We start from the raw sequence: 109,117 nt of genomic DNA on the forward strand, positions 1-109,117 counted from the left end.
CAAGTAGCAATCCATTATTTGCTCAGTCTACAGCAGGAAATGGCACTTCAAAATAAAAGCTAATGCTGGAAATTCACTGTACTTCAAAATAAAGCGTATTTTTCACAAACTTGACACATTCACGAGTCACTTGTGGTCCATTCAAAATGGACCCGTGACCCACCTTTGGACCACGACCCACCAGTTGGGAACCACTGCACTGGACCTTTAAATCTGTAACAATTTTACTGTTGTAACTAATTTCCTTCTTTCTTGACAGTTAAACCAGTATGTTTGTACACTGTCATAACTAAATATAGAAAGAAATAAAGAAAGAGAAAGACGTGTTTTCATTTGATTGGATGATATTTTTGTCTTGTATGGACAAGTGGGCACAGGTGTCTGCATGACTACGCATTCACCTGTGCTCCTGCAGTCAAACTCAGTCAAGACATTTTTGGTTTGATTGAACCACAAAGGGACTGTGTGATGGATGGAAGATAAGACGTGCACTGACCTGTCACTTCAAACCCCCCCCCCCCCCCACCACCACCACCACTGCTTCCACTCTCGGCCCCCTTCCATCCTTCCTGACCCCTGCCTGTGCAGTCTGCTCTCCCTGGGCGGTATCTGACATCCACGGCCCTGTCTTCAGCTCAGCCCTCCTGTTCCTCGTCCACACGTACAGCCTGTCACTTCCCTCCCATCTCCACTCAGCCACACTTCATTTCTCCAGCACAGCAACAGCAGGGCCCTCCTGTACCCCACCTGCATGCATAAACCTGATAATGGCTCCTGGTCATCATCCTCAAACATTTTAAACAAGCCAGTGCTCCTACAAACTGGTATCTGTGTTTTCTTTAGGGTGCCATTTGATTCAGAGTGAAGATATTACTTGAAGCCTGCCAGAGATAATATTATGAATAAGAGAGAAGGAGCCCTGGAGCCCAGTAATCCAAACTGATACATCCTCACAGACAGCTTTCATACATCCATCTACACAGACGAGGGGGATATAATCTTCTGCCTAACCTCGCCGGTCTTTTTTCCATCCTCACTAAACGGCAATTCCTCTGCATCAGTGTCACCCTTTCCTCTCTGTGTTTTAAAGTTGAGTTGTTGCAACATGTTCGCTCAAAGGGGGGGCTTACTTTAAACAAATGTTAATGAATCAATAGGTAATTACTTAGGGAAGCTGCAGTGTTCACAGGAGGTCAGTAAGGGAGCAGAGATGAGAAAAGTCATTCTGGTAATGATCCCATGGGTCCACAGCAACAGCACTATTTGAGTCATTACGGGAATGAACAGTGAAATTGAAGATTACAGTGTTTCAAAGCCATTAACCCTGAATGAATATATAGAAGTGAAGTGGGATTAAATCCTGAAGACAAACTTTACGTACATTCAAATCAAAACTGAAATATGAGCTGCAGAAGGATCTCGCTGCAATCGATGTCTGGCAGCTCAGGCTACTGGCTAAGTGGGGTCAGAGGTCGACAGACTGCGCTGTGAACCATGACTGAGAGAGTAGGATGCCATTGCTGGTAACACAAACAAACTGAGGAAGGGAAGATTTGTGGGATTGTGAGTGTCGTAAATGTGACAAAGAGTCTGGAGACATTCAAGACACTTTGTGAGTCTGTGGGCACACTGGTGCTTTGAGCCAAATTCTTACAACAGTGTTAACATACTGATTTTTAGCATGTTTGTTTTACCATGGGAACCATCTCAGTTTAAAGTGCTGGTGTGACAGGACTGGTACAGTGTGTGTGCACCATATATTCACTGGTGTGGGTTCACAAGTTCATAGATGCCCTCCATCAGTAAGTAAATACCACTGGTAGCTGTGTAACAGTTCACGACAGATATGCCTGAGGTAGGTTGTGTATTTCGGGGCTCAGCACAAATTTTGCAAATTCATCATCACTATGTCCTCTGTATGAGCATGTTACTGTTGCAACTCATGGAAATAATGCTAAGAAATACTGTCTAACATGGGGATGTGATGCATTTTATAGAGCTAAACTGATCATAATAGCCGTAACAGGCTCACACTTCTTACTCCATCTGGCTTTTTTTTCTTCACATTGATTTATGTTGCTGTGTTTTATCTTGCATGTTTTTATTGTGCATAGTTTTACCATTTTTTGCATGCTTTAGTTCATAATCGTAGGGTTGTTGTGATTTAGTAAGTTCATTAGTACCAAATACCTGCACCTGGCAGAGAGGTCTTGTACAAATGGACAATGCAGCCACCCAACCAGACAAGACTGTGTTGGATAACAACCAATGACGAGGCGGACAAGAGGGCTTTGTCGACAAAAGTGCGGATACAAAGAGGCCGGGTGTGTTGGATCAGAGAGAATAGCCTGAGAGGACGGCTCGAGGGTAGCACTGAAATGGAAGCAGAGGAAGTGCGAAGGAAGCAGCACCAGGGGACAGCTCCAGCAATACCTGTAGTATACTGAACAACTTTATTGTAAGATCAAGGGTCAGAAGGCCCAGACGTACCAAACTGATATAGAAGAACTAGTAGCGATGAAGACTAACCGACCGTTGCATTGCCTCACATAGAGCACCTGAACACAGCGCAAAGACTACAGCCAGTGGCTAACTACCAAGTGTGTTCTGCGCCTGTTTGAGAGGAAATAACTATCCACGCCAGCAGGTAGCTGTTGTCTGTATTCGTCCTTAAAAAAGTGAAACAGGAAGACTGAAAGGACAAATTCAAGATGCTAGTTAGCCAGTTAGCACATTACCAACACAACCCGATGCTGAGAGAACAAAGGAAATGTACCGTGCACCTGTACAATTACAAAGAGCTCAGTGGCTAAGAACATAATCTTACCTCATATAACATGATTGTTTTGATCCCATACCCTCTTGATGTTAATAGCTTTTGCTTTTCTCTCTTCCGTATCTCTTCTTGTGCTCTATACTGAACTGCCGGTCAGAGGGATTTCAATCACTGACAGGCTCCACTGGGTACGACACCAATTCAACATGCTGAATTGGCCAGGAAAAGCCGACTAATGCTAACAGTCTGGGACACAGTGCAAAAAGTAGGGCGACAGACACTCATCAATGGCCTGACATTGATCTGTGTCAGGGTCTTCCATCCTGAAAAACATCCAGAATTTCCCTCTAACAAACAGCATGACATTGTCTGCTAAGGAAAAATCCAACAAGGAGTTACATTTTAAAAGTTAATCACTGACTGCAGCACAGAATCACTCCTCCACCAACACAACTCAGCGCAGAGTCAAAGGGTTAACTGGTCAGTTTTGTGGTGTCTGGCTGATCTCAGTTATGTCACGTTAACACTTGCTATTCAGCATTAAACACAAAGTATAGCTTAAGTTAAGCGGGAATATTTGGACATAAACCAAGTGGACAAAGTGACCTGATGATGGTGTTAGATGAAAAGCCAGAAGATCACTGATGTCATTAGGATTCATCCTCTGGGCACCATTGATGACCAAGTTGATTCATTCGTTCATGTTGTTTCCTGCCCCTGTGTGTGTTCCCTCCCTTGTGATGACTTCACCTGTGTCTGATTGTCAGCCCCGCCCTGATTAGCCTCACGTGTCTTGTTATCCTTCCCCTCACCTGAGTGTTTAGTGTGTGTCTTGTTACCTCTCAGTGCCAGTTCATCTTAGCTCCTCCTGTACCCAGCATTCCAGCCTTTTGTTTCCCACTGTCCTTTTCTTCTTTTTTGGATTTAGCCTGTTGATTGACTCTGTGTCTGCCTCATCCCTGTTGGATTTGTTTGCCATCACTGTAAGTCCTTCTGTGTTATTGTACCTGAACTGTCTCCAGAGTCGTGCATTTGAGTCCACTTTCGCTTGGGTCACCAGTTGTTACATTGTCGAGATGTCACACAAAAAAAAAGAGGAAAAATCAGGGTATCAACAAAGTCAGTAGGATTTATCTTCTGGGAACTGTCAATGTCTATACAAAATGTTGTAGCAAAGCATCCAACAGTTGTTCAGATATTTGTTCAGAGCTCTACATTGGCACATCACAAGAAAAAAGGGCCAGCTTCCTAGTAAACCATAGCACTTTCATATAGCCTTAGTTTAGGCAGAGCACTCGGCCTTGCATTACCTGACTGACATCAGTGGCTTCACTTCACAATCACAGGCTTATTCATCGCCTGATTGGCTACGAGCTGACGAGTTCAATCCAATCACACAGGTGGACAGCGTGGCTACTTTAACCTGACACTTCTCACAGTCTCTCTGCTGATATATTCATGTGCTGTTCACTGCTCCAGCTCCTTACACCACCTCAACCATTACCTTATGTGCTGGATTTGACACCCATATTTAAACTGAACCCTTACTTTGATCTGAACTACACAACTGTAAAGTTTTGAAGCTATCATATTGACAAGACCTCTCCACAAACAGACAAAGGTAAACATGGTAAAATACTGACAACAAATTCTGCAGTACAATTTATGTCACCAGGACCACATTTTGCCACGACGAAACACACACATACACAAGGTGGAAACAACACCAGCCATGGCGACATTGCTGCGGCTTGTAAATATGTCATCGGAGGAATCAAGCTGCAGAGACAACCCATCAACTCCCATCCGACTCCCGCTGCCACCCTGCTATACCACAGTCTCAGGAACAGGTCTAGGTGTCGCACCAGTTCCAATAAGCAGGAAGTGACTTTCAGGATCCTATCTTACTGCCATCTCCCCCTCTCTTCCAATAACCAACAATTTCCACCACTCTCTGCTTCCTACTCAGCTGCAAAATTACAGATTACAGATTTGCTTACAGTCAAGAGAGGGAAGTGGATCACTGCTGGTGGTGGTGTGGGTGGGGGTGAGGGTGGAGGATTGAAGGAGAGAAGGGGGAGAAGCTAGGGAGAATGAGAGAAACTAAAAATCTCAGGCCATCACTAGTTGGAGCATAAATTGAAATAGAGCATGGGCTGCTGAATGACAGCAGGGAGAGATGAGAAATGGCATATGCTAATTTAGGCTTATGCGCCTGAAATATCCCATGAGAGGTTTTTAATAATGCTGAGGCATTGTGACACTCAGGTGGCCCGTGCTCATCACTGCCATAATGAAGAGAATATGCTAATAGCTGACTCATCTGCTGGAGGAAGTATTAAACAAAGTAAACAACACCTTCACTGTTAGTTTAAGGAGGAGATGGACATTCGAGGACACGAAGTGATGAAGAGACATAGAGGGAGACAGATGGATGGGATGGAGGGAGGAGGTGGTGCCTGACAGTAGCTTTAAGTTGCTCCATGCAAAAGCTCAAAAACTGGACACAGTTAATGTACAGCTAATGCCTCCATGACCTTCATTTTGCATTTTTAAAGGCCTCTTTAGATCTGAAAATTTTCTTTGAAACACATCATTAAGCACAAATCTGCTGTGCATAAAAATCTGGACTGAAAGCTGGTGAAATATGAGGTGAGCAGAGGAAGGCTGGTGTGTAACACCCATCTCTAATTGATACCACTTTGTGTGAAAGTGCTCAGTACAGCCAGGGGCCCGGAGAGGTTAACCCAAATGCTCAGATCAATAGGCTGAATAAATGCTTAGGCTGGCACAACTCTGAGTGCTCCGGTGAAAGACTTACAGGACAGAAGGAGGGCCTGATGCCCTGTCCACAACTCACAAACTCCAGGAGATAAAATAGAGAAAACATGGGGGTCAAAGCATCAGGGGAATCTGCTGTGAACAGCAGGCACCAGCTTTACCTTAATCTCATAGATTCTTTTCTCCTTTATTTTCTCCTGACCCTCGTGCGTATAGATGTTCGAGTGTGTATGCACCTTGGAAGGACACAAATGGTTCTTGTGTTTTATCTAATGAGCAATACATGCGAGCAAGTCGAAGTGAAATAAAGACAGAAGTGATACGGATCATATGCTAATATGGCTGAGAGGGTAAAAGTGAGATTGAGCACATTTCTAGCATGTTTCATTGCTATAGCAACAGCCTTTGTACTTGCGGAGGGAAGTGGGTGGCAGAAAAAAAGAGCAAGAGTGAGAGTGAGAGGAGTGACGGAGAGGGAGAGAGGGAGACTTTGGCTCGCTGCTCTCTCTCTTGGCGAGGTTCTACCGATCCAGCTCTCTGCCAACCCAAGACCCTGGGGCTTTAAACAGTCAAGGTCACTGAAGAGGAAAAATGAACAACTCCTAAACGTGTTTCTGCATACTCCACATCCGAGGGAGGCAATGAGGAGCAGTTCGGGCTCACACAGACAGGGGGAGCCACTTTTGTGCTCAAGGCGTATGAATGATTGTCCACCACGAGACCCACTACACACCAGCAGGAGGATCATGGTGGATGTGGAGTACCCTTGAAGGGTCACACATGTTAATCCTTATTGCACCTCATTTGAACAGCTCTATCTGGCAACATAGAGAAATATGATATAATATTAATTCTTGAGTATTTAAAAGATTCACACAGAAGCAGCCATGAATGAGCTTCCTGTTTTGTATTCTCATCATCTCAGTGTTTCATCCTGAGTTCAACTTTTATGGCAGTCGTGCCGCTGTTACGGTGGGAATTACAATAACAACAATACAGCTCAGCACATCAACGCGGTGAGGCGGGCACTTAGTTCACATTAAATTACAATTCAGTTGTAGCCAACATTCACACATGCATTAGCATAAGTCTGTGAAGGACAACCTTGAGTCATGAAATCAGAGTGTGTGTGTGCGTATGTGTGTTTAGAGAGAGCCCTTAGGAGCCCCAGAAGTAGCAGAATGAATATCAAATTAGTTAGGGTTATTAAAGCTCCTCTTGTTTCATAGAGACCTAAGTTTGCAGTCAGTCTTCTACATGCAACAATACACACACACACACACACACACACACACACACACACACACACACCTACTATCCTCATATGTCCTTTGAAAGACTTGCGGGACCACTCCAAAGGCTTTTGGTGTCTTGTGTAAAGCTGACTAGTTACGGCTGCCGAAATCAGTGACGGCTGCTATTTTTAGGAGATGTGAAATGTATCTCCAACACACGAATCATGATGAAATACGCGTGTGTGTGCCAGCGAGCGTTCATACACACACACACACACACACACACACACACACACGCACACACACACACAGAAATATGCACATTGGTAACAGATGAGAGGACCGGAGCAGACTGAGGGAAAAGCAGGGAGCAGAGGAGTGTGAGAAACATACATAAATTCATACATGTGATGTTGAGAACAGGCAGGGTTGTATTTGCACTTTATGTTGGAGATGAGTGTTTGAGCCCCAAAATGTCCTCCATCTTTATCCACCACAATGTGGGTCATATTAGGTTTATGAGCTGACAGAGTCATAAAAACAGCTCATTACATAAGTCAGCCTCACTGATGAGGCTTCAGTGCTTCAGGCTGAGCTCAGGTAACTGTTACTGAGAGAGAGCAGCCCTCATGCTGTGGTATCATAGGGTGCTGCTGCTGTGGAATTAAACAGTGTTTAAGCACATTTGAGAGCACAAAACAATGCACATTTAGTGACACAGCTTTGTTTTTGTCTGCTGTAGAGTCTATTTAAAAAGAGGTCTGAGTCTCTTACAGAAAATAGTAATAGTATTGTTGACTTCTACCTGGAAATAAACTATATGGACAAAAATGCATGCACTATTTACATTTTTTGGACCCTTAATCCCCCTCTATACAGTTTGCATGTTCTGTCAGCGTGGGTTTTCTCTGGGTACTCCAGCTTCCTCCCACAGTCCAAAGACATGCAGGTTAATTAGTGACTCTAAATTGTCCGTAGGTGTGAATGTGAGTGTGAATGGTTGTCTGTCTCTATGTGTCAGCCCTGTGATAGTCTGGCAGCCTGTCCAGGGTGTACCCCCTCTCGTCCGATGTCAGTTGGCATACGCTCCATGTGTCCTGGCAATGCAGTTCACTTTACTGTGTTCATCAGTGAGTGATCACCAGAGTCAGAGCAGAGCATTAGAATAAGAGAAAATGAAAACTCAAAAGGCATCCAAAGAAGAAAGATGACAAAATTTGCACATACATTATGTTATTATTGTTTGTTAGCTAAGATGTTTATTTGTGTTGGTTTGTCATCAGCTCTTGTTCTTGTTTGTAATATCTATCCATTCATCTCCATCTTCAGCTGCTTATTCGGGGCTGGGTTGTGGGGGCAACAGGCCAAGCAAAGCACCCCAGACGTCCCTCTCCCCAGCAACGCTTTCTAGCCCCTTCTGGAGGGCCTCTTGGTGTTCCCAGGCCAGATGAGATATGTAATCCCTCCAGCATGTTCTGGATCTGCCCTGGGGCCTCCTACCAGTGGGACGTGCCTGAACCACCTTCAGCGGGGAAGCCCAGGAGGCATCCTGATCAGATGTCCGAACCACTTCAACTGACCCCTTTCAACACGAAGGAGCAGCGGCTCTACTCTGAGCTCCCTCCAGATGTACGAGCTCCCCACCTGTTCTAAGGCTGAGCCCAGACACCCCAGAGGAAACTCCTTTCAGCCGCTTGTATCCGTGACCTCATTCTTTCGGTCACTACCCAGAGCTCATGACCGTAGGTGTGGGTTGGGACATAGACTTAAGTAAAATATCTCAATATTTCTTCCACCACTGGCGACAGCATTCAGTGACATTTTAGACAATATTGCGCTTTCAGTTTTTTGTAGGTCCTTTTGGGGAAGACCCTTTCCTGTTACAGCATTACAAAAATCTGTGCATGGGGAAAAGTCCAGCGTCACACCTCACTAATGTTCTTGTGGCTGAACAGGATCAAATCCCTGCAGACAGGCTCCAAAGCCCTCTGAGTGGAAGCTGCTTTAGTGGCATAATAATGACAAACAATATTAACGGCCTGTCTTTGTCTATCACCTGAGCAATTTGAAGCCTTTTCCACCTCTTTATTTTTACATCCACAATCACTGTCAGCATGTCACGATCTTGTCCTTGCCATGGAGTGCACAATTTGTTAAAGCTGTCACAACAGCCCCTGCCGACACACGCAAGCTCACAGCATGATAAGGAGCTGACAGAGATAACTTCTGAAATTAAGTCAGGTGAAGGAAGAGGACGAGGTGACGACGAAGCTGCGTGAGGCCTGTTGGAGTGTGATGAGGTGTATATGGAGTCGGTGTGTCTTCCACCAGGGGAAATCAACGGAGGGCAGAGAGCATGGAAAAACCGAGGGCGGGGAGGAGTCGTGGCCAACAAGCATAAAATCCTCTCATTAATAAAATCTGCTGATGAAATTAGAACATCTTGATCAGTCACACATGCAGACACGCACGCACACAAACACGCACACACAAAACGATTTCTTTCCCCCTAATCTTCTCCTCCATTGACAAATTATGTGGTGAATTTCCACATTTGGAAATATTGAGTTTTGTGTGCAGGTCATTGGGGGCTTATCATTTTATTCTAGTTGGCAAACACACTGTCTGCTCAAAAGAAGGTCACAGGTTCAAAAGCCGTGTGTTTCTATGCGCAAACATGCTAGCACACTGTTTACATTCAAAGCTAAAAGCTGTAAATGATTACCAGCTAAAATCAGAGAATACACCACTCTTGTTTTTACTCAAACATTTGGTTTATTAGAAATGCCTTTTAAAATGTACCATAATACTACAAAAACATAATGGTTAGCACCAAAGACACATAGGTTTCCATCTTCAATACACAGTATAAAAATACCTTTACAAATAGCACTTTTTCTCTGGCAGGTAAACATGCAGTCGTGATCAGAAACACAACGTCCCCCAAACAATAAAAACATTATGTACAAATAATTGGCAGAATATTGTGCTTGATTCTTCATATTTAATACAAATGACAAAACTATATCCATGGTAATAACCCAATATAGACGTGCTTGCATAGTTATCGTGTGGACAGATGAGAGGAGTTCTAAAAGTAAAAGTCCTAGTCATTTTCTGCATATACAGTATAGTAGATGCAGTTAGAGCACTTTCAAGGCTTCGATGGGGATAAAAATCTCCTGGTAAAATTCATTCATTTTAACCAAGTCAAAAAAAATCTGCTTCTTACATACAAGACCGTGTACATAAAAACTTTAGGAGAGACGTCAGCTTTAACTCCTCATGAGCACCACAGTAAAGACAATGTATCACAGAGCATTGTTAAAGGCTGAAACCAGTCGTATACATTATTTTAAGTTGCTTTTTCTGCTTTTGGTCTAGATTTCCATGCTTCCTGAATTAGCTGCCATGCAATGTTGCTGTTATTTTGATTAAAAAAGGGTTAAAAGTAAAGTTTATGCCATGTTGAAATCGAGAACTCAACAACTTTGCATGAATTCAGCACTCATGGTGAAGTGTTTGTTCCTTTTTAAAGCTCCGATTTGTGTCTCTGAAAGGGCTGCACGATATGCAAAATTAGAATTACTGCCTAGTGACTATAAGCCTCCATGAACCAATTGCAAAAACATGGATGCTTCACACACGTCTTCCCTCCGGCAGCACTGAACATCTACATAATCAGCACGGTTTCAAGGTGATACCTGAGATTAGTGTCACCATTTTAGCTTCTGACCAAATGTGCCCCTTCTGTTTCCAAGTTGAGACGTTGAGTCATGGCCAGACAAGTGTTTTCATAGAACATTATGATGTCACAGTGACGCTGACCTTTGACTTTTTGGATATCAAATGTCATCACTTTATCATTTTATCCTATTAGACATTTATGCAAAACTTTGTCAGTATTAGTGAAGTAATTCCTGAGTTATGGCCAAAAATGTGTGAGGTCACAGTGACCTTGACCTTTTCAGCTTATTCTTGAGTCCAAGCAGATGTTTGTGCCAAATTTGAAGAAATTCCCTGTAGGTGTTGTTGAGATGGTTAGGGTTAGGGTTAGGGGTTCTCAAGAATAAGATGGATGCAAGGTCACGGCAACCTTGACATTCAACCACTGTAATTTAATCAGTTCAAGCAGCGTTTGTGCCAAATTTGCCAAAAAAAAGTATCCCTCAAGGTGTTCTTGAGATACAGCATTCAAGAGAATGGGATGGACATATGGATGGTAGGACATACGGATGGATGGACATATGTATTGACTGACGACACAGCCAGCGCCGGTATGGAGGCATGAAATAAATAGCATCGTGATTATTTTGACAGATTGTTATACAAGTCTTGATTTTAGTGGGAATGGTAATTTCTGCATTTTATTTCCACTGAAAAAATATAAAAATGATGATGATGTGATTTTTGCTGAGGTCTGTGCCAAACAATCATGTTCCCCTTTATCAAAAAATTGTAGTTCCTGCAATTTGTATATTGCACTTGGCCATTATTATTATTGATTATTGCGATTTTGATATTATTCTGATTACATACGGAGCCCTAGTCTCTGGTTTTCGTCTGCTTCTTAATACTACAGTATTTAGAGCCATCTGTGAACCAAACTGACCGAAAAGACACCATTTCTCAGAAACAAAGCTGAAATAATAAATTAGAAGTTACTTCAACCAGGCGACTACTTTGCAGGGTTTGGTCGTATTACTTTGACATGTAGCCAGTTACTGAAGACAAATTACATGGCTTTTTTTTTTTTTAATTTAGTAATGTAATCCATTGGATTACAAATGAAACGGAATCTAATCTGAATACTTCTGGATTACTTTACAATCAAGTATTGAAAATACTGCACCTTATACTAAAAACCAGAGCCACAAAAACTTGAGTTTCACAAATATCAAATAGTCTTTTCTCTCAAAACATTTTCAATGGAAATAAAAAGCATTTCGCATATTTAGCATTTACATTTGATCAAATCAAATTACCCTTACAAAAACACAACTGGCACAGACTATAGGTGTACTTAACTCTTTATGTGGGACATGCTGTTAATTAATCAATTAACAGAGCACTGGTTATCATAAAGAAAGTCTTATAATTCTAAAACTGCCATATTTTTAAGGCATAATCAAAAATGTTAAAGTGTTTCTTGACAATGTAACTATAATCTAATTACGCATCTTTTTAAGTTTGACCTGGGCTGATTACAGTTACTTATTTTTTCTGTTTACTCCCCAACCCTGCTCCTGTGCTTACTTGTTGACGAACATTACAGTAAGATTATCATTAGAAGAAAATTTTCAAATGCTCATTTTCATGTACAAAGGAGAAAATACTTCCAGAACTCACAACTCTGCCCACTTCACTACTTTACTAAGTAGACAGTAAAACAGTCCTTACATCTGAGGAGTGAGCAAAAATAATAAAAACACCTTATATCTCAACATCCTTGCAGTAACTACCAGTACAGTGAAGGTCATAAAGGCTGTAGTTTGGACTGTGCGTTAACAAAATGCACTGTTGTGTGTATTTCATTCAGTGTTGCTGAGGTTCTGCTTGTGTTCCTCTTTGCTGATGAAGCTTTCATATTTTTGGTTGTCATGATTTTTATATTTCTCTCTTTGACACCTACTGCAAATCATGATAACAAAGGCAGCCGCACAAGTGAGTCATAGTAAGTAGAATGCCAATCAGCAGTAAATGTCAGCTTAAATGGAGCTGAGAACTGATCAGATTTTATTGATAGCAGTTCAAATATCGATTCTGCTTATCTTATCAGATTCTTTATTGATTCCTCATTGATTCCTGATCAATTTTCTGTATGGAAACAACTGTTTAATTATCTTCTCTTGAGTCTGAACAGTGTAGATCAACAGAATATTTGTATGGCTTTCATTTTAGTCTTGGTTTTCTGGCCTGTTTTGGGTCAGTCTGTTTTCGGGCTCCAACCTGTCTGGACAGAACATTTAGTTTGTTCCAAGAGCTCAGATGATCATTCCAGCAAACCTTCTCAGAGCTCCAGGGCCCCCAGCCAAGCACATGCCTGCTCACCCCTTTCCCCAAAACTGATCTGTTAATATCTTAACATGTCCAGATAAGGCCAGGAGCAACCTCCCACAACTTCTTCCTGATATACAGAGAGCGACTCTGGCGGATGGAGCGCAAAGAAGTGTCTAGACATACACACGTCAACAACATTCCGGGAGTCTAGTACGCTTAGGAAGAGGTGTGAGGCAAAGCTGCTCGTGTTATCATAACACAGGATACTGATAGGACATGCGGCTCAGTTGGCAAGCAGTAGCACTCGTGTGTCAAGTCCATGTTGCATCAAAAGATGCATATTGATGGGGTTTTCATCACAGAGTGTAAAAATAAAGGACGTAGCCACTGTGATGTTACCCATCGGTTTGTGGATCCTGTTTTGAAGCCTTGAGTTTGCCATTTTGGTCGTTGCTATCTTGTTTTTTTGGAACCAGAAGTGACCATATTTGGATGAGAGGGTTAAGCTCTGGAGGATATAAAAATTCACTCCCCGTACAATTGTCATAAAGGAGGAAATTAGAAACATGGAGGTCTATGGAGACTGACTTGCTCTTGGAGCCAGCCTCAAGTGGCCACTCAAGGAACTACAGTTTTGGCACTTCCGTGTTAGCCTTATTTGTCGGCCCCCGGGGTTGCCCTTGGTTTCCACCCTAACTTGACATGATCGTTTTACAGACATTACAAGCTGCACAGGGCAGTACCTTAACTTGTTTTGCACACAGCACTGGTGCTATAGAGGCTGAAAGTTCTGCAGCACAGGCCACAGAATTGAAACAAGAGTATAGAAGTGTCAAGTCAATTCTAGTTTCAGTCAACTGGAACTGGTTCTCAATTTCTTTCCCTACTGACAATCACCATTGTTATTTGTGATTTTTTTTAAAGGCAATTTGAAGCACAGGGTTAGAAAACAGGATTAGATGGTTGCAGCCTGCATCGACGGTGAGTCAGACTCAGGTAATTAGGACATAAACCAATCATGAGAAACCTCATTAGCGAAGGGGAATGCAGGTCACGTGTAGACCTTTTTCCTTCTTAATGTAATCAGTCAGATCAAGGACAAGGTTTAACGACTGCAAAATAAAGTGAATCTGCATCAAGTGCTTTGTTACTGTTGTGGATTTGTAAAACAGCTGTATTGTTTCATCAGAAAATTCTCAACCATCACTGCCTAACAGAAAGAAATTCATGTCCGTTTTTTCCCCCCCCAATATTAGGTGGAGTAACAGGCTCCATGTTGACGCATATAATGACTGAACACTACAAACTACAGCCTCGAAAATGAACACTGAGTTGAAGACACATTATGAGCTTCACCGTATTGGTATTTACCTAAGAAATATTGGATTACACTGTGAGGAGAGTCAAGTTATTTTTTCACTTCCTTTCTGTATGTAGATCTAGGTTTTATTATCTGTGTGCAGCATGACATGGATAAAGGTACTGAATGTACTTTACTACAATGCTGTGGTACAGTTAAACTGAGAGAATCAGGGTGAAAGCAAAGAAACTCTTCTCAGTGTGCAATTCAAAAAAAAAGAAATGTGTTTTTTTAACCTAATAACTCTATTTTGTCTTTTATTTGGAGAACATTAAGCAAGGAGGCACTCTGGGAACCCCTCTCAACCTGGGGTAAAGTTTGGTTGGGTTTACAGAAACAATAAATAAACAAAAACAAATCTTGACCATCAACATTTGACAAAATAATGACCTATAAAGTTATATAAAGGCTAACATTCCAGTGGCTGAGGAGGATTTGTCCTCAATCATCGTGCTGTCTTCAAGGGACGAGAACCTGCCCAACAGATCGCTCATTAGTCTGCATTCATTCAATACCTGACATCAAGAGTGTGTGGGTGTTTGTGTGTTTGTGTGTGTGTGTGTGTACCTTCGACATCCCCAAGGCAGAGCTCCTCACACTCCTCCAGGTGGAGGAAGCGGTTGTCGTTTCCTTCGCAGCCGCTGTAGATGAAGGGCCTGCAGGCCTGAACCTGACTGTTAAAGTACCAGCGCAGAGTGTATCGTCCACAGCTCCCCTCCTCCATGGGCAGCAAGCACAGGTCTGCCGGAGCTGCACAACACACACACACACACACACGAAATATATGCATGTACACAAAAACAAAAGAGCAAGACGGGCAAAAAAGGAGCAGAGGCTGTGCAGCGATAAAGAGCAAAAGACGACCAAAACAAGGATTCATGATACTGAGATCAATACTCAACCAATCCATTCATTTCAATAACATATATATATACATATATATATATATAGTATTATAATATATATATTTTTGATGCAAAGTAAATTATTAGCACTGATATTTTTTTGTCATTTGTATTTTATTTTACTGATCACATTTAAGCCTTTAAGTCAGCAGCGCAACAGCCAATGTAGCCTGAGACATGCAGAGAGGGCCAGACACCAGGCAGGCAGCATTAACCCTTAATAAATCCCGTAACACCACATGAGCTGGTTTACCTTCCCCCTTGACTCTCCTCTTGGACCTGACTGTTTTGGGCTTGACTGCTCTCAGAGGTGCTTTAACTTTGGCTGCTCTCTGACCATCAGCTGTTGCTGCTTTCTTAACGACAGCTGTGGCTGATTTGCTTGGTTCAGCTTTGACTGTTTTGACAGTGTCATCCTTGACAACCTCACCTGTCAACACACACACACATACACACACAGTCACACACAGTCACACACATACAGCATAGAGATATTCAGTATGAATAGAAAAAAAACATCATGTGTAAATGTGTTTAAAGATCATGATCTATGTGAAAGTTCACAGACTCAGAATGGTGTGTGCTCGCAGCAGACGTGTGTGTTATAAAACATGCAAGGCCAACATGATCTCGTGATGTCATGAAATGAGCACAAAGGGAAACACACACACTTAATATGGGACACGCTTCGCCAGCACAAATTGGATTACCTGCTGACTGAATAAACCGAATTCAGGGACATGAGTGCAATTTTGACACACCTTCTTGTGTTTATCACACGAAACAAACAAGTTGTACTGTAACAAATTTGGTTATGTTAATTGTTAGGTGGATGAAACAATTTAGGTAAAGGGGATTCCTGGTATTTGAAAACCTGGTTCTCATCCTCCTGAATGTTTGTACCTTGTGATTGTTAACATATTAACCACCACCTCCACTGCAGAGATTTGTAAAACCCAGTATATTTGTCATAGTAAACAGGTATATTAGGTTTTAATGTTGACACATTTCTTTGACGTTATGACAATGGTTTGGTCATTGTTAAGACATGTGCTTGAAAATCTCACATACAGGTTTTTAAGACAACATGCTCATTTCACAAATTTCATGCGAGACCAGGCTGGTTGAAGTAATGTTAGTGCTCGGTGTGTCAGAAAGTGCTATTTCACTATGTGACAGCATTAGACAAGGTATGAAACACAGTACCATCGCTCTGGTTGGCAGTGGGAGTGAAGTAAAGCAGCTCGTCCAAGGGGTCGTCGTAAGCCTCGATGGAGTAGATGTGCTCGTAGTCCGGGTCGTTGGTGTTCACCACCACACGCAGCTCTCGGCCTGAGAGAAATGTAATGTCACATAGGTCAGAGATCCTTCACCTCTGTCTGAATTCCTCCACGCTTTAGACAGAGAGAGGGCTCTCAACCATTATAGCTCAGTACAAGAAGTCTCTACATACAGTCCAGAATAATCAGTGAAACAGAGCAGTAATATCTGTATTTGTCTGGGTTTGATTAGAGATATAGAATACATGATGTGGGATGTAAACATAAATGGAGTCCTCTGTTTTCTTGATGAGAAAACCACCCATTGTTCAGAGATCTCCAGACGCAGTGCCACCACGTTAAACCTGTTTGTTAGGGAGATACACACGCAGACAGACACACCGATCGAGGCCGACAGGCAGAGCGATGGACGTACACACTCACCCTCCTCACCCTTCACGACCAGTTGATGCTCTGGTGCAGGCCGAGCCCTGATCGTAGGCTGGGACCGACTTATTGGGCCTGAACCTGAGAGAGCCAGATAGGACAAGAAGGAGCAAACAGGGACACCGAGGGAGCAGAGACAGGATTCAGGGAGCGAGAGGGACCAGGTATGTGTTACACAGGAGGGAGGAAAGGGGGCCAGGAAGGTAACATGAAGAAAAAAAAGACAGGACAGAACACTCTGGTAGTAAAACCTTCAGACATATGAGCCAACAACAACCCCAAAGCACCACAAAAATCCTTCCACCGTTCCAACACACACACACCAGCTAAAAGGATTTACAGAGTTTTTGTAGGGCTGCTCAACACAGGGCAATCTTCCAAAGACTGGCTGTAATCCTTTAAGGACTCAAGTCGCTGCTGTACGGACTTGTGTCGCACTCGAGTCAAACATTTTTTTGACTTGAGTCCAAGTCAAATCAGCACTGATTCAACTTCAGACTGCAGACTCAACCCACTGCTGATTATGAAACGAGTAGCTATGTCTTAGGTGATAATAAATAAATTAAACATGAGTGAAAAGTTGGTTTTGGCCTCGATCTCAGTTTATCACTGCATATTTAGTAACTGCTGCTTCACAACACTGATGAAGTCCTGCATTGATTAACAGCTCACAACAAACACAGAGTTCAAACTTTGGGAAAGTTGATCATTTTGGGGTTTCCAATAATTTTCTTTTAGAGGTCCAGTGTGTAGGATTCAGTGCCATCTAGTGGTGAGGTTGCAGAACAATTTCTCCTGTGTGGCAAGTGTGTAGGAGAACTATGTTCGTCGACATGGAAACATGAATGGCCTTATCTAGGGCCAGTGTTTGGTTTGTCTGTTCTGGGCTACTTCCATGGGGAAGGACTTGCTCCGTATGTAGGCAAAACTGCTCATTCTAAGGTAACGAAATAACAGCCTTATAATAGTTCTTATTTTAAGGTCGAAACAAACTAATGAAAACATAGTTCGGAATGTTATAAACCATTTCTGCTGATATAACACTTAAATCCTTTTTAATTTACTCTACATATGTAATGATATCCATTCTCATTGACTGGGTAAAGTGTAATGTTCAGTCCAACATGTTTATATAGTAAAAAAAAAAAAGTAAATCCCTGTGCACAGCGGCGCAGTGCTTCTTCTAGGTGCCAGCTGGTGCAGGATAAATCACAGTCAAGAGTTCAAAAACTTCCAGCGCACACTAGAATATCAGGATTGACACAAAGTTTATTCAAAAATGTTTAACAACAAAAGGAGCGAACAACGCGTTTCGCTTGTTGCGTCATCAGATTCGCTGATCGCTCCTTTTGTTGTTAAACATTTCTGAATAAACTTTGTGTCAATCCTGATATTCTAGTGTGCGCTGGAAGTTTTTGAACTCTTGACTGTGTTTATATAGTACATTATAAAGTGGAAAACTCTTCCAGTTATCACGTCTGTCCAGATCAAATTGATCACTATAAGTACATTATTATCATAAACAAATGTTTTTCGATTTCTTTTTTTTCTCGTGCAGATTACAATCTAACCAACATTTGTACATTTATAACATGAATATAAAGTAAGGAGGGTCATTATGTGGACGAGGGCGGCTTAAAAAACAGGTACTTTCATTTTCTGTCTCCATCATTGGCAGCCACGAGTGTATCTTGGTGTTTTAGTGGACTACACAAGGTAGCCTGAGGAACATTAAGTTTCGCTGCTGCATCTTGTTGACTCATTTTTGGCACTTTGATGGGAACTTCTAGGGAACTACGTTTTTCATTTGGAGAAATTAGTCTTTTTCCCGTCATGATTTCAATGTGCACACAGCACTAGCCCATTTGGAAGCGGACGGGTTTCTGTGAGGCAAACTATCATGTGTTTAAAGTAAAAAAGATAACTGTAGTTTTAAAATGTTTTTCCATGTGTTGCCATGTACATAAAGATCCAAAATGAACACTGTAAGTGGATTACTTAATTAATAAAAGCAAAATATTTAAGCAACAAGCATTTAATCACTGTAACCCTGATCACTGTAAGTGGTTTCCACTGTATAATTAAAGGCCATTGCCTTGGTTATAGCACTGTGTCTGGTCAAATGGATTTGTCAAAAAGATCAAGTGTATATTAAAGCTTTTCAGGAAGACACTTGATAGCAAAAAGTTAAAGTAAATGAGTAACGTCACAAAACATCCATGCACGGTAGAAGATATTTCAGGCCAATTCTAAGATTTTTTAAGATTTATCTTAAAAAATCTTGGACAATAAGCACATTTTACTTCACCTTGTTAACTTTGTTCAAACCAATGCCGCCGAGCAGGCAATGTACTTGTGTTATTTTTGTGTGCATGAGTTTAAATGATCATTTAAACCGCACACAAAAGCTTCAAGCTGTAATTCATAACTTTTGTACAACTAACTTTTGTCATATTTATTGATCCTATCACTACATCCACGTAGCAATACATGAGACAGATGATCTGTGAAAAAAATCATGTTCCTCTGCCTCCTCGCAGAGCTTCTAATGGCATTACTGCACATGAATGAAAACAACCCATTAGAGGAGTCTCGAACGCAACCGTCAATCACGGCTCGTGAGCTGCAGTTAAACAGTCAAACCAGGCAGTGCTAATCAAATATGATCAAATTTTTTTTTTTAAACATGTAATTCTCAGGTTAGTTTCTATACAATGAAACAAACCAATAACCTTTATTTACCCATGTATCAAACCTCAAGAGGAATTGAGATACCATGGAGTCCAACTATGGAACATGAACTTTTTAAGGGACTCTGTGTCTTTGTCCCAACACATAAAGAAACTTTAAGGTGATTTAATGACAAAAAGATTTGGTCCAATATAAATTATCACTGAGTTGTGTGGCTGCTGTGTTTCTGCAGAGCACTGATTTACTGATGTTCTGTGTATTTCCCCTCAGTAGTGTTAATTGTGTGGAAGATATGTATCTTTAAAACCTTTCTGCACATGTAAAGTGTTTTTATTTTACTGTCTGTTCTTTTCTATCTAAATGTGCAATACATTTTGTCTCCTCAAATGTTTTCACACACATATTTTAGTGTACTGTTTAGCTGTAAAATGAGAAACTTTGCCCTGGCCCGATGAAGGTGCTTAGTGCATCGCTAAACTATTTCCAACATGGCAGCTAGGTAACAAACTTTCTCATTTAACAGCTAAACAGTACACTAAAATATGCTCTGAAAATATTTGAGGAGAGAAATAGGTGACCGAGTAACAGAATTTTAATTCATATTTGATGGGCGCTGCCTAGTTTGACAGTTTGACCACAATTCATGAGCAGTGACTGACAGCTGTGTTGGAGACTTCTCAGCTCTGGCTGGTTGTTTTTGGTGCACCGTGGTAGATTCTAGCGATGATCATCACAGGCAATGGGAGGATGTGGAGGAACCTGATTTTTTCACAGATTACCTGTCTCGTATAACACTGTGTGGATGAAGTGACAGGTTCAACATAATGACAAAAAGTTATTTTCATAAAAGTTACCAACTGTAGCCTTAATGAGGGCAAATGCCCTAAAGCATTCTAAAAATATATAATATATGAGACTGACTGCTCTCCCTACAGACTCTGCAGCAGCATATGTGGTATAGTTGTGACTCATGCTACATCACAGCCCTTCTGTCCACCTTCTCTCTTCTGCTGCAGTCGAATGGCTCACTCACCTCCACACGCTGAGGATCACACAGATGGACAGGAAGGAAGCAGAAAGAGAGGGAATAAAAAAGGTCAGCTTCAAGAGTCATGGCATGTTGTAGTTCTCTGCAGCTTCTTTTGTATCATACTTTCATAGAGTTTAGCTGAGGCTGTGACTCATATGCTGTGATCACCATCTGAAGTTCAACTTGAGGACAACTGTTATAAATTAGCAATGCAAGCCGCACGAAAGACTCACCACAGTGCTGACTCATCTCTGTGCGAACGTACTCTCTGACCTCAAACTCCTGAAATCAAAATAAAGAGGGGGGACAGAGCAAAAGACACACACTTACAAACACAACCCTAAAATCAACTCTGTGCAAGTGTGTGTGTGTGCTGTTTTGTGTCAGCGTCTTCAGATTGAGCCCCGCGGTAAGGCTCAAGCACTGACCGTCATGCCTGGCTCTCCTCTTTCTCCCTTGGCTCCATCTGGCCCCAACTCTCCCTACAACATGGACAGGTATTAGGACACACACACGACCCACAGAGAGGCTTGCAGCGCAGTACTTTATTAGGCTAAGACCAGGTGCAGCACATATGCAAAGTCAAAGCGAAAGGTTAAATCAGCAGTTGTGACTTACATAGATACAAAAAACAAAAATCAAAATAAAGCTGGGAAAGCTTTAATATTATGTGGTTGTCATTTCACATATGGGTCCCCTTAACTTGGCAAGTAATTTCCCACCAAAGATGGTTGCCAAGAAAACAACCATGAGAAAAGTGTGACACTAACCGGTTCTCCTCGCTCCCCGGGGATTCCTGGGATACCGCGTGGACCCACCATGGCGGGACCTATTGGACCTCTCTCTCCCTGACACACAAGCATAACAACATTAAACATACAACATGTCTGCAGAACACAGATGTTGGATAAAACTCACATTGTAAGTAAAAAAAAAGAAGGTAACGTTTTGTAAAATGCACCACTGCCTCTGTAGACATAATCTCTGGTGGGAATTGCTTGCATAGGTACAGTGAAAACTACAGATCCCAGGAGTGCTCATGAAGAGCAAAAATGTTGTTACCTGAATTTGATTAAATTGTTCCCACGTTTGGGTAAATTTGTGTGCATGAGGTAAGTGTGTATACAGAGAGCCAGCACACCGCCTCACTCCCTGCAGGTAGGAGACCTTAGGCACAGATTTAGGTTGAACACTGGAGGTCGGGACAACCTCTAGCTCACCTGGTAGCTAGATCTTTGCAGTGGCCCAGATTCAATTACGACCTGTCAATCTTCAAAACATTGTAGGTAACGTTTGATGACGTCATGTTGTGAGGAGATTCTGCATGCTCCAACTGACTGAGTTTGGGCTTTTTTTGGTAGTTATCTCTCCAGCCATCTAAAGGCAGGAGGTATCTGTTTCATCTGCAGTCTCTTACTGGAGTGATGTTGTGCACCGTTGAGCCCAAATTATGCAAAGCGGATTCCATGGTTATATTTTGTGCAAGCAGCATCAGACTGGAGTAAAATAATCCAAAAGCCCCACGTGCTTACGTGCACGTCAAATGTGTTGTTTTGATGAATTATTCTCCACAGTTTCTCATTATTTTGCACCAAGCAGCACAGGCAGATTGCAGTCAGGTGCACCCTGCCAAGTGGGTCGGGGTATGCCAAACGCATTTTTGGTAATTTCGTGGCCAGACTCCCCAGACACACTGGTGGCACACTTGGGCACATTATCATCATTAGAGGGTATGACAATCATGGCTGATCACATTCGCTACTTTCATCCAATTTTTTTTACCGAGCTCTTCCCATCGTGACACACTTAAAATTTGGGAATTCTGTAGAGTGTTTTCCTCAGAGGGCACATTTTGTTGTCTGGGACCTGTGACAAAAATTATTTTTTAAATTTAGCTTGGAACCCGAACACTATCTATCACATCACATTGCTCATCACATCCATCCATCCATCCATCCATCCATTTTCATTCACTTAGCAGGCTGGGCAAAGCACCCCAGCAACGCTTTCTAGTTCCTCCTGGGGGACCCCGAGGTGTTCTCAGGCAATGAGATATGTAATCCCTCCAGCATGTTCTGGGTCTGCCCCAGGGCCTCCTACCACTGGGACATGCCCGGAACACCTCTAACAGGAAGCACCCAGGAGGCATTCTGATCAGATGCTCGAACCACCTCAACTGTTTACTTTCGACGCGAAGGAGCAGCAGCTCTACTCTGAGCTCCCTCCCAATGTCTGAGCTCCTTACCCTATCTCTAAGGCTGAGCCCAGCCACCCCACGGAGGAAACTCATTTCGGCCGCTTGTATTTACGATCTCATTCTTTCGGTCACTACCCAGAGCTCATGACCATAGGTGAGGGTTGGGATGTTGATGGACCAGTAAATCGAAAGATTCGCCTCCCAGTTCAGCTCCCTCTTCACCACAATGGTCCAGCGCAGCACCTGCATCACATCTATCTGTATTATATTTTAAAATGAGAAGCTCCAGGTAACATTTTGGCCAGCCCTGTTTAAAAAAAGATGACGCATGCAACCATGACATCTGAACACTGTTACTGTGTGTCCATCCTAAACACCAGGTTAAAGGCTGGCAGGAACAGATGGTCCTGAGGAAGTTATATGCAGAGCGAGAAGTTTTGAGTAATTCACTATTTTTTTGTGGGGCTGTGTGAAACGTTTTCAATACGTTCATCTCCCACATGCCTGTTGATGTGCAGAGGAAGCTGTGTAGAATAATTAATCAAAAGACAAGTTCAATCGTATCTGTGGTTATTTTACAACATTCTAACACTGGTTTCTCAAAGGGGAGTGAGGAGGAGGGACTGTAGAGTGCACTGTGCTGTCTCTCTGTATATACACATGTCTAGTGCGCCCGAAATCAACCAAAAGGTGGCCTTGATTTATTTATTTTCTACTCTCTATGGCCAATGGCTCTGTAGAAAACAAATACAGGTAAGTACTGTATGTACTGAACTTACGCTGCTTCAATCCACACATACAGTATCTGAAAGTGATTTCATGTGATGTAGACATGAAGGCTACAGAGAATACAACATTCATACTGTCATGATGTAGTTCTGGTACATAGAGGCGTTGTACCTACATTAAACCTAAATAAATAAATACATGTAATAACTATTTCAGTTTGTCCTGTAAACATCGTCCTTCGTAAAGTGGGTAGTGGGAATATTTGCATGTACATACAGTCTGCTGTAAATGTTTAATTTCAGACTCTTCCTCCTGTATATTGTGTCATCATAGGTCTACAGTTTTTTGTCTTAGTTTTTACTGTTTTCCATTCTCTTCCATTACATGCTCAGCCTTCCTTTCAGGCTGCACCAAAGCAAAAATATTGTTATATGTCTGGGAAAATAATGCAGCTAGGTTGATTCAAGGGAGTGTTTCAGTTTGGAGAAAAAAAAAAAACTGCGCCCATCAAAGAGACTTGATATGGCCCTGCTCCCCTGTCACCAGCTTTCTTTATTTACTTGATGATGCAGCAGACAAGCCAGTCAAACGCCTGGGCCCATCAAACTGTCAATCATCATGAAGCAATACACAGCAATCAAACAAAACTAGCAGTCAGGTGAAGAAGAAAGAGAACAAACTAAGGAGGAACACAAAAAGACTGTATTCTTTTTATAGCCGTCTTACATCACATTCTTAATGTCACAACTGTCAGAAACAAAAGTTTTATCTTTGTTGCCACTCACACACCTGGCTGGTGTTATTTTGTGCACTCGCGTAGTAGAGCAATCCACACTGTTCTTTATTCTTGTTCCCATAATACATTATTTTTCTTTGCTAGATCATCATCAGATGTGTGCACAGTCAAAACTGATGGTGCATCCATTAGCTGGTCATTATGGCATATCTCATCTCTCTTTAATAGACCTCTGCTTCCATAGATGTAACCAAAGTGAGAGTTAGCTGCCACCATGCCAAAGAAATATTCAATGCTCACCTTCTGTCCCTGGAGCCCCTCTGGGCCTTTAGCACCAGGTGGTCCCAGAGGTCCAGTCAGGCCAGGGGCTCCATCGGTTCCTCTGGGACCAGGAGGACCAGGTACGCCAGGTGGACCCTACATGAAGCACAGACACAGTTGGGGGTTTCAAGATTTCTTGTAGCTGTGAGGATGAGCAATGTTAGTACATGTGTATAATATGGAGATTAGATATAGTATGTATCCACACTCTGTACTGCAGAAGTTAAAGAAACTCACCCTTTCACCTTTCTCTCCCTGAGCTCCTTTGGGTCCTGCAACCCCATCAAAACCACGGTCACCCTACAAAGGAAAGAGGTTACACTTTATAGTTGGACACTTTTATAGTTAGTTAAAGGTACACTATGTTGGATTTTCCTAAAAATGATGTAGATTCATCAGGGCTGGGTATTATTTAAAAAATGATGATACCATTACCCACACCAGCACCCTTAAATTGAAACCAATAGCAACAGAGTGCTTCATATGACACCCTAAATGTAAATGGAGGGTTGTGTAGTATAGCCATACTTTCAAACACACACTGAACTGCCAACTCCGTCAAATACACCTCTCTGAACGTAGCAGCTATTGCTAGAGCGTGAGCTCTGCTCCAAGGACAATGAGTGAGAGTCCACCCGGCTGCACACACAGTGACAGGGCTAAGTCTTAGCATCACATGGCTAACATTACCTGACGGTAATTAATTGGCGGTTCATTTTGTTGAAAACAATTAACGGTTCAGTGTTGGATGTTAGCTGTTGCTACTGTGTTAGCTTGTGCTAACCAGGCAGACATTGACTGACTGTTCACCAGGAGAGGAGCGGCTCTGAAGACAGCAGCAACACAGAGTCTGCTGATCTGGTGGGGAGAGGGGACAGTTCGTGCTCAGGCCCCTGCTGCAAAAAGGACCGACTACAGATATTGTTTAACTGGAGACGTTTCGATATTACTCAGTACTGGGTTATTTCTGTCATACTGAGGTACTGATACTCAGCCCTGAGACTCATATATTAGTTATCTCTCTGTCATCACTTTGCTAGAATCCTGCTAGAAGTTTGTAGCAATGTTTCTATTTGCAGAGACTCTGCCCTTTGCCTGTATTTCCTTCTTATTTTATTGTGTTTGGGATGTTCCTGGGCACAGCCCCACAGGTGAGGATGGCACATTTTAAAAATGTAGCGACTGAGCGATGAAGTGCCAGACTAGCAGCATCCAAGAGGACAGACACCAAGAAAATCATGGACACAACGCTAAAAAAAAAAGTGAAAAAAGTGAGGCGGCACATCAAGTAAACAAAGCTGGGGCTGACCATTTTGGCCATTTTCCAGTGGCCAAGTATTTCTGCACAGTATACCTTTAAAGAAAAGCTTTACAGAACATACCTTAGGACCGACTAGTCCCTCTTTTCCGGGGGTCCCTGGGGCACCAGAGGGTCCAATTTCCCCCTGAAAACAGAGAGTGCACATCTGTAGACACCCAAACTTAAGGTGCACACAGAGGCATATGATACACAACAAAGTGCTTTTTGCTTTTCCATCACAGATATTACTCATACCTGTTCACCTTTTCTTCCTGGTAGGCCTGGTCGTCCATGAATTCCACCATCCCCCTGAGCACAAACACTCAAATTCATTCAGTTTCAAGCACTTACCAGGCAGTTTTGGCTCATAAATGTCTGACTCATTCGACTTATTTAAGTTTGACATACAATCACAACAGAAGCAGCAGCTATTATTGAAACATTAACAAGCTTCCGTTTCTTTGTTCAGTATTTGGACAGAATAAAAACCCAGAGTCAAAATCACAGTGGATGTGAAATTATCACTTTACAGTTTCTTCATTCATGCTTATTTCTTCTCCTCTTCCTGCTACCAAGTCACATTTTCTCTGTCTGTTTCAATCCCACCTTCTCTCCTTTGGGTCCATCACCTCCACAAGCTCCCTTGGGTCCTCGGTCACCCTGGAAACACATAAGTTCATCATTGACAGAGGCACGTCAAGAGACTTTGTGATTCACAAAGGGTCAAGATGCTCCAAACGCGCCAGACAGGGACGACATCTATACAGAGACAGTCCTTCCACCTGCCACTCAGGCTGAATCATTGTGCACGAGCACTTACACACACACACACACACACACACAGAGTGAACATGACGCAGTTTGTCCAGCAAGTTCCAAACAGTGACGGATATGGTGCAGAACTGGGAGCTATCATTCTCCTGATAATGGGTGTTGAGACAAGTGGCAATACAGCTTCAGAGGACTCAGAGTGGCTGATGTTGTCTGGTCCAGCCGTGCTAAATCCACAGGCACAGTTGATGGCGTACTTCAAATGCACCCTGTGAACTTGGATGGATGTACAAGAAGTTTTCAACACAGTTTTTCTTCATAGACTTTAAAAAGATGGATAGCAATTCATAAAACTTTGTCCGTAGTAAATGCAATCTGATATTCTACACTAAACTGACTAATTTGAAGAAATAGAGCCTTCTCTTTCTATATGAATTAACAAATGGATACTGTTCATCTGTTCATCACACATTCACTAAGCTTGGCAGTTTGCTGCTCCATTTCCTCAGACAGAGTGGCCTGAGTACGCACTTCCTCTCCATGAGGTGTGGTTCTCTGGTGCTCTGGAGAACCGAATGGTGTATTCCAACAGTGCTTTGAATTTACAAACTATCCTGTTGGTGTGCTCTGGAGCTTGTGTGCGTGTGACTGAGATAGAGAATAGCTCCAAAAATAAAATATCAGTGGGGAGTGTTGATATTGTGGTGAGCTGTCACAAATAAATGAAAGTGGGGGTAATGCAAATTTGGGTACCATGTTTGACAACAAGTTGAGCTTCCAGACAAAACTAGATGCGATTTCATAAAAGGTCCAACAACATCTGTGCTTCTTGAGAAAAATGAACTCTTTTAGTGTTCTATAGATGTTTCACAGAGTCTGCTCTCTCTTTCTGTATTGTGGCATGATTTGGGAACCTGAATCTGACCAATAAGCACAGGCTTGGCTGGCTTGTCAGTGAACAGCAAAAGTTATTGGGGTGAGTCAGCAGCAACTCTCTGACCTCCCGAGGCCCAGGCCATATTGGACTGTCCTGATCACCCCCTGCAGAGGGAGTCTGAGCTCCTGCCTTCAGCGCACAGAGTTGCAGCTTAAAAGGACAAAAGATACAAAATAAATTTCATTTGCAGAGCAATTAGTAGCCTTAATTTGCATGTGATCTCAACACCTAAGCACTTGATGTATTCTGCATTCAGCTGTTGCTTGTACTGTCTCCATTCAAAGTGATCTCTACTGTTCTTTCTCTGTGATTCGCCCAGACTGTTGCATTATGTGATTATGTTTTTATGATGAATGTGTTTGTGTACGTGGCTGCAAATGAAATTCCCCTGGTGGAATAATAAAGTTTTGCTTGACTTCAACGTGACATCCCACTTAGCAAGTTTAAACCTTGTACCTTTTTAGAGATGTCTGTGTTTGCTGCTGACGCTGTTTGACTGGCAACACACTTTTTTATGTGACTTGTCTGCTGTACTCAGGTATCTCTTGCAATAGATATCTTTATCTCACATATATATATGTATAAAACTAGCCAGCCTCCACCCCTCTGAATTGTCCCCCCATCTTAGATTGGTTCAGTTGTTTAAATAGATGAATAAATTGAAATTAATAAATTAAAGTGCAAGAAAATGGGAATTTATTCCATCAGGTTGAGCAAAACACCCATTTCCCTGTGTTAATCATCATAATGTTCGGGTAAAGGCAAATATTCTGTGTGGATATTTTTGACACAATTTGTATTAATCCTCTGCAATCATATCAATTTTATGCTGTTATTGAGTTATGACTGTTATCGCTGACTCCCGAAAGATGCCTCAAGGTTGAAACCACACAGCACATGCACGCAAACACACACACACACACACACACACACACACACACACAGATGATACCTTGATTCCTCTCAATCCTATGATACCAGACTCCCCTTTGTCCCCCTGGCGTCCTGTCAGCCCGTCTTTCCCTGGTAAACCCTAGAAGAGAAAACAGAAATCCGGTTCTGTTTCTGTCCACCAACAAGAGAAAACCACACACAGAAAACAGATAATCTGTATTTGGAATTAATTAAAATCACGGACCGATTCACCAGGTACTCCAGGTTGACCGGCTTCTCCCTGCAGAGAGACGGCAGAATTACAGTAATTATAGCAGTCAAATTATTATGTGTACTGACTACCGACTGGCTTTGCTATTATATATGACGCTGATTAAATCACTATGATCATCCATGCTCAGCGTTACTTGCCTTCTGTCCACCAGGGCCACGAGCACCTGGGAATCCAGTGGATCCTCTTTCTCCTGGCTCTCCCCTCAGTCCCTGAGGTCAAATACACACAGAGGTATCTGCATATTGTATATTTGTAATATCAATACAACATCTTATTTGGGGTTTTGGTTACTCCAGTATTAGTATATTGTATTTTCGTGTTGCGTTACAGTTAAAGGTACAATGTTATGTATACCACCAGAAGTTAAGTTTAAAACATTAAAAAAACTATAAGTACCGCCTTGCAGCTGTATGCCTCTGTGCACCAGACAAGTTGTAGATACAGTTTACATCCATGTCTGTGAACATATGGATGCTTCACACATATCTTCCCCCCTGACAGCACAGAAGATCTATACAATCAGTTTCAAGGTGGGCACCAAAGATTAATTTCACCGATTCAGTATCTGACCAAATGACTCCACCTCTGTTCCTGAGTTATGACGCTGATTCATGGCAAGTAGTGTTTTTACAGAACAATATGATGTCACAGAGGAGTTGACCTTTTGGATATAAAATGTCATCACTTCATTGTTTCATCCTTTACGACATTTATGTGACAATTTGTCATAATTGCATGTGTATTCTTGAGTTTTGAGTGGTCACAGAAACCTTGACCTTTGACCACCAAATTCTAATTAGTTCATACTTGGGTTCAAGTGGATGTTTGTGCCAAATTTGAGTTAAGTCTCTCAAGGCCTTCTTGAGATATTGTGTTCACAAGATTGAGACGGACTCAAAGTCACAGTGACCTTTCCTTTTGATGACCAAAATCTAACCAGTTCATCAGTGAGTCCAAGTGAACTTTGTGCCAAATTCGAAGGAAAGTCACAAAAATGAGATAGCCGAGGTCACTGTGACCTTGACCTTTGACCACCAAAATCTAATCAGTACATTTTTGAGTCCAACGTGAGTCCAAGTGAACGTTTGTGCCGAATTTATAGTAATTCCCTCAAGGTGTTCTTGAGATATTACGTTCACAAGAATGGGACGGATGGACGAACCACCCCAAAACAAACATTGTGTCAAAAATGTCTATGTATTGTGTTGTAGAAATATTTACTGAAATGAGCGTGCTAACCAGCTAGCCCCTGATCATCCTGTCTTGTAACACCACTTGTACCTGTAGTGGCAATAGTGAGTCAGTGTAGTGTACAGTCTGCCCTCAGTCCAACATGAGAGGACAAAGAAGTATAGAGCTACAGCTAACCCTTGCTCCTGATGCAAACAGGCATTTAATGGGCTGATAACAGCAGTGTCAACCTACTTGATGTTGTAGCAGAACACTGCTAACCCATATCTATGAGACTGACAACCATTAATAACTCCCATTTAATTGAGAAATTTGAAATAGGTGCCAACTATGACATATATCCCGGTAAGAGTACACAGCAGTACCTGCTCCCCTGGAGGGCCCTCTTGACCCTTTGTCCCTTTTTCTCCCTGAACACCTTTGGGTCCCCTGTCACCCTAAAATGAAAAAGTAGTGACATCCACAACAAGCAAAACCAAACACACACTGTAGAAACAAAAGTGAATATTTGAATATATTCAACATTTGGACCCTTCCAGATGTTCACTGACTGTTTCTCCTTTGTTGCCCTTTTCTCCAGCAGGTCCTCCCACCAGCACCGTGTCCCCCTGTGAGTGATAGTACAGCTGTAAACATCTGGCTTCACCCCAAAGCCAAGACATCAACACACAATCCTGTTACCTTTTCTGAAGCCGTGTCACATATAGTATCACAGCTCATTAACATTGTGTGTATTCATGTATTCCTCCTGCTCTTTCAAAAAGAAACAGCCACTGCTGACACAATGTGTCGCATTTTCCTCCTCCTCCTCCATTTCTGTAGCAATGTTGTCTTTACAAATATAAACAAGTACATGAGAGAGAGAGAGAGAGAGAGAGAGAGAGAGAGAGAGAGGGAGCAGTGGCAGAGCTTATTAGATATTAAAATGCACACACCTTCTCTCCTTTGTCACCTTGCAGCCCGATGTCTCCCTGGAAAAAAAGAAGATTGAGAGCAAAACATGTCATTCAGGCGTGTTGATTTAATTCACTACTTTACATGAGCTGAACGCTCGCAGGATGCAGCTAATATGATGACACATAAAATTAGAAAAAAAGTACTGGTAGTATTCACCTTCTCTCCTCGAATACCTCGGATCCCTGGTGGACCCTGATGAACACACAAACACACATACACACATTACATACGGCTCCACAGTGCATGTTTCTAACTCTAGGCGATGTTTACTTTGGTCCAACATCAAAACTGAAATCAAAATGATGTCACGACTCCTCAAGGTGTAGGTGAGGGTGAGGGAGGACAAGGCCTTTGAAATCATTAGTTTACGATGAAAAACACGGTGTCCTTTCATAACAGTAAAGATTTATGCATGTGTTTTTCTCTTTATGGCTGCATACAGACTACCTCCTGGCAGGGATGCTGAAAGCTGAAGTGGAGAGGCTTTGTTAGTGTACGTCGTGTGTGATAGATAAAAAAAGAAATGTTTATATTTACCGTTATCCCCCTCTCTCCATCCAAGCCAGCACGACCCTCCTCTCCCTAAGACATGAAAGACAGAAAAAGGCACATGAATACACCGGTGTAATTTTCAGTCACTCAGAGGCAGTTTCATATTAGATCTTCAGTGATACACTGATGTAACGGATGTCTTACCCTCGGCCCTGGTTCTCCTCTTTCTCCTCTGGGACCAGTGAGTCCAACGCCAACTTCCCCCTGGCAACAGAAATAATATACACCCTTCAAGAAATCCATTAACATTTAAACAGGCAGGCAGAAATATGTGTCGGCGTGCATAGTCACCTTGTCTCCTTTGACCCCGTTGGTACCAGGAGAGCCCTAGAAAACAAAGAATTGATCGTATAACTCGATGACCACACATCTGTTTTTGTACATCTTCCTTGCTCTTCCTTCCTTCCTTTCTTTCTTTCTTTCTTTCTTTCTTTTTCTTTCTTTCTTAGACTTTTACTTTTAAAAACTTGTTTTTTACATTTAACAACCTAGTAGACAACCTATAAGCAGTCATCAAACAACAATCCAAAGCAGTAGGATCAAAATTAAGCCTAAATATGGATACTTTCACAGCTGAAGATAACTACTAATCACAGTGTAATAAAAACAGGATCTAAACTCACTGCCTGTCCAGGAGGTCCAGCAGGACCAGGGGGCCCGGCATTTCCTGCGCGGCCTGCAAAGCCTTGGAGACCCTGAAAATGAGAACTCAATACTTTAAAATCAACCACAGATATGAAGACAGAAAACATCCAGTGTTGTGTAATCAGTGGCTCCACCAACCCTCTCCCCAGGTGGTCCAGGAGGTCCTGGTTGTCCAATTTCTCCTCTCAGGCCAGGCAGCCCACTGTTACCTGGCTTCCCCTGTAGCCCCGGAGGACCAGCTGGACCAGGAAGGCCTGGATCTCCCTGGAATCAAGTCAGAGTTACATTTTGACTGTAGATCATCCTAAGCTGCACCACATGCCGTTACTCACCTTTAAACCTAGAGGCCCATCCCGGCCAGGAGGACCCTCCTGTCCTATGCCCTTCTCTCCCTGTAGCAAACATAATGTCAGAACTGTCACATGGATTGGGTTTGATTTCAGGCAAAAAAAAACAAAAAAAAAAACACGACAGAAAGTTACCTTATCTCCTTTTGGCCCTGAAGATCCTTTTGCCCCCTGCATGAAAAACAAATATGATGGTGCGAAAATAAGACCAACTGATGGCTCATACCAATAACACAAGATTGGACAACAAACAGAAACATATATACTATTTTTTTAACAATCAATATCAATGATACAAAGTGACCTCTCACCAAAAGGTATATGAATAAGACTGCGTTCTGTGGGTACCCATGAATATGCCAACTTTATGCTGATGAAAAATTTATTTTCACCAATTCTGAAAAAATGATGCATTTGAATATTTCTGCATGCTAGGGTACATAAACAGTCCTGGAACTGCATAAATTGAGTTTAACTGAAAAGCTGAGACTCTTGTTGATTCAAAGAGCCCAACTGTATTCATGTGTGATGACGTAAGTTCCCATTTTTTGAAACTTGACTACACTGTATAAAATGACCTATTTTAACCTCTGGGATAATCACAGCCTCATGAAACTTAACAATCACAAACCAGAGCCCTCGGATGCATGGTTTTTATAGGTGTATATTAACAATAAGGGGGTTTCTCAGCCGCGAAATGCAATTGTTATAGAAACCTCAAAATGTCAAAGGTTTTTGGTGCCAAATCACAGCATGGATTTTTCTGTGGTGTTCCTCATGGTCTTGATTAATAATTAGAATTATTTAATTAATTCTTGAGTGGTCAAAATGATTAAATCTAGCACCAGATCTCTGTAACAAATCTTATCATCCAAAAAATATCTAACTTACAAGACATAATTGGGCATAGGAATGCCCTTATACACTCTAAACTTTTAAAGTAACAAAAAAAACCTAAACAAAATACATTCATTGTAGATTTATGACAAAAACAAATGGAATTAGCTGAATCTCAAATTAATCTTAAGGCTTCCAGCTTTTAGATTATGTATACCACTTATATGTGGCATATACAGTTGACCTGCTATCACTCAACAGATACCCTGTCCCGCTTTCAAAAAGACAAACATGGGTCTATGGTGAGTCTCTAAGGGTTAAATAATGATACAAATTTCAGCATGCTCCCCAAATATCCGTCTGGCATTCATTATCATGCTGGTGAAGACACGTTCCATCAGTATGGGAGTGTACTGTCAGCGGCTTGGTTGTCATTACACTTAACATGCCTCGTTAACCTCAAGGACGACAAATAATGAAAACCTGGACTATCAGAGGAGATTGGTCTCAGTTACAACTTACACCTTTAGATAGGATGTCTGGAGAATTTAATATCACTGCTGTATGAAAATGGTTGATTATGGTAAGATTAAATAATTAGACTGAAGAGAAAGAGAGAGAGACAATGTTTGATATAAAGAATCCTAGTTTTAAGTGCATGGTAGAAAAATGCATACATTTACCTGTATCATTACACCTTTACTGCACTTTGTGTGATTTCTGGATAACAGAAATGCCATGCCACTAAAACACAGGTTTAAGTAGGATGTGGTTACATAACAAGGATGAGTAAAACTTTAAATTTAGAGCTGATTTGTACGCAGGTCCTTCAAGCAGAAACATGCTAAACATCAGTGTGAGGCACTTGGTGATTTCAAGCTGGCTGTTGAATTTCACATCATTACAGTGAAAACCAGAAACATATTTTTAGCATATTGAGCTCACAAAACAACTCTCATTGAGGATATTAAAAGGAGCAAGAGTGCTGTATTTTTGTTAGTTTTAAGTTCAAAAATTAAATGAACATAGGTACTAAAAACACATTGGCTCAATAACTGATTAATAATAGTTTGCATGAATAGTTCTTCTACAAAGACTAAATTCAAAATAGACTTAAGCAATGGGGCTGTAACTAATGATTATATTAATTTTCAGTTAATCAATATGTTTTTTTGTCTATAAAATGTCAGAAAATGGTGAGAAACAAGATGACATCTTGAAATGTCTTGTTTTGTCCACAACCCAAAGATAATGAGTTCACTGTCATACAGGAGTAGAGAAACCAGAAAGTATTCAGATTTAAAAAGCTGGAATCAGAGAAATTTTATTAAAAAACAAAAACTCAAACCATTTAATCAGTTGTGAAATGAATTGGCCATTAATTTAATTGCTGATAACTATCAATTAATTGATGCAGCTATTATAATTGACAAGCTAACTCTTTATACTCAGTTAAACTGACAGTACATATTACATTTCTGGGAGTGATACTGGATCACAAAATCAGCTGGAAACCTCAAATAAGTCACATTCAGCCGTGGCTGGCAAATGGTAAATGGACCTGCATTTCTATAATGCCTTTCTAGTCATCCAACCACTCAAAGCGCTTTTTACACTATGAGTCACATTCACACATTCGCACACACCTTTATACACTGGTGGCTGAGGCTACCATACAAGGTTCCACCTGCTAATCAGTTTTTAACACTCACGCACTGATGGAAGCATCATTGGGAGCAATTTGGGGCTCAGTATCTTGCCCAAGGATACTTTGACATGCAGACAGGAGGAGCCAGGGATCAAACCCCCGATCTTTCCAATTGTTGGATGACCCGCTCTACCTCTGAGCCACAGCCCCCAAGAGCATTGCAGTTATGGTAAAATCAAGACACAAACTGGACCATAAATCTGTACATATCATCTACTTCTAACTCATTTTACCACATCTTAATTATTGTGTGTCTGGGTAACACCTATAAAAGCAATTTATAAACATAACACATATTACCAAAAGAAGCCATTAGGATTGTACACAATAGTGGATATAGGGAGCACACGGACACGCTGTTTTTTAAGGCACTTGTATTAAAATTTAGGACTTTAAAACAGTACAAATCATGTACAAAGTAAGAAATTACCTACTTCCAGGCAAAGAATGTATATTGGCAGGGAGGAGGGGGGGATACGATTTAAGACGAAAATTAAATCTAAAAAAACCCACTGTGTTCGTACAACCTTGAAAAGTATGTGTGTTTCAGTGTGTGGGGAGGATTTATGGAATGGGTTAGATGAGGAGGTAAAGGGAAGCACATCTACCACTTTAAAAAGATGTACAGATGCAATATTTTTTAGAGGTATGCAGATGACGAGGGGGGATGCTGATGGGTTGGTTCATTTATTTATCTGGGATTGGTTGAGATGGGATTGGTATGTTTAACATCTTATACTGTTGTTTATTTATCTATATTAATGGTTGTAAATCAGTTTGAAATAGTTGTTGACAGTTTCCTTTTTAAATGAGACATGAATACTGAGAAGGGGGTAGGTTTATGTAAGTGTACACTTCTTACCTTTTTTTGAGCATGTCTGTTGATGTTTTGTTTGTTTTATTTGTTTGTTTTTGCTCAAAATAGTCATTCATTCATTCATTCATAAGCATCTGTGTGTTAGCAAACATCTTTGTTCCTATCCTGATAAGATTTTACCTTAACTTACACAATGCTAATAGTATGATAATGGTGGTATTAAACCTTCATTGACAGATGATAGCATTTAGACTTTTGAGAACAATGGCCCAAGGAACGTGACAAAGGGCTCAAGGCGTCGACCTGGCCTCCAAATGTCACTGACCCCAATCCGATTGAGAATCAGTGGGACATGCTGGTACCGCACTTCATAACCCACAAGACTCAAAGGATCCGCTGCCAGTGCCCCAATGCAGAGACCGCAGGACACCCACAAAGGTCCTGTGTCAATGCCTTAACCGGTTAGAGCAAAGTCCGATCCAAAGATGCCACCTGTTGAGACATGGACTCAGAACCTCTGAGGGTCACTGGCTTGTCCCACAGATACTCAGTCAGATTGGGATCTGGGGAATCTGAGGCCAGGTTGATGCCTTGAGCTCTTCGTCACGTTCCGCAGGCCATTCCTGAGCAGTTTTTGCATCATGGGCCATGAGGGGGAGTATGTAGTCTGTAACAGTGTTTGGGTGAGTGGTGTGTGTCATCTGGTATTCACATGAATGCCAGGACCCAAGGTTTCCCAGCAGAACATTTCATTATAACAATGTTATTCACTTCACCTGGCAGTGGTTTTCATGTTATGGCTCATCAGTGTATAAACACAACAAAAACCACATTCAGTAACACAACACGTCAGAGTCTGTTTAAAAACTAACATCACAGCCGAAATCCAGAAAACAAACAGTGACAGTGGAAGCTGATTACTCACATCTTCTCCGGGCTCTCCTGGCTCACCATCCACTCCCTGGTATGACGACAGATAACACGATGTGAGCACGCTGTTGTGTTAACTTTAAGATTATGTGTTGCTCTGCGGTATGCTGCTACTCACTCTCTCTCCTTTGTTGCCAGGAACACCTTTGTCTCCCCTGTTACCCTGAAAGGCAGCAGTTATCAAACAGTGTTAATGAAAAAGCACTTGGCATTTTCACACTGTATCTTGGCACTAACTGAGAGCGGGTCGTCAGCGCTAATGCTTCAGTCAGACTCACCTTTTCTCCAGGTAGACCTCTCTCCCCAGCTGTGCCTGGCAGCGTTACACCATTTGGACCCTGTGATCAATCACAACCAGGAGAGTGACATCAGCTACATTAAGCTACTCTGCTTCCTCGCATATTATTATTCAGTTTCCGGTGTTAAGCAACTTAATTGAGTATGCCATGCATTCATATTCACTTTTTATTCAACAGCAGTCAATACTACAGCTGAAATGGAAAAAAAACAAGGATCATGTAGCTACTCTGACGTTAATGCCATTAACAGTGACTCACCCTCTCCCCTTTGGGTCCAGGGGGTCCAGCCACAGCCTGTAAGAGTGCAGAAAAATGGAGAAAATAATAGTAATTACCTGTGCTGTTCATGAAAAGACGGAAATGTGTACTTAAAAGCCTTGGTATACAAGCAGCACATTAGCCATTAGCTTTTCCAGCTCTTAAAGATTAAGAGCCTTAATGTCTTCTTTGGCAAGGGCAGCCAACAAGTGCACAGCTCCTGCTGCCTAACCATTACACTGCACCACAGCGGAAGTGTTTGACCATCCATACTTTTCTGCTCTGTAGGAGGCAAAGGTCTCACAACTTACTTAAGAGATGAAGTCTTGTGCTAATAATATGTCTATTTTAATTAAACTTGACTATTCAAGGGACAACCCGCTGATATTGTCGCTCAGGAGATACTCTGTCCCCGCAGTTTTCAGCACTGTCTTGACAAAATGACAACCTCAAGAAATGTTGCCTCAGTCAGAAATATTAAATGAAGCAAAGTGGAAACTCTTGTTGCACTCAGAAGGACTGAACCCTAAAAAAAATACATGCAGCTGTATTTTAGAAAGCGATACGTCTGTTATCAAAGTCAATTGCAGCTGTGGAGGTGGAAAATGCTCTGTCACTTCATCTTTGTGTGTGTGTGTGTGTGTGCGTGAACAAATGGTGGAGCTGCTGAGCAGATGGGCAAGTGTTGCCTGGGTTATTCATCAAACTGGTGAACTCACTGACAGTGTCACTGTGGCTCTGTCCAAGGTGCTGAACCTGAGGCAGTCAGCAGTGAGAGGGAGCTGCTCGAGACACTCGTCACGATTCATGTCAACATTACAAACAGCAGGAGTGGCAGCGAATACCGACTACCTGCAAGCAAGCTTCAATGTTTGGGTCTTTTTCTCCTTACATACCGGTGCCCAAAAGCTCCTGGCAGTGAGGTGTTACAATTGTTGTCTGATGGTGTAGTGGTTAAGACACATACCATATGCCGTGATTGCAACATCCCTGGTTCATAGCTGGGAACCTTTGTTACATGTTGTATCCCTCCCTCTGATAAAAGTTACTATATATGAGCTTAGGACAAATGTTCTCTTCAACATATTAAATGTTTTTAATGCCACAAAAAGGTACTCTAGTGTAGCATGTGATCTTGCAAACAGCTACCTGCTCTACCCAGTTTAACAAGCAACACTGGTCAGGAAGAAAAGAGGTTTGAGCAACAAGCACTACTGGAGTGTGACAATATCTTTTTGGACAACAACAAAATAACACTGATAACATAAAAACAGGGGAAGTTTTTTGTTGTTATTGAGGGTAATCAACCCCTTTCCTGTGGTGGAATAAACATGCACTTTGGATGCTTAACGGAACAGCTCAAGCCTCTCTACACACTGCCAAACTGACATTTCATCTGTGAAACAGCTGCTCCACATCTGTACAAGTGAGTCACTGAATTCCTACCAAAATGCTTGGAAAACACTGCAGTTTTGAGTCAACGGCTCGTAAACGTGTGTGCTACTCCATGTCATTATGAAATCTGGCAGCAAACCTGTTCGATTTGAGTTGTGAATTACAAAAATCTGCGCTTCAGGCGAAAAAGTTTGAATGCTCCTGGCTCAGACGAGGGGGAGTCTGCACCACAGCAGCAGCAAATTAGAGTACAGTGCATGTTTTATAAGCTAAGCTCAGGTGCACCCATAGGTTACTAATAGTCTGGTAGCAGTTCAGCAAAGGTTCATATGATAATTCTTATCCTATTGGTGTTGGTATCTGCAGTGTAACTATACTGATATTGTAAATGACAGAGCTGTCTTGAGCTGCAGGTCTAGCAAAGCATGAAAAACAGATGATTTTGGCTCTTCGTGATGTGATAAGCTCTGCACAGAGAAAGTTATGAATGCATGTGACCTTCTCTGTCATTTTCTGTCACACTGAGCTGAAATCTGGCTTAATTGAGATCCTCATCAGTAGAATTGGCAGAGGCTTCCTCTCATCGAGCCAATCTCTATTAACAGATGTCTGCGGTCATTGAAATACAGACTAACTGGCAGGTAATAATATTTCAGTGTCAGTGGTAAGGTAGCTTTCATTTGAAGGCCAGGAGCCAAGTGCTTGAGTTGTACAGTGTTATGAGAAATATTAAATTCAAGCAATAAAGGGAACAGCTACACTGGAACATAAATATATATTCCTACCAGAGGTTTATTGTGTGTGATCATGCATGGTAAGATGAGGAGCTCTTAGGATGGTTCGACCATAAAACACAGGAGCATTCCTCTATGTTGATTGTGAGATTACACCAAAGAACATCTTGAACCAGCACTTAACAATATATCTGTCAAGACTGTTCTCCAACCTCTCTCTTTTTATATCTAGAGATATATTCTGACCAGTCAGGGATGTTGTTCCATCTCACCTACTACAAGATATACACTCAACAGCCACTTTATTAGGTACACCTTGCTAGTGCCGGATTTGACCCCCTTTGCCGTCAGAATGACTTGCAGCATAGATTCAACAAGGTGCTGGGAACAGAGATTTTGGTCCATATTGACATGACAGCATCACACTATACTTACTTATACTTAGTTACTTCGGATTTGTCGGCTTCACACCCATGATGTGAACCTCTTGTTCCACCTCATCCCAAAAGTGCTCTGTTGGATTGAAATCTAGTGGCTGTGGAGGCCATTTAGGTAAGGTGAACACTTTTGGTAAAAACCTAGGAGTCACTTTTGACTACTTGCTGAAATTTGATATACATGTCAAGACTAGTCCTGCTACTTTCACCTGAGGAATATTGCAAAAATACACCCACTGTTGCTTTTATGGCCTCCCGCTTGGCCTTGCATAATGCTTTTTATTCATACCTAAGCCAAAATGCTGTTACAGTTAGTCCAAAACTCTGCAGCGAGACCACTCACTAAGACCTCATGTCACTCTCACATCACCCTGGCACTGATGTCACTTCATTAACTTCATTAACAATCGATGGTCCTCCTCCTCATCTATACGACTTTGAACAATCTTGCTCCAGAGAGATAAGTGAACTACTAATGCTGTATACCCCTGCTAGGCCCATCAGGTCCTCTGAACAGGGCCTTGTTGTGCCTTGCTCAGGACTGAAAACACGAGGGGACTGTGTGTTTGCTATTCTGGGTCCCAGGGAACGTCTCCCCAGGGAGTCAGGTCAGTAAACTCTCAAGGGCTTTGAGTCACAGCTGAAAACCTATTTTTTCAGTGTTTTTATGCTTGAATTGTGAACTCTATTTTAAGCTGTGATGCTGAGAATTGTTTTTTTATGTGCTGTTTTCTCTGATTGTAATGTTTGTGTTGTACTCATTGTTCTTTTAACGTCTTTGCTTTTGTAAAGCACTTTGCAACCTAGGTTTTGAAAGGGGCTTTATAAATATTTTCTTCTTACTTTCATACTTACTTACTCATTGTCATGTTCAAGAAACCAGTTTGTGATGATTTTTGACTTGGCATGTTATCCTGCTGGATGAAGCCATTAGAGGATGGGCACACTATGGTGTTAAAGGGATGGACATAGTCACCAACACTACTCAGGTAGACTGTGGTGTTTAAACAATGCTCAAATGGTGCTAAAAGTGTGCAGAGAAGATAGGCTCCACACCATTACATCACCACCACCAGCAGCCTGAATCATTGATACAAGGCAAGATTGATCCGTACTTTTATGCTTACGCCAAATTCTGATCCTGATGAAATCGAGACTCATTACATGAGGCAATGTTTTTCCAGTCCTCTGTTGTCTAATTTTGGTGACCCTGTGTGAATTGCAGCCTCAGTTTCCTGTTGTTAGCTGACAGGAGTGGCACCTGGTGTGGTCTTCTGCTGTTGTAGCCCACCTGCCTCAAGGCTCAACGTGTCGTGCATTCAAAGATGCTCTACTGCATTCATTGGTTGTAACGAGTGGTTATTGGAGTTACTGCTGTCCTTCTATCAGCTCAGAGTCTGGCCATTCTCCTCTGACCTCTGGCATCAACAAGGCATTTTCACCCAGAGAACTGCTGCTCACTAGATATTTTCTTTTTTTTGGGCCATCCACTGTAAACCCTAGAGATGGTTGTGTGTAAAAATCCCAGTAGATCAGCAGTTTCTGAAATATTCAGACCAGGATGTCCGACACCAACAACCATGCCATGTCAAAAATCACTTAAATCACCTTTCTTCCCCATTGTGATGCTCAGTTTGAACTTCAACAGAGCGGCTTGACCATGTCTAGATGCCGCCACGTGATTGGCTAATTAGATGCTTGCATTAGTGAACTACATGAACACAGTTATCAGGTGTATCTAATGAAGTGGCCGGTGAGTATGTGCAAATTGATACAAGACCATCTAGACCTCCAGCATGTACAGTAGTGGAGCGGGTTGCAATTGAGTGTGAATCGGTCGGGACGAGAATCAGTACCTCCAAGTCTGAGGCCATGGTCCTGGAAAACGGTGGACTGCCCCCTCTGGGCTGGGAATGAGTTGCTGCCCCAACTGAATAAGTTCAAGTACCTTGGGGTCTTGTACACCAGTGAGGGTAAAATGGAGCATGAGAAAAATATGTGGTTTGGCATGGCGTCAGCAAGGATGCAGACTGTCATGGTGAAGAGGGAGCTGAGCCAGAAGACAAAGTTCTCAATACATCGGTCCATCTACGTCCCTAGGCTCACCTATGGTCATGGGCTTTGCGTAATGACCGGAAGAATGAGGCTGTGGATACAAGTGACCAAAACAAGCTTTAGAGGTAGGATACAGAGCTCAGACATCTGGAGAGGGCTCAGAGAAGAGCTGCTATTCCATCGCATTGAAAGGGGCCAGGTTCGGGCATCTCATCAGGATGCCTGAACCTGCTGGATGGATTATATATCTCATCTGGCCTGGGAAAGCCTCGGGATCCCCCAGGAGGTGTTGGAAATTGTTATTGATGAGAGGGACGCTTGGAATACGTTGTTTAACCTTCTTCCCCTGCATCCCAGCCTCATATACGTGGATTAAAATGAATGGATGGATGGATGGTATCTAGACCAGCTTGTGCCACTTGCAGACTGACAGGCTGGTGCAGGCTTTAATAGAACACTCAAACCAATTATCCATAAATTTATGCAAGGATTTAGCTGAAATTCAGAGTCATGGTTGGCTCCTCTGTTATTTTTAGAGTGGAAGGCATTACAGGCCTCCACAGAGTTTTCCCCCATTTAGCTACAATTCTGTAAAAAACTCCAGGGCTGTACTGTGCCAGATAATACAGACCTGTGAGAGTGGAGTGCACACAAGAAAGACTAAATATGTTCAAGACATGTGAACACTCATTTTACTGGGTGAGCAAGTGCCACAAAATTTGCACATTGAATGTCAGTCAATAACAGTTTGTTTTTGATCCATTCCTAATCCCAGCTCAAAACCCACCAAATGGTAAGGAATGTTTTTGCTGGATATTTAACACTGCAGTAGGGAACTCACTGACAGACATGAGGTCATCTAATTTAACACTAGACTTTTGTAAAACTTGTGTGTGTCTCCTGATACTGGCTCAGGTGAAAAATATTTAAATATGTTTCCATACAGAACTCACTTTCAACAGAGGTAGCTTTTGGGCACGTTTTCACCAAGACACACAAAATTCATAAACCACACCTAAATGGTTAGAGGTATGTAGCGAACCCCAAAGAGGTAAAATGAGACACAGAAATGAGAGCAGGTCCACAATTATCTGGTGTAACTCCATCACAGCTTGATGTTATTGTGCTTGACGTTGCTGTGTAGAACACAATTTATAGATTCAATTTCCCTTAAAAACCCCAAATGTCTGCCTTGCCCATTGTATTGACTTTACGTGATTAAATTACAGACTACTGACAGAGAATGTCTATATTCTGATGTTTTCTGTTTGTGAGCTGTTGGAAGTACTCGTCATGTTCCTTTCCCGCCAGGATCATGGCTCACAGTGCTGCAGCCCACTCAGAAATATCAGTTATCAATTAACAGAGATGGCTGGCAGCAGCATATAACCAGCTACCAGTGGAACTCCTAGACAACATTAAAGGCATACTTCACCCCCAAATGACCATTTCTATGTCAATTACCCCCTGCCACTTTTTCTTTTTTTTTGTGTGTGCCTCTAGCGAACAAAGAATCCAGAGAATATTCTTGATAAATTAAAGTCATATGGGTCTGTGTTTAACAGCAAAACTATATTAAAACATCCTTTCACAAACTCTCACACAACTCATGCAACATAATCCAAGTCTCATTTATCCAGTCGTATGCTCAGTACTTTTCCAAACAGACAGCTCTTTCTAACAGGGAGCTGAACTACAAGTGCAAAATGCTCTCTTTAAACTTTATCGACAAAAACAGTCATTTTACCTTGCTGAACACGGGAGCTGCTGGTCGACCCCAGCTTTGAACGGTAGTTTGTGTTATTGTGTAAATTTAGTGTTTTAAAGTGTTCGTACAGATTCACCAAAATCACACAATAACATAAAAAAACTAACTGACTGAGGCAGTGGTAAACCAGCAGCTCCCGGGATCAGCTAGGTAAAATTACCACTTTTGTCAGTCGAGTCTGGCCTTGAAGAGAGCATAGATAATTTTCACTTACAGTTCAGATCCCCATTGGAATGAGCTGTCTGTTTGGGAAGTACTGAGCATACAACTGGATAATGGAAACTTGGATTATACTACATGAGTTGTGCAGCAAGAGTTTGGACATGGATGTTTTGATATAGTTTTGCTGTTGTTGTTAAAAGTATCCTAAGTAGGACTGTCAGATGCTGTTTCTAAACATGCTCGCCACTGAGAGTAAAAGGAAAAGTCAACCCCAGATTCACTCTTGTTTGGCGTTTCACCTTGCTATATTTGTGATTTTTTTCCGCTGCTGTTACTCTTGGATGCGTACAACTTATGGTCTGCCACCTGGTTACTACCTTTTTATAAAGCCATTAACATCCCATTAACTATAATTACTGCCCCATGATTGTATGCCTCCGTGCACCAGTCAAGTTTATCTTAGAATTTGCATGTCTGTGAAAACATGGATGCTTCACACATATTTTTCCCTGGCAGCACAGAAGATCTGTACAATCTGTTTCAAGGTGGGTACCCGAGATTAGTGTCACCAATTAAGTATCTAAATATTTCCCCTTCTGCTCCTGAAATATGGCACTGAATAATGGCCTGTATTATGCAGCACACCATGATGTCACGGTAAAGTTGACATTTGACCTTTTGGATATAAAATGTCATCTCTTTATCATCTTATTCTAGTAGACATTTGTGTGAAGTTTTGTCATAATTAGCATATGACTTCTTGAGTTAAGGCCGAAACATATTTTGTGAGGTCACACAGTTAATTTTTCAGTCCAAGTGGATGTCTGTGCCAAATTTGAAGAAATTCCCTCAGGCTGTTCTTAAGATATTGCGTTCTCAAGAATGAGATGGATGGGAGGTCACAGCGACCTTAACCTTTGACCCTTGACCAACAACATCTATTCAGTTCATCCTTGAGTCAAAGTGTTTGTGCCAAATTTAAAGAAATTCCCTTCAGGTGCTCTTGAGTCATTGCATTCACAAGAATGAGACAGATAGGGTCACAGTGACCTTGACCTTCGACCTATGACCACCAAAACCTAATCACTTCATTGTTGGGTCTAAGTGGACATTTGTGCCAAATTTGAAGAAATTTCCTTGATACAGGCAGAGGGCAGAGTCTCAAAAAAAAAAAAAAAAAAATAAATAAATAAAATCACTGCCACACCCATAAATGATGATTGACAAGAATTACCTCTGTATGTATCTATACATTGTTTTTTAGGAAGATTCGGCATGGTACGTATTTAAACGCAGAGTTTTATTCATGAATTTAATCTAACACAGGGAGTAATAAAAATACAAACGGTCAGTTGGGGATGAAGTGTTCCTTTAAAAAGTGTACATATTGCAGGGGAATATCTCTGGAGCATTACTTAGGTTATTACATGCAGCCCTAGCCCCAGGTGGACAAACAACAGCAGCCTGACCACAGGCCCTCAGGGAAGACTCAGAATAGGCATCAGATGAAAACTTTCGCAGTAGGAAGCTAATAATAGCACTACAGAAATGTTTTTTATCACTTCAGGCAGCAAATCATTCTGTAGCTGGGATCACATCCAATAAAAGCAACCACAAAACCAATTTCATTGACTGTCCTCGTAGCCAGAGGCTGCTCGGTAGATACAGCGTGTTCTCACCTTTCCTGGAGGACCGCTGTCTCCCTGCTCCCCCTTTAAGCCGTTCTGGCCTGGAGGTCCAGAAATGCCCTGAGGAACAAATTACACAATGATGACACCGAGGGGGACCTGATAAAAATGTCACAGTGCTCACTACATACACAGTCGACTACATGAACACAAACTCCAGCACACAGACAGACAGACAGACACACATACACACCTGCTTTCCTGGTAACCCAGGTATCCCATCTTTGCCCGGCACCCCATCTCTTCCAGGGACTCCTGGTTTACCTGCTTCACCCTGAGGAGCAGCACATACTTCAGTATTTGTAATATCTGTGCAATCTGAAGCATGTGCAGTCACGTTCACATTTAAGTGCTCTACAAAGGTTGCAAATCATCTAAAAAGAATCTATGCAGCTGTCCAATTCACCTTGAGCACCACAGTTAATCAGTTAATATGGATCAGTTATGGGGTCTTAAACTAAAAGTTTACAACACAAATGAAACAAAGAAAGTGGTTAGAGTTTGTCACACAGTGAACAGGATATGCTGAGGGGACAGCTTGTTTATCAGCTGAAGGTACAACAAATCACATGTTCTCTAACCTGCTTTTTCAAATCATGAACACAAAATGCGGCTGAAGCCTCCATTTGTCAACGAAAGCTTGGCACACATGTTCTGGCATTTTTATTTAATGACCTGCCCATTTTCAGCTGTAATCGAAATGCCTCAGGCAAAGAACATTTCCTCAATTTTACACTTCCTCACTGTGCTCCACAGCGCTGCAAACAGTGGCAGCCAGATCAGGATCGCATACTCACCACCTGCCCTGGTAGTCCTGAAGGTCCCTGTGGACCCTGCAGCGAGAAATAAATGCAGTGGTGAGAAGGAGCGCAATATGATACACAGCATGAGGTTTTTGATGAATTTCATGAGGAAACATGAAAGCAGCGTCTCCCTGTGGGGACACTTACTACTGCTCCGGGGGGGCCTGGTGGTCCTGGCAGACCTGTGCTCCCTTGGGCTCCAGGAGGACCCTGCAGACAGAGGAAATTAAGTCACACATTGTTGATGTGTTGTAGAACTTCACTGTCCAGATTATAATGTGATTAGGACAACTGAACTTTTTGTCTAAAAGAACTTTAGCACATCCTGCACAAAAATGTGCAGTGTCCTAATTGTACACACCGTAAAGTTAAAACCTGCTTGGTAAATTTTTTTTTTCTAATTCTGAAAAGATGTAGAGTTGTCTTACCTGGACACCAACACCTGGCTCTCCTTGATTACCCTGTCACAGACACAAAAGATTTATGTCTTTCGTCAGCAAGCAACAAACAAAAGAATCTCAGTATACATGCTGTAACAGGCAGCACGTCGAGATGTAAACTCACCTTCACACCTGCAGGACCTGGAGACCCGTTGGGACCCATGGGGCCCTAATTGAAACACATACCACCAACATATTATGTGCTGCTGTCGATACAAGTCGGTGAATGTGTATGCGTGCTTCGCTGTGTGTGTGTGATACTCACAGTTGGCCCCCTTATGCCAGGCTCTCCTGGGTTTCCCTAAAAGCAAAATACAAGTCATACACAGAATATTCACATCATAAATTATTCCCTAACACTGCACACTGCACACACGCCACATTTTAACAGAATATTTTGACATCTTGAAAAAACGCATTAGCTTTGTTGCAGAGTTAGATGAGAAGATTGATACAACTGTGTTTGTCATTAAATAGCTAATAACTTCCTGGAGTCTCGGCTGATTGCTTGGCAACCTCATAGTGATGACAATTCTCCAGGAAGCCACTGTGCCTGTTAAACAAACAAGATATAACCATAGACCAGAGGTGGGACCAAATCATTGTTTTCCAAGTCAAAAGTAAGTCTCAAATCTTTACAATCAAGCCCTGAAGCAAGTTCCAAGTCAAGACTGACACGTCCCGAGTCAAGTCCCATATCCTAAGCATTGAGTTTTGAGTCCTATCATAAGTCATAATGTGCTCCTCACCAAATGTACTGCCATTTTAACAAGAGTAATCATATATTAAATTTACAAAAAATCATGAATTCTTTATAAAATGTACATTTGTTTAAACAAGTTTGTTAAAAAGTAAGCTATTAAGCTAACGTTAGCAAAACATTAGCTCTCCATCTATGTTAACATTAGTCTCCATTTAACAACTTCAAATGTTGAAATAAGTTGGAGAATGTTTTATCTTCGTCCATAATTTTGACCAAGATGTTTTGCATATTGCAATTTATTTTTTGATTACCACCGCATGGCTTTTGTAAACAAACAAAATCAACCTTGGTATCATTTTTTTCTGACTGTGGCTCTGTAATGTTATCTCTTCACTCTTCATCTCTGGCTCTGTCCTGCAACTTCATTGGATGCTGTTGGTTCAAACTAAGTAGATGTGGAGAATTAAGTGTGACCTTGCTGGGAAGAAATTACATTAACGTTAGTTGATTCAGGAAATGAAGGGAAATTAATTGATTCGTGACACATTTTTTAAATAACATACTTTTTCATCTTTGGACTCGGGGGAAATATTTTCAAGTCAAAACGCTCAAGGCAAACTGAAGTCATACTTCATCTCTGTTTAAGTCGAAATCGAGTCTTTTTATTTTGTCAAGTTGAGTCTGAAGTCATCACATTTGTGACTCAAGTCTGACTTGAGTCCAAGTCACGTGACTCCATTCCACACCTATGTCACAGACTATAAAAAAATAATGGATGTAGCTACTGTGACCCATTGATTTGTGGACTCCTGTTTTGAAGCCTCGAGTTTGGCATTTTGGACGTCACAATCTTGGATTTTCGGAGTCAGGAGCAATCATGTTTAATCAGAAGGGTGGAGCTAGGGAAGAGTGAGAGATGGATCTGACTGAGAGCCCCATGATGTGACCTGCAGACAGCCTGTCACTCAAAGCAGTCACTACCTTAGTCATGTGCAACTATAAGCTTTAATAACCACCCCCTTACAGTTGTCTTCAAGGAGGAAATTAGCTATAGAGACCAAAACTGTTTATTTCTGTTGTAAAGTTGGGCATTTTAACATGGGAGTCTGTGGGAACTGACTCAATTCTGGAGCCGGTCACAACTGGCCATTTGAGGATTTGCACATTTTGACACGTCCGTGTTGGCTTCATTTTTCAGCCCTGGACGTTGCTGCTTCAATATAACGTGCCGATTAGTGAGCTTTCAGAGGTGCTGATAGGCAAGTTTTGTTACCTTTGGACAGAGTCAGGCTGTTTCCAGTCTTTATGCTAAGCTAAGCTAACTGGCTGCTGGCAGAAGCTGCATATTCAATGAACAAATGAGTGGTATCGACCTTCTCATGTAATTCTCAGCAAGAAAGCAAATATCTGTATTTTTCAAAAATGTCAAAACTATTCCTTTAAGCAACATATTTATACATAAATATGTTTGTAAAAATTGAGCTCTTAAAAACGTATATAATTCTTTATATACTCAGCGTTGGACAACATGGAGTTTACATAATTAACATACAGACTTGTCACTAATTGATTTAAACGTCTCTCTAGGAGGCACAGAAATACAAACACAGAAACATCTGATTGACTCGTGACAACAGGTAGGACAATACAAAAACACAGGATCAACAATGTCAACAAAGAGACACTCCCATGGTAAGCTTAGCGATGTAAGAGGGATAAGCACACAACAGACAGCAGGCACAGCTGCATGCACAATAAGCAGACTCAAGCGAATCGACAACACAGTACTTTTTGGAGTAACAATAACCCCATTTCGTATTCCCCTCTACTATGGTACACTGGATCCTGGTGAGAGTTTCAGCTCAGGATGTCAGCTGACTTCCTTTCATCTCCTTCAACAAATCTGTGGTGTTTTTCACGTTTAAAATTAAACTTTTGAGTTTGACGCGAATGCTTTGGGGACAGGTGGTCTTCATTAATATTTTATGGAGGAACCGATCAAGGTCTGATTCTTACCCAGACCCCAGCTCCCAGAAGGATGTTTCCAATACAAATGCATTAAGATTAAATGGGTGGAATTTGCCTGGAAGGTACATGACAATGTGTGCATCCTGATGATAGGCTGTTTCCTGTTGTTAAATGCAGATAAATCTTTCAGCTACTTGCTGTCTAAGCTAAAGCCCCCCTGGTATCTCTAAAGCTTTGGTCCATTTCCCACTTGTATCTGATACCACAGGGGACAGGCTGTCCTAGCCCCCGCTCCTCCAGAGCTCAAGCATGCCAGCCAGCAGCAGAGAACCTACCGGTCTGCCTAGAACTCCTGGGAACCCAGGCAAGCCCTGGAGAGGATAGAAGACAGAGGAAGGTGGATGACAGGAGGGTGGGGGGACAGGTGGGTGGAGAACAGTGTTGAAATAGGGGAAACAAACAACACAGAAAAGGAAATGGACAGATAAGACACATATGAGGAGAGAGAGGAAGTGAGAGAGTGAGGTGTTAGCCGCACAGCTGCAAAAGGTTACTCTCTAAGGATCTATGAAGCCTCGGCTCAAGAGGGGGGAAAGAGAGCTCCATCAGCTTAGTGCTTGCAGCCAATCCAGTGGTTTAATCTGAAGATCAAGCCTAAAAGGAGGCCCCCTTGCTGGGTTACAGGTTACTCACTGGTTGACCTCGAAGACCAGCAGGCCCTGATGGGCCCTGCTCCGACATGGAGGGAAGGAAAACAAAAAGTGTGAGGAAGGGCTTAAAGGAATACTTCACCCACCAAATAATAATTTGTATATCAATTACTCCCCCATGTTATGTTGACATTGTGAGGAAAACTTGTTTTTCTAGCATGCCTCCGGTGAACGAAGAGGAATTCATGATGAATTGGAGTCAAAGGGGGACGTGACTAACAACAACAAAATGATATCAAAACATCCGTTAACAAACTCTAACATGCATTTTTGCTATAACATTACTATTCAAAACATTTGTGCATGCCAGTAGTGTGTGTGTGGGGAAGCTCGAGCATTTGAACTCTGCTCATGTATTCCATTAAGCAGAGTTTAAACACTCGTACTACTCATCTGAGCGTGAGACTGTTTACAAGGAAGCATTGATACAGATGTTTTAATATACTTTTGTAGTTGTTAACAAACCATCCCCACGCTACGTTTTTGGATTCCTAATTCACTGTGGAGACTCGCGAGAAAAGTTTTCCTTACTAATTCAAGGTAACACAAGGTGACTGAGTAATACACAAATTATTATTTTGTGGGTGAAGTATTGCTTTAACACCTCGACTCTCCTTTCGTCACATTTACTCCTGCACCCGACCATGCAATCATGACATACATTACATCATTTGTGTTTGGGCTTTTAGTGATCACTGTAAATAGTACGATAACGAAAAAGATGAAACCTTGAAGTGTCACTTTATGTTAACTGGAATCTTGCTTATTTAATATTTTCAAGAAGTTGAGTGGGTGCGTAATGTCATGCATATGAATTGATATTAAATATCACAATACTGTCAATTAATAAAGGCATATACTCAATAAACAAGAAGAGAATGTATTAATAACTATACATATTTGACTGTATATTGTTATTCTGATGAGAAAAAAAAACAAAAAAAAACTTACCAAGTCTGTTAAAAGACATATTCATTAAATAGGTACACACGTGTCTCTAAACCAAGAAAGTCATTACTATAACCTGCTCTGTTAAAAAAACAAAAGCACAATTTTGGCAATTTTCAGTTGAAATGTATAACTCACTATAGCTCACATTAAGGTCTCACACTTACCGGTTTCCCATCCTGACCAGGTTTTCCTGGTTCTCCTGCTGTTCCCTGAAATGACAACCACAGATTGTTTTTTATTAAACATGTTATAGATTTTCACCATGTCTTTAGTATAGTGGCAGTAAGATCAAAATCAGATTATCTCACTTTAGCAGTCTGTGATTATTACAATATTTACCAGCCGTAACCACGTCCCGATGGCTGGTATTGTTTTCACCTTGTCAGTCTGTGTGTGTGTGTGTGTGTGTGTGTGTGTGTGTGTGTCATCATGGCAAAGCATGGTCATGGTGACAGCAACTGTAGCAGGACCTACTGCCAAAGTGGTTCTGTGTACTTTGTCAGGCATTTATGTGCCTTTCTGTCTGCCTGTGGACAGATTTTGTGTCGGCTGTGAGTCGGCCCCTATTGTTTACTTAAAGGAGCCGGCACACAGCCAAATAATTCATGACTGACATCATTACAAAGATGGGTGTGGTTCATGCAAGGGGTCGGAGTTAGGGGGTTAGGATGTAGGGAAGAGGCCATTGGCCACCGCACTTTGTGTCCCTGGCCTACATTCATTTTAAGTCTAGTTCCAGTAGATTACCTGCAAGCCATCACGTCCTTTTTCTCCAGCCTGTCCTCGGTCTCCTTTATCACCTCGACTTCCCACAAAACCCTGTAAGACACATTAAAAAATCTCATTTACATATAGAAACATATGATAGTGCATGATATCACATACAACATGTGAGTTTCAATTATTACTATCATGTGTAAATCTTACCCGTTCTCCTTGAGGTCCCGGTGGTCCTGCAGCACCAGGCTCTCCCTTTGGTCCTGCAAGTCCTGGAGGGCCTCTGACCCCAGGCGAACCAACCAGCACTGAGTCAGCAGATGCTCCCTACAGTAAATACGCATAGAAATACATCCTATGTACTGTGTATCTTATATTTACAAAATATGGAATCTCTGTAGTTTCACTGCATCAACACCATGGATGAGAAGGAGTTTACCTTTTGACCTGGTGGGCCAGGTGCTCCTGATAGACCAATTTTTCCCTGAAAAACAGAGGAAATTCTCAGTTCAGCGTGAAAGTGTTTCCATAAACATGAATTTCTTCCAACTAACTTGATATGGAGTACCAAAATCAGTGTGACACTTACAGCATCTCCTTTGTCACCTTTCTCTCCTCTCTCCCCCTGAAATACAGATATACGCGATATTAGCATAATCATGTTCAATGATCTCATGAAAGGTTTGTCCACCCAACTCTCATCTCACCTTATCTCCAGGTCTTCCAGCCTCCCCTAGTTCCCCAGCTCGCCCAGGAACTCCCGGTATTCCTGGTTTGCCCGGCTCTCCAGCGGGCCCTGGTGGTCCTTCTGGCCCTCGCTCTCCAATGGCTCTACCTGGAGGTCCAGGTGCTCCTGAGAGTCCTCTCTCCCCTTGATCCCCTTTAGCTCCTCTGTCTCCTGGAAGGCCACGGGAACCCTGGTGCACAACAGGAATTGGAGAGAGAGAAACAAATCTAAATTTTGAATTATGTTGATTAGACATTTTAATAAACATCGAAATGTAGTGCACCATCTGGACTTGCTATGATCTTACTAGGGGTCTTCATCAAGATTTTCTATTTTCACTGTAAGCCTCCAAGATGCCCTTAGTCATACTTACATCTGCACCAGATGGTCCTCTCGGTCCAGTTTCACCTCTGTCCCCTTTGTCACCTTTTATGTCCCTCTGCACTGGAGGACTCAGTGGTATGTCCTTCCTGTCCACAACCACCTTCAGATCAGACATCTGTGTGGAGGGAGGGAAAAGGAAATGGTTAGCAAGAGCTTCAGAACTTTCAGCCACAGTCGCCTTTCTGTGAAGAGCTTGAGACATCAGTTAAAGACCAGTCATTTAGATTTCATTTCAGCAGCTGGAGGATTGCTTGTAATCAGCGTCTTCTTTCACATGCTCCACATGAGCCCAGAAAAAAGCAAACTACAATTGTCATTTACAAATGTATTCACACTAAAGCTCTGACACATATGATTTTACTATGAGAGACTGATCTGCAGGAATACTAAATGAGGTTCGCAAACTCCTCCGCCACGTCAGAGCAACATATTTCCTAAGAGGTGACAAATCAGTCATAAACCTATGTCAGTCATCGGTTGACGTCTATGACATCAATCCCCACATGCTGCTGTGTGTTTTAACTACTTGCTGTCCTACTTTATCATACCCATAAAAAACCAAGAGCCAATCCCATATTTGACCATGGCGACTCTGTAAACCCGCTTTTACTACACTGAAGACATTTTTATTTTCAAACCAATTGACAACAGCCGAACATGAGTTATAAATAAATCTGCAAGCTGTAAATGACATGATGACATTTGCAAGAACAAATGGACAAATGAAAACACTGTGCACTGGTCCCAGGACATTTTTCATTGGCAAGAACATTATGCTGAAATATTCAGCCATATATCCGTAATAGATACATGAGAAGTAACTGAGATTAAGGTGGTTCAAAATTCATAGAAAAAAATCCAGTTAAGATGGTCTTACTGTTCTTATGGGAGTCTATAGTTTGCAAAATGTATTTTTAGATTAACTCATATTAATTTTCACTTCTAAAAAATGACTAATTAAGTATCTGACAACTAACAAGGACCATATAGGTATTTTTTAAAAATGTACTACACCGACATATGTTTGTGGGTCTGTAGATTATTACGTTAAGGTGCATTGATGAAAAGAGTGACAATCAAAGTTGTCAATCCAAAACAAATTTGTTCTTTGAAGTAGAGCTGGCATGATAACAGATTTTCTCTACACAATTAGCATGGCCAAGAGTTCATGATAATGATATTATGCTGATAGCTATATAGACATCCTATCAGTTAAATTCATCTTTAACTTGGTTTATATGCGTTTTGTCTTTTTTTTTTGTCAAATGAATAAGATTAAAAATACAAATGTAGGCAGCTTGAGAAGGAGTCAGTAACCATAACTATATAGAAGCGTAAAAAAAGAGCAGTTACACTTGTATGGATAGTGTAACGGCAACCAGATGGCGTTGGGGAAAAGAAACAAATCGAGAAGTGAAGGAAACTTAAATGATTTGAGAGGTGCTGGATTATTTATATGATATTATCAGATGTGTATTATCAACATAATGTCAATCTCATTTTCGGGGCATCGGTGGCTTAGTGGTAGAGCAGGCGCCGCATGTACAAGGCTGTTGCCGCAGTGGCCTGGGTTCGACTCCAGCCTGTGGCCCTTTGCTGCATGTCTCTCCCTCTCTCTCTCTCTCTCCCCCTTTCACACGTCACTGTCCTATCAATTAAAGGCAAAAAATGCCTATAAAAATATCTTTAAAAACAAAACAAAAACATAATATCAATCTCATTTTCAAAGGTCCAGTATGTAGGTGCATCTATTGCCTAAAATGGCATATAATATTCATAATGGGGTTTTTATCAGTTAATAATCACCTGAAAATAAGAAAAGTCACGTTTTTGTTACCCTGGAATTAGACGTTTATATCTACATAGTGAGCAGGTCCTCCATGGAGTCCGCCATGTTGTTTTTACAGCAGCCCAAATGGACTTGCCATTTGTGTTTTCACGTCGGCACCATAGTTCTCCTACACACTTGGCACTCAGTAGAGGCTTCAGTTCTGCAAACTTACGGCTAGATGCCACTAAATCCTACACACTGGACCTTTAAATGTCACTTATCATCAGTACTATTGCAGTACCCCACCTTCTCATCAGTGCTCTTTATCAATGCCTACAAACATTTCCATCTCAAAAGGAACCATCAGGCTCAAACCTCATCATGTTCAAATCCAATGTAAAACTGTATATATGCATTTAAACATACAGTATTGCATTAAATGACATAAAATAGTGAAGACTAGAAACAGTTCTACACTTTTAAAGACTCAAGAAACAGAAATATGATAGAATATTTTATTATAAATTATGGTAGTGTGCAGTCTACATACCTGAATGCCAAAGCTGGCCAGAGCCTTCTGTACATCCTGGTATGAGAAACACACAAACATCATTAAATAGAAATAAACAGCAAGTCAGAGCTGAGTCATGGCAGATGATGTGCTGATGTCTTACCACCGCTGTCCCAGGTTTGCCTGGCATCCCATCCTCTCCTGGGTCTCCCTGCCAATAAAAAAAGTTATTACAGTGTCAACAGAAAACACATGAAACCTCACCCACGTCACATTTTCAATACAACAGAAATTAAAGTTTAACTTACAGCATCACCTTTGAGGCCAGGCGGACCTCTATCCCCCTGGAAGAAAGAAAGTTAGAAGGTCAAAAAACACGACTAAGTTCATTACTAATCTAAAGCAAACTGAGATCAACGCAGACAACCACGACTTACTCTGGCTCCCACAGCTCCAGGGATCCCAGGTACACCCTGAAGGACAGAGCAAGGACAATGATAAAAACATCAACAGATAAGACTGTGGGAGGGCTGAAGTGGCACACAGGGACAGATAGATAAAGCACATGCTGCTACATGTAGGAGAGATGCTGCTGGGGACAACATGACCACACAAGAACTATAAGCTCGATGTTTCTAGCTGATGTTTCTGTAAAATGACCTTGTCTGTGATAGTATGCAAAAAGAAACAATATTATAAAAACATAATTAAATGCAGAGGACTTTTTTTGAGTTATAATTATTTTATCTTCCATTAATGCACATTAGCCCTTAGAGGTCCATATCATTCCTAGCACACTGCGCTTCAGGAGAAGCAGTGATGTGTGTGTTCACTTCAATATGAATTTAAAGAATGTAATTAAAAGTAATGTCAAAGTCATGCATTCTCACAGGGGTTCCTGGAGGCCCCTGCGGGCCTGGGATTGGTGCTGCTTCAGCTCCTTTCACATACACCACCTGGGAGGCAGGGACAGTGTATAGATTAGTAAAGATAACAACCTATCATTCCCACTTACAATATTTTTCAAAGGTGTCTACATGTATCCCACCTGTCCAGGAGGACCAATGCTGCCAGGTACTCCAGGAGCCCCAGCAGGTCCAGTGGGTCCCGCAGACCCAGGAAGGCCCCGGTCCCCTTTCTGCCCGTCACGGCCCTGGCAAACACATGCGATTACACAACTGAGGCTGCACTTGCACAGTCTTTTTTCCTTAAGAAGGTTCCTAACCAAGTGAAATCACCCACAAGTATCTAAGTGGCAACCATGATAAAAGCTGGTAGAATTCTCTAGAAGCTATGGAAAGGTGCTTCAATGCTTCCTTTCTTATCTCCTCTAGCAAAGGATACACAGCAGCAGCATTTAAAGCAATGCATCATTTGGCCCTTTACAAAAACACATAAATCTGATAATAATCTTCATACAATCACACTTTTTGGGGATTCATGTCAATAAATACGAGTGGACAGGAGGGTGAGCGTGAGCAACAGCTCTCAGTGTGACAGTCATTTGGTTTACTTTTGTGACTGGTAGTCTATATACTTCCTTTACTTCAGTTGCTATCATGGGGTAATTTTTTTTACCAGGTCGTCTACGTTTATATAGCTGCGTGAAAACACATGGGCAGAGTATCTAAGAGGTGCTTTTAGTAGTCCATCTCGGGAACACTGTAATTTCACTACGGCAGACCCATGTCAGTAACATCAGCTGTCACATTATTACGCAGCCTAGTGCAGCAATTTTCAAAGTAGGAGCCCACGGGAGCCGCCAGGGGCACCAGTAAATTGGAGGGAAGATGAGGAGGAATGCTAAAAAAATAAAGGTTTGAAAAATAAACCTAAAAATTTTCTTTGCACATTGAAATGTCATTATTATTGCATAATAAAAGTAACTAAACATATCAAAAAGTTGTTGTTTTTACATTTCCCATTGTACTGTCAATGGGTTTTTAAAGACATCATGCAAAAGGGGGCCCTGGCCATGAGCTAATGTTATCTGGGGACCTCGGCATGAAAAAGTCTGTTGGAGTGCAGTTGTATTCTCTTAGCAACATGGTTGTCTTTTCCTTGGTCCTTATGAATTCTCCTTCACACACACAAAGACAAGTATTTACGAAAAGACAGAGAACGTATTTATGTGACTTTTCGGCTGCAGCCTGAGACTCTCTCCACACAGGGTTACTTCCTCCTGCGCTATAGTGGAGGCTGAACTATAAAATCAAAGCAGGTGGCCGCTGCCACCCCTCCACTGATGTTCTAGAGATAATTAATATGAATTTGCACATGAAAACAGCAGTCTGACATTTGGTGCCCCTCTGGATTCCTCTCAGAAGTGGCTCCCTCTTAAAGGCTAGGCTTGATCATTAGAGGCTAGTGAATTTATATAGCGGCTTCTCAGAAGCTCATTGATTCAGCAGTGAGTGAGAGTGTGATGGTAATGTCAATGTCAGGGCAAACTACAGTTGATAAATACACACTTGAGTGGGAAAGTGATGAGAAGAAAAGAAAGGAGTAAAGCTGATGTGTAATACAATAAAGTCAAGGATCGATACAGGAAGGAGGGGGTGAGACGGGGCAGGCTGACAGGACAGGATGCAGCGGACAAACAAAATGACGACAAAGCACAGAGAGATAATGATAGAAAGGAGATTAGGCAAAACTGACATCTCTTCCCGCTGCTCCTGATTCTCCTTTGTCGCCCTGCAGATTAAAGACAGCAGAGGAGGATTCAAAAAGAAACACAGACATAATAGGCACAATCTTTATGAACAAATTTCTAAAAAAAAGACACTAGCCCTACCCAGCTAAAGTATTCTTTGATTTCATTTTTAGTCATTTTCGTTTGGCATTACATGAGGTGTGTCCTGTAGTATTAAAAGCACTGCAAACAGTTCAAAACAATGGGCACAAATATGCAGTACTTAATCAAAGATACCAAACTTTAACAGACCATTTTACATGACAACATTCATGAGAGGATTTGTGGGGAAAAAAAAAAAAGATTTGTCACATGAAATGTTGTTAGTCACCTTAAAGGTATACTGTGCAGGATTGTTTATATATGAGCTCAACAGTGAAAGTAAAAGCCAGCCTCAGATTCATTCTTATTTGGCGTTTTGCCATGCTATATTTGCATTTTTTGGCGCTGTCTCTCTTGGATGCCTGCTGCTTACAGCCTGAAACCTGGTCGCTACCTTTTTATAAAGCCCCGATCTCACCTGAGGTCTGTGGGGATACACGCCCATAAACTTCCTGGACACAGAAAATAAGAACACACAGGCAGAGGGCAGAATCTCTGCAAATAAATTCACTGCCAAACACTTGTAGTGGGTCATAAGTGATAATTGAAAGGGTCTGAGTCTATACATTGTATATGAAAATCCTGCACAGTATATCTTAAGCTTGTGTTTATTGACTATAATCCCGAAACCCTACTTGACTAAACCTCGCCCTGCCTGTGCTAGATGATCATATAAACTGATAAACAGCCACAGACCTTTCTCCCATCTTCACCTGGCACACCATCCTCCCCCTGTAGGTCAAAAGAAAATGCATCACAGTCTCTAACAAACAAGCAAACTGAATAATGGCCACCCTACTGCAGGAGCACTCTGATAATTCAGTGCCGCTGCCTCGGAGACTCACTTAGAGACAGCCATTATGCGGCAGACCCCGGAATAAATGTCCCTACTGCTTTATTGTCAAGGCCGTTACCAATTAGACAATGATAGAGAGACATGCTGAGAGAAAAAAAACAAGCACTGCTGAAGAAGATTAATATTTTGACTGTTCACAATAAATTTTAAAAGTATGTCAAGTCACTAAATGAATGTGCAACGTGTCATACTACAGTTTGTCAGGGAGAGTGGATGTTACATTCAAGATGCTGAAGTATATCGGCTAAGATAAGTTTTAGTGAGCAGTTACCATTTTGCCAGGAACACCGGGTTTTCCATCTTCACCTGCTTTACCCTGAAATATAACAACAACAATGATGACATAATTAAGTAAACGTGGTCCAAAGCAGACTTTGATGTATCTAAACAAAAGAACAGATGAGAGTGACAGAGAGATATGTAAGCAGCAAAGTAAAAGTTTGTGTGTGGGTGTATGTGTGTGTACTCACAGGTATCCCTGTATTGCCTGGAGGCCCAACAGGTCCTGGTGGGCCCTGCTCCCCTCTAAGTCCTGGTAAACCCTGATGAATCAAACCAACGCACATCACAGTGAGTCCTTTAATCTCACTTTTATTCAGACTAAATGCCTGCTAAGCTGAAAGTGATTTAGATTTGGTCACATTTTAGACTGAATTGAGGGGACGTAAGGAGAGTTAAAGAAAAGGTTTAACATGTATAATTTAGTAGTTTAAAAGCTGAGGGAGCACGAGCACCTGCCCCTTTGCCCCTCACTGTTGAAAGTGTCCTTTTCTCAAGTGTTTTTGTGAAGGCTTGCCTGTAGTCCGTAGCCATTAGACCATTTAACAATTAACAATAATTAAGCTATGAATAAAATGACCTTGCTGCTGTCAGACAGTTTACATCACATAATGTCATCCGTGACATTCTCTCCATTGCGACATGTGACGCCACACCTGCCACTCAGCGGCGATGTTTAGATGGTGAGTTTCGTTTGTGTGATTGATTTTCACATTACATTTATAGTATTAACATTACAAAGCATCACCTTCGAACTGTGCATCAGTTACGCAACAAAGGTTAAGTAGTGATCCTGACTGCTGGTTCTTACTGCGGTCAAGTGAGCCTTCGTTTGAGAACAACCTCTGTAGCTAGCCACTGCTTGGATTTGATGTTTGTTTCAGTACGGGTGCTTGGAGCAGTGAGCATGAGGAAAGATCCATATTTCAGCCTTAGCTTCTAACATTTGATATACCAAGTAAAACAACATGATATTGCACATTATATGAAATCCAATACAATAAAGTATCCTAAAAAATAAATACTGTACTTTCTTCAGAATCACGTTTACCTTCAGAATCATTATCATGGTCAATATTACATAATGGTCTCCTGTGAAACTGGACTGGCCTGGAGACATCTTTCCCTACAGTTGGCTTATGCAACTGAATACAAGAGTGAAGACTGAATTTCAAACTCTCCACAGTGCCCTCTGCAGCATGTGCACATAAAGTACACGTGTGATTGCAATTCAGGGGCAGAGGTGAGAGTACTGAAAATGTGTCTGATAAATAATTTAGATGATATGATCAAAATAAAACTGTTAACACACTTAGTACATGAATACAAAACTCACCACTACAGAGGGCATAACACAAACATATCAGCACTTGTTTTCATGATTACTGATAACTAATGCAATCATGTATTTTTCAACTACAACTACACAGCAAAACAATGAACTCACATCTCTTCCAGGATCCCCCTGTTTCCCAGGATCACCCTGCAACACAAAGAAAAAATAAATACAGTGAATCAGCTGCACACATTTATCACGCAGACATACAAAGTGTTTTATAATCAGGGGAAAAGATAAACTGAAGTACCCTCTGTCCAGGTGGTCCGGCAGCACCTGGTTTACCATCCAGACCAGGACGTCCATCTAACCCAGATGTTCCTCTTTCTCCCTGATGACACAGATGTTTATGGTTAGAAAACCACCTTTACATCACAGCCTAACACAGTTTAAGTGACTCAAAGGCTGTTTTGTAACATTACGCTGCTATTACTGCTTTTATTTATTTGCTTTATTCTAACTACACTGAGAGAAGCCTTGCAAAATTTCATTGTACCTGAGCTTAATGACAATAAAGATCATTCATTCATTCAATTCAATTTTGGCCATGAAGCTTTCTGCCACACACTCTGCACTTCATCCCACTGGGAATCTACCATGTGGGAAACAGAATCCGCTGGAACCAAGGACAGCGAGACCTGTCAGTTCATTCATTGTTTTAATATTGATGAAACGACATGGGTCGGCTGAGTAGGTGAGATCGTGAGGACCAGCCACACTGACTGATTTCAAACCTTCTCTCCAGGCGCTCCTCTTTCCCCTGCGTCACCCTGGAAATATCAGAGGTTAAAGTGATGTCAGTGTTTGTGAAGCAAATGAGCAAGTCAGTCAGGTATTTACAGATATGTTGACGTAAAAATGGAAGTGGAGAGGCAGTGAAAGCAAACTCACTCTTGTGCCTGCAGGTCCCCGTTGTCCCTCAGGACCCTTTATAGACAGCAGGGAAAGAACATGAAGTCACAAAGGATCATCAGTCGTGTATACCAGACCAACAGAGCGAGGGGTCGGCACACATACAGATGGATATACTGTGCAGGAGCTTATCAGATGCTCACAGAAGCATTTAGAAATTGCATGGATGAGGCAAACTCACTCGCAGGCCTGCAGTTCCGGGAGTCCCTGCTTCGCCTTTCTGACCTTTGCCTCCGTGCTCTCCTGGGTCGCCAGCATCACCCTGGAGAGCGCAATGATGGAACATTTTCAGCGAATCATGACATGTTATTTAGTTTTTCCACAGTGTGACTGCAATAGTAGCTGCAGTAAGACTGGACTGAGGTAGATACTCATTGCAACTCATAAGCTCTTTAGAGATACAGTACAAACCTTCTCTCCTCTGTCTCCTCTCAGCTGGCCTGTGATGTCAGACTGTTGAAGAGAGCAATCATTTAGCATCAAAACTGGGCTGCACTGAGTTGTGAGAAGTAATTCAATGATAAGAAGATGCTGGAGACGACAGTGTTACTAAGATTAAAGTGGTTTATCAATTATTACTTTGTTTTTTAAAGAAATTGTTAGAGTGCAACATGCTCACCACTTTTCCTGGTGGTCCTGGAGGCCCTTGAGGTCCCTTTAAGAAGAGGGTGAAATATGTGACTCCACATAGTAGATATAAAGATATATAAGCACTTTGTAAAAAGTAAGCAGGTGACAAACCACTTCTCCTTGCTCTCCTCTCGGTCCTGTGGGTCCAGGGCTGCCCTGTGATTGAACACAGATCAATAAAGATGCTGAGCAGCTGACCTTTTTCACTGTTTCTTCTCTCAAGGCTTCAGTGGAAAAGCACAAGAGCATATTGAAAAGCTGTCTGTGCAATGATACATAAATGTGTGCCTCACATTTCGCCCGTGCTCTCCTGGGTCTCCCATGTCTCCTTTCTCTCCTGCTCGTCCTGGCTGACCGGGTAGTCCCTGAGGTGGGGGGCAATTAAAAATGTCTGTTAACTGAACCGTCCATTGATGGCTGCTGTAAAGTTTTAGAATCCTGAATCTAAAATTTGTCAAAGACACTTTGTCCTACCCTTAGTCCTCTTTCTCCCGCCTTCCCTGGAAGCCCAGACTCCCCCTGACGAAAAGAAGAAAAGAGGAAATTTGCAGTGACATCATGTAGGTACATACTCATCTTTCAAAAATAAACACACAGTTTTTATACAAAGAGTGGACATTAAGATGTTGGCATCAATAAGAAGAAGAGGTCATACTCACAGGTGTGCCTTCGTCACCCTTCTCTCCTCTCTCTCCCTACGAAAAAAACATACAAATACAATTAATTTCAACACCAACAGAGTAGAGGGCCAGAACAGAGAACAAAAGAAACTGTGAGAAAATTGTCATGCACACAAAGAGTGTTTGTTTTTACCTCTAAAATGGCATCATCAGAAAGAGATGCATGTTGGAAGGAACAGAAGGAAGCTTAACAGGTGGTCTGATCTTTGATTACAGCACTGAGAGCAACGTGCGCTAACAATAACTGCTTGATTATGTTTTTGCGATAGTGCAATGTCTTTCTTCACTGTCTAAAAAAAAAAACACCAAAAGAAAGGCTGGATAACAACTTCCTACTGTGTTTAGAGAATGCTAACAACAAGACACAGAAAGAGAGGAAGCGAGTAGTTACAGTCGAAGAGTCAGTTGTGTTATTTTTCACAGTTAAGTTTGGGATGTAGCCAGACCCTATACACCACTCTCACCGCTTTCCCAGGAAGGCCAGGCTTTCCTGGGAGTCCTGGCCGCCCATTCTCTCCCCTCTCTCCTGGGTCACCTGCATCTCCCTAAGGAACAGTTAAGAGTTCAATAATCAAATAATCCAAAATAAACAGATACACTGATGAAAAAAAACTCAGCAGGCCTCTCACCTTGGCACCCGGCCTTCCACTGATACCAGGCTGTCCCTGAGGGAAGAGCACATGTTTTATGTATTTTTGGTTTGAGTGGTTTTGGGGCATGACTTACACTGACAGGTGGCACAAGGGAATGCTTCATGAATAATGGATGCTATTGTCAGGAATAAATCATAGCAAACATTAGGATTGGGCCATTTGTTGTTCTGATAAAGACGATGACTCCGGTGTGAACTCACTCTCTCTCCCGGCTCTCCTTTAGATCCGGCAGCCGACCCTCCTAACCCTGGAAGACCCTTTAAAAAAGACAAAGCACGAGATGTCATTGAGACAGATGCCAAACTGTAAGTGTACCGCACAGACAAACAATGCCATATTTTCCAGAGCACTGTCGTCCCCTGGTTGCTTACTCTCTCTCCTCTCTGTCCTGGCTCTCCTTTTTCTCCCCTTGGACCCTCGGGACCAGTCTGGCCTCGGTCCCCCTTTGGGAAACCCATCAGAGTAAAGGAACAGTGAGCTCTGTCAAAATTATTTTTTTTTTTTTACAAGAACAGAATTTGATGGCTTACCTGCTCCCCTTTCTTCCCGGGAAAACCTGGAGTCTGCATGATTTGAATAATACATTAAGGCCTTGTCATCACAGACAGACTGTCACTGACATTAAATGCATATCCAAAATGAAAGGATGGATAAATTATTATATGTCAGGCTTTCTTTCTTATCTGATAACTTACACTTCTGCCGGGCTCCCCGCGTGCACCTTCATTTCCCTGGGAACAGACAGGTGCGCTTGTTCTTTCATCTTTGCTTGGAAATTCATTACATCAGATTATGAAACGTTCAGTGATGGAATCACGTTCCTATTGACCCGCTGCTTCTTGTATGATTACACTTAATTTAATCAGTCTCACCTTTTCTCCTGGCGTTCCAGCGGGCCCTGGTAAACCCTGATGACAAATGAAAAGACTCATTCATGAGACTCTATACATTCTTAACAATCAGAGCATGCAGCAAATATGGAAGAAAAAGGCAAGCTGATGTCATTAGCCAATACTACATGGCAGTCAGTCACTCACTCTCAACCCTGGTGTTCCTGCGAGGCCCGGCTTCCCAGGGTCGCCCTGTGAGACAACATTATTCAGATGACAGCACTCAATTCCACTGAAAGAAAAAGATGTCAATCGTGAAACTAATGTAAATTAAGAACTAAACCAACAATGTTGTACTCACTCTTTCCCCGGTTTCACCAGCCGGTCCTCTCTCCCCCTGCAAAGACACACGTCCAGATTCACTATTTTTTGCAAATGTGCCTGTTCTGTGACTTTTCTCACTAGAGTCCTGTTAAAAGACTTTCCTTTGATTGTCTGACTTAAGCCAGGCCCAGACTACATGAGTTTTAAAATCCTATCAGCATTTGAAATTGGGTTGCATCATGCACATAAGGACAAACTTCACAAAATATTCAATCTCAAACATGCACACACCAAAAGATTTGAGAATAATGGCGCATCACACACTACAGGATATCATTCAGATTGTTGTGAGAGGGAGCCACACAAGTGATCTCATGGGGAAGCAGATGTAAACAAAACAGGGACAAACATAATGCAATGCTTTGCAGTGACAAAAACACAAAAGCAGAAGGCTTATCGAGTCTCGGAAAATGTTTGGGACACAGTCAACCCAGGTTGTTGTATCTTCAGTGAGAGCTGGAGGTGAGATTTTAACTGTCAGTTTTAATATCTATCAACAGTAGTATTAGCTAACATTGGTCTCAAGAGCTGGAATGATTACCATTGATTAGCAACACAATCAGCTGCTCTGTACAGGTGTAATCACCCAGATTTTAAATCCTAAATATCAAACATGTTTGAAATTATCGGGGCGGCACTGATTAACCTGCGAGCAGTTTGGGAAGTTTACGATTGGAACCTTAAACCTCTCACATTAACAGATAATCGGGGCTGAAAATTGGTACCAACAAAGGTCCCAGACTGATTTCTACTCCATTTGCTGGAAAAGGTGAACTGGGGATAAATCTGCCCAAAACTCCTGTAGTCTGAGTCCAGCCTTACTCGATAAAACCTGCATCTTATCGAAAAGGGTGACTGATCTTGGTGCCAGGGGCGTATGGTAGTTGGGATGGGCCCCAGTGCACATAATTATGTCGGGCCCTCATGCCAGATTTTGCTTCGAAACAGCTACCGTATATTTTATAGTATCAACACATGATCAAATACAGACTTCATGTTAGACAACATCAACACATATTACCAATCATCACTGAAAATGACAAAAGTACCAAATAAAAACATTAAGAAATGATTAAGTGGATTTAAAAAAAAAAAGTTCATTCATAGTTTATATTGTTTATGTAAAATTAATATATAATTTTGTGACTAACTTTACTGCCTATTTTACAAATGAAAAAAGACATATTGACAGAGATGGGTTTGCCTTATTGAGGGCATATATAGCAGATAACAGCATTAGTATTTTAACGTACTCTTCTTTGAACACAGGCGTATGTTTGAGGTGGCAAGTTGAGGCACTCGTAATGGCCCATTCTCTGCTCTAGAGAGAGCAGGCCCTCCAACCACTGTCTCTATGGGCCACCCTATCCCATGGGCCCCAGTGCAACTGCACTGCCAGCACTGTCTATATTTACACCCCTGCTTGAGCACACAATGTAACTTTTAAAGTGATCATACTGTACATTTGCTACAGTTACTTGGGATGGTTTGCTGCCAGCATTGAAAAGCCTCTGAACTTGCACAGGCTCATCCCTCACAGACAGATCAGACGTACATCTCATCCAAAAAAAAAAAAAAAAAAAAAAGACCTTGGAATTGACATTAAAGCTGCCTTAAAATGCAGGTATAAACAAGCTCTTTGCAGCATATCTTTTATTGGATTGCAGGAAAACGACCACCTGCTGTGTCCCCACCCTGTTCTAAGTAACACTTCTTAACTTGAACTTTTCAGACCTTCGTGAACTTCATGAGACACATGTCTGGCCTAGAAAGATTGTTAATATTATCATCCCACTGTGACCTTTTGACTTTGTTGAATTTCATGTGCTCTTCCTCGTGGTAAAATGTACTAAACCTGGTGCCATATCTGTGAATATAGACCACAGTAATTTAGTTGATTAAAAACCCACACTTGCACCACACAGACTCTCACAGTCATACAAACACAGACGTGCACATACTTGACTCTGATCACGTGACTCACCCTGTCTCCCTGCGATCCAGGCTCACCTGGCTGTCCTCGGTCACCCTATCAGAACAGAGAGAGTGACAGAGATCATTCCTCCATTAACAGCTTACAAAGGAAGTGATTTTCCTCACCTTTATCTTACCTTGCTACCAATTTCTCCTGGAGGCCCACGGGCACCCTGAAAGACAAGAGCAAAATGATTAATCATAAATATATTAGTTCCAACAAAGAGATGATGTTTAAATCCTGTTTATGTGTGTGTTTGTCTGTTAGTTTGCAGGAAGTAGCAAGAGAGACTTGAGTAGAAGTACTTTTAAATGTGATAGCGCCACTGTGTGGTTATTTGTAAAGCACCTTATACCTTTGCTCACACTTCCTAAATTGTGAGTAACAGAAGAATAATTATTTTTTCTCTGCCTGACTTTTTTTAGGTTTTAGGATTGCACAGGCGCAGCAGAGGTATGTTCTGTCAGTGCCTTCTAGTATTTACTGTATTTATATGATGTGCAAAAACCAGATTTGACATCGGCCATCTGAAATTTCTGTGTGTTCACCTTACCCTGTCCCCAGGCTCTCCTTGCCTGCCTGGAGGTCCAGGTGCCCCATCACCAACATCACCCTGAAAAACAAACACAAGCCTTTACACTGGGATACACACAAACATGCTCACATGCTCACAAACTGAATCAGTCTGCAGCTACCTTGTCTCCTTTACTGCCTTGTGGTCCTGCTAGCCCTCTAGGACCCATAGCCCCTGGAGGTCCTGGAATACCCTGATAATAAAAATGCAATTAGTAAATGCAAAATACACCCTTCATTTGCAGACAGAGTTCATCTGCAAACTAAACATGTCAGCACATTGGCAGTGATTGACAGCGCTTACTGGGGAGCCCTTGTCACCCTTCACGGCCACCCCGCTGCCTACTCCTGGAGGTCCCTGTCAGCAAAGAGAGATAAAAGCTGAGAATCATTATGTTCGCGTGCTCCGTGAGATATTTCTGCTGTGAGAGGGCAAGCTGGTGATGGTGTGACTCACCCTGTCTCCTGGGCTGCCCTTTTCTCCCTGCAGAAAGAGAGACAGAGAGGATGCTGAACACTGTTGTTGGGAAACATTCTCGTGCGATAACCCAGGACACTGATGTGCTTTATAGCTTCATGCATAGACACTCTTAATAACAGGTTTATGCCCAAACATCCCATCTCTCTGCTACTCCTTATAGTATCTTAACATTATGGCCATCTGATGACAACACAGCACTAGGACAAAAACTAAACTATTGACATAAAAGGAGTAACTGGTCATTCTTTCTGGTCCACAGAAAACCAGTGTTTTCATTACTGAGAAATTAAAAACTGTTGTTTTAATGTAGTGCTAGTTTACAGAGTTTAACAATCAATACAAGACTAAAAGTTTAAGCAGTGTAACTCATATGATTTTCCAGATATGCACTACAAATTCCATCTGTCTCAACTATCAAATATGAAAAATGGGTTTTGGAAAGTATAGAAAGGGTGAAGTTTGTGTGCAGTTCTCAAATTTGCAAGGAGAAATATCCTTGAGATTGCCATCAAAACCCTGAGCTATAAAATAAAATCATATAATATAAATACCTCTAAAATCTCACCCTTCCTGGCACATAAGCAAAGCTTGTGCCGCCACTGAAGAAATACTACGTGGCTCAATGCTACCACCATGTGCACGAGTCTGACAACAGCAGTTTCATCTTGGAGCAGTGCTTTGAGCCAAAGAACTCCACTGAGAATTCACTGAGGTCTCTAAAATGCCTCAAGAAAACTGAGGAAAGTTTTTTATAGTATGTGGAAATCTAAATAAGAGAATCCATCAAGGAAACAGGTTTAAATAAAACATTTCACAACTGCATCTGTTATTAAAATAATGTGAATAGGGTGGAATTGATAACATAATTAACATAACAAAATTAAAGGTGACAGATGACAATTTTTTATTGGCTGAATGAAAACAACAACAGAATTTCAATGTCTATAAAAAGCATTCTTGTAAATGTCATGTCTGGAAGCAGGTCAGCAAAACAGCCCAACTTTTTAAGATGCCAAAGCAAGTTTGTATAGCAAATAATTTGAAATTCTGTTTCGATTATGTATCATTACAGTAGTGAACTGAACACACTCATGTTTACCAACACAGCTGGTCCCTATGTCAACCCAAAAGTACAGAAAGGATGACAGCAGCAAATGACTGAACATTGGTAAGTCCAGCTTTAAAAGGACAGAAAGATGCTAATGGCAGTTTTAAAGACAGCTTGTGTTTTGATTGCGAGTTCTGATTTGTGCAACATCAGAGGGTGGGTGAACTTGATTGAGTGCTCTCTGTTACAGGCCCACATTTAGGTTAGAAGAAAACATTTTTCTTGCATGCCTCTGGTGAACAAAGAATCCAAAATCGGATAAAATTCCCCATAAATTGAAGTCATAGGGGTCCGCATATAACCATATCAAAACTATATCAAAACTTGTACAGTATAATCCATGTCTCATTTATCCAGTCATATGCTCTTTACTAAAAACCCTTCTTATTCAAAACTGAGCTGAACACCTGAGCTTCTGGTCTACCACTGCCTCAATTGGTAGTTTGTGTTAGTGTGTGACTTTGGTGTTTTAAAGGGTTAATCTGGCTTTACCAGAGTCACACAATAACAGGCAGATAAGCAGCTCACATGTTCAATACAGTTTTGCTGTTTTAAATGACCTATGACTTTAGTTCATCAAGAATTCTATCTGTTTTTGGAGCCTTCATTCACTGTGGAGGTGAGCAAGAAAAACAAGTTTAATCCTTTAAGAGCTCATAGTACACTGAAGTTACTGTCTACTGGGGGAAACGCAGAGAAGCAGAAAGGGAGACTAACCTTGATGGAGAGTCCTGGTGTTCCTGGAATACCTGGGCGGCCATCCTGACCAGATATCCCTGGAACCCCAGAGGCACCTTTGGCCCCATCGCTGCCTGGCCGACCTGGAGTACCCTTAGTATGGAACACAAACACTGGTTGGTAAACAGAAATCACTTTTTCCATCCAAAAATCTAGACAGCTACACCCGACCTTTCTACTGCAGCTGGACATCACATTACAGATGAGAGTGTGGAGGGTTTGTTTAAGTAACGCCCGTTGAGGATAAATGTGGTCACACAGAGCAAGTTTAAGATTGTGGTCAAAGTCACAGCTTGTTTCTTACTGGTATTCCCGGGAGGCCTGGCTCTCCTTTCCTCCCCGGAAGACCCCCTCCTGATACAGAGCCCGGTTCACCCTGAAGCATCAGCAGAGCAGTGTGAACAGACGGACACACTTCACACATTGCTTTGTTCAAACTGGCACAAAAAAAAAATACAAACACGTGTAATGTCGGTTAGGAAAAAGGTTAGAAATGGTCACTCAGCTCACCCTTTCACCTTGACTGCCCTTTGGTCCTTGTGCCCCTGGCACACCTGATTCACCCTAATACAATAAAACAACAGTTAGTAGGCACTGTACCTCATATTCAAATATCCACCTAACAACTCAGGAGAACAAGAGTTACTCACTGGATCTCCCCTGATACCGGGCAGGCCCTGTGGACCCTGAAGACACAAACACAACATCATTTTATTACCTCTGTGCTAATATGACAACATCAACACATCCACTGTGTCCATGGGCTCTAGTCCCTTTCACAGACTGTATATGAAGAGGGACTGCATGGGAGCTCCCCAAAAGTGAAGCCAAAACATCTTGATCACCCCTGGTGGCTGGCTGCAGTTATGGTCATGAACCCTGTCCCCTCCATGTGACCAGATGGGACCAGATGTTCGTTTTCATATTAAGTTTGGGTTTGATTAATTATTTGATGCTATAGAAAGGGGGTGTGACATCATGATTGACCGCTGTGTTTCACTCGTGATCGGGTCGGACAGGTGTATGGGTGGGAACTCGACACCGCCAGAGATCACTACTACACAGACTCTGACTCCAGATGACATCACCAGCTCAAGATGGCAGTGCCTCTATCTGGGATATTTTGGCTTCATTTTTGTACAGTGGGAGGAAGTGAATACACATTGTCCTTATTCATCGTTGTCTGTGGTCCCTCTACTCACCGGGACCCCTGCATTTCCAGGGGAACCTGGTCGTCCCGGCAACCCTGGACTTCCATCAATGCCAGGAAAACCCTGAACATAAAACAAACTGCCTTTTATTTCAGTCCTCATGAGGGACGCTTTTATAGTTTTGGCGTGGCTTCGGCTGAACTCACTCTCTCCCCCTTTTCTCCTTTCACCCCCCCTGGGCGCTCAATAGGGATAGTCTGGCCTGGTGGACCTGGGCGTCCTTCAGGTCCTCTGGGGCCTTCCCTCCCAGGCAGACCATCACGACCCTATATCACACACACACACACACACACACACACACACACACACACACACATGAACAGCACATTAGTATGTATGATGCATAACTTAAATCCGTACATTGCTGTCAATAGGTCAGTGTTCATGAATGACTCACAGGCTCTCCTTTGCGTCCATCTGAACCATCTCTGCCTCTCTCACCCTGTGGGGTCAAACAAAAAACAGCTGAAAATACAAATTACAAGGACAGCGGGGAAAAAAAGGTAGTAACTTTCTGCACTGTACCTTCTCTCCACGTTCTCCCCTCTCACCCTAAAAGAAAGTGAAAAGAGTAAACTACAAATCATGCAGTATAACTTAAAGGATGTTTCTGGCACGTCGTTACTATCATAGGTTTAAAGGTTTCAATACAGCATGAAAGTGGAGTTAGAGGACTTACCCGAGGGCACTGAGCGGGACACGCCTCTGGACCTGGACCTACCTAAACAAAAAGAGGACAGTAACATTAGACTCAGATGTAAGGATAGACCGATACATCGGCTGGACGATATATCAGGCCGATATTTGAGTTTTTTACTTGTATCTGCATCGGCCGATACGCATGTGGGTTCGCGGATTTATTTTTCCCTGGCATGATTTACAGACAGGCATCCACGGGCAGCTCTGTGTTGCCGGAAGACCCTGCAGAGCACATGCAGCGAATCCTACTGTGTATAGTAGTTGTTGTTTTATTTATGCTTCAGCTTAAATATTTGTTTATTTTATAAAGACATTACTGGAAGATTTAAGAGCACTGAACTCTTTTTTTTATTTGAATGTATAATAATAATAATAATAATAATAATATTCTACCTGTTCTACCCCAACTTTCCATCTTGTTTTAGTATTTTTTACTGTTCAATAAATGTTTCTTATTTTAAACTTGAGACCTGTAATATTTGTTATCATTGTGTCATTTTTTTGATGTAAATTGAGGGAGCAAAAGCAGTATCGGCCCCAAATATCGGCTCAAGAAAATCGGCAGTCCATAATCGGTCATCGGCTAAGGGTGAAAATCGGTATCGGCATCGGCCCTAAAAAATCCATATCGGTCTATCCCTACTCAGATGAAAGAGAATTTTCAGTATTATCTCCTCCTTTACTACAGAACTTACATCCCATGCTATTTCCATTAAAAAAAAGCCACAAAATACCATAAACAACATTTGAGAGTGAGAGTCATAGTATTGTAAAATCACAACAATGGGAAAATGTGTTGTTTTACTCTTGGTCACTACTGTGTCAGCTGTACACAGATCACGGCAAGCTTGAAAACAAAACTATAAACAAAACATGCTTTTTTTCCAGGTTTCTTCTTACGTCTGGTATTCTGGCGATACCACAGAGCAAGTCTGCCAGACCGGTATGTGCAGAGTCCAACTGTGCTGCATCACGAGCATACAGGATGTTTTGGGTGCTGCCATCCGTCACTGCCCGACGCAGCTCCTCGGTATCCGCCTGGTCTATACCCACTGCTAACACTGTCACACCTGACAGAAAACACACACACACGGACACACAGCAACAGATGTGTCTAATGGAACAGAGGCATACAAGCATATGACATTTTTTTTATGTTTTTCAGCTTGTTTAAAGAGACAGTTCACCCCAAAATCAAAAATACATCCATTTCCTCTCTCCTGGGACGCTATTTATCCATCTAGATTGTTTTGGTGTGAGTTACAGAGTGTTGCAGAGTTGAAGCATGCATCTACTTATCAATGAGAGGCTCAAGCTTGTGACAGCGCAAGATGAACATCAATGGCGTCCTCCTCGGCTGAGCTATAACATTAGCTAGCTCAGAGGTGCTAGATGAGCTAGCAGTAGATGCACGCTTCCTTCTGTGTGGCAATATGATCGATAGGTGTAGTTCAGTAGAAATTTTAAGCACAAGCAGAGTGCCATTATATTGGAGAAGAGGCAGATTTCTCTACGGCCGATATCGCCAACACTCTGCAACTCACAACAAAACAATCTAGACTGATGAACAGCACTACAGGTAAGAGGAGAAATATGCATTCTTATTTTTGGGGTGAACTGTCCCTTTAAGTTACAGATTGGGGCATCTGTCACAGTGACTTAACAGGTTTAAGGAAAGTAAATCAATTTAAATACACTTTTGTGGATCAAATCTTGTAACAAATTGTCAGGATGAAACCACTATTCATCTGGTGGCTGCAGGTAGTTACATCCAACCAGGTTACAGCTCAAACCCTAAGTGTCATCCTACAGGCGACTGCATTGCGACTGCTTGTTTGTCTGCTCCAGCACACCTGAAGCCTTGAGACTGCTGGCTGCCAAAGTCAGGTTGTCAGCTGATTTTTTGTCAGCAATGATGATGACAGCACCGGGGACCCTTGGTCTCCGTCCCGCTGAGGGGGTCAGAAGATACTGCCTGGTGTATCTCACCGCCTCACCTGCAGAGGGAGACAGACAATGTCACAACTCCTAACACACACTTACCGAGCACTAAGTTCAAAAAATGACATGTATCAGTGAGAAGAAACTGACCAATGTTATTCCCGGGGCTTTCATCAAAGGGGGTGGACTGGATTTCTTGAAGAAGTGTGTCAGACCTGCCATGGCGATTAAGCAGGAACCATATTTTGGGTCTGTAACCGTATACAACAACTCCCATCTGAAACAGGTAGAAAATAATGAAAATGTTGTCAGTAGACGACTAAAAAGGACGATAGCAGCAGATTCAGGTTGCATTTCTCTACTTGAGACTTATTCATCAAGTTCAGTGCCTGTGAGTCACGGGGTCCGATACTGTTGAGCGACCGTGCTGCACTTGTGAGGAGTTCACGCAGAGGTCTTGCAAATCTAATCCGATCGGTCGATGCTGGCACCACAAACACCACGTCCAAACGCCCGCCCACACACACTGCAGACAGAGTTTGTGGGGTAAGTATGGTACCAAAAGATGTTTAAGGGTATGGGTATGAGTATATGAAAAGCCATGTGTCAGTGTGTTACCAGTGTGCTCATCTACAGAGGTCTCTGTTCCCAATCCACTGACAAAAGTGGGCTGAATGGTGAAGTGATAACGACGACCCAAACGCAGCCCAGTCACCTGGTAAGAGCTGGACGCAGCAGGGAGCGTAACAGACAAGCCTATACCAGTATCTGAGAAATGTGCATGGTTAAAATGATAGGACTGAAGAGCAGGCGTATAAAAGTTTCAACAAAATTAAAAACACACAACATATCTCACCTGTCTCGTCTCTCCAGCGCAGAATATATCCTGTGGCACCTGGTAGTGGAGTCCAGCCAAGCCGCACAGAATCCCGGGTAATCTCCGCCACTCGTAAAGTTGTGGCAGTTACTGTCGGAGGGGGGGTGTAGGCACCAGCTGTGTACACAGACGCAGTGAAGAATCATTAACATTTCATTTGACATTTCATCAAATATTTTTCTTGAAATATAAGAATTTTTACATGGTGCAATACTGAACTATTGGATGAAACAAAGTATTCACTTGCACATGAAGTTCAAAGGCCTCTCAGTGACTTTCAAGGTTTTACTTTGTGACTTAATACTGGCATGTTTCAGGGTAAGTCTTGATATACAAGATATTATTGAGGCCAACAATGCAATATGAAGTATGTTATATTTTCCTAATTTCAGCATTTGTGAACAAAATTGTTTTCAAAAATGTCAGGTACTGTTAAACTCATCCATTCCTTTAAAGGAACACTTCACCTTGCAAATTTAGCATTTGCTTATCAGTAACTCACGCCATGTCATGATGAATTTATTAAAAAAAACTTTGTTTTACTTGCCTGCCTCTAATAAACAAAGGATCCAAAAAAAAAAAAAAATCAAGAAAAGTCTTACAGAACTGAAGCCATAAGGGTCTATGTTTTAACAACAGCAAAACTACAACAAAAGATCCATTTGCAAACAGTATAATCCAAGTCTCACTATCCAATCATATGCTCAGTACTTGCCAAACAGTCAGCCTTTTACTACAGGGGATTGAGTGTAAAGTCAGACTTATCTCTGGTCTCGTCAAAGCCAGAGTCCAATCGACTATGAATACGGGAGCTGTTCAGTTGGTTTGTTTATGTTATTGTGTAACTTTGTTGAATCTGAACTAACTGTACAACAACACCAAAGTCATACAATAACAACCCTGTCGCAAAGGGCTGTCTGTTTGGGAAGAACTGAGCATAAGACTGGATAAATGAGACTGAAAGAATTTAACTTTAAGAATTTTCCCCATTTTTTGATTTTTTGTTCACTCAGGGCATGCAAGAAAAGTTTTCTCCAAAAATTCAATGTTAACACTAGTGAGTAATTGATAAACAAATGTTACTTTGGGGGCTTAAGTGTTCCTTTAAGAAGGCTTTTAAGGCTGCTTTCTCCTTTTGAGGATTATTAAATCTTTTCAGGAACCTTGAAATAATAACTGAATATGGAAAGACGGGACTCACGTGTAGTGACTCTGACAGACACAGGGGATCCCTCTCTGTTTTGAACTAAAGCCATGACCTGCACCTCATACTGAGCTCCGGGATCCAACTGCTCCAAATCCACTGCTGTCACATCTCCGCCCACCACCTGACTCCTCTCTTCACCACCTGCAGCGGCACACAATCGCAGTAGTGAGTAGTGTACAGTCAAACTTTAACTTGACATGCATATTTTAAGGGTTAAAATGATGCTTTTGTTATGACACTGAGATGTGAGACCTGTATGAAAAGATTTCATCACTAAAGTGAAATGGAACAACAAAAGATGTACCGTCTGTTCTCCTCCAAGACACCCGATACGCTGTTGCTCCTTGGACACCAACCCAAGTGACTCGGACAACCTCTCCACGGGCCTCCTGGACTTGCAGTGACGTCACAGTCCCTACCACAGTCTGATCTGACTCTGAAGGTTGGAACAGGAAACAATAAGTAAGTTATTTTATTTTATATTAACCCTCTTATAGCCAAGTTTCTCTGGACAACAGCAACATTGTGTATTTGACAAAACTCAGTGTGGTACCTGTCCTGATGTTCAGAGTGGTAGGACTTCCTTCTCGAGAGCCAATAAGTGAAGAAACTAACACAGCGTAGGCGTAATCTGACTGTAGTCCATCAATGGTGAAGGAATTGACGTTGGCAGCCACATTACGCGTTGTTTCAACTCCTTCACCAGCAAAACATGGCAAAGAGATGGAAATGTAGAAATTTGTGTCTTTCACCAACTAGACAGATGAGGATAGAAGAGACTGACAGCCAGATCGCTACCCACATCTAAACACCAAGCTGTCATTACTCTTTATATTACCCTGTTGTCAGTCGATGGATGTATCTTGTGTGTTTAAAATAATTAGTATTAGTATTAGTAAAATAATTAGTTCTAATCATTGCTTACCATCTTCACGACGCCAAGTGATCTTATAGCCAGTTGCCCTAGTGGAAGGTGACCATGCAATGCGTATCTTCTGAGATGTGACGTCAACGATGCGAAGGCCAGACACTGATCCACCGTGGGGATTAGTCCGACTGGACAGCGTGACCACCTCTCCAACGCGTTGATCAACCACAGATGCAACACCAATTACTATCGCCTCATCTGGCTGCAGGCCGTCTATGGTGAAGGATGTAGCCTCCGCCCCCAGAAGACGAGACTGCTCTGGATCTGCAAGGCACAACATGATGTCAAATCAGGCGATTAAAAAAAAACAGAAGAATATTAAGTTAAGATATAAAACTTCAAAGCCAGCTTCAAATACAGGGTTCAAAAGGATAAACTCCCAAACATGACAAGACAGAACACTTACTGTTGCCTTGTCTCCAAGTAACCCTGTAACCTGTCGACCCAGTAACACCTGCCCAGGCAATTCGAATTCTCCGACTGTTTGCGTTTGTCACTCTGAGGTTCGTCACTCTGCCAGGACCTTGCTCTGGAATGAAGGACATACAGGGACTCATGTGGCAAAATTCAATGTAAATCTTTGCAAGAATTCAAACCTGAGTATTTCACTTTAAGAGAAACTACAGGTACACAGAGAAAAGTTTGTACGCTACAAATTCCAACTAAGATATTAACAAATATGTAGACACGTACTGTATGTTGGGTAACTGCCTATATCTAGATACACCAGGTATACATACTATAGTACTAAACAGTATCTGTCAAGAGTGGTGTTGATAGTACAAGATAAATGAGAGACGTTGCTTACAACAGCTCTCTGGAACACTGGACAATATTTCTTCAGTCCAGTTCGAATCGTCCTGAGATTCCAACTGAACTGTTTAGATAGATGCTAAATAAGGTGATCCAATAAGATGTGTTTACATGCACCAAAACATTTAATCAGAATAGATTATTTCTGATTTAAGCACAATGGTTCAACCTGTTGTGCAGCGTCTAATCTGTCAGAAATTTAACAGAACAAGAAGTTTTTCTATTTCCAACCTTAATGAGAAAATTCAATTCATTCAATACATAAAGCGTAGAGAAAGACATGGTTCCACCCTTAAAGTAAGAGTAACCTAGGTTACAGTGACATACAGACGTTCCCAAACACCTCACATGCAGATTATCAGTCAATGTTATAATTTACAGATGTTCTCTAAACGTCTCATATGCAGACTACTGCAACTGACAGCAATAGAATAACAAGCTCACATAAGGCTACTGTTTAAAATCAAGCAATCCATTTATTAATCAGAGCACTCACATATGAATGTGGCACAAGCAGTGCTTTAAATATGTTTTTAAATTATGAACAATTTTCTGACAAAATCAGCCGGCTCATATTGAAACAGCTGTTGGCATGTCGTGTGCAGCGCGTCCAGCTGCGTCAACAAATGTTATCACCATGTTTGGTGAACATCTGCAGAAAGAACATCAGATCAGCATTGACATGGTTATTGGGTGCTAATATTTTCTTTTTAAAACAGATTATCAAAGGTTTACACCACCCGTCTCAACGAGACTGAAAATTCCTTCCCATTGAGTCAGTCTCCTCCAACTGAGGTGGATACATGAGGTACTTTTATTCTGACTGGGATATTATTCTGATTATTAGTGGAATATCATGGTCCATGTAAACACTCCTATAGAACAGTCAAGTTATTGTCAAATGGCAAAACAAAAGAAAGAGCTAATTAAGTTTGGAAACAGTTAAATGAATACAGCAGAGGATCATTTACATTCAAAATTAGATGGGAATTTTAGTCATCTGCTATCTGGGATTAGCGGTTTACAGGAAGAGGAAAACAGAATAAAGCACACCGGAGCACAGTGTCACTGCTCAGCCCACCTGGTTTGATGTAGACAGTAACTGGGTCTCCTTCATTTTCTCCAACCAGCGCTGTGACACTGACTCCATAAGACACTCCCACTGACAAGTCTCTGAGGTCAAAGGTCGTCTGGTTTCCAGGGATATTCCGTATTTCCTCTGTTCCTGCTGTCATAACGTGAAACAAACAGATACTTTTCACGAACATGTTTTCATTAATAATTTCGCACAAAAAAATCTAAAGAAATTATAAAATAATGCACAAATATCAGTCGGTGTACCGTCTGTGTTCTGGATAATGATGCGGTACTGTGTGGCCCCAGCTACACCTGTCCAGCCAAGTCTGACAGTGCTGCCCAGAGACTCCACCACTCTCAGGTTGGACACTTTCCCCACTGGCTGTTCCTCTGCAACACCAAAGAATTAGGACACTCATGAAAAATGGATACAAGCACAAAAACTTAAGATATTTGCAGGAAATCCTATTCAGAACTAGCTGGAATCTAACCTCCAGCACATTTATGACCCATAAATCAACCCAAAATGAATTTAGAGTTTTGTGCCCCAAGGCTGAGCTACTGACCTCTGGATGTGGTGGAGACAGGTGTGGCTTCCTCACGACCTTCGAACAGCGTGTACAGCTTGATGATATATTCTGTGTTGGGCTGAAGGCCTGTTAGCTCATGGCTGGAAGTGGTTCTAGGAAAGGTCAGGGTCTCGACACGTCCTCCTGGAGACAGAGCAACGGCTCAAAATCACTGGACTTCTATTCATTTTACCTAAAGTATTGGTATCCTTCTACCTGTAACCCAACAGTGGAGCTGGCTTTATATTTGGATACATGTCAGTCAAAACATGTTGGGATAAAACAAGGAATCACAAAATGAGATTTGAAACACTTACATTAATACTTATTAGGCTTGACTTTGCAATTGTTAGCACATACTCATTACATATAAAAAATTATTTCTTGAGATCATTATAAGAACTTTTTCACTTTGCACAGCCCTCCTTACTTCATGTTTTAACGCAGACACAGAAGGATTACCAAAGGCACAAGTGAATGTTTGAGCGTGTGTGTCTGACCTTCCCCCGCCCTCCACTCTAGGCGGTACCCTCGAGAGGATGGGATAATTCTCCAGGTGAGACGAATAGAGGAGGGGCCAGTAGTAGCTGCTCTGAGGACCTGCTGCTCCTGACGCTCTGAGGGAAGAAATGTTATATCATATGGATGTAATTGCATAAGATGACACAGCTATATTCCCATCAATCACTCAATGAAAAATGTAAAAGGACAGGTTCGAACTTTTTCAGGTCTGTATTAACACAGTACTGAAATGCCTGTACTGTATGTACACTGAAAGATTTACTGGTTACTGTAATAATTCCTTCTGTCCATGCCGGCCACAAGAGATCCCTTCCTAAAATGATTCCAGTGTATGTGACAAAACCCACAGTCCCTGTTCTCTCAAGTCTGGAGTTCAGCTGAAGCTAATGTTAGGCTCTACATTAGTGGGTATTGAAAGGACTGGCCAAGTTGTCCCAAAAAGAGCACACAGAGACTGCCAGTGACATTTACAGAACACCAACAGGCAGGCTGGTTTTGGTGAGGTTGTGAAAATCAAATTATATACAAAAATGAAACTAAATAAATCAAGATAAACTTTTCAAGAAAATAAGGAGACATAGCACCTCCAACAGACAAACCAAAGTTACTGCATAATCAATAAAGACAATCAAATAACAATTCTATGCAAAAACAACTAAACTCCTAATTATCCTACCATAGAAATATTAAATATTAAACAACACTCCTGCCCCCCTACAACAGGGGATATGAAGGTACGTCATGTTGTGTGGGACAGGGGCGCCATCTTGTGAGGAACACGCTCTGTTACCTGTGTCTGCAATAGTGGATACCTGCTTACCGTTTGTATTTTCTGTGGTTTATTAGGCTAATTTGGGCCAAAAAGAGAAGTACCATGGAAGGAAAGTGGGGATAGTAACACAAAGCAGTAACTTGGTAATAAAAAGCCCATGACTTTGAAAGACACCCGCCCACCCTCATATACACATCCTCCTGTAGCTTGTAAAGATGTCCCATCCTGACACATCCATCTTAGTAGGGTATCATGTCTTGTGCTGAAGGCTGACAAGAAAAAAACTGAAGGGAAAATAATTGCTCCACGCACAACTGTCAGTGTCACTGGCCATTATGTGAAGTGTTGGAGAAATTCTATGAGGTGTAAAGAGAAACATCTGGAGACTCACGGTTAAGGCCCTTGAGCTTTTCTATTTGATACAACGGAGTATCTCATTGGTCCCAGTGCAAAACAATAAAGAACAACTAAACCAAGCCAGTGATCATGAACACACATGCCAGTTTGAAACCGTTCCAAACCCACAATTCATTTCCTTCAGCCAGATGCAGTTTTCAACACATTCACACACAACCTGCACATATTCATGCCAGTACTTTGGTTATCTTTAGAGTTCAGGAATCTGTTGTGAAATGATAGTGAAACTACTGTTCTGAGGAGGTGCCAATATTCTATAATTGATGGCTAAATAAATCACAGATACAGAGTTTTTCATTGCAGATGGTACCAAACCTCTGCCCCTCGGGCTGCAGGTGTAGTGAACTTGGTTCAAAGAAATGCTCTCTGTGACAAAGAGCAAAGAATGATCTGTACACTGTATGAGGCCACAGGTCTTTTCTTGTTCGCGTGATGAACATGTTAACAAATCAACATGAAAGTGCCAGGTGTCAGTGGGGACCACACAGGTCAGAGAACAGAGCAGAACAGAGCAGAAATCTACAGAGCAATAGGCACCCATTGACGTCTCTTTCAGGCCTTAGAGTCGGACTATACACAAACAAATTCAACATTTTGCTCCATAACACATTTGCTGAATGCCACACAAAGCTATTGAAGTGGTTGGCAATGTGGAAGAAGATAAAAATAAAACCAATGATCATTTCTAAAACTTAAACTTTAAAGATCATGCAGTCTGATGTGCAGGACTTAATGTTAAGCACCCTACATGTTAGAAAACATAATGGTTTTGCTGAATATATTAAAGATATATCTGCATATAAACATGAAAGCTTCATTCAATGTGGTCCTCGCTAAAACCAAAAAATCAAAGTCAACATTTTTTCCTAATGAGAAGGAACAGACAACTCTTCACAAACCACAGACACAGCAAATAGTTGTCACTCTGCTGGTTTACACAGGAACAAACAAGAGAGAAACAAGCTCAGCTAAAGTTTAAGTTACTGCCGTACACAGTATATAGAGCGCTGTATACATCCCGCTTGTTTGATAGCAGAACTGGGCCACACAAATGTTTCCAGTCCTCCATTTCTGCCTGATCTCTGCTCAGCACAGTGGCCCTGCAGTGACTCAGCCCTCATGCAAGTAACACTGGTCTGACTGAAGTGACGCCATATGGGCTTTAGTCACGACAGACAGATGGTGTGTGTGTATAATGAGTGTGTAGGTGTGCTCGAAATGTTCCTTAAACACAACTAAACAGTAACATGTGCAGATTTTCAGAAAAGGGACAAACATCAGAGAACACTGTTGGCCATCTTCTTCATCTGTACTTCCTGTCCCTGTACTCAGAGGGACACAACAGAAGGCAAGCACCTACTCAGAAAGCATTCTTTTACTCAGTCGCATAACAGTATGGAGTGTTGTTTGGGTGTGAAAAAGGTGTCCCTCTGGTGCTCTTCAGTTTGAGGGTCCAACTACCAGTAGCTTAGAATAGTTGAAGGAGTCTGAGGCACTTAAGAGGGTAATTATCTAAAGAGCCTTTAATATCTAACAGCTATTTAGCCAATGACTAGTCAATTAAGTCACTGACTGAATAGCCATGAGATACTAAAGGCTTTTTAAACAATCACCCTCATGAGGGCCCCAAATTTCCTCAACAATTCTAAGCTTTCTTTAACTACAACTACCAATAAAGGACACATTAAGGGATGCAATTTGTGGTATGTATTAGAGAGGAGAGGGTACAACGAACACACGGAAAAAAATCACAGCAGAGACAGATGTTTGGTGCTGTGATGTAGTACCCAAACCACGCCTACCTATCTTGAACCTGGCAGTTGCTACAGGGCCCTCGGTGTTGCCCTCATACAGCGGGATGATGGTGACGATGTACTCAGTGTCGGGCTGCAGTCCGGACAAAGTGTAAAACTCACTGCCACCAGCAACCTCCACCGTCTCCACATTTCGACCTTCGTGGACAGAAATACAAAAATGTAATGATATGTGTGTGCACAATACTGACCAGCAAAAATGTACGTTTAAAATGTTTAAACATATGTATTGTCCCAACCTGTAAATGGTCCCCAGACCAGACGGTAGGCCCGCACACCACTGACGCCTCCCCACCGCACACGAACGCTGCCCTCTGACTCGGTTTCCACTGTTAACTGCTGCACTGACTCAAGGCGCACTGACACATGTAAAAACATGAACACACAGACAACATTTGACAGATGTATTTAGGATTAGGGTTAGGTCTACTGAGTCTACTAGGAAGGACACTAAGAAGGATAATTGCATTGTTAGGGAAGAACATGGATACACTATTGGAATGTGGATAAAGGTAGTGGAAGCCTGTCTAGCTCTGGAGAGACTGAATTATATCGTAAAAAGCAAAGACAATAACTTTGGGTGCTTATGGAGGCCTTATATGGAGTTTTTGATAATTTGAAATCATATGGAAAATCGGTACTTCTGTTTCTATTAAATAATATATGTATTTATTTATTTATTTATTTATTAATTAGTCTGCTAGGGTTGGGGTGATACACACATTTTTGTTTAATTGTTAACCTGCAAATTAATGTGTAATTCAACAAAATTACAACCACTTTCGATCATCATATAAGACAAAAGGCATTAATAATGGGCCCCAGGGTGGACTCACATGTGCGAGCGTTGAGGATGGACGGGGATGCAGAGTTTCGGGGGAATAAGGGGTAGAGGCTGATGACGTACTCCGTATCGGGCAGAAGGGACTCCAAGGTGACAGATGTGGAGTCTGCAGACAGAGCCTGCACCAACAGCTGGGCTGCTGGCTGACCTGCTCTTGCAACCACACAACAGACAAAGCAAATACACGTTACGGGCATGAAGAGGACCAATTAGTGCACTAATAGCAATCACACATTACACTGCACAGTATGTCATTAGACAAATTAGCTGACAACGAGCTGAAAAAATATGGGATGTGTCCTTACTTCATTACCTTTACCTCACTCTCACCTCAGAGCACAAAGCATGGCAGCCAGCTGTAGAGACGTATTGTTCGGAGGCAGAGCATAATGTGTGCATGTGCATGTCCTGTGTGTGCTTGTGTGTCTGTCAGTATCTGTTTAGTTTGTTTAAATTATCAGTGCGAGTACGGGCAGACAGGAACAGGTAGAAACACCTCACCTCTCATTACAGGATACACACTGATCTTATTTAAATACTCTCACACATACGTGCCAGCCTAACTAGTCAGAGGAGAAGCTCCATGTGAGACTGGCACTCCTGCCACATGTTTGGAGGGAGAAACTGTTTATATCAGCCCTCAGGGGCCACTTTTCTCTCCTGAATCATGGCATAAGCACCCAGACATCTTGACACTGTTATGATCTATGCCACACCCTGTCTCTAGAAACATAAGGACAAAATTACTGACGATGCGGGACATAAGTGAAGGTTTTCACTGTCTATCTCAAGTCTGGTGATGATCAAATGCATTTGATATTTTAGGTAATGATTGAGCAATAAAATCCTGACTGACAGCCAGTGCCTGAGGGAGGTAAGGTGTTAGAGAAGATCACGTTCCCCATACTCAACCCCGACTGCTGTTTGTACATTCTCAACATGTTTCCAACTTGCCACCAAAAGGTTATCTGTTATTATGCTATATTATATAACGATATTATACATTTGAAGCTGTTGTAAAATACTCTATAAACACACAGCTGTGACCGCAATTTCAGTATTGCTGCGCCAATTAGCTACCTTTTGTCATGTGGGATGCAGAGCTAAAGAGAGCAAGCCTGAATTGTTTATCATCCTCCAGAACGAGAAAGACACGGAGAGCCTACAGGGATTCATGTTTGATAAACCAGGTAACTTAATCCACCACCCACTCCATCGTCCTTTTAGCTCCATCCAAAGTGGTCAAACTACTCCAACGAGCTATGATAAGTTAACGATGTAACTTTAGCTAGCTTGCATTTTTTCTTTGTAGTCTGTTGGGCTCACTTTTTCCTAGCTATGTTGTCAATTCATTTGATCGCTTGCTCATTTTTGTTACAGTGTAACGTAACTTGGTTAGTCAGCAAATAACCGGGCGAGAGGAAAGTGAGCATAATAGTTGCACATGTGGTTGTTACTGCAACATGATGAGAATTTTTTTTTCTTTCTCCTAATGTTAGATATTTTAAGGCCCATTGGGGGGGAACTTCTTTGGCTCCACATTGCCACAGATTTCAAAAGCAGCTGGCACTTTCCACTGCATCTGTGTTTGCCTGGCAACCATGCTGCTTAATGTTTCTGAGGAACTACATTGCTTGGTGGAAGACTGATTACATGTCATCAATAAATTATTGCATTTTTTGCTGTGTGTTTATTCTGTTAAAACATTGCCAGGTTTGTGTAATATCAGTTTTATAAAAGCAATGAGCCACAAGAGGCCGAGGTTCACAGTGATTTTAGAAAAGCTAAGGGGTTTTAGGCACGATGCCAAATGCCCTTTAGCTGTCCTCAAATCACTGTAAACCACAGGCTCTCTTGGGTTGTTGCTTAATTGACTACTGTACCTTCTTCACCTCCTGCATTTTTACTGTAATCATTCATTCTGTCAAGATTATTTTTCGTGACAAGGTAATTCTTTCATACCAACTAAATGATTTGTCTTTTGAAGTTCAAACGAGGAGAGGGTGGTAATATACTGTGTGTTACTAAGACACAAAAGCACAAGTCAGATGAGAGGCAGAAGAAAATAGAGACAGAGGTATATGTGTGCCTGACCTCGCGGTCCATAGGTGAGTCTGTAGCCTTGTACAGGAGATGAAGGTTGGTCCCAACCCACAGAGAGAGAAAAGAAACCTGCCTCTATCAGGCGTAGACTGGTCACCCCTGGCAGAGACCCTATACGAGGAGAGAAAAAGACACTGCAGGTGTGTGACTGTGATTCATTGAGGGTTCCTGCTTGTGTGAGAAAGGCTGCCTTAGCAATTCTCTGCTGACATTCTCTGCCCTCCACTACTCACTGGTTCGTTGCTTGGCAGAAATAGACTCCCCCACACTGTTGGGGTATTGGGCGATGACAGTCACCAGGTAGTCAGTTCCTGACCTTAGCTCTCGTGCGGTATAGGTCCTCTGACTGGCAGAGACAGTCTCCTGCAGGGAGAGACAGAGGCTAAGACAAGTTTTTGCAAAGTGATTGACTGAAATGGATGGATGAGCCATGGCATTCTGCTATCTTCTTCATGTGTGCCAGGAGAATTTCACTGTTTGCTCTGCCAAATTTTAATCTCTACAGCATCTACACGAAGAAGATCCACCCATTAGACATGTTTATACTTAGCCTGAAGGCACGTGTTTCTCTTGCAAAGCAGGGTTGACTTTGCCTCATAAAACCGCAATTTGCTACCTCAATCTAGGTCACCTCCATGTGTCAATAATACTCTTCAACATCTGGACGCACCTGACGTAGTTCTGCTGTGATGGGCTGACCCAGGCCAGAGAGTGGCACATATTGGACCACATAGCCACTCACAGGCCCCCCTGCTGCATTCCAGCGAAACCTGAGAGTATCAGACGTCTGGCCTGTGAACTGGAGGTTGGCTGGACCAGAAAATGCCTCTGAAGGAAGAGGAGAGGGTGGAAGCAGGATGAAACATACAACAAATTAAATGCAGGTTTATGGTCTGACAATAAAGTCTGAGATAAAATAAGATCTGACACATTTGTCACTGCATGTCTTTTCAAATACTGATGTTATTTAAGGTCGCCCACATACCATCACTAACGTAGACTCCTCCTGCTTTGGAACACACTCGCTGGCTGACTAGAGGAAGAAGTGTGTTAAGCAGTTTGAAGTCCCCAACAAAGGAGGTGAAATCACTGCTGGGCTGGGAGGAGATCTGGGCCAACTCATTCCTGTCTGCACTCTTTATACCTAAGAGACCACAGAAAATTGGCAAAGTAAAAAAGAAATCACAGTGGCTCATAAACACATCTAAAAAGTCAAAAGTACTCTGAGTAAGAGAGGAGAGACTACAGGTGAGACACTTACCAACCGCAAAAACATGCACTCCTTGGCTGCGCAGCTTCTGTGCTGGTTCCTGCACACCATCCTGGGACTTCCCATCTGTGATCAGGATAGTGATCTGAAAGTTAAGGAGGACACACAGGTAGAAATTAGAAACACAAGATGTGCTATTTTGATTCTTGATTCTTCACCAAATGACCATTTGATTGTCAGTTACTCACCCCATGTTACACTGAATTTGTGAAGAAAAGTGACCTAAAAATAAAATTATCTATGCTCTCTTAAAAGCCAGACTCTATTGACAAAAACAGCAATTTTACCTAAATGAACAGAGGAGCTGCTGGTTTATCAAAGCCTCAATCAGTTAGTTTGTTGGAGTTACTATGTGACTTTGGTGAAACCGAACTAACCCTCAAAAACACCAAAAGTCACACAATAACACAAACAAATGAACTGGCAGTGGTAGACAAGCAGCTCTTGCATTCAGTGGGGTAAAATCACTGTTTTTCTCAACGGAGTCTTGCTTTAAAGAGAGCATAGCTACATTTCATTTTACATTCAGTTCCCCGTCGGATAGGGTTGTCTGGGAAGCACTCAACATATGACTGAATAAATAAGACTCGGATTATGCTACACATATTGTATGAGAGTTTGTAGACAAATCTTTTGATATAGTTTTTTGCTGTTATTAAAAATGGTCGCCTATGACTTCAATTCATCAAGAATGTTCTCCGTTTTGGGATTCTTTGTTCACCAGAGACATGCAAGAAAAAGTTTTCTTTCTGAATTGAGTAATCGATATAAAATGGTCTTTTTTGTGGGCAAAGCATTCCTTTGAAAATGCAGTTTTATAATTATGAAAATCCAAAGAATGGCTGCTCCTCAGACCTTTGGAACATCTCGACTGGACACAGGGTTGAAGAAGTTATCAGCGACAAATTTGAGACCAGCACCAGTGCGTGTGTTTCCACCCTTATAGTTCAGATTCTCTACAGCGTTGACGACCTCGGTGCCAACCAGGTAGGTAGTAAATGTGAATTCCACTCTGGAGGGAGGAAAATGTGCATTAAAGACATAATTGTACACCTGCAGTAAGATCATTTTTGTCATTGCATACACAGGAAAGTAATAAGATGAATATTAACCTGGAGGTGTCGCTGTATTGTATGGCCCCAAAGCGTATCCCTGACTCGCTGACAGAGCCGGCAAATGGCTTGATGATTCCAGCCATAAAGCCTTTCACCTGCAGGAAGTTAGCTCGGCCAATACTGGAGGACCCATCGACCAGGAAAACAATATCTGCTGCTTGCACATTATTACACCTGCCTGCAAATACAAAGTGATACAGAGTACATGTGATCTAAACAGACACACAAACTAAAGCTGCCACAATTAGTTGATTCATCAATTAGTCTGTCAAGAGAAATTAAGTGGTGACTATTTTGATAATCGAAAAATTGTTTAAGCATTTTTTTTTTTAGCAAAAAAGCCAAACATCTGCTGGTGTCATGCTTCCTAAATGTAATAAGTTGAGAATCTTCCTTGCCATAGATGATAATAAACTGAATAGGTTTTTGGACTGTGATCAGACAAAACATACCATCTGAAGACGTCACGCTGGGCTCTGGAAAATTACACAGGGCAAGTTTCACTTTTTACTGACATGATTGATTGATTAAATGATTAATAGAGAAATAATAACTGTTAGTTGCAGCCCTAACAAAGACATGACAACATTTGGGGCAGATGTGATAGTTGGGAGAAGAATTAAAGTCGTTTATACCCTGAGCTTCAGTCCGTTTCATGGAGGACAGCAGGACAGTCACAGTGAAAAACCAGCTCCTCATCTTCACAACCTGGGCACACAAAGAGCAGATGAAACTTTCATCATGTCGAAAACACTTTAAACTCACAACAAAACAGTTCGACCACATCACAAAATTGTGCTGAGGGATGAAACGGTGACCAGTTTCACAATAAAGCACAATAAAATTTCCAACAGTTAGTGTTTTAAATATCAATTATCATTGAAATCATGTTTGATTTCCACATGCAACATAGGCAGACAAGGCAGTGCCTCTGGAGATGTTTCAGCCCCATTGCTTACAGACTGGACGTACAGCAGACAACCCCAGTGATACTACTAGTCCCTTATCCTCATCTACAGTGACAAAGACACTCAAGCAACCCTTTCAAAGACAGGCTGCTTATGTACCAATATTAAATAAAACTTGGTGAAATTATTTCAGTGCGTGTATGACTACTTTTTGAACTTTTTAAGCACATTTTGAAAATAATGCTACTAAATATTCTGTTAATAGTAAGTAAAGTAGTGCATCCATTAATTGGTTGTTGAAAAATAACATTCATAGTATTCATGCTTGGAGACTTTGACAGGCCTAGTTTTTATCATATCTACTCCTCCTTCCCTTGTGTCTCCAGGTCATACTAGTCCCTGTATTGTAATCATCTCCTGCTGGATGAAACGCTGCCATCCCACAGCCACTTACCACTCATCCCCATTGAATTTCCTGTTGCTGCTAGTCACCTGATCTTGTCACTTTCCTGTTCAGCTGCATCCCATTATTCATTTTTTTCTTCAGCATGTGTTTGAGGGTAGTTCAGCCCTGTTATCTGTCAGAGTGTCTTTGTTGCCTTAGAGTTATAGCCATTGTTCCTGCCTGTACCTGTTCTGAACCACCAAGCATCTTTGATATCCTTCCTGCCAGCTTTGTCTCTTTGAAAATGTTTTCCTTTTCTACATGTCTGCCTACAGGGTGAAGTCTGCAAACTTCACAAGTTCCTTTTGCATGATTTGCATGGCAGTTTCAGGTCCACTGAATATTTGCATTGTAGAGACACTCTGAAAAAACAATTCATAAACTGGCATAATGACCCAAACTGATGAAGCCAGGGAAAATAATATTATGCCTCTTGTCTTGAAAACTCTGTGTCACTACCAACACTGGATGCTGGACCTACAATACATAAGGTGCACAAATCCAAAAGTTACTGGCAGAATCACACAATTCATTCTTCCCAACCTTGAACCCTGAAACTCAAGGTAATGGTTACAATATGGTCGTCTTCTCAGAATAAAAACAAGTCCACGCTGTGTAACACATGAATGCTTTCATGCTCTCTTTGTCTCTACACCATACTGCAATAATTACGTTTGTGAGTAATGAGCAGGATGTCTGACATCTTCAGCAGCCCACATCTTAATTATGGGTGACCTTTCAGGGAAATCCTTACGCAAGATTTCCCTAAATCAACGATGTATGGACTCATACAGAAGTTATCCCTCTAAATCATCGCTTATGACCCACTAGAAGTGTGTGGTGGTGTTTCTTTCTGCACAGACTGCCTTTTGCCTGTATTTTCTCATTTTCCTTCTGAAAAATTCAAATTTTGGTCGCCGGATGTATGTTTAAGCATCAAAATGCCACTATTTCCCAACCTTAAACATAAAAACTGCTTGTTTTACTTAAAACCTTTTCCCACATGACCTGACGTAGGTTTCTGCATGATGATGTTGCTACATATAAACCTACGTACTGCTGTGGATGCCACATTAGTTCAGTCACACTAATACAAAATTTAATGATCAAGGCAGCAGGTAGACCAGCAGCTCCTGTGTGCAGTGAGGTAAAATTACCCTCTCTCAATTGAGTTTGATGGCTGTGAAGATAGCAATGTAACTGCTTTAATGGCGATGTTGTAAAAACAATATTTCTCAACTTGAGAGACAGAATTACATTATCTGTCAAGCGCAATTCAACACCGCAAACATAACAAACATTCACAGTACGACATCAAACTTCTCAAAGACATCTGGTCCCCTTATTTGCAATTTCTGAGTTCATTCCTCTCTACCTCTGTCCGTCCTGACACCATTTCATGTATACTGGAAACACATTGTGCAATGTCATAATGAATATTTTCTGTTTGGGTTTTACCACTCATTATTTGCAGTATTTATTGTTTTTACCCTGTAAACCTCCTCGTTCTACACTGTCCTTGTCATGTTTATGTTTTTGATTGTACTGCCTCAAACCAAAATCCTGAATTTGAAATAACTCAAGATGTATACAAAGCATTTCTGAAGTTCTTTAGAGTTTTGAACATCTCTCCCCACATGTCCCGTCCTGTTTTGACCGGAATTACTTGGAATTACAAAACAAAATAATCAATGGAAACAATGCCCCCATGTGGCGTATACATAAAACTTTAGTTTAAGCTTTTTTTTAAATTAGGTTTTCTATTTGCTGTGTTACTAGATGGATGTTTTACATTTGCTCTCAATAATTGTGGTCCAGGAGTTAAACCACAGAAAGCCCTTCTCCACACACTTTGACAAAACAAGAAAAAGACATCAAATCTGGTGAAAACAGGTGAACGCATGAATGAGGTTAGAAAAATAGCAGCTGTGTTTCATTGACCTCTGTGCGTGTTAATCTGACAAACTTAAATTACAAGATCCTGCAAGACTTTATCTTCATGTATGTTGAAGATAAACTCCTAAAAAAGCTGGTCCTAACCTGCAGTGAACTAAAGTTAGAAGCAGTCAGATGCCAATATTAAGCATCACTGATGTAACAGTTGCATTATACAACACTGCACATGTTTGCAGATAAAATTCATTTAGTACTGATTTAAATTGTCATCCTAAAATATCAAATCAAAAAAGACAAAAAAAAAAAATCACATTTCTGACTGAAGTTGTCACGTGTCTGATTAAATCTGCACTCATTCCCAGTGTCAAACACCATCTGGTAAAAAAATAAATCATAACATTTCAAGACGTTGTTGGTCTTTATAAATTACAGAAATGTGTATGCCTATCATTACTAGGTCTATATTTAAAGGGCATACAAGGTACACTAAGGCCCTGTCTACGCCAAGCACCAACCTCTGGGGCTGAAAAATGAAGCCAACACAGAGGTGCCATTACCTACAGTTCTTTGAGCAGCTTCTTGAGGCTGGCTCCAGTAACCAGTCAATGCTCATAGACCCCATGTTAAATGACCAGCTTTACAGCAGAAATAAACATGTTTACAGCCTGGTGCAAAAAACAGTTTTGGTCTCTTTTGCTAATTTCCCCCTTTATGACAGTACGGGGGGGGGGAGAATTTTAGTATTACTCACCCGTTTACATGTCATTAAGGCCTACAGTTACGCATAATTAAGGGTGGGCTACATTGAGTGACAGGCTGTCTGCCGATAGTGTCCTCAGCTTCTGAATTACATCCACCCCTCATTCCTCCAAAGTGCCAGCCTCTTGCCTGAATATGATCACTTCTGGCTTCAAAAAAACAACAAGATGTGACTAGTGACTCCTTAGTCTAATGACTACTTTCCCCTTAAAATTAGTAAAGCTGCACAACTTCACGGATGAACAGAGGCGTCACCCAATGTCATTTGGTCCACCTCAGCATCCGCAGTTTCAAGTCCACCAGAAACAGCAGTTTTGGATCAGACACGTCAAACCAGGCGATCATGGGGCAATTCAGAGAGTGGGATTGTTATCGCTAACAGGTGGAAGGAAAACTTTCACATGTCCAGAGCATCACTCGTATCTTTGAATGAGCTCCTTCATCCTTATGTAGAAGGGAAATCAACGGTGATGAGATCTCCTGTAAGTGTTTTGAAAAGGTAACAGCCTGTGCACTTCAGTATGTGCGTGTAATGAGGGAGACTGCCAAAGACATCTAATGCCAGCAAGCATTTGGTGTTGTTTTTGCGTTCTAATGAGGATGGAAATATTTTGTAAAACGAAGGTCACGTGTACTTAAATTTTTTGTAAATGGAGGGGGGAAAAAGTAGATTAAAAAAGTATCTGTATATATGCAGACACGGCCTAAACCATAAATTTATACAGTGGGACACAAGCCTATAATGTGATGGTGTCTGTACATTCTCTTTTTCTCATGGTCCTCTTTGCCCTCATTAGAGCAGATAAACTCCTCCAAAGCACTTTATCAGATCAGCCTCTTTGGTTTCAGGAGTGAGGTGTATCATTTGCTCCACACCATGACCCATAACACTCATAACACAAACTTTACTACTGTGTGTCTGGAAAGCAGATGCTGGCACCTTATGGACAAAATGTACCATTTTGAAAAATGACACAGGAGTTTGCTCCTCTTTGAAACATTGCGAACACAGGACTTTCTCATTGTGGATTTTATTTTTGACCCGTGTCATCTTTACACATCATCAATGTCACACACCACTGCTTACAAATTATGAACAAAACTATTACCCTCAGTCATGTCAGTGACAGCTGTCATCTGGTAAGAAAACTTTAATGCGGATGTCGGGCACCTCTTTCCATGCCAACCTCTATTCACATTCACCTTTTTACAGAAGTGATGCAAGACACAGCGGCTACTGCAAATAGCTGACAGATGTTGAGCCAACGAACAAAACCTCTGATCTTCTCTGTAGAGCTATTGAAGCTACAGTAAACATTGTCAGAATCAAAAACCAAATGTACAGCAGACAGAAGTGATTTTCTGAGCCTGTATAGGAACGAAAAGAACATCAACATCATCTGGAATTTGGTCGTTTTCACTTCTTGGGATTTTGCTGAAACACTGACCTGAACCAGACTGACTGTCAGTGTGTTTCCATCAGAACCAGACCACATGAAAGGCAGCTGTTAGTAGAAACATTGACAGCAGACCAAAAAACTGCATTAAATGGCTCCCAGTGTGATGTAGTCATGTATTACAACTATTATGTTTTACAATAGCTATTGTACTATTCTGTACTACACCACTATTGTTTGCTAAAAGCTAGATGAGAAGACTGATACCACTCTCATATCTGTCTGGTATATATGAGGCTACAACCAGCTACCTGTTAGCTTAGCTTAGCATAGACTGGATACAGGGAGAGCAGCTATCTCAGTTGTTTAATCAAAATTTAATTACTGCACCAAGCCAAGAAAATGTCCGGCACATAACCCTCCAATAAAACCACAACTTGTTGTCTTTACACTTTAATGGCGGATGCTTTAAGGGCGGTAGTAGCTCAGTCCATAGGGACCTGGGTTGAGAACCGGAGGGTCGCCGGCTCAAGTCCCCGTCCGGACCAAATACGGAGCGTGGACTGTGGCTGGAGAGGTGCCAGTTCACCTCCTGGGCACTGCCAGGGTGCCCTTGAGCAAGGCACTGAACCCCCAAACTGCTCGGGGCGCCTGACCAAGGCAGCCCCCTCACTCTGATATCTCTCCACTTTGTGCATGTATAGGTCCTGTTTGTGCATTAATAAAGTGTGTATATATGTATATATATATATATATATATATATATATATATATGTATATATGTGTGTGTGTGTGTGTATATATATATATATATATATATACACATACACACACACATATATATATATATACATACATACATACATACATATACACTTTATTAATCCCCCTGAGAGGAAATTCAATTTTTTCACTCCGTTGTCATTAACACACAGGTCCGAAATACACACACATGCACAAACAAGACACATACCAAATATATATATATATATATATATATAGATATATGTGTGTGTGTGTGTGTGTGTGTATTTTTTTTAATTAAAATTAAAGGGACATTGTGTAACATTTTCAGTTGTTTATTGGCAAAAATCCATGTCTGCATTCATAAATATGTCATCATTGGTGTACTGTTACCTCCACCCATAATCTGACTTATTCTCGTAAAAGGAGAATATTGGATTTGTACATTGTGCAGGTAAGTCATTTGGGGTTTCCATAACGTTTCGCCATCTTAAAAATATATCCGCCAGCAATGGACATGTAGCCCCGCCTTCTGCGTTTTCGTTGAGAGCAAGGCCAGTGCTGTGAGACTGAAAAGCCGAAGGAGAGGAGCAAGAGGCGCTTCGCTACTACCCCAGCACTACTGCAGCATAACAAAGTCCCACTCTTTGAGCATAATGCAGGATCATGCATATGCAGCATCACGGGAGACGGAATCCTCATCGCCAAGAAAGCGCAAAAGGGAATCAAAAAGGCAACATGACCGGTGAATTCAAAAACGAGGGTCAACATCAGAGTAGCCTTTCCGAGGTGGAAGGGGCTGGTGAAGGAGAAAGGTAATGCAATCACAGCTGCTGTTGGCAGCACAGTGATGCGAGGAGAGGGATGAGGTGTGTAAGGTTGAGCCACAATATGTGATTGGTTTGTTTCAATTTACACCCACCCCACCAGTCCTATGTTGTAAACACAGCCAGCATGGTGAGGAAGGGGTTTGTCAACTCGCGTCACGTGTGTCTGTGTAGGAGCCTGAATGAATACTCCATGAAGTATCGGATGACATGGTTACATCAATGTTATTATAGCTTTTTTGGTACACAGCGGCTACCGTTGTTGCAATGCGCATTTGAAACAGTGAGGAATGCAATATATGATGCAATATATAATTTCAACAATAGATGGGAGAAATTTGCACACACTGTGGCTTTAAGTCCCCATTAATTAAATGAAAAATATTAATCTTGTGTCTCTGTGTTAATTTATCATTTGCCTCCTGTAACTGTCCAAAAAAATCAGTGGGTTTTTTTTGTATTTTTAACATCAAAATCCCTATCGTTGCTCTTTCTGTAAAACCAGGTAAAATGGTTTCAAATGTTTGATGACTCGTTATGCACTAAGGGGCCTTTACAAAAGTTCAACAAAATTAAATGAGACTCTGAGCGACTAGCTAGCCACACTGGTCATATAATCCTGCACCTCACCTTTTATGGGTTGTAGCAGCAAGCTAAACAGCAATATGGGGAGAGATACAGTAGGAGGAGATGTGTGTTTATTCATCTCTTAGCCTCCTCCTGATCTAATGGCGAGGGAGGTGCGTGTGGAGCCAACACAGTCTGCTTAACAGTGGATTCTGCTGCAGCTCTGAATCACACGTAACTTAAGGCCTGCCCTCTTTATAGTGGTCCAATCAAATGTGAAGGATTTGATTTAAATCCCTCTTGTAACTGTACACCGCTCAACTATTCAGTTTCACTGCACAGGGACTTTAAGTTTTGTTTAGATTAAAGCCAGAGTGCGGGACATTTACATATTAAAGATGAGTTCCCACAGTGCTGACAATGCCAATTAAGCCCATCGCTACCATAGAAAATTCTCTGTATTTCGTAGTATACTGGTGTTGTGGTTTCTGGTGTCTGCTGCGACTTTCCTGTGCTTGCACACCCAAAATGTTATATCAGCCAATCAGAGCTACAGAGGAGAGGAAGGGCGGAGAGACCATAGCAACGGCGCAGCAGCTAGGAGTATGGTGGAAAATCCTAAAAGTATTTAAGAGAAGTTTAGATAGAAAAGACACTCAGCCTTCATAGGAAGGATTAAAGTCAAAAAGACCTGAGGAAAGCTCTCCTTGGGGCGGAGGAGATGCGTCAAGCTCACCTGCAGTATTTATGTAAAATCTCTCACTGCTTGAGGGGGGAGAAGAAACTTCCCCACTCCAGCTTCAAACAAGATACAAGAACATGTTAAATGGTGAGCTTTAGAGGTGCTGTCAGCAGGATTATGTTACCTTTGGACAGAGCCACGCTAGCCATTTTCCCTTGTCTGCAGTCTTTATGCTAAGCTAAGCTAAATGTCTCCTGGTTGTGGCTAAATACATTTACCCACAGAAATGAGTGGTATCAATCGTCTAATATTTATTTATTTTATTTTAGTTTATTTGTAAAGGGACCATGTACAATATTAAACATAAATGTTGCCGTTTGATGTATTGCACCAGATTTAGCTTAAAGCTAATTTGCATCTGCAGTCCCTTGGCAGGTTACGAACAGAAACAACATAGATACACAGAGCAGAACATTACACACACACACGTGCATATGAATTTATATATATTTACACATATATTTTTTTTGTCCAAAATTATCACATTTTTTAAAAATAAATACATCCTCATGTTGTGTCAATCACATTACACGCTGACTCCGAAACTCTCCTCCACCATTAAAGTTTTCGGAACAGGTTCAATTTTTTCTTCCATACAACAAAAGCCTGGAGATGTTTGACAAAGAAGCAGTACAGAAAATGTGGCGTAATCTGCAGGACATATTCATCCACAACAAGAGAGAAGAACAGGGTGCACAATATCATTTCATAACTCAGATAGCCCACTTTCAACAGGTGATGATGATGATGACGACGACAAGGAGGAGGATGTAACAGAGGATGAGGACTGCACACAGAGCGAGCGTGACAGTGTGGAGACAGAGAGGGAGGACAGCTCAGCCTGTTAGTGAGCAGAGAGTGGCAACAGCCAGAGGGGGGGTACCTCTGGTGGAGAGATGCAAGGAAGCAAATGTGTCTCTCCATTTTATCTCATATTGCAAATTTTCGCAACAAATTGGACTCAGTTTTCAAGGTTTCTGTGCCTAATGATTTTTATCAGGTAACAGATATTTAGAAAACCCATATGTAAATCGGAGTACCAAGGCCTTTATCCCCTGTAAGAAAGTATAAGGAAATATTGAACTATTCCTTTAAAAGTTATGGTGCTAAAGATTTAGGAGGACTTGGGTCTTTATGTGACAATACTTGAGTACTTCATACATTGTATATTGAGTATGTAGTACACAAAGTAAAGCAATACTTGCATAGCCAAAAATAGACACTGGAATCCATTGACTTTTTCCTCTTTTAATTTGTTCAAGAATAAAAACTTTCAGACACTGCCTGAAGCCAGAGGCTCATAATGAGCCATAACTGTTCCCGCTGTAAGATGCAGAGCCCACAAACCCAACAGCTTCAGAGATTTTGTCCCTTACACGCAGCACACACATTACGCTTAATATGAACCAAATGTAATGCCCCTTTCCCTTTTAAAGATTCAAAGGATTTATTCTAAGACTTCTGCACCTATAAAATTAAATTATGTACAATTAGCTCCTGATGAGCCACATCTGCATGCTCACCTTTGATGTTATTTTTCTGTTTCCTGTATGGAATCTAATGAAACCATGTTTATTTGTGGCTTCGTTATATCAGCCAGGTGCTGAAACCAGAGTCTATACCCACAGTTTATTCTGAGCACTTACATCTTGGCTCACTTAGCAGATCATAACTGAAGGGCATTAATGATACGCGGAGTACTAAAAAACACCAGCTGACAACTAAAAGAAGTGTCAGTAAACGTATCACAAAAAACAGAGTTCTTCCCCTTCCTGCCACTCCCACAACACACCCACAAACCCTGTTCTATTCTAATCTGTGAGTACATGCAGCCCTGTTGGTATATATTTTCAAATAATTGTTGAAATAATGCACCGGGCTAGACCACTTGCCAATTGTGGGAGGATCCCACTTCCTCTGATAAACTCCTTTTTTATTACAGCATATGTAAAGATACTCATCAAGTGCATTCCTAGGGTGGCCTCCACACCTGGAATTTTTAAAGGATGAAGTAACTGGCTTATGGGTATGGCCACACCCTCTATAGGCCACCTGGGAATCAAACCTAACACAGGGTTAAAAGGTCAATGTCTTAGTAGCAAAGTGCTGCTTAGAACCATCCTCAACAGGAATCAAGTGAGGACTTAGTGTGGAAAAAAAACAACCTGTACGCAAAAAGCAGTGACAGAAGAATAAAAGGACTTTTCAGGCACAGGAAGAAAGAGAGATTAGGACTCATCCCAGAGCTTCTGGTGGGAGCTGTACAGAGACTGTGCTGTGCTTTCTGAAAGCTCGGCTCAGGCGGGATCAGAGTTGTGGTTTAGTTAGAGATGCCATTCTCCCAGGGGGGGCGGCGGGCCACAGGCCACTGCAATGTGACAGAGTGCAGGATTGTGTAAGCTCCCTGAGCAGAACATCAGTCATCAGGGACAGAGAGTGACACAAGTGGACAAGGGGGTGGCGGGTCAAAGGAGGGCGGGGTGTCACAGTTAATTAACAGAGACTCCTGCAAATTTGCTCACACCAGGATTTTGTGTTCTTGGTGGCCAAAAAACGGCTGGTAGCAAGAACATTAGAGCCTCACTCTGAGATTGTCTGGGAGTCACAAATTGGATAGACTGATCCTGTCACCTCTGACCTCTACCCTGAGGTCAAGTACAGCATCGATCACATCTGCTATTAAGGGATTATCAGTCTGTCTCATCCAAACTAAACAAAAGTACTAAAAACAGTCAGCTTTTGAATTTTTCTATGACCCCTTGTTGGAACATGTTTCAAAAGCAGCCCTGATCTTATCCTCCTTTTATTTCACAAGCTTTCACATTACTATTAACAAAAGCCAGATGGAATAAATCGAGGAAATAACCGGATTATCAATGGGTTATCTCAATCTCATTCAAAGACATGAATGAATGGAGACAAAAGTAAAAATCCCCTGGCATTTAGCTAGTTTAATTTGGCATAAACACACTAAAAGGCCATTTAAAATCTGGCTGCAGACATTTCCTGCAAAATGCCCATTGTTGATCAAATTATTTTAAGCGTCGCTCTTAAAAATGATGATCTAAACAGAATGTTCTCTGGAGGACGACGGAAACAACATCAAACACATCTAACACAGACACTAACCAGCTGCAGTCCTCCATAGATGACACACTTGGGATCAGTCCAGAGCTCTCCACTTCCAGACTGGCACACCAAACACTTTAACCAAGTATAGCTGCAGCAATGCAGTGAATGAAAAGATGAGCGAGAGACAGTGGGAGGGCGAAGGTGAGGCAGAGAGGAAGAGTCTAATCAGTCCGGCTGGAGCTTTTTTTAGACATTAATAAAAAATTCCATGTCAATAGGGGGATTTTTTGCTGTTGCATGAGCCAAACCACAGCAAAGACATGGATACACTTAGAAGTCAGTGGAACAGACAATTGAAACCAATCAAAGACAGAGGAGGAAGAGGAGGAGCGAGACCCCCTTCCTCTGTGCAGCATCATGGTGTGTAGCAGGAGTATTGCCCTATAACTAAATGAGTTCAGCTAAGGTCAGCGTGGTTGTACACTCCCCCGTTGTCCTGAACAACTGTAATGAAGACTAATGCAGACTGAGAGATTGCAAGGGCAAAGGAGTGTGATTACAGGTTTTCGCGGGGTTGGACATTATTTCATTTAAAGTGCATTGCAAAGTTTTCTATCATCACTCCAGCAGGATTCTGATACTCTGAAGGTGTCTAATTTTACAGTCAAATTTCAGAGAAGGTGACTTGAGGTGATGAATGTTCTGCTACGTCTTGTTCAAAGTCAAGGCTGTAGCTGTAGGGAAAGCAATAGGTTAAGGAGTGGTGCACTGGCTACAATTCAGACAAGTGCTCTCTATACGTGCAGTATGGGAGTTATTGCTTATCTGCATGTACATGTAGAGCAATCAATGCCCAAATTTTCATGCATATGCACGTGTGATATCGCAGACATATCAATAAACTACGCCCTGATCTTACAGAATTAATGCAGCTTGCACACTGTGCACAAACACGGAGTAACACCGGTATTTACTAGACCAATGCACATTAGAGCCACAGAGCCCAGCGCTGGACCTCATCTCTCCCCCTCTGCCTCATCTTACCTGGGGATCTCTGCTCCGTGCACCGGGGTCACAGCCTGCCGCTCCTCACCTTTCCACCTGTGGCATACCCAGCCCTCGCTCTCCGTGCAGTGGTCTGGACACACAGTAGTACTCCCAGTCACCCGTGTCCAGTGTCACAGCTTCAAAAACAAGATAAAGCACAAGACAACCCCACGATCATCCACTGTAAGCTCAGTAACCGAGCTCCTGTCGCTGCATCCCTGCAGGAGACTGTAAAACGCAGTTTCTGATTCCCGAGGCTGCCTGTCTTAGCTGCACACAAGCGGCAGCAGAACAGTCCAGACTTGTTCGGATGCCTGAAGGGGAGTCCTGAGCTCTCCCTTTCTGCTTTTTTTCCCCACCTCATTCTCATTGCCTCTTGTCCCTCCCTGCTCCTGCCTGCGAGCAACCCGTGTAACCATGTGGAGCTGAAACAATCTCATAATTCCGCTACTTTTTACAGGTAAAACAGGACTGCTGCTCGGGGTCACATGATTTCACGCAGGTAGCCTTTATTGACAGACAGCCCACGTGGTTTAGCTGCCTGGGGTTGACAGCGAAAATACAAAAAAAAAAAAAAAAAATGCATGCAGACATAAAAAAAATAAATAAAAAAAGGATCTACAAATTAACCTGCTGAGACCCGAACTTTCTTTTGGTATGCATTTTCAATTTCTCCTGGCTATTTGGGATCAGTTGGCCCCGATAAGTATAAAAAAACGAAATATTGTCAATGATAATTTAGTCCCAATGTCCTCAAATGAGACAACAATAAAATCCCAATGTCCTCAAATGAGACAACAATAAAGTCCCAATGTCCTCAAAAGTGCACTTCCTAATTAACAGTGTTTTGCCTTGTTACTGTTGCTAAAATTGGTCAAATTTGTTGCCATATCAAACTACAAATATTATCATCATCGCAAATAAATAAGTTTCAACCATAAAATGTGATCAGGTTTTGAACCTTGTCCACTTTTGTGTCAGGATCGGCTGCAGACTGACTTGGCAGAGATGGCTGCCAACTTGTTTTTACATGGATTAGTGTATTGTGTTCTTACTACCACTAGATGGCACAAAAAAGTGTCCACGAATGAGGACAACAGGTCTAAGTTAAGTAGAATGAAGAAGTTCAATTAAACCCAAAGTGTGACGTCCTCATATGAGGACACAGGGTCTCAGGAGATTAAAGCTACACTTGTATTACTGTATTAAATTTTTTGTTTGTTTTTCAAAATGCTAAAATTAACCCCACACAGTAGAATTACTCTGACATAACTGCTCAGCTGTTTCAAAGGAAATACTTTCTTGGCTTTGTGATTGGTGCTTTATTAATGCACACTTTTTATTTATTTAGCCTATTAACCTTTAATTACCCAGGAAGTCCCATTGGGATTGAAAATCTCTTTTACAAGAGAGACCCAAGGTAGCAACCAATAAAAATCCATTTAAAATGCAGTAAATACAACATATAATACAAAAAGCCACAATAAAACAACAACTATTGAAACATAGTGGCCTCTCAAGAAAAACAAGCACACGTCTCTGTCACCACATTCTTTATGATGCCCTTAAATTCATCAATGGATATTGGGAGTAATTGTTAGGCTGAAAGCCCAAACAATGCATCTAGAGTTACTGCTTAAATAATTGTGATTTGTGACCATGCTACCAGTGCGTTAGTTTGAAAGAGACTTTATTTTAATTGTTTAAGTAGCTTAAATAATTTCTAAATCAAACACAGCAGACCTTAGGAGAGGGCAGTCCAGAACGTTTCTCTACCTCAGGGAGTTGTGGTGTTTTTTAAGAAAGTACTGAGGTTATTTTCAACCAAATAAAATAATTATTTTGTTCCAAGTTAGATAACAATATCCTTATTTAATATTCATCACTTAAAGCTAATTCATTGCTAGCCTAATATTCAGAGATGTGTAACCAAGCTAACGCTAACAGCACAAACCAAATTAACCACAAACGTTAGCTAGCTAACGTTAGCTATGAATGTCAGTGCAACGTTAGCTTAGCTGGCTAAGTTGCGGTACACGGCTAACTAGCTAGCTTTCAACTTTTTTTTTTTTGATAACTGAAATGTTCTCCCCATTAACAGCTAGCACTTTGTTGTACAACTGAAGACTATTTGTCAAAAATATGACATAGCTTACTACTCACCTCAGTAGAAATGTGGTTTTATACCAAAAAACCGCAATGTCAGGGGTTCAATTCCAGGCTGGCTTGGGGGAACCCATACCCCTCCCTTTTCCTCCAATTTCTACATTGTACTCAAATGCATATGTCAAATAAAGGTTGTGACCAAAAAACAAACAAACAAAAAAGTCATAACTTACCTGTCATAGTCACGGACTGAACACAGCAGACATTTTGACTCTTCATAGTAAGAAAAGCACAGGTGTTACTAATAACACTACTAATTAACATTAGTCCGTACCCATTGGTAGCTTTGTCACCTTCTACCTATGCCAATCCTCAATGCCTCTGTGCAGTTTCACATAGATTGACCACGTCAGTGAGTAGAAAAATGTGGGACAGACAGAATGACACACTGACAGAATGACACACTGTTTCTGTGATTATGTACAACATACCATACCATGACTTAGTCATACCAAAAAATAGAAAAAAAACAAAACATTGGGCCACAGGGGGAGCCACAGAGATCGGTTGCATTTTAGCCATTTTTAAGCATTTTTCTGTTGTTATAGCGCCACCCAGTTGCCAATTAGAGTTAAATTTCTCCAGTCACCTTGAGGCGTCCTGTTCCACATATCTACCAAGTTTAGTAAAAATCAAAATGGCGGTTAGGCCTAGATAAGAAATTAGCTCTCTAGCGCCCCCATTTTGTTTGATGGGGTCAATAATGGAGGGGTCCCCTCAGATTATGTGTGGTCATATGCCTACTAAGTTGCGTGGTGATTGGTGAAACCCTTGAAATGTTATACACCTTTATGTGATGAGCCACGCCCTCCACAATATTCATTGCCATATTTAAGCTCAATTTTAGTAAGTTTTCCAACTTTTGCCAAGAGGGAACTTTAGATATTGGTCCCTAGATTATGTTCACCGAGTTTCATGCAGATTGATTTTAAGGGTTTTTCAAAAAATTCAAAATGGCGGAAAATCTATATAACTGGAAGTTATGGGTTCTTGAGGCAAATTTGTTCTTCATGAGGAGAGGCATCTCTGTGCACAGTTTCATGTCTCTACAACATACGGAGCATGAGATATGCCCATTCAAAGTTTACAATTTCAATTGGTTGCTATAGCACCCCCCTTTTGGCCAATTGATGTAATATTGCTTTATTTGTATCCTCCCATGACCCTCTACCACTGTGCCAAATTTCACATGGATTGACCAAGTCAGTGAGGAGAAAAACGTGAAACAGACACACCCACAGACAGAGTTTTCGTCATTATATAGTAAGATGACTCTGTGCTATTCCTTTGTCCGAGTACTGACAGTGTGACAGTGAGCCTGCACACACCAGCACCCTGAGAAGCATCTAAATAGAATTCAGCCATCACTGATTTTATTATTTAGCCCACACCTGTGCTTGTTCTACTGTGACATGTGAAAATGTCCTCTGCTGACAGTGACCTATCTCATAGTAAACATCACACAGAGTCACCATTGGAGCAAATAAAGTTCAGAAAATGACAAATGGGCGAGATTTACACCCAATCACACATGCTTGACTTACCACACATGTGCTATAGCCTAGAGGAGTTGAAATTCAACATGGCCTTCTCAAATACTATGTGTCTGCCTGAGGTAAACCATGCTGGCAACATGAGGAGGAGACTGAAGAAGGAGATTTCTCAGCATCAACCACAAGCTCTGGGTTTGCTGCAGCAGTAGGTGGTGAGTTTCACCTCCAGTGGGTTCCAGCACAGTCTGTAAACATGCGCACAGTTTGAGTGTCATGGTCACAAGATACTGTATTGGTGTCGCATAGGACACGACTGCATTATAGGTGACAGCAGATGTGGTGGAATAGCATCAGTATGCACAAGTAATATGCCAGTGATTTGTTGAACATTCCTACATAATCTCCAATGGTTGTCCAAATCACCAAGAAGAAAAAACATGTTCTCATGCCCTCTATAATAGAAAGTCAGATTCCCGCCACTTCTCCCAGTAAGCCGCCATTCCATTAGCATCTGAGGTTTTAAAAGCATGCTAAGACTAAGCCCCCCCAGTGACAAGGATCCAAGGGTGTGGGTTTTGTTTCAGCATTTGGGCAGACAGATATGAAATGGTGGTTTGAGGGTCCTCCAGCGGGATATTTTAGGCATCAGACACTTCATTTTATGCATCAGTGGTGGCGTAACTGTCTTTAATTTTGTCAACGTAAAAGTCCTGCTGAGAGACAAACACGTGTTCTAAATATTGAGGTGAATGTGTCCACCCCGATATTGACACTTATGGAAGGATTGACAGCAATATCATTAATTATTTTGTTTTTGATTCTGTACAATGCACTTCACAGGTGTAAGGTCATGGGTTAGTTTATATTAGTGTGACAACTATTGGTTGACCTGCCATGAAATTTGGAACACACTCATGTCAGCTTCATGATGAACTTAGTAATCCCCTGACTTTTCACCAAGCGGCATCATCAAAAGATCAGTTTGTCCAATACAACCTGCGGCTCTGCAGTTACTTATGGCTCTTTAGCCCCTCTCCAATGGCTCTCTGTGGCTTCGACCAAAAATTAGCCTGGATGTAAATGAATCACGGTTATTTTTGAACATTTTAATTTTCATTTATCTTTGTTGTAGGCCTAATGTGATCCTTACACTATCCAGTTGTAAAAATGTGTAACCTATAGGCCTACAACATATTTAAAAAATGTTTTAACATTTCGGCAACTAAAATATGAGTCATAGCGACGTCTATGGCCTGGTGCCTTTTCTCTAAATTGTGCCGAACATCAAGAGGGGTGGTTTGTCTTGAGTCTCCTTAGCAAAGCTAACCGTGGACTACAAATCCAGAAAGGAAAAGTCTTGGAGGAAACTATTGAATTTAATAGTGCATAGACTGATTTGTGTAGTTTCAATGCAAGGTGAAAATGTATGTTATGGACAAACATATTCATAATTAGACCAATTAGTAATGAAGATAAGCTAATTTAGACTTAATAAGGCAGTGTTACCTTTATGATAAGGCTCAAATATATTTAACAGCTCCAGACAGATTTAATTTTTTTTTTTTGGACCAAAAATGGCTCTTCTGGTAGTAAAGGTTGCTGACCCCTGAACGTAACTAATAACATTACCATCAGCCACAGCTGAAGTTTGTGTTTAGTCCTAAATACCAAATGTTAGCATGCTAACATGCTAAATGAAAAAGGTGACCATATACATTATAGGCCTAACTGCTAAACATCAACATGCTAAAGTCGCTAGCATGGCTGTAGACTCCGACTCAGTTTTCTGGTTATGGAAATCTAGTCTTCATGATATAGATATTGTTGTTTATGATGATAAATAGTCTGCCAGAGTCAATCAACAGACACTCCTTGATTCTATTATCTTCCTGTCAAACACTGACACCCTGCCAGCCTCTCTGGGGCTCAACCTCTATAATTTACATCAACACAAATTAGACTCCTCTTCATGCTTTACAGACAGCTTCCTGCTGTTACCTCTAATTAGTGTGCTATTTATTGTTACCATAGCAATACCTGTACAACCCTGTTCTACTGCCACGGGTGGTACTACGTATTTCAACGCTGTATGATTCTTATTTTATGTATTTTAGTTCAACCACGTTAGCCTGTGCCTGAACGTAATCAGTGCAGTGTGTTGTACTACATGTTGTGTATTGAGTCTACACTCTCTGTGAACTTTGTCGTGTGTGAGGTCCTGGCGTGTGAGCTAGGAGGTCGTGTTGGTTGTAACTTGTCGACATGTCTGCTCCAATGGGACACATTTCTGTGCATTTATTATAGCAGAGAAAAGTGCGTTGTGGAAAAATGATATAATATGAAGGTGTTTGAATGTCATCATGTGTAATAATAGTAATTGTATGAATGTATGATGCACACAGGGTCATAGTTGAAGTGCTTTCGGCCTCAGAGTCCTTCACTGTCTGCATGCAGGCATGTGAGGAGGCTCCAGAGTGTCTGAAGGTTACGATACTGTCAGATGAGGATGTTGTAGGTGTTCAGATGTCAGTGATTGATACATCTGTGTGACGTCTGAAATACACTATGTAAGGCTGAGTAATTGTTCTGTTATTTTAAGTTTTTGGTATGTCTGTTCATCAAAATGAAGAGTGACCGAGTGTAGTTTTTTTTTTTTTTTTTTTTTACATCAAAGTGTTTAAGATTTTGATGCAGACTGTTTCAGAGCTCCGTCAGGCCCCTTCAGCATCAGAGATTGATTGGGTTACTGTGGCATTTAACTTTCTCATTAAACTATTCGTGTTGGCACAAGATCTTGTAGGCGAAGCCACAGGATTAACATACACATACTTACCTTCCATTTCTTTATGTTCTCCATTTGGGTGTATCAACATTGCTATGCACTGTTTGTCAGAGGTGGAGCTGAAATTATGCCATGTAGCAGTAATGCCAGGCGTGATGCATTTTGACAATCATGCATGTCTCATTCAGTGGTGGAATGTTGTAGTACTTAAGTACAATTTGAGGTATTTTACTTGACTTTAGTATTTCCACTTTAATCTACTTTATACTTCTACTCCACTACATCTCAGAGGGAAATACTGTACTTTTTAACTCCCCCACTGTACGTTTGGTAGACAGCGTCAGTTATTTTTGTAGAGTCAGATTAAGCGTACAAAGTCAGTCACAAAGACGAGCCAGTCAGTCCTTGCTGACCTTAGCTACCCTTTGTTCAGTGAGTTCAGGCTGCTTCGATGTGGTTGTGCCACGATGCAGGACCAAACGATTTAAGAACTTATTGGTCCCTGCTGCTTTCAGTCTGTTGACTAACATTATGTAACTCTTTAGTGTTTTTTGCTTGCTTGTTTTCTTACTTATATTATTCTGAGATAATTTTGCATATTAAGCACTTTTACTTTTGGTACCTTACGAATATTTTGATGCTAATACTTTGGCACTTTGGTTAAAATTTTGATTGCAGGACTTTTACTTGTAATGGAATAATTTTACACTGTTTTATTCTTGGTTTTATTCAAGCACAATACCTGACAATAAACTTTCTGTTCACATATAGATGGTGCTTTTTGCATCAGTTGCTCCCCAGTCGCTGGATTAAAGTGTGTACTTTTTGAGAGAGAGGACACAGAGGCGGTGGAAACAACCAGGCAGCCAGGCAGGGAAGCAGACAGAGGTCTGAAGAAATCTGTGCGAGGCAGATGTGTTATGCAGCTCTGGATCTTTTGAACCAGCCAACAAAACTGAAACCGTAACCATGCTGCACTAATAAAAACACATTCCAGCACTAGAATGTATGTTCTCCCGACACTGCTTTTTAGTCTGTGTTGGTTAGGGACAATAGAGACAAGATGACTTGTGGTTTAAACTGCTTCAATTTGCACTTTGCACACAGTTTCCCACCTTTAAATCTTCTCTTTCACATCGTGGCAATGTGACATCCCTCTGTCTTAATCACAACCAGCCTATGACAGTAAACAGCCTAAAGGTTCGGAAGGCAAGTTTGTGCTGGAGGTGCATGTTGCTTAAATATGCAGACCTGCTGGAATCCTCTGGCCAGTGTTGTACTACTGATGTGCCATTAAGCAAGACAGTTAACCTATTTCTAACTGTTTTGATGGATTTGTTCAACTGTCAGTGGACTGTGGCTATAGGGATAGTCTTTCCGGATATGATTTTACCACTCGTAAGAGGATATGAGAATGTTTCATAGATGTGTAGCCAAAAGCAGATGTCAGTGAAAAGATATTATAACATCTCCAACAAACTCTTCAGCCAGCAGTGAGCTATTTCTGTCATTGTCTGCCAGCACTATCACGTCTCATACAAGGGCTCAGTCTGGAAAGGCAGGAGGAAAGGCAGGAAGTAGAACCCAGCAAAGTGAAGTATGATGTGTCAGTCAAGTCACCAGAAGAAAATGTCGGCATTGTTCATATTCTGCAAACCATGAGAACATTACAAGTGCATGTTTTATACATATCGTATCAACATTTGTGATGCAGTGATGTAGTATATGATCTGAGTTTGTCATTTGGCAGTAGAGGGGATGGTGGTTGGCGGGTCACTATAGGCAAGATGCCTGCCACGCTGCAGACCGCCACATACCTCTGACAACAACTGTTTGTGTTTTTAGTGAGTCATTGTTGTTTTTCCATTGAGGTTTTAGTCTATAAATGTGTGTGTTTGTGGTGACTTGTCGGTGGGGTAGTGCCACAAAAAGCAGTTGACAAAGCTGGCATTCCAGCCAGGATTGTGCCATCAAAGCCAAGTATTTGAAGCGGAAAGATGATCTTTTCCTAACCATAACCAAGTGGTTTTTGTGCCTGAACCCAACCAACCAACCAACCAACCACAAACCTGTTGTTGAAACGTAAAGTTCAAGGTGTCTGCTACATAATAACATGCATATGTAACGTATCAGTGGTTTGCAGTAACATACAATCCCAACATTTTTCTCGCTATTGGGTCGGATGTGTTGCTTGTCCCAATATGTGAAAATAAACTCCTACTAGCAAGCTGCTGTCAACTAACAGGTGTGAGCATGTTTTTTATTTACGAGGAAATGGGTTGGAGTTGAGTACTTAAAAAATGTTCAATCATCATTTTACTGCATTTGTCAGACTCTGTCTCATTATCCTCTTATAAATATGTGTAATTATCATCTCTTTGACAATAGCTTTGATTGTGAAATAAGATTTATTTGGTACTTTAAAACATTTTAAGTTTTAATATGCAGTCTTTATCTTTAATTGGGAAGGCGAGTGATTTTATTTAATGTTTTCTCACAACCTGAAAAAATGTAATACAGAAAAGATATGGGAAAATTGATTTATAATTGCTGTTTTAGAGTTCTCTTTTTTCACGCGGAGAAAGGAATGCAAAGGGACTGAATGATGACATGTGATGTCTGTCTTCTGTTCTTTCTTTTGAGATTGACACTGATCTCCCCATTCTCTCTCTGTTCTCCACCACTGGTCGCTCCACATGTTTAGGTGATTTAACTGGATTTAAAGATGTGTAACAACACGGGGGATAGGAGAGATT

The 109,117-nt window shown here is 41.6% G+C and overlaps 1 protein-coding gene across 6 annotated transcripts; it reads right to left on the bottom strand.

Annotated features, from left to right (window-relative positions):
* Nucleotides 1-9,544: 9,544 nt before the first annotated feature.
* On the bottom strand, nucleotides 9,545-100,254 carry col7a1 (collagen, type VII, alpha 1). Of its 6 annotated transcripts, XM_078167991.1 has the most exons (119): nucleotides 99,918-100,254; nucleotides 88,152-88,224; nucleotides 87,514-87,694; nucleotides 87,257-87,413; nucleotides 86,393-86,486; nucleotides 86,117-86,275; nucleotides 85,802-85,959; nucleotides 85,365-85,494; nucleotides 85,123-85,242; nucleotides 83,021-83,176; nucleotides 82,424-82,543; nucleotides 82,173-82,322; nucleotides 79,160-79,276; nucleotides 78,657-78,803; nucleotides 78,355-78,480; nucleotides 78,095-78,241; nucleotides 76,607-76,729; nucleotides 76,198-76,464; nucleotides 75,826-75,969; nucleotides 75,577-75,708; nucleotides 75,267-75,413; nucleotides 74,045-74,182; nucleotides 73,807-73,956; nucleotides 73,578-73,714; nucleotides 73,339-73,465; nucleotides 73,101-73,244; nucleotides 72,148-72,317; nucleotides 71,228-71,269; nucleotides 71,074-71,100; nucleotides 70,946-70,990; nucleotides 70,695-70,814; nucleotides 70,540-70,611; nucleotides 69,988-70,023; nucleotides 69,848-69,901; nucleotides 69,642-69,713; nucleotides 69,317-69,430; nucleotides 67,468-67,494; nucleotides 67,315-67,368; nucleotides 67,133-67,204; nucleotides 66,991-67,050; nucleotides 66,574-66,609; nucleotides 66,447-66,491; nucleotides 64,440-64,475; nucleotides 64,286-64,330; nucleotides 64,121-64,156; nucleotides 63,944-63,979; nucleotides 63,779-63,811; nucleotides 63,620-63,691; nucleotides 63,449-63,505; nucleotides 63,225-63,260; nucleotides 63,060-63,140; nucleotides 62,575-62,610; nucleotides 62,390-62,434; nucleotides 62,209-62,280; nucleotides 62,027-62,071; nucleotides 61,905-61,940; nucleotides 61,697-61,738; nucleotides 61,467-61,547; nucleotides 61,265-61,300; nucleotides 61,108-61,143; nucleotides 60,624-60,704; nucleotides 60,485-60,520; nucleotides 59,229-59,300; nucleotides 59,030-59,074; nucleotides 58,599-58,634; nucleotides 57,767-57,802; nucleotides 56,157-56,261; nucleotides 55,999-56,064; nucleotides 55,546-55,581; nucleotides 55,417-55,452; nucleotides 55,272-55,319; nucleotides 55,148-55,183; nucleotides 52,816-52,941; nucleotides 52,423-52,632; nucleotides 52,305-52,340; nucleotides 52,155-52,199; nucleotides 51,926-52,042; nucleotides 51,746-51,817; nucleotides 51,163-51,207; nucleotides 50,031-50,066; nucleotides 46,932-46,967; nucleotides 46,791-46,835; nucleotides 46,655-46,687; nucleotides 46,374-46,436; nucleotides 46,221-46,256; nucleotides 45,617-45,697; nucleotides 45,415-45,483; nucleotides 37,185-37,220; nucleotides 36,906-36,965; nucleotides 36,746-36,790; nucleotides 36,623-36,658; nucleotides 32,471-32,506; nucleotides 32,321-32,380; nucleotides 32,127-32,252; nucleotides 31,967-32,038; nucleotides 31,635-31,670; nucleotides 31,488-31,547; nucleotides 31,329-31,373; nucleotides 30,948-30,983; nucleotides 30,770-30,805; nucleotides 30,386-30,442; nucleotides 30,200-30,271; nucleotides 28,781-28,852; nucleotides 28,614-28,649; nucleotides 28,428-28,508; nucleotides 26,374-26,427; nucleotides 26,023-26,076; nucleotides 25,850-25,912; nucleotides 24,705-24,767; nucleotides 24,447-24,563; nucleotides 21,255-21,332; nucleotides 20,913-20,966; nucleotides 20,718-20,766; nucleotides 20,488-20,496; nucleotides 16,761-16,844; nucleotides 16,264-16,389; nucleotides 15,311-15,487; nucleotides 14,720-14,902; nucleotides 9,545-14,626 (listed from the first exon to the last, which is right to left on the bottom strand). In XM_078167991.1, the coding sequence occupies exons 2-119, from the start codon at nucleotides 88,213-88,215 to the stop codon at nucleotides 14,598-14,600; spliced, it is 9,267 nt and encodes a 3,088-aa protein (XP_078024117.1). In that variant the 5' UTR covers nucleotides 88,216-88,224; nucleotides 99,918-100,254; the 3' UTR covers nucleotides 9,545-14,597. The 6 variants fall into 6 exon arrangements, with proteins under 6 accessions (XP_078024117.1, XP_078024109.1, XP_078024113.1 ...); XM_078167983.1 differs by lacking the exons at nucleotides 9,545-14,626; nucleotides 14,720-14,902; nucleotides 15,311-15,487; nucleotides 16,264-16,389; nucleotides 16,761-16,844 and adding an exon at nucleotides 87,969-87,992 and having other exon boundaries at nucleotides 20,135-20,496; nucleotides 99,967-100,254; XM_078167987.1 differs by lacking the exons at nucleotides 9,545-14,626; nucleotides 14,720-14,902; nucleotides 15,311-15,487; nucleotides 16,264-16,389; nucleotides 16,761-16,844 and adding an exon at nucleotides 87,969-87,992 and having other exon boundaries at nucleotides 20,135-20,496; nucleotides 78,095-78,238.
* Nucleotides 100,255-109,117: the final 8,863 nt, after the last annotated feature.

Source organism: Epinephelus lanceolatus, chromosome 1 (genome assembly GCF_041903045.1).
Source record: "Epinephelus lanceolatus isolate andai-2023 chromosome 1, ASM4190304v1, whole genome shotgun sequence".
Taxonomy (NCBI): domain Eukaryota; kingdom Metazoa; phylum Chordata; class Actinopteri; order Perciformes; family Serranidae; genus Epinephelus; species Epinephelus lanceolatus.

What these genes read in the sequence shown, in the direction of transcription:
- col7a1 (XM_078167991.1), bottom strand. Translation starts at nt 88,215, where the DNA reads ATGAGGAGCTGGTTTTTCACTGTGACTGTCCTGCTGTCCTCCATGAAA. An exon ending in AAGGAGAGCCTGGGGACAGG is followed by an intron (nt 66,610 to 66,990) that starts GTAAGGTGAACA and finishes CTTGTCTTTCAG; the next exon opens with GGTGCCCGTGGGCCTCCAGG. An exon ending in AAGGACGTGATGGCTTGCAG is followed by an intron (nt 51,208 to 51,745) that starts GTAATCTACTGG and finishes TTGTCATTTCAG; the next exon opens with GGAACAGCAGGAGAACCAGG.